The sequence below is a fragment of the Chanos chanos genome, chromosome 3 (genome assembly GCF_902362185.1).
Source record: "Chanos chanos chromosome 3, fChaCha1.1, whole genome shotgun sequence".
In the NCBI taxonomy this organism is placed as follows: Eukaryota; Metazoa; Chordata; class Actinopteri; order Gonorynchiformes; family Chanidae; genus Chanos; species Chanos chanos.
The window spans coordinates 45,086,243-45,230,421 of NC_044497.1; the positions used below are offsets into that span (position 1 = coordinate 45,086,243).

General features: G+C 40.5%; 6 protein-coding genes and 1 non-coding gene across 11 annotated transcripts in view; 3 read left to right on the top strand and 4 right to left on the bottom strand.

Annotated features, from left to right (window-relative positions):
* Positions 1–14,766: 14,766 nt before the first annotated feature.
* On the bottom strand, positions 14,767–20,192 carry arsb (arylsulfatase B). 2 transcript variants are annotated; one of them, XM_030768438.1, is made up of 8 exons: positions 19,876–20,192; positions 19,314–19,500; positions 18,599–18,789; positions 17,853–18,060; positions 16,455–16,698; positions 15,912–15,982; positions 15,641–15,778; positions 14,767–15,298 (listed from the first exon to the last, which is right to left on the bottom strand). In XM_030768438.1, exons 1-8 carry the CDS (start codon positions 20,137–20,139, stop codon positions 15,021–15,023), a joined length of 1,581 nt encoding a protein of 526 aa, XP_030624298.1. In that variant the 5' UTR covers positions 20,140–20,192; the 3' UTR covers positions 14,767–15,020. The 2 variants fall into 2 exon arrangements, with proteins under 2 accessions (XP_030624298.1, XP_030624297.1); XM_030768437.1 differs by having other exon boundaries at positions 15,641–15,754; positions 15,849–15,982.
* Positions 20,193–20,684: 492 nt separating this feature from the next.
* dmgdh (dimethylglycine dehydrogenase) lies at positions 20,685–39,450 on the bottom strand. Of its 2 annotated transcripts, none has more exons than XM_030768436.1 (16): positions 39,233–39,450; positions 38,467–38,638; positions 36,946–37,044; positions 36,424–36,588; positions 35,720–35,924; positions 28,019–28,267; positions 27,594–27,792; positions 27,041–27,210; positions 26,595–26,748; positions 25,074–25,239; positions 24,675–24,805; positions 23,985–24,202; positions 23,649–23,806; positions 23,435–23,494; positions 22,670–22,804; positions 20,685–21,857 (listed from the first exon to the last, which is right to left on the bottom strand). In XM_030768436.1, exons 1-16 carry the CDS (start codon positions 39,349–39,351, stop codon positions 21,645–21,647), a joined length of 2,613 nt encoding a protein of 870 aa, XP_030624296.1. In that variant the 5' UTR covers positions 39,352–39,450; the 3' UTR covers positions 20,685–21,644. The 2 variants fall into 2 exon arrangements, with proteins under 2 accessions (XP_030624296.1, XP_030624295.1); XM_030768435.1 differs by having other exon boundaries at positions 39,230–39,450.
* A 2,645-nt stretch (positions 39,451–42,095) lies between these two features.
* Positions 42,096–46,407, top strand: bhmt (betaine-homocysteine methyltransferase). Of its 3 annotated transcripts, none has more exons than XM_030769168.1 (8): positions 42,096–42,146; positions 42,544–42,676; positions 42,875–42,987; positions 43,371–43,562; positions 44,032–44,179; positions 44,895–45,077; positions 45,497–45,725; positions 46,205–46,407. In XM_030769168.1, exons 1-8 carry the CDS (start codon positions 42,123–42,125, stop codon positions 46,383–46,385), a joined length of 1,203 nt encoding a protein of 400 aa, XP_030625028.1. In that variant the 5' UTR covers positions 42,096–42,122; the 3' UTR covers positions 46,386–46,407. The 3 variants fall into 3 exon arrangements, with proteins under 3 accessions (XP_030625028.1, XP_030625029.1, XP_030625030.1); XM_030769169.1 differs by having other exon boundaries at positions 43,377–43,562; XM_030769170.1 differs by lacking the exon at positions 43,371–43,562 and having other exon boundaries at positions 42,875–42,964; positions 44,030–44,179.
* Positions 46,408–49,537: 3,130 nt separating this feature from the next.
* Positions 49,538–73,886, top strand: jmy (junction mediating and regulatory protein, p53 cofactor). The gene is made up of 10 exons (XM_030768801.1): positions 49,538–50,461; positions 59,756–59,929; positions 70,075–70,225; positions 70,453–70,622; positions 70,787–70,952; positions 71,327–71,514; positions 72,136–72,222; positions 72,439–72,525; positions 72,726–73,287; positions 73,549–73,886. Exons 1-10 carry the CDS (start codon positions 49,553–49,555, stop codon positions 73,860–73,862), a joined length of 2,808 nt encoding a protein of 935 aa, XP_030624661.1. The 5' UTR covers positions 49,538–49,552; the 3' UTR covers positions 73,863–73,886.
* LOC115808842 (U6atac minor spliceosomal RNA) lies at positions 65,075–65,187 on the top strand. The gene has a single exon (XR_004025231.1). It is a non-coding gene; the product is annotated as a U6atac minor spliceosomal RNA (small nuclear RNA).
* A 5,493-nt stretch (positions 73,887–79,379) lies between the features above and the next one.
* Positions 79,380–97,780, bottom strand: homer1 (homer scaffold protein 1). Its single transcript, XM_030767937.1, has 10 exons — positions 97,776–97,780; positions 85,522–85,678; positions 83,178–83,309; positions 82,619–82,711; positions 82,494–82,517; positions 81,723–81,859; positions 80,482–80,638; positions 80,198–80,308; positions 80,037–80,117; positions 79,380–79,608 (listed from the first exon to the last, which is right to left on the bottom strand). Exons 1-10 carry the CDS (start codon positions 97,778–97,780, stop codon positions 79,420–79,422), a joined length of 1,086 nt encoding a protein of 361 aa, XP_030623797.1. The 3' UTR covers positions 79,380–79,419.
* A 42,399-nt stretch (positions 97,781–140,179) lies between these two features.
* Positions 140,180–144,179, bottom strand: part of prodha (proline dehydrogenase (oxidase) 1a) — an 11,816-nt gene continuing 7,816 nt past the window's right edge. The window contains exons 10-14 of the mRNA XM_030767385.1: positions 143,800–143,946; positions 143,115–143,290; positions 142,305–142,403; positions 141,551–141,639; positions 140,180–141,393 (exon numbers count right to left, since the gene is read on the bottom strand). Of these exons, the coding sequence (XP_030623245.1) occupies positions 141,203–141,393; positions 141,551–141,639; positions 142,305–142,403; positions 143,115–143,290; positions 143,800–143,946 (702 nt within the window). The 3' untranslated portion in view covers positions 140,180–141,202. The remainder of the gene's footprint in view (positions 141,394–141,550; positions 141,640–142,304; positions 142,404–143,114; positions 143,291–143,799; positions 143,947–144,179) is intronic.

The window sequence follows — 144,179 nt, forward strand, 5'->3', positions numbered from 1 at the left end:
CATGTCCTAAGGACCATCTATTACAACCCAGGGTTGTTTTTATAAAGGTTAAAATTATAATTAAACATGCACATACACACGTGCATACGCACACACACACACACACACACACACAGAGTGACCTCCAAAGTTCAGCCCTAAAGGTATACCAGATAGCTGATCAGTGGATCATGAAAGGTACACAGTGAAAAAGACAATAGCAGTGATCTTTTACAAAATATCCAAAATATCCAAAGGAGGGCATTTCAGATTTGCAGTGATCCATCGCAACATGTTTCAGCTCATAAAGAAATGTAAGATTCAAATGAATGATGTTGAATTTTAGATCTCTGGTGGACAGATTAGCTCTGTCTGTGTTCCACTGTAAGTTTACTTAACCAAGTCTTTGTCAAGTAAAAGACACACAGAACGTTTCTTTGTCCTTATTTGAGTTAGAGACAGTTAAAGAGCTGGGACATCAAAGAAAAATACCCCTAAGCAGTAGGCAATTTGTAGGGGTATGATGGCATCCCCCTTGTTAGCAAAATGACCAAAATGCATCCCCCTTGTTAACCTGCCATCTCCATATAAACTCTATAGAGTAGTGTCAGTGACCATTGGGCCATCCCCCCTGTTGACCATTGGGGCATCCCCCCTGTTAAAAAATAACAAATCACCTACTACCCATAAGCAAAGGAAAGTTATGTTGAATCAGTTAAGACCAAATACCTCAAGCAGTAGGCTTAAGTTTCCCTAAAACCAGGAACATGTGCAGCAATCCCTGTTCTCACAGACAACTACAAATGCTCTGGAGACTCCAGAAAGATCTACAGCAAGTAACACTTCAGTTATATAGACTGAGCTCATTTACCAACCTGAATATTTAATTAAAATGTAATAAGAAGGGAAAAAACAATAGCATATCAAGAAACATTGCACAGCTTTTGAAAGTGCTGTCATGATCATCATCAGCAGCCGGAGCAGCACTATCATCATTATCTGTCCTATTTTCAGGATCCCAATGCTCCATTTGGCCTGGGGTCACATTTTGGGTCACTGGGAAGATAGATTATTGGTTTGGCCTGATTTGTGCTGTAGGTATCTGAACAGTAAGATGACCACCTCTAGATGCTGGGCAAATACATCTCTCTTCTCCTCTGTGTGCAGATCAATAATAAACAGCATAAGTAAATTCAAAGGTCCTTGCAAGTCAAATAGGCCTAACCCTGAGATCTCAGGTCCAGTCAGGCCTGGAGGGGGAGACCCCTTAAAAAAATCCATCAAATTACTCGTAGTTTGACATTTACATAAAATAAACTCAGTGCTTTGAGTGAGTTTGAATCCTATTGGTTCTCAAAGACTCTGTGGTAAGAGACTTTTATGGACATTAAATATCTTCCCTGTCTTTCACTGAGCATCACTGAGCAATCAACTGGATCCTGTTACTGGTCTGTAATTGTATTCAGTTATCTGAGTTCTCCTTTTTAACTAAACTCTGTGGGACATGACCACCGATGTAAATATACATAAAAGATGCATGTGAGTGACTGGATATTACCAGGGTAACCAGTTAACAACTTCAAGTTCTTGTAGTGAAGAGAAACTTTGAAAATGCATTGTGAAAGATTCGCCGAGTCATCTCTTGGCCAGTGAGCTTGCTCAAGATCTGAATCCATCCCAGAAACACTGTCATAGCCTGAAAACACAGAACAAGTCATAACAAGAAAACAAACTGTTCTGCATAATTTATTACATTATTTAAATGAAACAAGAAAGACAACAAGAATTAAGTAAAAGAATACCAGGGCATTTCCTGGCATTTCAGTTCCGTTATCCTCCATAAACATCTCGCAAAAAGACAAAGAGAAAAAATTGAGACAAATCAAATGATAATAGGATGTCTTTCTTCCTTTCCTACATTGAGTTCTACCATTGTAATACACTAAAAGTATGACAATCAAAATGGCAGAATACTCTGGTCCTGTGTAACCAGACCTAGGCAAGGATGGCTAACCATTAGCAAGGCTAGCCAAGTTTAGAAGTTAAACTGTGAAGAGAAAGCTGAGAGAGAGCCAGAGACGGATTTAAAAAACAGTAAAATCCTGAGTGTCTCTTGGTAACATAGTGTTAAAATAAACACAAAGTAAATCAAAGCTTCAAAAAACCAAGTGTCTCCACAGGAAGACGGAGTTTCTCTACACATCTAAAAATTTTTGGGCAAATATACAGGTTTTCAGCTCATAAAACCAAGGAGCGCAGTTCTGGGGGTATCAGCAGATTCTTGTACTTCTTGAAGTACTTGTACCTCTTGTGATGAGGTGGGTTTAATAAAAGGATGGAATAAAGGAACATTGTGGAAAGAAAAAAACAAAAACACTTTAACCACTTTAACTACAACATATGGAGGCATTGTGTGTCATAAAGATCATCATTCATTCATAGCAAAACAACCAAACCCCCAAGAGATTATCATTTGACATTCACCGACAAAAAGCATTTATAACGGAACTCTACAGAGCCAAAACTAAGAGTGTGTAGGAGTGCAGTTTCTGGCATGTTTGCTCAAATGCGGACTGTCAGTGGTCTGATGCTAACAGCACTCTCAGGGATTGACATCACTGTTACAGTCCAAACTGCTATGAAAACGGAACAACCCGTTGTAAGACGTTTGCTCTTTGGAGATCTGGATTCTGTCCATCTCTCAGCCAAAGGATCTCTCATGAATCTACAGCCTCGCGTCACAGACTGATTACAGAATGTCTCTATGGTAGCCTGTGGGGAACACGATGGTAATGTCCTCTCAAGTTGACTTTTCTGCAGACAGTAAATCAAAGAACAGTAATATATCCCCTCCCTCAGATTCTTAAGAATGCTCTCTCTGTCTCTTACTAACCTTTTCCCTTGCTGTGTCTTTTCTGAACCTCTTTGAGTCTTTCCTTGTCTATCTAACTATCCATCCGTCCAAATGTCTGCCTGACTACCTTTTTCTCCCACACCGACACATTCACACGCTCTCTCGTTCTCTCATATGACATAAAACATTTCTTGCTTCAAGGAAGTTATTGGATAGGATAGTTTTTACCACAGGGCTCTGTCTTAAAAAGCCAAGGCTTGAACCCTCAAAGCATTCCCTGGTCTTCAACTGAGGCGGTCCCCATCATCAGTCTCTTCATTTTCACATATTTGTGGGTAATTACAGATTCCTAATGTTGTCAGATACACTCATTTCCTCACATTCATTTTGTACATACACCCATACAATACACACATATGTACAGACTGTGCTTTGGGAAGCTTTTCTTTTACGAGTTATCATCCATGCTGCTTTGTGACAATGTCTAGTGTAAAATGCAGCAACAAAATAATCTGAATTTAATCGCATGATGCAAGTCAACATTCATAAGAGAATTTGGACAAACATACAAACATTAATTGAAATCTGCACACAGTACAAGGTTTTTTAGATGGACCCAAAGAATAACAGTTTAACTGACTGATTATACGTAGAGGATAATTTACAAAATGAGACAACTCTTTCATGAGTCTACATTAGGTAGCAAAGCTGAAGAGTCAAGAAATTTTCAATGTCTCCAGATTTTTCCTACCAGCTCTAAAATTGGTAAATGCTTGTAATGTATTGTACCAGGATACATGATCTGGAGATGCATGTACCTGTTTTGTTCTCTCTTTGTTGTTAACTCTGTGTCTTTCTTACTCCATCTCTATGACCTCCACAACCACTGAATAGTTGACAAGTGTATCCGTCACTTTTATCTGACCATGATTCTGTGGGACAGCAGAATTTTCAAACAGAATGTGACATGGGAAAGATGTTCTGGAGTATGAATGTAATGGTAGTGCACTCTGGGGATAATTTGGGTTTGGATTGGGTCCAGTGGTAGGGGTTTGTCAAGACATGTTTCCCCCGACCCAAAACACTTGGACACATACACATACACACAAACACACACATACTTAGTCTTTCATCAAGGTCCAGGCTAAGCAGGTACACTGGTGACACCATAGGTTGGACATGTAAGACAAAAAGTTCATTATTCTATGTAATTAGTTCATTATTGTATGTAATTAAGTCATTATTGTAGCTAATTACACAATTCACTAGAATGTAAATGAACCCTGAGACATACGTTTTCAGGCCTCAAGATCTTCAAGCTGACAGATAAACTCTGCAAAAGGTCTTGTATCTCTCTGCTTCTAAGAGTTAATCAAATTTCATTGGAATCAGTCAGAATGTTTGTAACCTTCACAAACCAACATACACCAATAATGTGGGGAACTCTGAGCTAAGAGTGTGTAATGCAGTAAGGGGCTGACCTTCCTTCAATGGAATATAATCTTATTCAGTATTCCTGAATACACTACAACACATACAAAAATTAAGGACCTTAAAAATGACATACAAGTTGGGTTGTTTTGTTTTCTATGTTTACGCATAAATTCTGTCCATTCAGCATCATATACAAAGCTGGGTTTCATCTTAAAAAAGTCTCAGATAGTTTTGACACTTCAGACTTCACTTGAATTAATACTTTTTATGGGTATTTAAATAATAGTTAAATCCTGTTCACTTGTTTCAAATGTGTTCCTGCATGCTTAAAAATGAATGCAGCACTATGTATGTAAATTAATGAAGTTTTAACTGTCTTGGGTCATTTGAGTGCTGCCTAACTCTGAAACAATGTCCTCAGTCAGTGAACAGGTAAGCAGTGTTAGCTTGAATAAGCCACTCTGTATAAAAGAACCCGAAGATTTTATTCAATTACGAAACATTGTGAAGGAAAATGATCCATGTTAGAAAAGTCAGTCTTTTGTTCAGCCCACAGTAAGACATCTCGACCTCTGCTCACTCCTCAGGGTGGGAGCTCTACCTCCCGCTGAGCCAGCAGTGGTCCAGCCTCAGTAATATTAAGCTGTTCAGAAGGAGGTAAGAACATGCCAGTATGTTTCACAGTATGGCAGAAATTCTGTCATTTCCTTGAATTCTCGCGGGCTCCCCAGAAACCCAAATTTTTGTTCATGTCAGCACAACTTGCGAAACTCTTTCAATTTCTCCTGTGTCTTAACTTTCCAATGGATCCCGGGAATGACATACCCACACACACACACACATTCTGCCGGCTAATACCCAAAGGTTCACATACACTGTAGCAAATCAAGATTAACTTTAGGGTTGAACCTTGGAGGTCAGTCTGCATTTGTGTGTGTGTGTGTGTGTGTGTGTGTGCGCGCGCATGTGTAACAGGACTCCACTGTGACACAGACAGAATCAGATTACAGCTCTGGGTGAGAGGAACAAATGGCAGAAACATTATATTGAGATGGCAGCTGCCTTCATAGTCTATACATTAACCTAAGACAGGACATGCCTGGACCTATTAGTCTTTACTTATCCCTAAACACCGTTCTGGATATATTAGTGCATCACTTTTTCAACACTGATGTCTTCCTTAGCCAACTTATTGAACCTGTTAGTCTATACATGTGCCTATACACTTTTCTCTGTCGTGTACAAGATATTGGATCTATTGGTAAATATTTTTTTAACACCGATCTAGCCCTAGCCAAGCTATCATAGTGTATGCTTGACGCAAAAACTGTTCTCTGCATTGGAAAAGCTTTTGGACTTACTAGTCTATAATTTTTTAGTCTATAACACTGACCTCTTCCCTATCCAGGCTGTTGGATCGATTAGTTTATACATCCCACAAAATAAGCCCCAACACTCTAATAATAGAACTATTTATTTGTTCATTTTCACCAAGACAGACATACACCCCCCACACCCCCCCCCCACCCCCAACACACACACACACCTCATATGTTTTGTTTTGCAGACTCTATGCTGAATTCTATTTTAACAAAAGTAAAGAACAGAAACCTAATCCTAACCATAACCAAAGAAAATAAAAAAAAAACCACTTTCACACATTAGCTGTACTAATAACAACAATATTTATTTAAAAAGGACCTATGTTTTTTTTAGTAGGGGCCATGATTTTGACCCCCAATTTGATGTGTCTCCAGCAGAATAGTGTACTTTTGATAAAATGCCAAGCTAAGAACAAGTACACACACACACACACATTTGTTTTCTATTTACAGAGGGATTTCTTCAAAGATAGGGTCAATGTTGTGCTGGATTTCTACTCTAGGTGAAGCTTTTCCTTCACTGAAACACAAACACAACCTCCAATATTCTACAGTCCCTGAGTCAGTACACTGTGATCTGTTAAAAACTGTCAGGCCAATACTGCTTGTGAGTGAACTATACGTTTCAAAATTTTCCTATGTACAAAATATATAATAATTTTGTGACTTTATTCAAGCTAATCTTGGAAAACTGTGTAATCAACAGCAAAATGTCTTCTTTTCGTCACCAAAATGGTGCATTGTGTTGAATATCAGTCTGGTTCAGAATGCTGTTTAGTCTGGGGCTTCTCAATATTCAAGGTAGAAAATTTCCTGTGGTCGCAATGACTTCGTTTTACATCATATCAACATGTACACCATCACAGTTACTTGCATGTAGGTGATATTTAGAAGTACTCTCATAATTACAGCATTCTTGTAATCCACAGTTAACACTCAACACTGGCACATTTCCTGTGTGGCAGGGCATCTCTTCTAAACTTGACTGAGTTTGAACCGCTTAGACTTCTACCAAAGCCAGCAGGCTAAATAAGGCATTGCAGCTTTAATGATAAACCAGGTTATGAGAAATATGATGAATGATTTGCCATTTTTATCAGGACTGTTATGTCTACATGCTCACACTTTTATTTATTTATTTTTTTTAACTTTGTTTGTACTACCAGAAGTATGAAAAGCATGTATGAGATAATGTTGATGAAATGTTGATCTCCAAATCTATTTAAGAAAACTGAGGACAAAAATAACACTCAATAACAAGCCAGTCTCCACAATACTTTATCTGACCTAAATCTGACCACGATTTCAAGATCTAAACTCACAGCCCAATTGTCTATGAATAAGTAGAGAGAATGGTTAAATTTGCACCTCTTTGGTCAGGAAACTACTGTGTAGAGGCAATTGCAAATTCTCTTCTCCTGTAAACCCCAAACCCACAGCATTTTCTCACTGCCTTGCGATTCTAAAAAGATCAGACCATTACCAAAACAGAAAAATAAAAGCTTAAATGAGAATTTAAACAAGAAAAGAAAATCTATTTTTGCCTCAGAAGAATAGTGATACACACAAACACAGACACGTGAAACACACACACACAGACACGTAGACGCATGCACACGCACACACACACACTCAACAACACCGTGGCCGGAGAGACAGAGTAACACTAAGCGAGGGGCGGTTGCTGCTGGGTGATGGAGTGAAATGGTTATTTGTGGGTTCTCCTCAGATTTTTATTTTCAGGCTGTAATCATACTTAAAGCATTGTCCCTGTGTTTGGATAAACACATCATACTAGACACAGCCACACACAACAACGTCAGAGTCTCTGAGACTGGCTAGGGCTCACAGTCAAGAGGCTGTAACAAAACAGAGAGAGAGAGAGAGAGAGAGAGAGAGAGAGAAGCTGAAAGCCTATTATATAAAAGAAAGAGAGAGGGAGAGAGACAGTGAATGAGAACAGATGAAAGATGCAACAGTGTGAGAGACCTGTGGAATTTCGTCTTCTTGGAGATTCTTTCGCCATGGTGACAAGGAACATACTGAGACGCCAGTGGATTGGGTTTTAACCCAACATGTATTTAACTCTATATGTGAACACTTCTTTTCCACAGTTATTTTCAAAGTAGATAGGTAAAGGATTTGAGTGTGTGTGTGTGTGTATGTGTGTGTGTGTGTGCTGTTTTTTTCAATGACTCCACGTGATAGAGTCCTTTATGTCAAAACGATCCAGGGGCTCTGTTCCATTGGTGGAACCCCCAGCTAGGCCCATCAGTGTGGGTAGCCAATCAGAGATATGGGCAAATTCACAGTTAACATGTCCTGGTTTCTCTACCAGTGGGCCCACAACAAAGCTCATGACTCCAATCCCGCCTACCCAGAGCGACCACTTCCTGCCCTGCACTGGCCAGTCACTGCCTCCCATTCAGGCTTGAGGCCCATAATCTGTGAGAACAAAAGCACACAACAGCTGTGTTAACATCAGTGTTTAATCCAAGATAACTGTGGACTAACAAGCCAGTAATTTGGTTTCTAATTTGGTTTTTTAAATTTCTTAATTTGAAAATGTTTTCAGACAGTTCATAAGATATATGTATTCATTCCAGCATTTCCCATTTTTTCAGCTAATCATTTAATAATTCTTTCTTTCTGAAAATGATTACTGCATATCACTCTCTAAGCTACAGACTATAGTTGCTCCATTAATCAATCAAACAATCACGAAACAAACTGACATTTATGCATCATAAATAAAACATCCAATACTTTCAGAATCCTAATCAAGTGATTTCAACCAGAAATTACGGATTTCAGACGCAGTACTGTGTTTGTGAAGGTTTATTTTTCAACAGCATGGAAGACTTTATCCTAGCAGAGAACAACAAATCTATTTGTAAATCTACTTAACAGAAAGTGATTCTACACAAGATTCATATTAAAGTTTAGGAGACATTCATCTGTCTGGCTAAAGCATAATATCTTTCTTTGTTCTCTCTAATACTGACAACTCCTATATTAGGATGAAAATGATCAAACATTGCTGTAGGTTTCAGTTTTGTCCCCAACCAATCTCAAAGTTTTCAGAATTGTGATATTGATCTAGGCAAACATGATTCTGTTTCTGCCTTAGCTTTGCTCTCTGACATTAGAAGCTTAAACACAAAGATAGATCCTGGAGCTGTAGTCGGGGGAGTAATGTGATAATGAGACTAAACTGGCTATGGTAACGGGTGTGGTTAACTTAAGGATAATCACTATGGCTTTTCTTTCTCACAGTCACATGCACATGCATGCACACATAAAACTGACTGGATTCTCTCTCTCTCTCTCTCTCTCTCTCTCTCTCTCTCTCTCTCTCTCCCTTGTGCACACACATACACACAGACAGACAGACAGACAGACACACTCACACACACACACACACACACACACACAAGGATTTCTTTTCCTCTGGCGTTCAGGTCATGGGAGGTTGGTGTGGTGACTTCAGCCTCCTAACCACAGAGTAAACCCTCCCAAACTGCAGCCCATTTAGCCGTCTCTCTCTCCATGTCACCAAACTTTTTCCTCTTCTCTTACTGTTGCTTCTTTTTCTGTACCAACTATGTCTTTCTGTCTCTCTTTCTTTCTTTCTTTCTTTCTTTCTTTCTTTCTTTCCTCTGCTCTCTTTCTCTTTAAAAGAGTTCACTTGATATTCAAAATTATGGAACAAGAAAGAGACAGAGGGGGGAGAGAGCAAGAGAGACAGAGAGAGAGAATAGTATACAGACAGAAACAGACGAGTAGACAGAGAGACTCCCCAGGGCCCAATCCAGAGTAAACAGAACTACCCAATCACAACTCTTCAGTCTGCTGCCACAGGAAGGTGAGAGGAGGGGCCTGTCAGGAAACAGGAAGTAGCCTCTCTAGTTTCCAAAAGGCCCTCTCTAGAACAGTCTCTCTCCTCCTCTCTGATTAATTTTCAATGTGCTCTCTCTCTCTCTTTCTCTCTCTCCCTCTGTTACTTGCTCTCTTTCTCTGCTCTCACAGCTCAATACATTGATTGCAACTGCAAGGCTACCTTTCCTCCAACGACTTAACTGTCAGCATGTTTATTTCTCTCCAGCAGGCTTTTTTGTCCAAACTGCCTACAGCAGAGCCCTACTGCTCAATGACTCTAAGGTCCAACGCACACTTCACCGCTGAAGAATCTTCCCAGTCTGTTCCCAGGGTCCAACCAAATCCTCATTTGCCGTTAACACAGGACAGGGCTGGGAGACAGCTGTGAAGGAAACAGTGACTAACAAGTTAAAGGGAGCCCTCTGGAACTTGGAAGATGAGAGAAACAGATATTGTATTGTGTGTTCTGGTTGGCCTTCATCGACTAAGTCAGCTACAATCTGGATGATATAACTGGTTCTGGTTTCATGCCAATTTCCTGATGAAAATACAAAGTTCATCTAATTGGTATAATAATCAGGAAAAAAATTAGGTACACACATAAATCCTCTGTGTTGGTACCATAAAGTGCTATATTTCCTTATTCGAGTGTGGTCCATGATACCATGTCATACTTTTTATTACTGCAAAACTAAAGGACAGTGCCCCTTACAGAAACAGTACAAAAAATTCCTTGAGGACTTTAGACAGAGTTGTGACAACACGTGTTCAGTGGAATAAACTACTGTAGAATCACTTCAGTGACTAATACAAACCAAATGACTAATATTCTTTTGACCACTGATTCAGTCTTAATGACATTACCACACACATACAGTGAGGTAATATGTCTGGGTGTTTTATGTTTATAAACAGCACAATGAGCCAACAGATACACCTGCAGATCCTCAGAGTCAGAAACCATCAGATCCCACCGCCACACATTACAAAGCTAGCCAGACAAAAACCTGTGCCCGTTTAGCCTCTATAATGTACTTCCTGCATTTAATTACCTAACAAACACTGTAAAACAGCCTAAAAATAATTTGTTTCATTTGTTTCCTCTGATTTTGGTGCTTGTTTCTGGCTCAAAGTAAATGAATGGTCCAGGTGGTGCTTCTGTTTCCCTGTGAACTGACATACTCGTCACCGTGGCAATAACTCACAATGTGTAATGCAAAAATGCACTGAGGCAAATGTTGCTGCTGCTTAATTTGTTCCACGTTGTTTTTTACTCCACAGTTCCACACACAGCAAACTGTTTGGGGAAAGAAGCGTTCCTAGCGTTTTGCCACCAGTCACACACACACACACACACACATACACAAAGCTCTTACAGAAAATCAGATTATTATATGAATGACTGAAAATTTCAAAGGTATTGCATGTGAAATATTCCCTCCCCTTTTCATAGAGACAGAAGCCATTAACATTTCTGTATGTGACAGAGTCCAGTCTACAGTGATATAGTGGCACCTTGTGGATATTTGGTGAGTAGTGCAACTAAACCTGTGTCACTCAGATATGGTTGCAAGCAAAACTGGATAAAGCAGAGTGAGAGAGAGAGAGAGAGAGAGAGAGAGAGAGAGAGAGAGAGAGAAATCTTATGGAAAAAGCCTCTATGTGCCCAGAAGGATGATGTGGTTGTAGTGTTATTATGGTTGGGAAGAATTCAGTTCTGACACTTCATTAGTGTAACTGAATTCTCACATGCCAAGTAAATAACATAGAACTTTATGTGCATGTCTGTAAAGGCATTCTCATAGACAAAGGTAAACAGCTCTAAAAATGCTAACTGAAAGCGATACTACACAGATACACTCTAACAGTCCCTCAAGGCTCACAAACACTTAGATGAATACTCAAAAGTCTGTGTGTGAGTGTATGGGGTCTATGTATTTTGAACAATGGTTCTTATGTCAAGACTTATATTTAATGATCAGAAAGGCGTAGATAGCAGAGGGCGTAACAGAAAAGAGGCTACATTTTGCTAGCTAAAGTGCTAACTTCTGAAAATGTGTCAATTCTAGCACACAGGTAAAAGCAATTAAAGTACCTAGAAAGTATCTAAATCTAAAGTATCTAGATGCTCATGCTCAATTTACATTTAAAAGACTTTTGTTTGTATCATGCAGAAATCCGCTGGCTATGTCAAATATTTTCACTTTGTATTATCTTTCACAATGCATTTTTTACCCCCAAAATCACTAAGCACACAAAGTTTTCAAAGTTGAACTCAACTAAAGGCAGTATGTTGAATATATTTCCTTTTTAATTCCATGCCAAAATGGAGTTAAAACTATATTTTAAATTTACATTAGGAGAGTAAGGAACTGCAAGTCAGGCTCTGACGAAAGTGAAAAACAGTAAAACACAGGAAAAGTATGCTTTGGAGTATTTATGAAGACTGATCAACACTCACACCTCATCAACACAATGAATCATTCCACACAGGACCCTCACGCTTACACACACACACACACACACACACACACAACCAAACGGTGAGAGAGACAGAGTGTGTGTCAGTTTGACAATTAACACACACTCACAGGAACTGATGCAGAAAATCAGAACCACTCAGCGATTTTCGTTACTTTGGACCTCAAGCCCCTCAACATCTGGTATTAATCAACTAATGAATAAATATATTGAAAGACCTCATTCGTGATGATTTAATTATTTAGCTATTACATTTAGCTGTATACATGTAGGAATTGCACTTTCAGAAAAAAATGAAAACCTTGGCATTGGGAATGACAATTGCCAGGACACACACAAATTTTTAGCCACTACAAATCACTACACTGGGCCTAATCCCAACCTAAGCGAACCAAATGAAGTGGAAATCTCAACTTTTAAAGGCATTGTTACAACTTCACACTATGTTAACCACTTTAACATGATACCAGCACCTACAGACCACATTATTCCTGCTATACCCTAAATGGCTGCATAAAGATATTCTCCAGTCATTTAAAAGCTATTTTGCTCTGAAGGGGAAAAAAAGCTAAATTACGCAAAAAAAAAAAAAAAAAAGATTGCAATTCAAACACATATGAAATACTCTTTGTTACCAATGCATGTATTTAAGACACTTATAACAGTACAAACTCCACTTTAGGGTACAGCGCTGTACAGCTGAACAGGTGAGGTATGTAGTCCCGCAGTGGAATTAAGCACTGCAGAGTTTTACTTCAGGAACTTGATAAAGACGAATGGCATATAATCCCACTGTAACTCCTCAGACATACACAAAGAGTTGAAGAAGCAACAATCCTGCAGGTAAATTACTTTGAATCAACACTCAATTCAATATCTAAAACAGTTGATCAAGCATTTGAAAACCACCCTGAGAAACACCTGAATATCAGATTTAAATGAGCATTAGAGCCATGTGTGGTGCATTAGGGTTCAAATGAAATCCAGGAAGGCTTAGATCTGTGACAGGAGAGGTGGCTAACACTGGTGTCCAGTGTCATATGTCTAGACATTCCTGATTCCAGAGGTTTCTGTGTGCAGGCATTGGCACAAGTCCTAGATAAACACACTTGATTAAGCTAATCAAATGAGTGAGAGAGAGAGAGAGAGAGTCTCTTAAGTCATTCACCATAGTGCTTGTTACATTTTTCTCATTGATTTTGATCAAAATAGGATCTACAGTAGCCAACCAAATGAATGAATTGATACAACACAGTATTCAGAAAAATATTCACAGTTCAGCCTGACTATTCACCTGATGCCTACCAGTCATGAATTAGCCTCTAGACGGTGTGCACAACGGCTGGACAGTATTTTTGAAGTACTCCTGTTGATAAATTGTCCAAATTTGTAGTTTTAATATGGGAACCACGATAACCAATATCATTCCAACTCAAATGTCGCTAAAATTATTAAAAATTATGCCGAGAGGCCTTACTGCTCCCATAAATCTGCAATAAGGCGATTGTAAAAACCCAACAATGTATAAGCGTTTTAAAACGCATTCTCTAGATTAAAAGTTGTTTACCGACTATCCCACTCATCTGTTTGAAAGTGGGTTCCTTTTTGCCCTCGGGGAAATGACAGACATTACCGTATAATTGCACAGCAAAAAACGGAAGCCGGAGGCACAGAATACCCAATACAAAGACTGTGATAACAAAGACGTCAGAACTCCGGTGTACAGCAAGGAACAATTATCTTTCCGCGTAATTACTTCCAATCATACTTTATAAGATCACAATCGATCATCTCTCCCTATCTCATGTTACACTGGACGAAATCCAACTGAGATGAATTACCTAAACCTACAATTTGTTAAACCGTGCAGTACATGAATGCTCTAAAACCGCAACACAATGTTACAAATTACATCTAATACACAGACCCTTACTCTAAGTGTATTTCTAGGTAGCTTAGGTGTCCTAAAATTGGTCGCAATTCGTTAAAATGGGATGAGCTGACAAAGAGTTAAAAGAAAATTAAGTTTAAAAAAAAAAAACGAGTCACACAGGTAATGGACTTCTTATCCAAATGAATCATGAACAGCCACACAACAGAGAGTTGTCAAGAAAATCGAGATGTACCAGTCTTTAAGAAAACATACTGTGCAAATACAATCAAGTGATGGAAACTATGGCTGACTTTAATCAGTCTGGGTTCGAATAGTTGTCATTCAAATTCCAGGGACTGTTGAAAGAGAGGGTCCAGTAACATAGTTGTTCAAGAGGGGGACACCTTTACATTGTAAAGAAAAATCGCCTTAGAAGTCAAAGCTCCCACTGATATCAGTAAGACTGAACATTTTTTCTCTCCAGTGTGTTCAAATGTTTCTAAACCATTTGCTCTTCTTGTTTTAAATTTCTCTTTAAAGTGATTTATTTGACTTTTCTAATTTTATCTCTCATTTCTCTTTTTAAATCAATTTATAATTGCCATTCTCTGTAAGGAACTTTGTGTTGAAACTGTGTTGAAAGAACTGCTATACAAATAAAGTGTCTTGGGTTCCATTGGCAATGTCACTTTTTCAACCAGTCTTCCTGTTTCAAATAAACTAAGCAATACTGAATGACTATGATGCACAATTCAATGATGTGCAATTCAAAATTGAGCACAATAAAAAATATGAATTAGATGTAGGATAAAATTTCCTGAAAATATACCTATTTCACTGAAGGAAAACCAATCACACATGATTAAGTAGTTACCCTGAAAAAACTGAGAAAACTGAGAAACAGTTGGACGACCGGAGAAGATGCACTGGGACGCAGTACACATACAGAATATGATTTGATCACCCGGTTGGCAATGATAGTTTGAAAAGATTCAACAGATGCTCACATGCCACAGTAAAAATCTGGGGTGTTTATGGGTACCCCTGACACAGGTAAAATTCACATATTAAATCTCGACTGACTGAATCATCATCATCATCATCATCATCATCATCATCATCATCATCATCATCAGTCTTATGCCCATGGTCCCCAAGCTCCAGTTGGTCCAGGGTCACATTTGGGGTCATCAGGTGGGTATGTAATGGGTTGGGCCTCTTTCTGATAGTGCTGTAAGCGTCTGAGCAGGAAGCTGACCACCTCTGGGCGCTTGGCCGATAGCTCGTTCTTCTCTTCAGGGTCCTCGTCAATATTAAACAGCATGACGGTCTTCAGAGGCTCCGTGGACTCGACCGGGCCCGACCCAGAGTTCTCAGAACCCCTCAGTGATGGGGGTGGAATCCAATAATGGCAACCTGCAGGAAGAGCAGAGAACAAACATCTATTTTAACAAAAATGACAACACTGCTTAAAAATAAAGCAAAGCGACTCTATCTCAAACTTTTAAGGCAAGGAAAAAGGCCATGTAGGAAGTTTCCTTAGATTTTAGGCTGGAGTTGCCTTTTTTAAAGTGGAGACAAAGTCAAAGGCAAGAAGAAGAAAAGGAAGAAGCAGAACAAGCAAAACAAGAACAACTGGCAAAAACAATGGGATACCATCTGTGCTGCAGTCACGGTTGGATCCAAAATATTTTCAACTTATACCAAATTTTGTTTATGAAATTCTCCGAACCCAGCAACGACTGGCAGTGATATTACCTGGGTAACCGGTGAGAAGCTTCCAGTTTTTGTAGCGGATAGCTGCGTGCATGGACACATTGAAGTTAGATTTGTTGAACTTCAACGGGCCCGACTGCGGTTCCCTGGTACTGTCTGGATCAGAAACTTTCCCTGGACCTGGTTCACGGAGATAATGTTTGAAAATAGAGTAAGTCAGGTGGGCAGAACCAGATGAAGATCTTGAAACCTATTCTGGCCCAATGGTCCACATTACACCTAACATTTTTTCCTCTTCTTTTTCTTAACTCACACGGAGTTGTGTCTTCATAGAGAGGGTCAATGTTGTGAAGCAGCTCCAGTCTTGGCGAGGCTTTACCGCGACTAAAAGAAAAAGAAAAGAAGAGGTTAATATGACTGTCACTGTAGCCAGAGCTCTGGCAAAAAAACAGAGCAGAAGAATGGATTTTGCTTATTTTATTGTTTATGTCTTTTCGACTTGCTTCCCTGAAGTCTCTTCAAACAGTTCCAGTAGATTAAACCAGTCATCCCTTGAAAAGAAGACTTTTTTTGCCAGAGGAACTTACGGGATAAATAGGCTACGCAATGTCTAAAACATTTTCAGTGTGATTCTAAATCAGCCAGTGAAGCCCCCCCCCCTCTCCTTCCTCCACTGACTAAGGTTCCTTTAAGTGCTCTACTTTTTAAATTAGGATGTTACTGGCTACACAGAATTCTGTCTACTCTTTCTCACAAAGTCTTCCTTACAAAAAACTCAAGGAGCATAAAGCTGGTTTGAACTGACTTCTATTTATTTCAATTCTTTAATATTATTTGTGTGAGTTTGTGACCCCACCTAATGGTGCCCCATTGATCAAATCCATCAAGGGGCTTTGTCCCATTGGTTGTTCCACCAGCCAGGCCCACCAGTGTGGGAAGCCAGTCAGAAATATGGATAAGTTCACGACTGACAGTTCCTGGATTCTCCAGTAATGGTCCCGTGACAAAGCCAATACCCCTAACCCCGCCCTCCCAAAGAGTCAACTTCCTGCCTCGTAGAGGCCAATTATTGCCTCCTTCCAGTGTCTGCCCACCATTATCTGCAAAATAAAAGTCAAGAGAGGTCAGTACCTTAAAAATATATAAATTAATCTAAGTTGAGGATTTCAAACTTTTTGAACGCTTCTCAGCGAGAAAATATTCACAGAATCTTTCCTTGCTTTTTGATAGGAGGAACCGACAACTAAGCTGCAGTGACACCTTGTGGATATAGGTGTAATGCCTGTCAGGATATAGCTCTAACCTGAACTTTACCAGCACTAATTTATGACAAAGCAGTTAACTGGAATTTTTGAACTTTAACTCAATCCATATAATTTATCCATCAATCTAATAACCTGGGTTTGTCAAGTGAAGTAAAATCAACAAAAAATGTGGTTAACTCTAATAGTCTTTGACCTCAAACAAAAAAAGACATGATGTCTACCCAGCTTTCAGCAAACGGCCTTTTCTTTGTGACACTCCACTGAGGTTTAGACACAGGAAACTGTATGTGAAAACTCGGCCACACGCCTTCTGATGTACTCACATACCCGCTTCTCTCTAAAAAGTCTCCATGTGCACAGACATATTGCTCACTATCAGCTAAAGCCAGACACCCTATCTGAAAACCCTTGAGAAACCGTTTAAAATTCAGTTACCACAAAAGGCCAGAATGTTTGCTAACACTACATTACAAAACAGAGAAGACTACAGTTTGAGGAAGATCATTGGGAGAAGTCTTATTTCATTAAGGTTGGCTACATAACATCACACAACTCAACCATTGCGATCTCCTCTATCACATAGAACTGACTCAGAACAACTGCTTACCAGCAACTACTACCTGCAAAAACTAAACTAATCAACTACTCAATAAATGCAGTAAACCCAGATAAACCTTGTTATCTTCATGCTGCAATACACATATCCAGCTTCCATGTTTAATACATATTTTAATCAGAAATTTAATTTCTTCATCCTTCAAAAATTGATCTTAAATTTATAAAGTATTGACAAAATACCCAATTCTCACTCTACATAATCAAAAGACATTCTGCTCTTAGTGTTGTCAGTCTCTTGCAAATGTCAAGACAATGATTTCTAATTACACACAGAAAGGCCCATTTCACTCCATTTTTGCTGTTAAGAACTGAATGAATGTGACTAATTTTGAATGTGACTAATTTTTTTGAAGTAGCGTGCAGTGTCTTACCTGTAGAGAAGATGAGCACCGTGTTGTCCCAAAGCCCCGCGTCCTGAAGGCTCTGGGTGATGTTGCCCACTGCCTCATCCATGGCTGACACCATTCCTGCGTAGGTTCTGCGGTTGTGGTTTTGGATTGACTGATATGGGGTGACATAACGCTCAGGCACCTGGAGAGGAGCATGAACTGACTGCAGAGCCACGTAAAGAAACAGAGGCTGTCGGGAAAAGAGAGAGCATGTCACGTACGTTGATCAAAACATAGCTTGATTTTTATTGGGTTAATTACTTTCTCTAGTTTACATCAGTGAACTAGAAATAAAGTGAATTAAGACTGATCCAAGATAACAAGTGGTAGACCTGGTAGGTTACATGTTGTTTTTCAACCAAACACAGAGTGACTCATCCACATATCACAAATGCCACCAATGAGCAGCGTAGTCTAATGTGTGTGTGTGCAAGAGAGAGAGAGAGAGAAAGAGAGAGAAAGAGAAAGAGAGAGAGAGAGAGAGAGAAAGAGAGAGAGAGACAGAGAGAGAGAGAGAGTGAGTATGTGTTTAAACCATTCTGCAAAAACAAATTTCAACAGCTAATGTCAGAGGTGACAAACTATGTTCTAACTAAGACAATGTGTCTGTGTCAGCCTGTGTGCATATTAATGTTTCAGTAATGCTGGTTACAGTTGGTAAAAGTCCTGTTTATGCACTGATAATCCCAGCCGTTTGTGAGTATATGTGTGTGTGTGTGTGTGTGTACCTTGTCTGTTTTGTGTGTTTTAATGATGCTGGTAGCTTTTTCAGTGAACAGTTCAGTAGAGTAGGCTCCACTGTATGCTGTGGCCACCTCCTCTCCATCTCTCAGGTCCAGTGCACAGCGGGTGAGGTTGAGAGGCTGGATGTGGACACAGCGGTGATGGGTGTAGTAATCCTCTGATCCAGTTAGATAACCTGTGGAGAACAGTGGATCAACCCAGACTGAACAGAAAACACAAGAACCCCAGGTCTACTGTACTTCTATCACCAAACCTAGGATATTTTAGCAAAGTTTATTTTTCGGCTCTATTCAATGAAAAGTGGATGATAACCTGTAACCGCTTCTGTCAAGCATTGTAATCCAGGAGTGCCCATACAGATATTAAAAAACAAAAGAAAAAAAACAAAACAGTGATGCCTCACTGATTTTTCAGTAACAGATTAATTCCACTGTAGAGAATATTACCATCTAAGGCAAAAGGATCCGTTACAGATTTGTGCATTAGTTCTGACAGGCTCATACAATTAGTGACATAGACACAACACTAATGAAACTCATTTGTAAGGTAGAACGAAGCACTAAAAGCATAAAAAGTAATACTGAGTAATAACTAGTATTATAATTGCTATATAACTAATTAACAAGGTTTAATAATGAAATACTGACACTTAAGATACAGCTACTTTTGCCAGTAGGTCAAACTGTGTACTACACCCACCAAAGTAAGTGTCAAACCCTCTGCGGGTTGGCAGGCAGTCTTTCTGGAACATTCCCAGGTGCCACTTGCCCACCATGTGTGTGGCATAACCTGCTTCCCTCATCAGCTGAGGCAGCAGCTTTTCATCCAGAGGAACACAATAAGGTTGACATGGCCAGATGATCTGGTGCTGCATGCCAGTGTGGATCTGAAACACACACACACACACACACACACAAAGAGAGACACATATACATACGTATGAAAAGATTACATTGAGACACTGTGACTCTGAAGTTCCTTAATCTCATTTCCCTCATTTTCAAGGTGAACAGAGCAATAATAAGAAGCAACACTCCTCGAAAATACATTTCTTTTTTTGAAAATAGAAAACCTAAAGAAAAGCTTCATAATATTTTAAGACGTTTAAAGTTTGTGTTTTTGTATAAAATCAGCTTGAGACTGAATATTTCAGAATATCCCCAAGTTACTTTTCCCATGACTTTCCCCCAAATGATTTATGCATGAAAACTTTAAAGGACTGTTTCACATTTCTGTTCATTTTATACCATAATGATCTAACCTGGTAGCGTCCAGTCATCAGCTGGTTTCTGGACGGGGTGCAGATGGGCTGTACATAGTAATTCTCCAGCCGCACTCCTTTAGCAGAGAGCCTGTCCAGATTTGGCGTTTTAATTTCTGATCCGTGATAACCGATGTCATTCCAGCCGAAATCGTCAGCCAAAATGAAAACAATGTTGGGAGGACGTTTAGCTTCTGAACGAATTGGATGTAATGACAAGAAAAACACCGATAGGAATTGAAGAATCAGTTTGACACCATCCATTTTCTTTGGGAAGTAACTTATTTCGATTAAAGTAACCTCTTCCCTACTAACTTAGAACTGAAAAAGGAAGTTGCAGGGTGTCATCCCACAGACGTACGATCTGCAGCAGTCAACTGCATACTAGTCAGCTGAACTAATAAAACCTAACTAATAAGCTAATAAGTCTGGCCGTGATAAAAGGAAGAGTTCTTTACTTCCCGGTTGAAAGACGGGTTTGATTTTAACTGGCCAATAAGACGGTTGCTTTACAATTGTGTCATCACGCTGCACGTATCGAGTCTGGTGAAGTTTAAAAATATTTCCTGATTGGCCAGTTTTGTTAAATTTACGTCATGTTCTTAAAACTGTCATTTTAAATTTATTTTCCTGTAAACACACCCAAATAATATTTTAAAACGGTCTTCCACAAAGAAACGTATTTCTCAGAGAGAAATGAGGTACATAACACAGAGTACATGAGCAAAGCCTTTATTTAAAATGTCAACATAGAGCAAATCACAATGTAAATGTACATTTTATTACAAAACTGTAAATCAGTACAATTAAAATTTAAAATACATCCATTAAAACTTCATAATACTAGTGGCTTGATGATGATGATAACTGTTCCCTTCACATATGAAAAGATAACACACATCTGCCTTGTGATGAGGTCAAATTTCCATAGGTGCAATTGCCTAGAAAACTGTAAAACTCACCCTGCTAAATTTTTAATTCCATACTTAGAAAAATATTCTGTCGACAAAACAGCATTAATTGTGTCACAGTTCATTCCGTATGGGCAGAGGAAAAGATATTATCCTCTACCAGTGATCCAGTACATAGTATGTAATCAAAATGACTTAATGGAATTAAAGCAGTTGAATAGGTTTTTTTTTTCTTTTTCAAACAACAAACAAAAGTTACGACCAAAGGTTATGAACAGATTTCAAAAGGAAGAAAAAAGTATGGTTTTTGAAGGCTACCATTAAGTTCCCCTTTCGGGAAGCTGAGCTGCGCAGAAAAGAATGGTTTTTGTTTCTTTAAAAATCATCACTTCTCATTCACAGTTTGCTTTCCTTCTTTTAGTGTCTGGCATCATTCACAAACCGCCGCGGTAGCCACCAATTAGAGAGACCTTAGACAATGATCCTCTTACATGATACAGATTCCATGTTCATTTTACAGAACTGCCAAGAACAACTTTCAAATCATATCAGGCCCTCCCATCTCTTTTTAAAAGAATATTTTACATGGGGTAACATACTGTAATGTAATGTCCTGCCCAGTTTATGTCAGCAAAAATGCAATTAAGACTATGATGGCTATGTTTTCTTTGAAAGTGATTTTCTGATCTAAAACACTGCTTCATTTGTCTGCAGACTTGGCAATCCAAAGTATTTAAAAAGGCATGGCAACATTATCATGTAATTCAGGACAGAATACAAGCTCTTTTTCTAGTCCCCTCATGTTCACCAGTGAGAGCAAACGTCCAGTTTACCCACTCACACCACTCTTTGATCCGTTTACGCTCTGCTCTTAGCCTTCTTCTGCAGACGGGTTCTGGTGGGCTCAGTCAGAACCAAAGGTTCTTGGATAACTGTGGCTGGGTATTTTTTACCTAGGAGTTCCACTTCCACTTTCTGTCCAATGGTGGCCAGATCAATGGGCACGTAGGCAAATGCCAAGCTCTGCTGAGATGTGTAGCTGTATGCCCCTGAGGTTGTGTTTCCAACAACCTGAAAAGGAACACACTGTCAGAACACACAGGCAGTGTATTCTCAAGTAGAGATATTTTTCCTTAATTCTAGTCAGTGTTTTAAATGCAGTACATCAGTTTCCTATTTCAGTACATTGTAGAGCTACGACCAGTAGGCGATTTGTAGGGGGATGAGGGGAGATACCATCCCCCTTGTTAGTAAAATGACCAACATGCATGCCCCTTGTTAACCTGCCATTCTTCTATATCCTCTATAGAGTAGTGTCAGTGACCACTGGGCCATCGCCCCTCTTGGCCATTGGGCCATCCCCCCTGTTAAAAAATAACAAATCACCTGCTGGCTATGACCTACTACATGCCTCTGTATTTTTTGTATCTTTGTCAGTGCATTATTTTGTTTTTCTGTGAACCACTTTTGATTAACTACTTCCATGTCAGAAAGCAATAACGAATCTGTCTTCTTCTCTACCTCTCTTTTTATTACAATATACTGACTGTACCACTAGGGGGCATAAACTAGCTGTGATTCGAGGAAGCTCCTGTAGACTTTTAAGGTCCAAAACCTATTCACAAAAATCTCAAAATAAATTGAAGACAGTATTGAATAATATGTTTCCAACACATCACAACATTACACTTTAGTTTGCTAAAACGCTGATTTACGTATTACAGCTTCAGAAACAATTCTGAGTCAAGTGGCTGGTTTGTAAAATGCAAGGGGGGTTGTATGGCATCTGATGGAATCCTATGGCTCATCCCAACTATTTTAAAGTGACTCTTTTGCGTTTGTGTATGGCCTGGAATGTTCTGGAAGGTTCAGCTAAAGTTTACCTTGCCATTATACCAAATAGTCTCGTTTCCCTCAGGATCGATATTATCTGTGTCCAGTGCAAGATATGCCAGCTTCCTCTTTAGACCCTGGGCTTTGATATCCAACAGGGCTTGTTTCCCAATGAAATCTGCAGGCTGGAGTAAAAGCAATAGAATAAGTGTGTGTGTGTGTGTGTGTGTGTGTGTGTGTGTGTGTGTGTGTGTGTGCGTGCGTGTGTGTTTGTGTGTGCGTGTGTGTGTGCATGTGCGTGTGCGTGTGTGTGTGCGTGTGTGTGTGCGCGTGTGTGCATGTGCATGTGCGTGCATGCATGTGTGTGTGTGTGTGTGTGTGTGTATGTGTGTGTGCGTGCGTGCGTGTGTGTGTGTCTGTTTGATAGAAATGATCCCGAGTCAATTGTTACAAGAGAATTGTCAACAGAATTGCATTATAAGATATTTTCACTGTAAAGAGACAACCCTCTGACCGCACCAGCGTTTTCTACACCATCTCTCAGTGATACTGATTATCTGATACGTAAGTGTACATGCACATGAAAGTAGATCACTTAGTCTTCTTAGAGACCCACTCCAACATATATAACACCACAGATTTCAGTAAAAAGTATAGAACAACTCTGTCATTCATTTGTTTGTACAAAGTGAATCAGCCTGGGGACAGTTGTGTATAAATACAGGTTATCACATCTGTCTTTCAGGAAGGTTGTAAAATGTATAGTAACTAAATGTTTAAAGAATGTTTACTGTCGCTGTACTTTTGAACAGTACCTTGTTGAGCTTAATGAAGTAGTCCAAACCAGCTTCCAAAGGATTTGTGTCACAATTCATCTACAGAAAAACAGAAACAAACTTGTTGTGCTGGCACAGAAATGTATGTGCACGTATATGAGAAGTTATAAGAAAAGTCCACTGTGTCCTTGAGAGTTTTTGTGTGCGTGCGTGTGTGTGTGTGTGTGTGTGTGTGTGTGTGTGTGTTCCTAACCTCTGCTCCCCAGCCTCTGAATCCTTTTTCCAGTCTGAGTGATGCCATGGCATAGGTGCCAAAATTGTCAATGCCCTCTTCCTGTCCAGCCTCCATCAAAGCCTCATAAACTGCTGCCATATCTTTAATATCCATATACAGCTCCCAGCCCAACTCACCTAAAAACACACACACACACACACACACACACACACACACATCAGACATCCATTTGAGCTTCATATACTGTCAACGTACTCTTAATACCACGTAAAGCACCCAGACAAATTCACCAAGTGAAAATGTGAGTTCTGTGCATTTTTGTGAGAGGCAGGATTCAGATTTTCCTGTGTGCACCTGTGTAGGATATCCGTGTGGCCTTGATAGGAATGCCAGCCAACTTGATGGATTTACAGTGCAGGAATTTAAACCCTGAATCGCTCATGTCCTCTTCCGTCAGCTTCTGTAGAACCTTCCGAGAGTTTGGGCCAGCCACACCCAAAACACCAATATCATCAGTCACATTGGTGATGTCCACCTCATAACCACCATCGGCTGCCTCTTTCTCTATCCACCTGAGAATGAGAGAGAGAGATAGAGAGAAAGAAACAGAGCAAGAGAGAGCACAAGAGAGATGAAAACAGAGAGAGAGAGAGAGAGAGAGGGAGAGAGAGAGATACAAAAGGATAAATGTTAGGCAAAAAAAGAAAGAAACTGCATTAACATATTTACTAAAATTTTGTATGCATTGCTGTCATCAAGTTCATTTTGTGCTTGTGGCTGAAAAAACGAAACATCAGCTTAAGTCATTAGAACTCCACTCCATCTTCTGACTAAAGCACAGATTTATTTAAATTTCTCTGGCCAAAACACTACCCCCTTTCAGTGCCTTTTTTATTCTTAAAATCATTACATGTATATTTGCAATGGGGATATGTGCTGTATTGTTGAGCTTGATAAAAGTGTATTCATCTGTGTGTGTGTGTGTGTGTGTGTGTGTGTGTGTGTGTGTGCTTGTGTGAGCACAAAGGTATGTGTTTGTTTAACCTGAGGTCATGCAGCTCTGATCCTGAGCCAGTGACAAGGAAGAACTCTCCAGGTGCATGCTGGGTAATCGTGACCTCAGCGTATACTCGTCCTCGCGAGGTTAGCATGTGGCTAATATTGGTGACACCCACCTGACACAAACAAACAATATCAACACCAAACAAACACACTAACATCAACAGCCAGCATTTACACGGACATTGTCTTGTTTAGTAGATGACCTTCATTTAGAAGATGGCTTAAATGAACTCTTAAACTTAAATGAAGCAGGTGAACTCTTGCCACATTTGAATTTTGTATTGTGAATGTGATTCACTGACTGACTGATTGACTGACTGCCTGACTGACTGATTGACTGATTGACTGATTGATTGATTATTTGTTCATCTCAGCACTCACCTTTGGCATGGTGTTAGCAAACAAACGGTCTAGTAGCTTGTGCGAGTCCTTCCCTTTTACCACAAACTTCCCAAAAGGTGTAAGGTCAATCACTCCAACCTTCTCCATCACCAGTTTACACTCTCGGCCCACGGGGCCAAACCAGTTTGTCCGCCGGAAGCTAGGCCTGAAGAAAAGCAGAGACAGGATCAGATCACAAGTTACAGGTTACCTGACTCCTGCATTAAAGTCAGTGTAGGCAGAAGCTTGACAAAACAGTGTCATTAGTAAGAATTTATGGTGAAAGGCCACGTATCAAATTTACAACCACAGCCACTGTTGATGATCACAACTACTATGTGTAAAAACAACCATTTATTCAACAATTGATGCAAATGCTTTTATCAGTTCATAAACTGATTATTGACACAGCACATGATCACTGCAAAATGATCACTGACAACTACAAACACAACACAAGTGGACTATACAGCATTGGCTAAAGCATTCAGTCTTTTGCTATCTGCACTTCAGCAACCAAGAGTAATACCTTCAGCTCTGATACACTCCGGCTCTTTCTCCTACACTGAAAATTAATCTCTCACAGCAACGAAAGGATTCAGACTGACACAGAGTGAAACAATCTTAAAAGGCCACATTTAGTTAGACAGGCTCACTAAAATCCAGATACAATGAATAGGGACATCATTATTGCATAGCATTTGTCCGTAGAGAGATCTTAGAGATGTAATTTGTTTCTGATAATTGGCTTCAGTGAAAACACGTCGTACATTAATGCAACCAATTCAACCCATTGTCTAACCCCTGGCAAGTTGAACTGGAACTTTTTGTACAATGGTTTTTAGTTCTCAGATTCTGAAGGAGGGGACTTTAGAAACACAGGGCTGTACTTTCCGGGTCCACTGGGAGCATTAAATCTCATTTGTAACGATGAGGTCAGCGCCTGTCCCGTATCATGAGTTAAGGGCTGAATTTTACAGTCTCTGCCCTCCACCTTACTCTCCATGACACACGCACATATACATTTACATACACACATTAACATCATATAACAGTATGTGTTTCACTTAGGGCTGCTCCAGCAGGGGGTAAAACCAGATGTGCTGCCTTTCCTGTGTCCTGTACAAAAGAACACTGAGTCCGCAACACTGTAACACACAGCTACAGCACTTTTAGCATTTAGCACTGAAAGCATTTGCATCTAGCATTCTCACTGTGTCTGTATGTCTGTCTGATTCTCTCTCATACACACTCCCATTCTCTGCAGCTATCTGACTGGTACTGGGTCTCTTTTTATTTATGTTGTTTGTTTCTAATGTTTTTCCATGTATTTGCACAAGACAATCTGGTCTTGGCTGAATCTTTGGTTTCTATAATGTATACATGAAATATACACATTTTTGTGTGAGTGTGTGCACCCCATTGTGTGTGTGTGTGTGTGTGTGTGTGTGTGTGTGTGTGTGCGCGCGCACACACATACATATACCTGTATGTGTAGGGAATCACATATATTCATCTTACTTGTATCCCGTATCATCTCCAGGTTTGTAGAAGTAGTGCGGTTGCTCCCAGCCTGCATGGAATCCCATAGAAGCTTTATCTTTCAGTAGCTCATACAACCCACTCACTCTGCTAGTGGGACGACCAGCAAAACGCTCCTCTTTAGGGTAACCCACTGAGAGAAGGAGAGAAAGAGAGAGAACATTTGAACTACAAAAAGGCCATATGGTAAAACAGTGATTGTAATACTTAGATACTTAGAAATTTTATTTATTTTGCCACGCAATAGTGTTGGTGGTAATTGTTTCAGTACAGCATGGTGGCTCTGTTCCAGTGCAAACAGAAAGAGAGAAGCAAACATACAGACACCATAATCAAGACTAAAGGTTGACTGCCATGTATATATAGCATGTATATATGCATAGTTGTCCTTATGTAAGACACTAAACACTGGTTGACTGACTCACCCACGTTGTTGAAACCATAGGATTCTCTAGCTTTGGCACACATGTATGGTACCGTGGTCCATTTTCCATAGCGGTTAGGGTCACACTCAATAAGATCATATGGTGGCTCTCCTGTCATGATCCAGTCACTAAGGAACTTACCCACACCCCCAGAATGAATGATGCCATACCTATCACACACAAAGCGATGTGTCCAGTCAGCCAGTCATATTTTAGCTTTACACTGGATCCTTCCTAACCTTTAGACGACCAAAATCAGTGGGTAATTATACTGAGCTTTCAGAGGAGACAGAGGGTGAAGACATAAAGAAGACCTCTGCTTCTCCCACCAAGAAGAGGAAAACACATAGAAATACAAACTCAGGAAATATAGTCTTGTATTAGCAAATATTATGTTTCTTTTTGAGGGGCCAAAAAAGACTAAATTATTCTTTGGTCTCAGTTCTGACAATAAATAATTATTATTTAAAGTAGAATATGGATTTCTTTGTGTAAATATCCACAATAGACCTAAATTACTAAGGATTATGTGTAGACTTTCTGTGCTAACTACCCAAAGCCAATTGCAGTCCAGTAGTTGCGGGCACCCTGGTGTGGGCCCACCATGGGCAGCAGGTCTGGGGTGTAGGTTATAGGTCCAGACACAATGTTGATGATGTCAGCGTTCTTCAAAACCGGCACCATTTCCATGGCCATCTCTACATGATCCATAATCCGGTCTAGATCTGACTCAAAGAGCTCCTTACCAAAACCTAGACACACACACATACACAAACACAGACACACACGCACGCACACACACACACACACACACACACAGAGACAAACCCAGACGCAAAGTAATCTTAGTTTCTTCAAAGCTACGTGACTGTTTAACTGTCTGACTGATTGACTGGGTGAGTGTGACTGACCAACCAACAAACTGGGTGAACGATCATTTGCTTACTAAGCTGGATAAGTGGTTCATCATTTAATTACCCGGAGGTACTCCATCTCGAACCCAAGAGTCTTGCAGAACCATATTGTGTTCTCTTTCATAGGGTCCAAAGAGCAACCCATCACGTTCTTGTCTGAGGTAGTAAGACCCCTCCAGATCACGGATCACAGGCAGCTCACTCTTCAGGGCCTTAACCTCTGGCACTGTTGCCGTGACTACATACTGGTGATGGACAGGAATGGTGGGGTGCTCAAATCCAATCATTTGTCCCAGCTCCCGAGCCCAGAAACCTGACAGAGAAATCAGGATTAGAGTTTAAATAAAAGAAGGGGACGAATCCTTAAGAAAGACTTTAAATAAAATACTATTACTATAGAAGAATTTTAAGTAACTTGCCACACAGTGAGATAAAGAGAAATGCAGGACACACATAGTTTTAAAAACAACTTAAACACTAGTTCTAACACTTTTTGTAATATTCTGTCCGAATTGCAATGGGATGGCACAAGATGTTTAAGTTAGTCTAAACATACTTTAATTCAGTTAAGTGGACTTTAACTCAGCAAAACATTCTAAAAAAATGTTCTTCAGTTCTGTGGCTGAAAAACAAAACAACACAAACAAATAAGTCAGGTTACTGCTTTTATGGCATGCACATTAATGGTCAAGATTCTAAAAAGAACAAAATGGGTAGTTCCGAAGGGAACACACACACGCGTGCGTGCGCGCGCGCACACACACACACACACACACACACAAACATACTTGTACTTCTATCTTTGTGAGGACACTCACTGACATAATGCATTCCCTAGCCCTTGACTCTAACCTCAACTATCACAACTAAATGCCTGACCCCAACCCTTACCCTAACCCTAACCTAAACCTAATTCTAACCCTCAAAAAGCCCATTGAAGAAGTGAGGACCAGTCAAAATGTCTTCACTTTCCCAAAATGTCTTCACTCCCAAGGTCTAAAACTCAAACTGGTCCTCACAAGGATAGCTGTACAAGTACTCACATACACACACACATATACACACAGACATCCATTGTAAACAGTTATTACTCTGTTCTGCCTAAAACCACAGGATTGAGAGGGAAAACAAGTTTGAAAGGAGATTCTTTGTCTTCGTCCTCACCACTCCATACATTTACAGAACTCTTTTAGATCATTTAAACTGAGTTGTTGTGAACGTCTGTGAGATATTGATGCAATGACATTTCAAGGCATTACGGCATCATCATGAACTTAAGAATGTGGTACACGCTCTACATTTTTAGACCATGCATGTGAAGCAGCCCACAAGTGTTCAAGACCATGGATAAATGAACTGTGTATTATGCATTCACAGTGAATGCAGCTGTTATCATGATGTACAGATCCAGCACATTAGTGGCAAGTGAACTAGGAGCAGAAAATGACACTAGTTCATAAGACATTACATAACGAGGAAAAAGTGCTGTGAACCTGGTCTATGTCTGTATTTAGTTACTTGCTGTTATCTGAATTGGATATGCACACAAACACAAAGGCCTAGCTATAATCCAAAAAATAATGACACCCTAAAGTAAAGAGTGAGGACATCATGCTCTGTGTTGACCAGTAGGGGGAGGGGTGCGTGTTCTTGTATCTCAGGGTAAATACTGTGATGGAATAAGAAGACATGAGGGCAGTTCTACCCTAACCAGCCCCCCTCCACGGCTGGCACCACAGCTGTTTTTTTACACTGAGGACCGGTGCTATCCTGCCCTAACCAGAACCAGCTGCCCCTACTACCAACACCTGCCCCTGGTGTTGACTGCTTTCTGCTGAGTGTGTGTATGTGTGCATGAGGGTGTGTGCCTGTGTGTGCGTGGTTTTGTGTGCTTAATGTGTTCTACATTCATCTCTGCATATCATATTTTACATTTTGATTCCCCCTCCTAGTTTTCAGTGGAGTTCCTGTGATTAGGCACCCATGTTAGACCTCACAGTCTTACAGTTTTAGAGTTCCCATTGTTTCAGTACTGATCCCCACAGAAAACATCAGTGTGTGCGACTCGTTGAGTTTTGCAGCACTCTGCACATACATGTAATACTTACAATGCTTCCCTGTGGATCTGCCTGACAGAGTAGACAAATGAGGGCAGTGTAAACTAACAACTGGTGGGGTTTGGTCCCTGCCAGTTGTTAGTTTACATGAGGCACATGTAAGACATGCGTTTGGTACTAAAAGACCAATGTTCATTTGGTATACTCCCTGAGGCCTATGGAATCTGCAGTTTTGATATTTTGCAATATTTATGCTAAATGAAAACCACTAACATGGTCATTCGTTAATTTACGTCAGTCATTTGGATGTGCAAATAATGTTAACATGTGCAAACTCCGTTAAGTTGGTAGATTTAGCTTTGTGTGTGTGCGTGTGTGTGTGTGTGTGTGTGTGTGTGTGTGTGTGTGTGAGAGAGAGAGAGAGAGAGAGAGAGAGAGAAAGAGAGAGAGAGAGAGACAGACAGACAGACAGACAGACAGAGAGGGTGTGTGCATGTGTGTGTTCATGTATGGTGTGTTTATGTTTTCTCCTGACCAGTTTGGACCAATGTGTTTAACACATTATATCACAAGCAACTCATTCACAAGGCCTAACAGAAACTGCGTTTTTTCTGGTCACCACGCACGCACAAATACACACAAACACACACACTCCTAAATTTTCAGGGAATTTGATAAGGGCACAAGATGGTGAAGACAAAATATGAGTCACGAAGCAAAACCAGAGAATGATCTGAGTATGTTTCAATAATGCAACATGGCTAGCAGCTTGTTAGGGATTTTGTCATTATGCTACTGCAGAATGTGTTGTTTGTGTGGAAAGAACACAGCTGCACATACTATAGCACACAGATAATAATAATAATAAAAAAAAAATCAAAGTTCCACTTCATCCAGCACTCTGAGCTCAAAATCTCCTCAAACAACAAGGTGATGTTTTAGTCACTGTAATGGACACTGGTCTGATACAGATTCAGTGAGCAGGTATATGAAATAACATCTGGCTTTAGCTGAGAAAGCGTTTGTTTATTGGCCAACCTTCTTCACAAGTTGAATCCATTTATGGGTCACTGGGGTTCAGAGAGAACAAGATCCATATGGAACCATTTAAAACATTCCACAGGCCCTGACCTCTGATCTTTAGTGAAGCCTCTGATTGGCTCAGCAAGAGAGAGAGGGAGTGTGTGTGTATCCATCTGTTGTATCTGGGTTTAAGTTTCAGCTTTCTCAGAGAGAGAGAGAGAGAGAGAGAGAGAGAGAGAGAGAGAGAGAGAGAGAGAGAGAGAAATAAGGAGATAAGGATGAAACAAGAAGGAGAGTACAACAAGAGAGAGACACTGAGATGGGGGGAGACAGATAAATCAGTGAGCTTTGTAAACTCATTTTAAAGGACGGCGAGTGGTTTAAGAGTTGATGAAAGACTTTACTAACATTGTTCAATGTAGATACAGATGTAAAAAGCCATTGAGAGGCCTGGTGATAATAGGCTGTATATTAGATGGCAAAGGCAAAAAGAAAGGATGATATAGAAAAAAAACAGTAATAGAGATAGGAACAATAAAAAAGAGAGATTTATAGCAAATACATCCGTAGTCTGCTGAAATAACAATCATATGTAAGAAAATCTCTCTCTCTCTCTCTCTCTCTCTCTCTCTCTCTCTCTTTCTCAGAGACACAAACACACACAGACACACACACTACTCCATGACCTAGTATCATCTTATAGTCTTATGTAACACCCCTAGTTTCTCAATAAGTGGAGGGGTGGTTCAGAGAAGCATGTGGTGTGGACCACAGGACGCAAAATACTACCAGCACAGAAGGAATCTGTGAATTCACACACAGAACTTATGAAAGACAAATTCTACATTTCACCATCATATTTCTACACATCTTAAAGATATATCTTAATTTCAATTCAGCACATTTTCTGCAAATATTCTGTGTATCTTGTAGACCCTTGAAGAAGCAATAAATGCCTTTTTTTTGGAAACCTATACACAATAACAGCAAAACATAACACTACTGCATATCTCTACCTGCATCTTATTTTTCCAGCAGTTCAAATAACACAGTGAGTAATTAAACCAGGGAAACTGGAGGGGCATATGTTGTGTTGTTGAAATAACTCCTTTGGGGGATTTTCCATCACTACAGGACCAACATGTTTATGCATCTCAATGCAGCACCACTCTGTGAGACAACTCTATGACCCTTAAAACAGATTTTTTTCACAACCTTTGAACACTTATAAAACATTCAGAGGTTGCTGCCTGCTGAAGATTCTCCTCCCATGACTCGACATCTAACTCGAATAACGTCTGTCATTGCATTGTAGTAGCTATTTCTTAAAGAGCTTTGGAAACAAGGGTGAACCTAAAAACCCCAAAGAATGAACTGCTAATCCAAGTGCTATGGAAGAATGTGAACTCCTCTCTATTCCTCACACTGTGGGTATCACTATTCATGCTTTATCCTGAAGATCTGTATAACTATGAAACCAGCAAACACAATCTATGCATGTTTATTAGTGTGCAGGATAACTGTGCTAGAATCATATTTCTGCACATGAAGAATACCAAAAAAATATATAAATAAATAAAATAAAAAATCTATGCCAAAAAACACTGCCTCCTAAGTCCAATGTCACATGCTAATTGTCCCGCTATTCTATAGAACGGAAACAGTGCTCTTCCCTTACAAAGTTAGAATGATCAACTACTATCAGCTGAAAGGTATGCAGATGTAGCAAACTGATTCCATGACTAAACAAGCCCCAAATGTTATAGATGCACCAAAAGTCACTCTAAAATATGACAACAATGGACACTTTGTGTTTGTGAATGGAGCAGTACATTTTGCGGGTCAGTTTTACTCTTTCCTTCAAGCACTGGGCATTTGCAAAACTATGATTGGTGCAAAAGAAAAAAATCTGATAAAATCAGTAGTCCTGCTTGTTTCAGCACATGTTGACCACTTCTCCCCATGCTAAATGCTTTAGTAGAACTGCAGTTAAAAGGCACATTCCGAGCTGCAGAGTTTAGACCCACACCACAGAATAAGGATCAAGAAAGCTTGTTCTATAATTGGAAATGGAAAAAAAACAAAAATATCTGCCAAAAAGATGTTAAACTGCACTCTCTACAGAGGCGTGTACGAGTAGTCTAAAAACCATTGGCTGAAATCTGAGCTGTTGGCAGGAAGTGATTGGCTGTGGAAAGAAAGAGGGGTAGAAGACCTAAGGAGCCCGGGAGACCTAGCTTTATTAATGGGTTTGACCAAGCATGGTTGTGATCCATACAATATCTCCTGAGAACCAATTGAAAGGAGAGATAAAGAAAAAGAGAAACAGAGAAAGAGGGAGAGGGAGAGGGGGAAAGAGATGGAATGTGCGAACAGCTGCAAAAAACCCCAAAAAAAACACCCTCCATTACACAACAGGATGGAACTCATAATAGGAACAACAGAGCCCCACAAATCATCCCTCCCCACTCTATTCCTCCATCCCATAATATTCTCACATCAGGGAGTGAATGAGTTCTATGTGCACGTTGAGCCACTTTCAAACAAACATATGAAATCAAACAAGCCACCCCTGGACACCGAAGGGTGTGAATACATCCTAGCAAAAGTTGTGTGGTGGTCAAGGCAACCGACCTGTTGCCTGTAAAATTCCAATGCTGGTACACATCATTTGGAAAACCAACAAAGTGTCAAGCTTCTGACTATGAGATTCAGGTGTCCTATACGAGGGAACTAAACAGATATTTAAAATGGCTTTGGTGGATTTGTGAGCAACTTCAATGATGACAACGACATAACAACAGTGGGAAAAGCATCTCTGTTGAGACAGTGTACTGTTGAAATCCACTGGACAACATAATTTCTTCAAACATTTGTGAGACCATTGTTTAGTCTTTGACTTCTTTAACATCTAATTTGACTGAAAACAAAACTAAAATTCCTCTCTTTGATCATTTAAACTGGAATTGTGAACAAAGTGGCCTAGCTGGCAGTACAAACATACATTTGCATGGAAGTATAAATGTTCAAAACCTGACTGAAAATTAGACTAAAATTAATCTAAGCTTTCTACTGGATGTGCTCTTCATTTGTGAACTTAAGTCTATACATATTTTTCAGCAGCTGCACAATATCAGCGTGTGCATGCACACACACATAAACACACAGAGAAGAAAAAAGCACAGGGAGTTTTCCTGTGAACTTTGCTAAACCAACACAATATTTGTGGAAAGACAGCTTGTATTTGCTAACAGATTCCCCCCAAAGCTGGTATATCCCGGTTCAAACCATGTGAAACGACGGCTGGATTCTGACTGCCTGCTGTTTTGTGGTCAAAGGTTTCTCCTCTGCAGACCTTTCATTTGCACAACAACAGCAAATGAAAAAATCCTGACAAAGAACTGGGTCAGCCAAACAAGAAGATCCAAATGGTTCTTATGTCATTTCAAAAGGGCAAAATAGCAAACTCTCTCTCTCTCTCTCCCTCTCCCTCTGTGTGTGTGTGTGTGTGTGTGTGTGTGTGTGTGTGTGTGTGTGTGTGTGTGTGTGTGTGTGTGTGTGTGAATAGCAGAAAAAATAAAATGTAGTAATTTTTTTCCATACCAACAATCATTTACAGTTGAGTATCGTCAAAACAAATAAATCTTTACCTTAACGTGTTTGCTGAATTAAGATCCACCTTTTTAAGTTATAAACTAGGCATGTTAAGTGTTCAGATATTTATGAGCCAAGAAGTGCAAACAGACTCAGCTTCCAAACAAAATGCTCTTAGGCAACTATCCTATTTCGGCAGCTGACACCAACAAATATTCCCTCAACAACAGAGAGGAAGACCAAGCAAACAAATACCAACATGAAACAGGAAGAGGTTCAACCCACTGAACGTGTTACTACAACCAGCTGACAAAACAAGTCTGAAGAATATGACTGCAGACACAACAACAGGACTCATCTTAAACTGTGAGCTGTTAGAGCCAAACTGAGGTTTTTTTTGATGGTGACATACCAGCAGGGAACAACAGTCTGCTGCTTGAACAGGCCTGGTGAGTCATTAACTACTTAAGACCTCTGAGGACACTTGAGTGACCCTTAAGGTTATCCTTTATCAAGCTGCCTAAAACAGGACAAAACCACCAGGAATCTTTGACCAGCTCCTCTTGTGTCACCAAAAGCCCTTCCCTACATAATCTCTTTACTGTGACAATCTATGACTCTTAATGTAATACTGGATACACATCTCTGGTTTTGAAACATAACCCCTTAAACTGTATCCATAACAGAGTAATGCTGATTTAAGCTATTGTTTGTGCTCTTTGTTCAATTAGCTCCCCGAGGGAAAGACTGGAGTCAATAAGCCTTGCCCCTAAGTAGGGTAGAGTGCTAGACTTATATTTCTATGAACCTGGGTCCAGTGTAAAACCACACTAATTTAAGGGATTAAACTGAGCTACGCAACTGCTCTAGCAATTTCCTAATAATCAATTCATCTTTAACTTTTGGATTTAAGATAAAGCATGAAAGCTTTGGAGTGAGATTTACTGCTTTACATCTATTGTAGTGCTAAAAAGCTTTTGAGAAACCTTGAGTTGCTGGGGTTTTAGGGCATGGCTTTTACTATGGAATGCTTGTGAGAAGATGTGAAATTGTTGAAGTTAGTATTTTTGCAGTACTGAATGGGTACAAACCTGTGGCATTGACTATCCTATTAGCTCGGATGGTACCATGACGCGTCTGGACATCCCACTTGCCGTCGGAGGTTGGGGTGAGGCCAGTCACGGGTGCAGGGTTGTAGATTTGGGCACCATACATGCGAGCACCAGCTGCCATTGCCATAGTGAGAGAGTATGGGTCTATATGGCCATCACCTGGGTTATAGAGGCCAGCCAGCACCTGAGAGTGACAGAGTGTGTGAGAGAGTTTGAGAGAGAGAGAGAGAGAGAGAGAGGTATAGAAAGAGGGAGAAGGAGAGGGAGAGAGAGAATCAGTCTGTGCTGTGACTCTTAAGATTTTCTATACCGAACAATAGAGTTAAAGAGATATCAAACAGAGTGAGCACATTCAATAAATTACATGTCTCTTTCTGTACAATACAGAAATACACATATACATACAAACACTAATCACTAATACACTAAGACACACCCCAACACAAACAATACACCCCGCCTAGTGCGCATGACATCTACCATGTTTTCATAGTATCATGTAAAGTAAAGCTTGCATTGAAGTCACAACAACATAAATCAAATGGCAATAAGCTCCAATAACTACCCTTCTACTGGTTGCAAGATCCTCATGAGCAGAGAATCTGATAAAAATTAAAATATCCAAAGAACAATTTCAATCCGACACGTATGCAACATGGTAATTGCTCTTAGACTAAAGTTACCTTGTCCATGTTTAGAAGTGGGAAAAGCTCTTGGATCTTCTCTGGCCCAATGAGGAACTGTGGTGTTGGGTGCCAGTGAGTTCTTGTCATCTGGTACTTCAGCTCATCCACTCGAACTGGGGTTGATGCGATTCGGATACTGCCGGGCTGATGGAAGCCCACGGCCTACGGACAGGAGAGCAACACAGCCGGACACTGTTTGCATCACCTCGATTTATACTACTACTCATATGGTTCCAATTTATACCATTTGGCAACACTGTTGATCACTCATGGAGAAACAGCTACATTTCATGACATCGCAGCACTGTCTATCATTCAAACATCTGTCTTTCAAAGACATCTGTTCACTGTGGAGAAATGTCTTCTTTCTTCCATGGAGTGACGCTACTCGTAAACCCTCTCGGGAATCATACACTCATTGCTTCTCTGTGTTTGTGCTGTGTATAAACATTTCTACTGTGAAACATACCTGAGATGGTTTCAATAAGCATTCAGTTGAGGTCAGAGCTGTTCTCCTACCTGCCCAGTCTCCGCCTCCAGCTGCTCAAACAGTTTAATACTGTAATAATGAATTTTCTTCAGATTAATTCCTGGGTGGTAATATGTGGTCAGGCCAGCCTAGATAAAATAATAAAAAACTACAGTAAGGTCAATTGATAAAAATAGAAAAACAGGTAAAAACCTCACCATCATCAACAACATCATGATCATCACCGTCATCGTCATATAAGGATTCTTCTGTCACTGATGCAATGATGTATTTTAAAATCAGTTTTCTAACTTAGTGAATCACAGAGATAGACAATAACATTTATTACTTATTACATATTACATATTTATTATTTATTACAAAGCAATGTTTTTTTGGACAGTGTAGTGTATCTCTTTAGGGCACGACCATTTACATGAAATCAAAAAAGGGTGAAATAAACCGGTGGTATTTTCACAGTAGTGAAATGTGTAAGGTACAAATGAATGACACAAACTAGAGAGCCCTGTCATACTTTATTGTGGACATTAATGGTCTGTTTTATAACTACATTCTATGAAGTGTAGGGCCAAGAGAGTTGAGTGAAGCGAGGGGACGAAGAACTGGGCCAAATTTGCAGCTGTACCCCATAGCTCCTCTCCCCTTCCCCCAACTCACACCCCCAACCTCTGTCTACGTCACCTCCACCCCTGAACAGTACTCGGGTTTCACAGTACACGTCCCTCTGTCTCTGTCTATCCTGAAAGCCATAAGAAGTCGTTAAATCACCCTTGAGCCAGTTTTTTCCTAAACTTTTTGGATCTTTACGCTTTCATTTTCTGTCAACTCAGCTAAACTTTCATTATGTTCTCACAGCTCATTAACCCTAAACCTCTCACCAAATATATATATATAGTTGAACAGTTTATTGTCTCTCAAACATTAGATTTCATTTCAAATTTGCATCAGTTATGTGTTTATATACTACTTATCACGATCTAGCTTACTTACATGTATGCTGTGATCAGTAATGATGTTTGGTTGAAGGTGAATGAATAACAATAAAAAAAAAGCCAAAGATGGCTTCGTTTGTTATGCTATTTATTCACTCTGTAACTTTGTTTTTCTTCTGGAGTGGCCACTGCTGACATGTCTGTCAGTCTGGCAGAGCTGATCTAATCAAAGTTTACTCACACTGACTCTTTTTAGAAACAAACAAATGATGTGACCTCTGTCACAGAGGTGATCTTGCAAAAGGCAAGTATCTGTCCCTCTGACAGACTTGTAAATGTTATGGTACACACAGATGATAAACTTAATCTTTTTTTCTTGGTACGGATGTAATCTCAGGGCCTGTAAGGAGACTAATCTTCAATGGTGCTTTAAGAAAATGGTTGCGAAGCTGACCGCAGTTGTTGTTATTATTGCTGTTGTTGTTCTTGCCCTGTTGCACTCCTTGAGAATTATCATTTTGTTCACAGTTACATTTTGACCACACTACCCTGGACCCCTAAACCAGCACGACTCCTCCAAACCCCTCCTCTGGGTTTAGAGGGTCCTGACATACTTACAGCATGCCAGGTGGAGCCAGCTGTCAGCTCAGATTTTTCCAGGAGCACCACATCTTTCTGGCCAGCTTTGGCGAGATGGTAGGCCAAACTGACCCCAACGCATCCCCCACCAATGATGACTGTCTCTGCTGTGTCCTTCAGACGCTTACCCAGAGCACCTGCCCCATCGTCCCTACAGACAGAGAGAATATGATCTTTTTTAATAAAAAAAAAAAATACAGCTTCACTGCTAGACAGTCGCGATTTTCAGGACAGCACCTTTAAGCTGTTGATATGCAAGAAATGCAGTAAAATGCTCAATCTGACACTTTGTCTTTCTCTCTCCCCATTCAGCTGTACGGTAAATTACTTGTATTCTCAATGGAAATCAATCACGTAAGAATAAGTATTTGAAAACATTTCAAGAAATTGTTTTGTTCATGTTTTCCTCTAAGTTTGTATCAGTAACTGCTGAAATCACTTGATCCTCTTGCGAGTCAGTAGCAATGTAGGCAAGCCAATGCCAAATCATGATGGAACGAAGTTCGAAATTCTGGAGAAATGCTCAGAACAAAACCACTGACTGAAGCAGAACGTGCGGAGAACTTAATCTCATACTTGATGCGTGTATCATGTCAGTACCCATAACATTATGCCTTATCAGGTGATGACTTCAGTTTGTCCTAGTATGGAACCCTGCGATCTTGAGTGATATCAAAACAAGCTACCGGAATGACTTATTATTTAAGGCATACCGACTTGAAAAAACGTGGAAAGAACTCACCGCTCTTCGCTTCGCCTCTGTGTCGTGCAACTTATTGACCGCTCCGAAATTTGCCGTAGTCGACGACATGCCTTCAAATCTCTCCGTAAATGAGTGTTAATTGCGTTTAAAATTCTGGACATGTTTATGATACCCTAAGAATGGGACGTGCTACAACTAATCCTCACCACAGCTGCGTACCCCAAATTCACTACTTTGAAGAAACACAACAGACACGCCTTCTCCAGACGCACCGCAACGCAACTGTACAGACGCAACGCAACTGTACAGGTCGTTCGTAGTCTAACTTTAATTTATGGTTAACCGTTGAAGCACTGTGACCTAGTCATTTGGGAGGTCTGGTTCACGTCAAACCTGTACGTAGGCTACTGCTCTGAGGTTAAGTACTCATTTTGATTTGCGAAAGACGAACCAAATTGGGACGTCAGGAATTTCAGCCTACTTAAAACAAGTGGTGAGAAGTCACTGGTGTAGTAACAACCAAACTGCGGCCACTCTCTAAACGTTTTTTAGCCAAAGTCTCATATTTAGGGTTTCCTGTTTTCCTATTTCAGAGAACAGAAAAAAGAAAGAAAATATGTTTAACGTGCAAAAATATTAAACCGATGTGCTTGCCGGTCAAGTATTAAGTGTTAAGCTTTATTGTTGCAACAACTCCTCTATGACAGCCTTTTGGCTCAGTGCAACTTTTCGTGTATTACAAATCATGTAGGAACAGTGAAAATCATTGAGAAAATATTAAATTCTGATGGAGTGCCAATACAATCAACAGTATTCAAGTTTCATAAAATGTCATGATTGCCCAGGTCACACTCTCTTTACATTAACCTCGTCTTGCTTTAAACAGATCACTCATTTTTGCACTGTTGCTTCACTGTCTCAAGATAAACAGGGCTTGTTTTACAGTGTGGAAAACCCCACCAATAATCAATGAAGTTTTCCTGAAATGCAATCAGTGATAGCTTACTTAAGAGCAAGAATGAATGCTGTCACACAGTCACCATAAGATTACGTCTATCATTGCATAGATATTCAACTTGTAGAGAATGGGAGAGGCTTACAGTGGTTCAATACATTTTGAGTCAAATGTCAAAAAGTGATTAGTTAGCAGATACAAAAATAATGATGTGTATGTAATGACTCTTGTCTTCAAATTCTTTGAAATACATTCCTATATTTAGCCACAAACCAAAAGTAGGTTGCCAAGTTCTGAAGTGAGCTGCAAGTGGTTTGTGAGTTCAAAAGAGTTCAAAGTTTTCTGTGTCTACACAGCAAAGTTGTTCTGACTGAGAACAGAAAGTTTCTATATGTTATATATACATGAACCCACTCAGCCCATAAACAAACAGTACCAGCCTTGTTCTGTTTGATCCAAGCCAGACCTGCAACTGATCAGATGTGTATGTGTCCACAGTAGGAATGTCTTTCTGTAGAAATCATGCGGTCTCAAGTTATTGGGCCATGGGTGTGTAATGTGTGTATATGTATTTGTGTGTGTACATGTGTGTCTGTGATCCAGTCTGATCAAGCTACTACAGGAAAGAGCCATACGGAAGCTGAAAAACAGACCTTGGATCACTGATAGCACAGTTTAGGCTCCAGGCAACCCCAGTTCACTGTGATATGACTTTACGCAACCCTGATTCTATCACCAGTGTTTTCCCAATAGCTTTGTCAATTTGTGAAACTAAGTCTTGAGAATGTAATTTTGTGTAATTGCAAAAATTTTGATAAATCCCTCTCTCTGTTTCTCCATTTATCTATGCATGTATTGTATGTATGTATGTTCTGACTATGTAAGCACAACTAGTAACAAGAGATATGATTAACTTCAAGATTGTGCTGCCAGCTAAAACAACTACAGTAACCAACTCTCAGGGTGATAGGCCGTAACCCCATTTCTGAGATATTTCAGTGATCAGTAAAGTCAAATAAAGCAAAGGGATAACAGAGAGAAAAATGGAGAAAAATGTAGGGGTGATTTCTGTTACGAGAGCTGAACACTATCATCATTGATTGGTTTTACATACGTCCAAGTCACAAAAGGTTTGAACCCCACCCAAACCCCTTCCATCTTCTACCATCACACACACACACACACACACACACACACATCTGCTTAGAACCCCAAGATGTTTCAGCTAACACACCTCACAGTCTTCCTTAATCACATCACATATCCTGCTGAGTTTCAGTTAGATTGTTACTGTCATGTGACAGAGGTGATGGCAACCTGCCAACAAATTACATTCCTGTGCCTAGCAAAAAAAAAAAATCTAGTGTTAGTGTCAATTAATAATCTATTACAGTGGCTTTAGAGGCATAAGAGAGATTTTTTTTTAATTTACATCTTCTTTATTGTTACCCCGCCCCCCCTCTATCCATCTAACTATCTGTATTTCTTAGAAGCCTCGGTAGCTTAAATTAACACGTTATGCGTCCACATAAAATGTAAAACTTAACCGTTTAAAATACCTGCCCTTCTTTGATCTTTAAACAGATTGCGCATGCGAATTGTTTGCTTGTCTGTTCATTACATTTTGGGTATGGAGTGGCTGCTGCAGGAAAAAAAGCCAAGAGTGCAAACGTGCAAATCTGAGATGCAGTCAACTCAGATCCATTTCGGACTTATCTACAATTAAAAGACAAACACTCTTGATACACAGCGCAAATGGGGTTTGCTTTAAAATCTATAACCGAGGTAAAAGAAACAATTGCATAACATGTATAGGATGTAACGAATAGGTCGTGTGCAAATGACATCAGAAAGCACACCACACCCCTCGTGCAGAGAAATATAAAAGAGCTCCACAGTAAACTTGTTGGTCTCCTCAAACCGAAAGAACTCCCCACTAGAGCTCTTCAAGTCTCCTCCAAAGTTACTTTCTTAAGGATGGCACCAGCTGGAGCAAAGAGGGTAGGTACACAACGAAAAGGGCATACTTCCAGAATATCTGTCTCTTAAAATTATTTGCATGAAGTTGGTCAGAGCTGTGTTTAAACACTATGAGAAATATGTGCTAGTAAAAACCTGCGCAGATTTTTCGTCACTCTGAGAACTATAGAACCGTTGTAATAATGCTTCGAATCGACATGAAGAAACATGCGTTTGGAGGAAAGTACCACTTTAAGAAATGTCCCAGAATTTTCTGTAGACACAATATTCAACACTTTATGTGAAGAGTAGCTGTTTTTCTAAATTATGAAAGTGCACATGTAAAGAAGCAGGGCCATGTGTTCACATTTAACGCAGTTGTCTTGATAATTACGCACCTAAAATATTAGTTAAATGGACTGCGTGTCTGCCCTCTTAGGGTATTCTGGAGCGCCTGAACGCAGGCGAAGTCGTAATTGGAGACGGAGGCTTCGTCTTCGCCCTGGAGAAGAGAGGTTACGTGAAGGCAGGACCTTGGACCCCAGAAGCCGCCGCAGAGCATCCTGAAGCCGGTAAGATTTTGTACGCTTCTAGTATCCACCACAATTACGTCATGTTAATCTTTGCTCGCCAGCTACTTTTCCAATGAACGCTTTCGTTAGGGTATTTACACTCTGTAAATCGTTGAGAGACAGTTGTGAGGTAGCGCTGTATAACGGCCTTTCTTTCTTTCTTTCTTTCTTTCTTTCTTTCTTTCACCGCATTCCTAGTGCGACAGCTGCACAGGGAATTCCTGAGGGCAGGGGCAAATGTCATGCAGACCTTCACGTTCTATGCCAGCGACGACAAACTGGAGAATAGAGGCAACAATCTGAGCTTCACGGTAAATGTCTATTGTTCATTATATGGGTTCACATTTGTGGAGATACTTCTACCATGACCACAGAAGGATTTACTTGCCTCAGAAATTATATAAACTTATCAGGTACAGCAAAGGGACTATCCACAAACCACAAACTTTTGGTAACTGACTTTTTGGTAACTGATACACATCCCACTGAAAGAAAAATCAGATGTTTTAAAGAGAAAGAGAAAAAATTGCATGTTTTTAAAGAGATAAAAAAAATCACGTGTCAACCATGTAATTCCACATTTCGCATACCCTTATATTGGTCAATGTTAATGTTAGCTCTTTAAAGATTTAATTGAAGACAACGGTATGGAAGCTGTAACATTGCGCATTATGTGCATGCTGATTCATTTCAGGGACAGCAGATCAATGAGGCAGCCTGTGACCTGGCCCGGGAAGTGGCCAATGAAGGTGACGCGCTGGTAGCTGGTGGAGTGTCCCAGACCCCCTCCTATCTGAGCTGTAAGAGTGAGGATGAAGTGAAGGCCATCTTCAAGAGGCAGCTGGATGTATTCATAAAGAAAAATGTGGACTTCCTGATTGCTGAGGTAGGGTTGTGGTGTCATTTCATGTTCATGAGAATAGTTTCAAATTTTGTGGTAGATAAACTTTGGTACATAGAATACAAGCAGTAATTAATTGCTGCAACTGTATCATTTATAAATTGCAGCAGAGATTACAAAGAGGTGGGATGGAGCAATGATAGTTGATGCGATCCACAAAAAAGAGCAAAAATATGCTGCGATCTTTGATTTTACGAAAGACTGTGTAGGATTGATAATTCACCAGATTTCATACATGTTCGTTCACACACAGTAATACATATATTCACATTAATGCGTGCACAAAAATAACCCAAGCAGTCACTCAAGCAAAATCACCACATATTAACTTTTATTTCAGGCTAATTAATCAGTTAATTTTAGATAGATAGATAGATAGATAGATAGATAGATAGATAGATAGATAGATAGATAGATAGATAGATAGATGACTGATTGTTTGATATTTTTGCAGTACTTTGAGCATGTGGAGGAGGCTGAATGGGCTGTTCAGGTTCTGAAGAGCACTGGAAAGCCTGTTGCTGCCAACATGTGCATTGGACCTGATGGAGACATGCATGGAGTATCTGCTGGGGAGTGTGCCATCAGACTGGTCAAGGCTGGTATGTCACTCTCTCCCTCTCTCTCTCTCTCTCTCTCTCTCACACACACACACACACACACACACACACACACACACGGGACCTTGTAGAGGAATGTTAGAGGAAATTATGACTGAGGAAGAAGGAAAGAGTCTGTCAGTGAAATCTTCTAATTCAGACAAAAGCGCCTCATAAACAAACAGACTGCACAACACACTAGTCTATAAACGTTCAGACACCAGAACATATTGCAACATGTTAATCACCTTGTTGTACACTAGCATAGCTTTAAGAAAATATTATTTACCATTGGAGTGAAAGGGTATATGCCCAATTACTGGGCTTTTCACAGAAACTGTCCTCAAACACAGACATTTAACAAACCCTCAAGACTTTGTAAGGCTTTCTCTCTGGTGTTAAATAGACTAATTGTACAAGTGTAATTACATCTACATTACATTATTTATTTTAAGTGAAGGTGTCAGTAAAGGTAAAGATGAATGCAGAAAACACTGCATCCTTTTAAATATCTGCGTTCCCCCGCTGCCTGACTCTTAGAATAGAGAAGCCTCCATTGGATTTATAGCTTATTCTTAAGTATCATCCAGCTTCTTGAAGAGCGTTCACCCAAATCAGTTCCAAAACGGATGTTGAAAAAAAGAAAAAACTTGACCAACATCTTTTATCGCTCAACCTTTACTGTCAGGTCATCTTTAACATTGTCTGTCTAATCCAGGTGCTGACATCGTTGGTGTGAACTGCCACTTTGACCCCTTGACCTGCGTTCAGGCTGTGAAGCTGATGAAAGAAGCGGTGGAAAAGGCCGGTCTGAAGGCTCATTATATGGTGCAGCCACTGGCCTACCATACTCCTGACTGCAATCGCCAGGGCTTCATCGACCTGCCCGAGTTTCCTTTTGGTATGTTGGCGTGAGACACCGATTTGGCCCTGCTTTGAAACTTTCTCTCTTAGTTCTCTCACTTACTCTTTTTGCCACTCCAGTATCATGCATTTCTGACTCTGTCAGAAATCATGACTCTGTCTCTCTCAGTCTTGCTCTCTCTCTCTCTCTCTCTCTGTCTCTCACTCATTTTTCTTCACTTTGCATACCTTGCCTCTCCCACTCTTTTTCACATTTTACCTCTCTGACTACTTTCCAGACTCCATCATTCTTTGTCTTCATTTATTTCAGTCATCCTACTTTCATCGCTCTTTCACTTATCCACTTCATTTTGCCAGCCAACGTACAACACCTATCTCTCTTTTTTTTTTTTGTTGGTTTTTTTTGTAACTTTTCCGAAGTCTAATCTTTCATCTCATTCTCATTTGCACTCCAAGCTCTGGAGCCCCGTATCTTGACTCGCTGGGATATGCAGCAGTATGCCCGTGAGGCCTACGATGCTGGCATCCGTTACATTGGAGGCTGCTGCGGGTTCGAGCCCTACCACATCCGTGCATTGGCTGAGGAGCTGGCCCCAGAGAGGGGCTTCCTGCCTACTGCTTCAGAGAAACATGGACCTTGGGGGACTGGACTGGAGATGCACACCAAGCCTTGGGTTAGAGCCAGGTGAGTGAACCTGTACCAAAACTATGAATTGATAGGTTTGCCCATAAGTGATACCTTACATGATGGTCTGTTGAGCAAATATCTGCTAATGTAATGCATGTATATTTAGGTTAATCATTTAGTATTTATGTCCGTGTTCTGTTTTCTTGATCACTCTTTCATTGCTTTTCATTTGCTTTTGGTTTGTTGTTGCATCACAAGCACATGCTAATGAGAGCAAATAGGTTTAACTGAAAGGAATTAGATACACTTCATTGTATTATTTAGGCTCCTCATTTTTATCTGGTTATTAGATGGAATGAGTGGGTAAGGACATCTAAACTGATCAAAGTGGATCAAAGTTCAGCATAGCAAAAATTTTAAAGAGATAAATATATATCATTTCAACTCCAAATTTAGCAAAACCACCAACAATTTCTAATCCAGTGTCTCTTCAAATTCATAAATATGTGAGCCCCTCTCTTTCATCTCTTCTGCAGGGCTCGCCGTGAGTACTGGGAGAAGATTAGGCCCGCCTCTGGACGCCCTCTGTGCCCATCCATGTCTAAACCTGATAGCTGGGGTGTCACCAAGGGCCATTCTGACCTGATGCAGCAGAAGGAAGCCACCAGTCAAGACCAGCTGCGTCCCCTGTTTGACAAATGCAGCGCCACACAATAAGTCATCTCATAAGACGTGAGCAGCAACGTTGCCTGCAGGTCTAGCTGGTTTGAGGAGGCTAGCCTGTCTACAAGTTACTTGCTGGGAATCAGTGGTATAGGACAGAGAATGATGGGATTGATAAAAGTCTGTTTTTTTCTCTCTTTCTCTCTCTCTTTCCTGTACCTGTGCTTCCTTCACCTTGAGTTTACATACCAAAGTTAATTTGATAAGAAGTGTTATTGTTGACATGTTTTTTTTTTTCAGGACCATTTTTCTATACTTTTTTCTTTTTCTTTTCCCTCTTTTTTCATATCAGTCAGTTTGGTTGGCCCTCCAAAGGTGTAAGACTGCATCCTCTTTAATCAAAAGATAGAGACTTGTCTAGTAATATTGCTTTTGAGACATGGTGGTCTTGTGGATTTTAGTGCAATATTGGACAACTAAACCTGTCCATGAATATCACTGGATTATCTGTTAGTGGTAATGAGCTAGCACACAAATCAGCTCTCCATAAATGTTGGATGGGTCTCGTGTCAAAACAAAAATCCTCAAGTTCACCTCTAGAGGGCACTGTAAAACTGCTGACTGGTGGCAGAGAGAAAATGTATGTGTGAAACTGAAGCGGCCATTTGTTCAAAGTAGATGTAGCAAAGCTACATTCCATGCTCTCTGAATACTCCAAGTTTAAAGCAGTACTGTTCATTTATGTGACACTCTCAACTTTATGAAGCAAAATAAAATGTCAACCTGATTTAGAATACATTTATCTTGGTTTGTCTTTTGCTCCATCTTATTGTTCTTGTATACTTTGATCTAAAAAGAACTGCTTGACACATTTTATGATATTCTTCTGTAAAAGCTGTCTATTTACATATCTGCATTTGAAATTTAAGTGTAGGTATACTATAACTAATAACTTGTATAGGTTTGGACACACACAGACACATGCACACACACATAAAACGATTATACAAATCATTAATGAACACTGTTAGTGTGTTATTATACACTTGCACATATAAGATTCAAATGTATCATAGTGCGCCTACATAGTATTTACAATAAAATATGAGGACAAGTTATTGCAGAACTTAGTTATTATTGACAGAACTTCACAGGGCTTGTTAAACCACAAACACACTGGTATACTACTATCTGAATATGACATTATTTTCGTCCAATCCCAGCAATATATGTTCACAGACATACTTTCCTGAGCACAGTCTGTGGCTGAAATTATGAGATGATGTAAAGGGAAAAAAGCTCTTTTATCAAGTTGTTATGGTGGTACTAGCAATCCCATATGTTTAGAAAAATTTGCAACAAGATTACATTTGCTGTCAAGATATTGCCAGGATACAGGTGGCCCCGTGAATCTTTCTGGATGTGAATGACATGTTCATGCAAGATTATGGAAAATACCTCTGATAAAATGACCACAGATATCCAACACTGCTTTTAAATAAATTTGCCACATTGTACTGCTATTTGCCAATCAGAGATATGCAATAATGTTTATGTCACTGTGTTAGTGTGTAGGATATGCAGTAATACTACTACTACTACTACTACTACTACTACTACTACTACTACTAATAAGTTTATTTAGAGCACAAAATCACTATTTATAGTCTCAGAGGGCTTTACATGTCAACCAGAATTTAATAAGGAGGGTCTGAGACTCAGCTCAGACCAAAGCCGAGCCAAACAGGAACAGTGAGCAGGAGGGAGTTGCTGAGAAGAGATGACTTTGACCTTAATTCTAGCCTGCAGTGCATTCCCCATGACCCCCCACCCACCCCAGCATATCTGGATGTTATCAAACGCAGTAGGGAAAATGCTGGAGGAGTTTGGCTCAACCTGGTGTGCAGCAGTGGCACTAGCTAACCTGTCATAGAAATAACCTGCATTACTATGTGTCACGAATGGTAGTAATTGTCAAACAGCTGAATATGCTACTGATTCATGCTGTTAGGACAGGAAGAGTGTGCCCTCTTGTGGACACAAAGAAATGCTGGAAGTTGGTAAACCATAGATAGATAGATAGATAGATAGATAGATAGATAGATAGATAGATAGATAGATAGATAGATAGATAGATAGATAGATAGATAGATAGATATTTCGATGAGCCCAATGTGAAGCTGGGTTTGATTTTACCTACCCAAAAAGGCTTAAAACCCCTTTAAAAGAAGGGATCGTATAAAACAGGATTACTTAAATTGCGCGTGTACTGGTAGAACAAATTTGCGAACAGAAGTAATTTTGGTCATTAGGATTATAAACGGTCATGGATCCAGAATCGTCCTATTGTAACCTTAACCTTGGCTGCGTCATCACGCACACTGCGTGCCCCACGTGCAGATGTTTACGTGCCTCTCTAACCCGTAACGTCAGCAACCATCAGTGTGGGTTGGATGAAAACATTTGTTGTGTTAAGAAGATGCTTCGAACAGGAGAATTAAAGGACAAAAATACAATATTTAACTGGCCGAAATTCAGCCGTGTTCAATTTGTTTTAAACGTCGATTCAGTGAAGGAACTGTTTGGTCGAAGGCGCTCTTAGTTAGTTTTTTTTTTTCGAAGTAGAAGTCATTTGTTCATTGTTTTGCAGAGAATATACATGGTATACAAAAATATAGGTATTTTAAACTGTCTATATGTATTGCATGTGGATTTTCCTTAGAAGGACTTTTGGAGCTAGATAACGGATCCGTGGAAGGAAACGGCGTTCTCTACCCCCTCCCGATCCGTGACATACAGGCAACCCTCACTTGTAAACAGATCCTCACATGTGACAAAAGGAAACGGGTCTGTGCATTGTCTGTAGACGCATAAAAGGCCCTAAAAGCCATCGCGTAACCCAGGTGAAGGGGTGAAGAGGAAAGATGACAAAAAAAGCCGAGCTTCATAATTCCGTGGACAAACAACCAAACTCCATGAGATATGTTTATTTTCGCCGATGGATTTGTACTGTTTAAGCTGGTTAGAAAACGACAGGATTTACGACCTTCTCTAAAACAAAATACGCATTTTTCAGTCGGCAACATTTAAAGTCAGCAGAGTCGACGCTATTCCGTACAACAATAAACTCTGGTAGCTGTAGGCCGGCCCGTGTCGCCGTCAGACAGATAAGTGTGTGTGTGTTTGGATAATTTGCTAGCGTTTAGCTGAGGCTGTATGAGATGTCATACACAATGGAGGATTCTCTGGAGTCTGGTTGGGTTTCTGTACGTCCAAACGTTTTTGACGAAAAAGAAAAGCACAAATTCGTCTTCATCGTCGCCTGGAATGACATTGAGGGTAAGTTTGCGATAACATGCCATAACAGAACCGTTCAGAAACGGACCGCGGTGAGGGATTCGCTAGTTGAAGCGGCCGAGGGTGAGCTCCCATCCGCAGTGGCCTTGGTGACTGACAAAGAAAAACGCATAACTCAGAAGAGTCCGGTTAAAGACAAGTCTCTAAGAAGCCCGGTGAAAGACAAAAGTGAAGTTTGCGTAACAGTTAGATCTAGCCAAGTGAAAGGACAAAGCCTAACAAAGAGTCCCGTGCGGGAGAAATCGGCAGATATTTCCAGGCCAGTGAAAACTCAGAGTAAAGTGATTGGGACAGGGGACGCCGCGTCCGCTAAGATTAGTGACATCGAGGTCTTGGACCCGGGAGTCGTTCTTCTTGAAGGCCGCTCGCCCACGGACGACGCGGACACTTTAGAGGACCTGGACACCAACATCCGAGAGGACTTTAGTTGGGCCGGTTTGTTTTCTTTCCAGGACATGAGAGCTGCTCATCTACAGCTTTGCGCCGTCAACTCGGACCTGGAACCTTGCCTGCCACCATTCCCTGAGGAGCAGTCTGGAATGTGGACGGTTCTCTTCGGGGCCCCAGAAGTCACGCAGAGAGAGACAGAGGCCCTTTGTTACCAGTTACAGGTGTACTTGGGCCATGCCCTTGACACCTGCGGGTGGAAGATACTCTCCCAGGTGCTGTTCACCGACAGCGATGATTCGGAGGAGTATTATGAAAGTTTGAGCGAACTGCGACAGAAAGGCTATGAGGATGCGCTCCAACGGGCTAAGAAACGGCTGCAAGAGGTAAGAGAACTGTAAAGGGAAACCTTTTTTATATCCATAACTTACATGAAAATATAGAAATATATCCTTATCAGCAAACTAGCTGTTCCTACTGTGGGCTCCCTCCGACAATAAACTTAACCACATAAAAGACAATAATATTGTTTGTTTTTTTTACAGTAAAATATGTCAGTGTGGTCCTAAGGGGATTGTGTTCCATACATGGAACAAGGATGAAGCCGTTAATATATTAATAATAGCACTGATCAATTTTGAGCTGGTGGTCTGAAGTATTATATTCAGATTGAGATCTGGAGAAGCTTCAGCACAACTACCTGTCTCCCCATCCACCTACCTGCCTGTCTGTCTCTCTGTCTGCCTGTCTGTCTTTGTAAACCCATTCATATCCAGCCATACATCCTACCTAAAACAGGTGTTCTTTTGTTGGACAAATTAAGATTAGGCCAAAGTGGCTGTGGATGCTTGGGCAAGGGTTACCTGTTTGGGTCTTTACATGAAGAGGTCTGCCAAAACCCAGTTGGTTAGCCCCCTGAGAGTGTCTTTTCTGTCCCCAAAGCCCCTAACCTGCCATCTGTTCCATCTTATCCTTTGAAACATGAACTTCTCATAGAATGGCACTAACAGAATTGAAACATTTCATGTCTTCCTCACCCCACTCCTTTTGGACTGTCATTGGCTTGAATCTTATGTTACAGCAAAATGCAAAAAAAAAGGAGTTTTTTGGGATGCGTTAGAGGATTTAAATGACAGATTTGGTGAAGTTATGCTTGAGCTCTGGGTTTGTTAAAGTGTGATGTTGGACCAAAAATAATGCAGATGGCTCAACTGAGATATCTGTTTTGACATTTTTTTTATATATGTAATGCAGTAAGGTAGCACACATAAAAGGTAAATAGAGTATGAAAGGCCAAATTGAATGACCTGATGTCTCCATTGATGGTAATGCAGTCTGTTGGAGAATGGTAACATTACTGTGTTTTGGTGTGGCATGATCTGTGTAGTCCTTATAACAACTTTGTTAAGCCATCTTGTCAATATTTATTGTGACACATACAGAACACGGAATGATAAACAGATAATTATGTTATGACATGGTTTAGACATAGGTATTTTATAGATATGCTTATAGACTAGTCATGATTTCCTGATTAACATATCCTATATTAGACACAAAAAGGATTATCATACCACCAGTGGATGTTCAAATGAATTTGGTGTGTCATCCTTTGTGGAGGTGTGTGAGCTTTGTTTATGTGGGTGTGTGGTGAAAAATCTTTGAATCAGACATATTCTCAGCCATAGCTGGCTCTAATGAGGGTGTTTTTGTGGCATTGGGAGGAAGTGGCGTGTAGCAGACTCAAACCAAGCAGCCCCGTCACTAATGAACTTGTGTCCAATCTCATTTTATTACTGCTTTCTTTTTTTCTTTCTTAAAATCTTCTCTTCTTTCATCCCTCACTGTATCTTTCCTTGCTTCTGACTCTGCATGTGTGGTTAATCAGTGACCAGAGAACAGCTGAGTAGGGCTTGGCCATGACTTCTGGGGACTACAGCCTTTAACCACTGGATAGAGGAGTGAACATGCGCACGCACACACACACACGCTCACTCTCACTCATTATATTTGTTAACCAGACCGTGGACTGTTTACCATTCAAAATTTCACTCTGGTTTAAAATTGAAACACAGGAACCACAACCGTCTAGTTTTGTGGCTAGACATCTTAATATCAGGCTTGAGACATTTACAGGATGTTGTACTTCTCTCTTTCTTTCTCTCCCCCACTTTCTCTCTCTCGCTCTTTCTCGCTCTCTCTCTCTCTCTCTCTCTCTCTCTCTCTCTCTCTCTCTCTCTCTCTCTCTCTCTCTCTCTCACACACACACACACACCATTTTTTAGCTGTTGAGTTGCTATCATATTAGTTGCTATCAAAATATTAACATATTTTGTCAGTTCTTTATCTAAAAAGCAGTGAGGGTCCAGTCAGTTTGTGATTCTTATACAGTGACCTCATGGAGTCTATTCATGGATCCCTGTCCCACTGAGACTCTGATCGATTAAGTCTGACCTATCACTGGGCTAACCTTGTCTGGCCCTGTGACAGAACCTCTCTCTCCTGCCCGGACCTAATGTTTGTCCCGGGTCGTTGGAAAAGAAGAATTTGTCGTAGCATTTAGAGACAGAGAAGAGCGTAGTCATCACATCTGAAAGCAAGGGTGGCCAAAAGCAACTGTGGAGAGACTGTGACCTTTGGACATATTTTTGAGCTGATGTGAGTGAGAGAGAGGGGGAGGAAAGTGTGTTAAAATGACTGACAAAGACAGAGATAGGGACTGAGAGGCGATGAGGGAGAGAGGGAGAGAGAGAGAGAGAGAAAGTCAAGGAGAGTGAGAATAAGAGCATTAAAGGGATAGGAACGCAGAGGAAAAGAGAATTTGTGAGATGTTTAAAAAGGGAGGGGCTGAGTGGTTTGAACAAAAGAGATGGTGAGAATGACAGGAAAATGAAGGTGTTAGTTAAGGCACCAAAAGACCATAAAGGTCTGATTCAGTCCCGTATGTATGTGAGTCCAAATCTACTCTTATCTATTCAGTACTCCTCCTCAGTGCTCAGATTATGTCTTTACTTTAATTAAAATATTATTTGTAAAAGTCATCTATAATAACAGAATAATTCAAATGGTCTTTTCATTTAGTGGTTGTTACAGTGGATGTAATAATGGGTGTGATTAGAGAGTGTAATGGCACAGTGTTTAATTATCTTTAACTGATGCAGTTTTTTCTGCAGTAACAATTAGCTTATTGCTCATTGTGTGAATTACAGGTGTAAGTGTGGGTAATGTGATTCTTTAGGGTTTAACTCAGTGATAATGGTGCTATGGTTTGTATTCGTGTATTTGTTAGATCAGAGGGGAACACAGCCATTCTCCAGGAGTATAAAGTTGCTCAGGAAGAATAAACTTGCTTTCGTGTCTCTTCTCCCCTCTGTTACTTTCCTCCTCTCTCTTTCTCCCTCTCTCTCTCTCTCTCTCTCTCTCCCCCATAGTTCAGTGGAGGTTCAGTCACAGACTCTCTCTTGCTCTCTCTCTTTTTGTGAAGACCAAACTTTTTCTCATATGCAAATGTGGGTGTGTCACCAGCTAACGGCTCAGCACGGCTTGGCTTGTAACCATGGTGACCCACGGTGTGCCAGACTGCACATTAGTAGGTTTCTAAGAGGGAGCATAAAATAAAAATTCCAAAACGACAAAACATTCCACACACTTTCACTGCTCTCCTCCCCTCTCCTCTCCTCCTTTCTCCTCTCCTCTCCTCTCCTCTCCTCCTTTCTCTGTCAGCTGGTGATGTCAGGTGCCAGGGTGAAGGCGGCTGATAGTAGAGACTCACACAAGACTCATACAAGCTTCTGATACATCAAAGTGTCACCTTATCAGTACCAGCTGTGATTGGCTTAAATTCTAAAATATGCAGATAGTCCTTCACAGGGAAATTAGAAATGGCAATTTGAATGTTGCAGCTTGCCTTTTCAATACTTGCATGTAATTGAAGCAGTTGTTTGTCAGAAGCCAATCACATGTAAGCAATGGCCTAGGTTTTTGCTGGAGTGTTAGTGGGGTGTAGGATATCAGACAAAAGAACTGGATGGCATAATAAAATGGGGGTTTTCCTCAGAGTGTGTTCTGTAGCCTGGAATTAAAACATTGTGTGAGGCGCATTTGTCGTGTATGTTTATATTCATGATCATAAACAGACTGCAAGTCTGATACATTGTGACTGCACCTGGGTCGTCAAAAAAGTGTGTGTGAGTGTGTATGTGTGTGAGCGTGTGTGTGCATGTATGTGTTTGGCCATGCACCTGCAGGATCATCGATTTTGTGTGTGTATGTGTGTGTGTGTTCAACTTTGCACCTGCAGGTTCATCAATAATGTGAGTGTGTGTGTGTGTGTTTCTGTGTGTATGTTTGGCTCCGTGCCTTTGTTCCTTTAGTGGATGGGACATAGACTGTTGACTTTTGCTTGAGGCCCAGTGTTGTGTCACAGCTTGACATCTGAGGCTCATACTCTGAGAGAATGTCTGAGTGATAGCTCACCGCGGCACCAGGGGCTAGTCCAGCCTGTCCGTCGGGCTCCAACTCAGACGCAGCCTAAATCCTCAGGACTCAGTCATGGTCTGACTTGGTTCACAGTGAGTGTCTCAGACTTTGAGAGAGAGAGAGAGAGAGAGAGAGTTAACAGCTGAATTAGTTTTCATGTTCAATGTCAAAGGGAGGGAAAGGTGTGTGCATATCTGTGTGTGCTGTTGCTCTTTATTTCTAAATCTCTTCGAGGTATTTGTGTGGAGGAAGTGTGTGTGTGTGTGTGTGTGTGTTTGTGAGAGAGAGAGAGAAGGGGAGAGAGAGAGAGAGTGTCTGTCTTTTTCTGTAGAATGCTCACTGGCTGGTCATGAGCTGGTAGAGAATTAGGCACGAGTCACACACGCCCACAGCCTCACTGGGATTAGCTCAGCCAAGACACAGGGCCTCCCACCCCATCATACAGGGGTTTTGTTACGGTGTCAAAGGTCACCGGAGAGGGAAAATTGACCCAAACAAGCTCTTTTTCATAAAATATACACACAAGAGCAGTTTTTAAAAGTTGTTGCATTTTTGTTTCCTTTTTTGTACTTTTTTAAATGAGGGAAATAGCAGCCAACAGAATGTTCAGTTGAAAAGCACTTCAAGTAATCATGGATTATCACACAGAACACTGTTGAGTGGTTGTCTGCTTGCAGGTTTAGCCTAGTTGTGGATTTAATTTCTTATTTCTTGTCCCTATTGCACTCTGTTTACAGAATCTTTGTCCCTTAAAAACATAACCAAATCCATAACTTCATAGATCAATGGAGGAGACAGAGTGTCTTTTCTGCTGGGAGAAACATGAGATGTAACAGAGATGACAGAACCTATTTACATTACAGGGTTCGTCTAACCTTCGAAGCTGGTTCATCTAACCATGGAGGAAAATCGACGTCCTCAGTTTTATACCTTACACCCATAAAGACAAGTATCTGTCCACTGAGTCCTTCCAGATTTTGATTGCACAGTCTTTGGTTACTTTTTCTCTTATTGCCGATTGTTCATTACCCTTTTCGTTGTTGTCCTTTGTTTGTGTTTATCATTTATTATTGTCATACTCTCATTAAGACTTAACAACAACACTTGTCGTTCATGCCAAAAAGTCTTATTTGTGTGAGAAATAGAAAAGAGGCAGAGAGAGATCGGTTTATTTGTGTAAAAAATAAAATAGAGGCAGTGAGATAGAGATCAGTTTATTTGTGTGAAAATTAGAATAGAGGCAGTGAGATAGAGATCAGTTTATTTGTGTGAAAATTAGAGTAGAGGGAGTGAGAGAGAGATCGGTTTATTTGTGTGAGAAATAGAAAAGAGGCAGTGAGAGAGAGAGAGATCGGTTTATTTGTGTGAAAATTAGAATAGAGGCAAAGAGAGAGAGATCAGTTTATTTGTGTGAGAAAAAGAATAGAGGTAGTGAGAGAGAGATCGGTTATTGGGATGAGTCAGGGTTATAATGGGATACATTGGTGTTGACAGATTTGGTTTGTAATGTGTAATGTCCTGCTGAGTTGTCATTTTAATATGAGGGAGAGAGAGCCCCCTGCCCAAAAAAGAGCTTGTGTGAATATGGCTCACATCAATGTGCTAATGTGTTATAAACATTCAACTGCAAACCCCATCTAGTCAACAAATTAGTCTCACACATACACACACACACACACACACACACACAATTAGTTCTCTCCCTTGCAGTTCTGATTCATTTTCTAGACCGTGTCTGATCTCTCATTTATAAAAGGAATTGGGCCATTTTTTCCGAGACAAAAAAAACTCATGAGTCATTTTTCTAGTAACTACCCCATTTTAACTACCTGGACTACTCCTAGTGTTCAAAATGGCTTATCTCTCTGCTGATTAATATAGTCATAATATGTTTTATTATTTTAAATAAGAATCGTATGTAAAGGTCTACATATGGAATAGAGTGTGTTAAAATAGCGTGACAGTCAATATTCTTAAAAAAGTCTGAAGACTGTTGTCATAAGAGCATCTCAGGATTGCAGACATGCATCATTACATTTCGTACCGTGTGCCTGAGAAGTGTAAAAACAACCCCAGGATGGAGTTCACCGCACTGAACACAACAACTGAATTCTCTCCCACAACCTGAGTCGTGAATTCCAGTTCGTAACCCGGAGTCAATCTTTAGAGGTAAAACCTGAAATGTGACACTACCTGTGTAGGCAAATTAGGCTGCAGTTTTCCTTCTGTCACCCCAGAAACAGTGGATCTGTATTCAGAAGGATGGAATGCTAAGTCCTAATATACATTTATATATAAGATCACAAGAGAAAACATTTGAAAAATGACAATGTATTTAAACTGTCGGCGAAATATTCACTTACCTTTCGGCATAGTCAAAGCTGACCACTGTTAACAGTGCATGTTACCTGAAAACAGCCCTCTCAGACGATGGTTTCATGTGATAGGAGGAACTGCAAATTTTCTCCCAATTTATGCTGTTTTTGTTTTAATGACCCTCTGTAAACTATCGGCTTGAGTCAACCATGAGTTTTGATGCTTTCTGGTTGACAGTTTGTGTTTGTCTTTTTTCTTTTTTTTTTTTTTTTGAGCATAAGCACTGCACTGGACTGAATTAACCCGAGGCATTGTCTTAGACAGTCATAACTTTTTTCTGAGCACTAGCCAGTCAGGCTTGAGATGTGTTCTACTGTCACTCATTCCTACAGTAGAGGGTCAGAGGGCAATCAGTGACTGATGTAGGAGCAGTGATGTCACTGTATTCATCTGGGAACTCTGCATTCAGGTCTGAGAAACAATGATTCTTGACAAATACTACAACAGGTTCTATATATTGAATGATTTACATCAAGTCTCGTCAGGAAGGACTTCAAAATCACACCAGCTACACATCACATTGGTCAGAGCATAATTGTGTGTGTGTGTGTGTGTGTGTGTGTGTTTGTTTCTTTCTTCTTGCATTGCTTGTCCTTTAATGGTGAACAAAGCTGACATGTGCTATGGTCCAGGCTTACAGACACAGAATTTTGCTTGTGTCTGTTGACAGGTGAGAGAATCTGGTTGTGCTAGACTGGTGAGAATATACACGTGTAGTTACTCAGTGATCCAGATAGAACAGGTAGCTCAGACAGAGGAGATGAGTCTTCATGTTTTTAAACGCTTTGTTTTTTTAACCATTTGGTCAAAGCCTCAGTGATACATCAGTCAACTGTTTTCTCAGATGGGGAAATAGGAAGTTGAATCAGTATTTCATGAAGGTATTTTACATGGACGGTAACAGTATGACAAGACTGAAATGTAAAATTAGTCTGTAACCGAGTGAGGACACTCAGGTTGTTTGCCTCAGTGTGATTGGTCAGGTTCTCTTCATGTTTTGATTCTGTGCTGAGATCACTGTTGGCAGGTAGCCTCAGGCATACCCTTTAATAATGTTGACGTACAGGTAACATATGTCTAGTCCAGTGCACAAAGTCTTTCAGTTAAAGATAACCTGTGTTTGGTTTAACGTCCTCCATGCTTTCAAGAAAACACTGACACTGAAACTATCTGGGCCAGTACAACAGGCGAGGTGGAGAATGGTATCCACTTTGCCACGTCGTTTGAACCTGTGTAGTGCTCTTTGGCCCTCCAGTGCTGTGGGGTTTCCCTGGAATCTCCACAGCTGCAGGGGCTTAGCCACGGTCTCCACGGTGACCAGTATCCAAGGTAAACAGAGGGTGCAGTGTTAGAGCTGAATTGTCCAGTGTTTCCCCTATCCTGTCCTCCTGTTAGTGAGAGATATTTCTGTGTGTGGGTGTGTGGGTGTGTGCGCGTGTATGTGTGTGTGTGTGTGTGTATCTGTGTGTGTGTGATAGAGAGAGAGAGAGAGAGAGAGTGTGTGTGGGTGAATGTGTATGAGCCAGAGAGATTTCAGTGAACGTGCATGTTTGTATGAGAAAAGAGAAAGAGAGAGAGGGATTTTTGTGAATGTGTGTGTGTGTGTGTGTGTGTGTGTGTGTGTGTGTGTGTGAGATACAGACAGAGAGAGCTCTGTTCATATAAGTCTCTGAGCACCGTGGAACAGAACAGAGGTACACATTTATCTGGTTAGGAGAGCAGAGATTTCATACATTCAGGGTACCATCCACTCACAATGAAGTGGTGGCATTTATACTGAATTACACTGCTTGTCCCATAGAGATTTACTGCTCAGTTACTGTTGCTGTGATTACTAGACAAAAGGCTTTCTCTTCCATGACAAATGGCTTAGAGGCCAAATTGTGTGTATTACAGTTGTCAGTTGTTTTACAGTCTAAACATGTGTCTTTGCTTTTAGATTTGTCTCACAGAGTGGGAGAGTGAGTGAGTGAGGGAGGGAGAGAGACAGAGAGAGAGAGAGAGGAAGGGGAGGGGAGGGGGGCATGTGCTTTCAAGTTGCTGGAGTGACGTCTGTTTTCCTGTTGTTAGAATGAAGTTTTTTTGTAATTGTCCGTGAGAGAATAGCACAACCTCGTCTTCCAGACGTGGATTGCATTCAATAGGAGACTGGTACAGTAAGAATAATGGTCGCTGCTCTCTCTCTGTCTTTATCTTACCAAGTTTCCTTTTGTCAGAGCTAATGCAGGGAGTGTTTCTCTAAGTAATCCAGTCAGGAACCTAAATACAACCACCTTTGTGTGTTGTCACATGGCCCATGAGATTACAACTCATAATAATATAGTAGCTTCTCAATAAGTATGTTGTAGACACTGTAACAGCAATAGCGCATTTTTATCAGTATATTTAAAGAACAGAGAAAGGTGATCAATAATGTAAAACAAAATAGTAGACAAACACAGACTCACACACTCAAACAAGTTATAGCTTCTTTTTCTTTATGTGATTGCAAACCCTCGTCATTCTAATGAATGGGGTGGGAAAGTCTCCCAAACCTCTGTCTTCACCTCTTTGTTGTTCCTAACTGACAATCATAACAAAAATAGAACTACTGTCACTACTGTCTCTCAACAGGAGGCTGCTTACAATTCACACTGCTCACTTAAAATAGAATCCAAAACCTGCCTTTCTCTGCCTAGACCCCATACCGCAACTGAGACCTAGTATAGAATAGAATGGAAAATGCATATTTCTAATTAAGAGATGAGTGTTGTTTATTGTCTTTAAATTGACCAATATAGGAGTGTGAAATGGCAGACATCTCTCTTTCTCTGTCTTGCGTCTAGCTGTTGGAGAAGCAGAAGGGGATGGAGAGTATGGTGGAGCTGCTGCAGTTGTATGGCGAGCAGGATGAGGCGTACGGGGATCTGGTGGAGGCCACCACAGAGCTATACCACTATCTACTGCAGCCCTTCAGAGACATGAGAGAACTGGCCATGCTGCGCAGACAACAGATCAAGGTGAGGAACGTGTAATCTCTCTCTCTCTCTCTCTCTCTCTCTCTCTCTCTCTCTCTCACACTCACACTCACACACACACACACACACACACAAAAACAAGGATATATCCCTGACTATGTAAAACAAAGTCAAGAGGTGCTCACACAGATATATCCACATGCAGTTGCATGTACATACACACACTCGCACGTGCACACACACACACACACACACACACACACTTTTTTTAGTGTGTTACATCAGAGCTTATTTAGGGGACGGTGACCCTTACTTGCCTGCTAACCCTGTATCCCATAAGCCCTTGGTGTAATATTATTAAGTGGGCTGGACTGGGGGGGGGTCCTGGTGTGGCCCGTGCCACTGGGTCTTAAATGACCAGGGGATCAAAGAGAGACTTAAGTCCAGCCCAGAGCAGATTAAAACATGGCACTTACTGTAAACACAAACAGTTCTTTCTGTTCGTTCTCCCATGCCATCTTGAGCTCAGACACAAAATGCTGAACTGACCTCTGAAATGACAACTGACAATAAAAAAAAAATCCTTCTTTCTCTCTCTCCACTGCTCCTTCATCCCCTCCTTATGCTCTCTCTCTCTCTCTCTCTCTCTCTCTCTCCTGCCTTCCCTGCTTTTCTTTCATTCTCTCTCCTCTCCCTCTTTCTCTGCCTTTCTCTCTTCTCTGCCTTTTTTTTTTCTCTTTGACCTAAATGATTTTGTCTTTCATTTCATCGCTGAAACTGCATCAAGCTCACACTGTGCCTGACTGCCTTTACACACTGCAGACAGTTGTGTTGCTGCACATAAATATTCAGTCTTTTCACTGACTGCCTGCTTTGTTCAGTGGGTATACTATGCAAGTGAGTATAATTATGGAGACCTTCTGATTCAGCGTTGTTTTAAGATATTAGAGTCAATGGAAGTTGTCCTTGACAGGAAGCCAAAACACATTAACTGATTAAGTGCATCTGGTTTCATTGCTGGAATTAGAACTGTGCCCCCCCCCCTCTCTCACACACACACACACACACACACACACACACAGATACACACTGTCTTGTTCAGTTTAACATTATGGATAGGTGTTCTACTTGTCATCCTGTAAGCCAAGTACAATGTTACAGTAAATCTATGAGAGGACAATCTGTTATGGATTAGCTAGCCTGTCAGGCACTGCACTGTACAACAAATCTTGGCCTCTTTTTTCTGGTGTAGATTAGCAAGTCTGCCAGAAACCTAGCGACAGTAAATATTGGCTTGGTTTTTCTGGCATAGATTAGACAGGCTGTCTGCAGTATACTGCAGAGTGAAATTAGGATAGATGAATCTGCTCTTGATTAGGTATCCTGCCAGAAATAGAAGTTTTAAATTGGGTGTAAATGATATGTTTTCGCTTAGTCGGCCTGGCTTTGATGGCTCACTTGTTCCAAAGCCATTTAGAAAGTCTCTCTCTGGAATGCTCTTATCTCTTTTTTTTTTCCTTTCTCTCTTTTTGTGGACTGAAAAGTCTGTGTATATGCTGAAACATAGATGAGAAGTCTGAGTAATTGTAGGGTTTTGTGTGTATTCTGTCTGATGTCTGTGGCTTTTCGTGCTGGGGTGTGATGTTGAAGTGTTGTTCATAAGCAGAGAGACAATTTGGATGATTTTTGATTGTGAACACTTTTTTTTTTTTTCAAAAAAATTTGGAATTGAGTTTCAGTTGCACATTTGAAAAAAAAAACCAGATAAAAAATCACTGATGACAATCAGTGATGACAAGGAAAATATTTTTAAAAGGTCCTCCACATTGATAGCACTGTTTCACAATAAGATAACATCACAAATCGAGCAAGTAAATAGATAAATAATAGAGAGATAATTAGTAGCATAAACCTCTCTCTCTCACTCACACACACACACACACACACATACACACACACACACACACACAATCTCTTTCTCTCTCACTCTCTCTGAGAGAGAAAGCAAATGAATGAAAGAAAACAAAGTTGTATGTAAATATCTGTGGGTTAGTTTGGACGGTTGGTGCTCTGAGTTGATGAGTCAGGTTTCAGTAAATTATACAGCAGAGAGAGGGAGGGAGAGACCAGGAGAGAGAGAGAGAGAAAGAGAGAGGTGGGGGTTGGTCAGATCTGTATTTGCATGTTTTTTTTCGTTGTGTCTTTAAGAAGAGTGATTAGAGGAACAGAGGGGAAGTCTCACTGTCGGTGAATGGCCAGAGACAGTTGACGCCTTACACACACGCGCACACACACACACACACACCCCTACTAGTGTTTCATCTTCTTAGCTCATCTACATGTGTGAACACACACAAACTCAATGGCTCACATACTCACGTATACTGTATCCACAAACTGACCCTTTGATAAACTTTTCAGTTATAAACACCAACAGACATCACACCCATGTCATGGTTTTTGAAATACGCTCATGCACACAGTAAACATGCTGGTAGACTAGGCTTGCAAAGACACAAATCCACAAACACAGGCTTGTTCTAACAGACATCCAAATTCAAATACACAGTCCAGTTACAAACCCAAACAATGCCCAATATTAGTAGTAAAAACAAAGCTTTTTCTAAAAACTTTTACAACGGATAACGATGTGAATGTGATGATTATGATGTGTAGCTGAATATATTGTTTTTGAATTATCTATGTATCTGTGTAACATTTACCAACCAGTTTCAACTCCCATTCAGTCAGTCTGTTTTCACCTTCATAATAACTCCATCTTTTCTTTCTCAAGACAAAGACCTTTGTTTACATTCATGCAGAAAGTCTGGACTTGCTTCAGGAAATGAGTAAAAATATCCACATAGTTTTCCCAACAGCAGGGGGGAAAATGTGTTTTAAGCGACCTGTTTTTAAAGTGCTAGTTCATATATATATATATATATATATATATATATATATATATATATGAGCTACCCATCAGGAACAGAAATAACAGCTAAGTGACAGGATGTGTGGAGGTGGGTGTGTGTGGGAATCTCACGTCTCCTTTAGACTTTGTTTTAGGTGTGAGACAAATCATTCAGCTCCTGAGCTTAAACAATGTGTGAATCCAGAGAGAGAGAGAGAGAGAGAGAGAGAGAAGCAGAGGCAGACTAAAAGGGGAAAAAGTAATAACAGGTAAAATTTGTAAGATGTATTCACACACGATAAACTCACACACACACGTGTGTGTGTGTGTGTATATATATATATATATATATATATATATATATATATATATATATATATATATATATGTCTGTATGTGTGTTTGTGTAAGGAAAATAAAGGAGAATAAAAAAGAGAAATACATACATAGATATAAGATATAACACATATAAGAGTAGTAATGCCTTAAAAAAAGTTGGTCAAATATTGATAATTTGTGTGACTGTATGTTTGTGTGTGTGTGTTTGTATTTGTATGTATCATATGGTCTACTACCTATCAGATCTTATGCTAAACTACACCACATGCTCCATTTGGTCTCTTCTGCTCCACTTCTATACCTTAGTTTTCCACTAAACGACTGGCTCCTTAGCAACAGCACAGCCATATGGTCACTACACTACCCCACAACAAACAGATGAATGCATAAATGATTGAGAAAGAGAGTGTGGGAAAGAGTGAATGAATAAGTGTAAGATGAATGAGTGTCAGACTTTAAGGAGTCACATGCGCTTTATGAATGAGGCATAGTGGGAAGGCCCTATCAGGTGGCAAAGAGGTGCATGGTGGGTATTATGTTTCGTATGAGGCCTGAGGACATGCATGAATAAGACATGTGAGGTCTTCAGTGTATCGGTGTCATGAGAAAATGAAACAGTTAAGGTTACACGCGCCAACACACAGTAAGTCATACATGACACACAAACGCACACTGACATACCCACAGTCATCCAGCTAAACCCTCTCACCTCAAACATGCCTCTGTAAGAGTTAGGCCTATTTGTACAGGAATTTCCAGAGTCTTCTCTAAAAGGAGTGTTTTTAGAATAGTATTGAATTTTAAGTATTTCAGAAGAACTCACATGTACATGTAAGGTTGTCATTCTCTAAGTATAAAAACTCGTGCATAAAATAATCGCACCGCTACTAGTCTGTCTGTTTTCATAACAGTTGTGTCCCTTGTTTGTATGTTTTGCCCTCATGTCCACTCATCTGTATATTCCACTCACTCAGTAACATTTACCCCACACAAATCTAAAAGAATTTTTTTTGTCTTGGTAGCCTGACTATATTTTTTGAAGCAGTAATCACATAATTTTAGCGATCAATATAACCCCTGAAACTAAAACATACTGGCTAAGACCACAAATACTGTTTTTTTTTTTAATTCGTTTGTTTGTTTTAATTCAACCTAACATTAAATGTAAACAGGAAATACAGAAATGAGTTTTTAGTGCATATGTATTCTGTGACAAATAAGTTCATGTATACATTTATAAAAGCCAGTGCAGTCTTGGGACAGTTCATGGCCAATTTTAGCGTAACAAATGTTAAACAGCAAATGCAGGTGATGACGGAAATTATTAATAAAATTTGTTTTGTGAAACAGAGGATTTTATGCAGATATTATGCATTTGACTGCTGCTGAGAGATTAAGTGTGAATAAGAAGTCCAATGTGTTATAATGAACAATCAAAACTACAGAAAAGTATAGAAAATGTTATAAACTCTGCTTCTGAACTTAGATCTGTTCATACAGCATATGTGTCAATCACTGTGGTGTTTTAAAAAGGGCCAAACTCATTAAAACTCTTTTTAAACTGACATTTATCATTCACAGATAATAACGTTAACTTGGCTCTCTTATCTGGGCTGTTGTACCTTAGTGTCCAGCTTTAAGTGAAGGGAGAGTGATAAATCCTACAGAATTAGCATACAGATGGTACTCTCTAAAAAGGTACTCTTAAACAGGGACAATGTTGTGGTTATCTCGAGTTATCTCCTGTCAGTGGAGTTTGTGTCTGTGTCTCTCTCTCTCTCTCTCTCTCTCTCTCTCTCTGTGTGTGTGTATCCTGTGACTATGGGAAAATCCTCTGTATTAGCTCCTGTAGCGGGATTATGGACCTCTTGGGGCTTTGTCAGCTCCTCAGTGCTTAGAGCGAATGAATGAATGAATGAATGGTATAGTGAATTATGGAGAATTGTGAAAGGAGAGAAGGTTAGCACTCCCCTTGACAAGGATGGAAGAGGTTCTAGTGACCTTCAACACACATACCCACCTACTTTATCGCATCTCTATCCGTGTTTTTGACTAATGGTTAGAGAAGCAGGCTTGCGACCGGAGGCTCGCCGGTTCAGGCCCCAGGACTGGCTGGAAAAATGTGGGCAGGGAGAGTGGGTGAACAGCACTTTTACCCTCCCACAACATCTTGGGCAAGGCACTTAACCCCCAACTGCCCCCAGGGTGCAGGCGTGCTGCCCACTGCTCCTGCTCCTTGGCTACTTAATTGTCCTCTCTTTGTCATTTTATACTATGTGTCATACTTTTAAAAGTGTCAGTGAGAGAGCCATATGTAAGTGTGCGGTTTGCACACTGCGATGATGTATAATTGAGTCATTTTTAAGCAGGTTGTAAACATTGTATGTCAGATTGTAGGCAGATGCTAGAGGGAGCGACTTGAGAACTGAAGGATTTTGATGACCAGGCAGACCATCCACGAGAGGCTACTATGTTATCCCTACTCCCACTCTTTTAACATCTAACGCGCATCTTTATGACATCATACAGCAGACCCTTGTCTGCCTGTTGCATCACTGTGACATGACAGTGACTGTCTTTTCTTAGCGCACAAGACTTTCTGTGACATCACAAACATCTTTATTTGCCATGTCTTTATTTGACATCACAGTCTTTATCTTTCCATATGGGTAAGCTTTCTTGTATTCCCTACTGTGTACGCGAGTGTGTGTGTGTATGTGTGGGCACACATGCCCTCTCAAATAAATGAATACTTCAACTATGAGGTCATGTCTAACTCAAGCAAGACAAAGTAAAGTTGGTCCTGTCTCGCCATTGCTTATTCTTCTTTCTTTTATTTCCTCCATGTCTCTTACTCCCTCCTTTGTGCACACACCCATCCCATTTTTTTTCCCTGTCTTGGCTAAATTTTTCATGTAACCCATGAAGTTGAAAAACCTCTCACAGGAGCAGAACTTCTCCCTTGTTTGATTATTACAGTAATCAGAAAGTGGTTAGCGTGTGTGTGTGTGTGCGCATGTTATACAGTAAGACCAGTAATGGTGCACAGCAGCTGTTTCTCATTAGTGTATTAAACGTGTGGATACGTGTGAGTGTACCCAGAGTGTTCACATTTCTGTACATTCTGTTCCAGAAATGCCACACACACTCACACTGAATACACACATATATATTACACATGTGCGCGCACACACACACACACACACGCACCACACACACACATGCAAAACAACCCTGTTTTAAATGCAGTTTTACCACATATATGTGATGGGAACTCTTTGTACATAAACGTCTCACCAGCATGTACAGAAGAGTGAGAATTACAGAAATAAAAGTGCCAAATCAGTATTAGCACAACTGCAGGTGAGATCCACCCATCCCACCCATGCAGGATGTTTCCACAACTTTCTGTTGACAAAAATAGAAACTTTTGGCACTGCCATTCCCATGCTCTTCATGTTGGTTACCAATCTTTTATTGTCAGGATTTCCTCGCTCCAAAGTCCTCATAGATCTCATCCGAGCTGGAAAGATGGAATGGGAATAGAAAGAACCACCTTTTTAAGATTCAGACTGTTACAGTTTTTTTATTAGGAACAGTGCACATCAAACGTTTTTTATAAATGTACCAGATTTAACCTGTAGGGATATTTATCTTTTATATCACATAGATGTACATGTTCCTGTAAATGAACGTCCTATCTGTCCATCTCTCAGTCAGTAAGATTCTCTCTATCTCTCTCTGTCTGTGCAGGGGTTAGTTGCCATCAAAGTGATATATGTGGACTTAAACCCACACCTGTGGCAGCTCTCTGAGAGCTAATTAACTACTGATAATCAATAATTCATGGAGGTGACTTATTTCCTATGAGAGTAAAGAGTAGTAAGTCACAGAGCTGTGCAAGAGTGGCTCTCTTGAACTAAGTACGCATATGAAAAGACACACACACATACACATGCGCCTGCACACACACATATTTAAACATAATAGTTTTTATTACTATTTTATTAGATTCCCAATAAAACAATAATAAAGCTCTGCTTTACAGTGTGGGTCTATTGTAACTGTTTACAGCAATAGATTAGCTCCAGTAGTATAACAATCTGTAATTAATGCTTATGTTTCCATTTTATTGCACCTTTATTTAACATTGAAAATTCCACTTAGAACTAGTTTATTATTTGTAAAGTCACCCTGGGATGAAGGTACTAACTGTTCTGTTGTATGTACTGAATTAGGCAGGTTTGTTATCGTCAGATCTCTATCACCCAGAGACAGTCTGCACACATACTACTCTGTACTAGTGGTGTCACGATATACCGGTATTGATGATAACCGTGATATTTAAAAAATGAAATATTGATATCATGTTAATAATACACATGTGGTAATATTGTAAACTAGACATGCATTTCCGTGAGAAAATGCAAATGTGATTGCGCTGCAGCATCATCGAATCTTAACTGTAGAAATACAGTTGAAGTGTACTCACGGAGCAATAGACCACGGAATCCAACTTTCAGCTGCCGACTTGTGCAATCCCTCGCCGTAGCACTAGACACCTAAAACTTTCCCCATTCGTTCTCAATGGGAAAATAAACATTTAAAATGGCAAAAAAAAACAAAACGGGTGGACTGATTCAACAAACAGCAGTCAACAATCATAATATGTAAAAACGAGAGCAAATATTCCATTAATAGCTCTGTACCTTTCGCAAAGAACCAGTGATTCTCAGCCACAGACAGTGATGTCCTTGCTACTTGAGGTTGTTTACTCAGCAGATCACGAGCTTTTCTGACAGTCGTCAGGCTATGTACATTCAGCAAGCACATTAATAACTAAAAAACAAATAGTATTGTTAAAACTGAAACACATTAAGAGAGTTTCATTACATTGGTTTAACAATACATTACATCACCTCGGGTCGCTACTTGTCTGATGTTACAGCATTCCTACAAAATACCAAGCATGCGTGTCAACCAATCATTACAACAGGAGTTTAACGATGCATTGCATCTTGTTTTTCTGACAGGTACTAGTGACCCCCAGTTAAATTCTCGATGGGAAATTAAGCGATTAAAAACGGCAATTAAAAAGAAAACAAGTGGACAGATCAATTAGCTGTATACAAGCACACTGCAAGGCATTAGGACAGACCTGTTACCGCTGGAATGGGATCGATATCGTGAAAACTGCAGGAGTAGAAGCGCAAGCTCCCTGCAAGTAATTTTGTTTCAGTTGACACTGTATTGATGGCAGATGTTAGGCCTTGAGGATCTTTTGTTTATTTTGTTTATCAGTTCCTCTTGTTGCCTTTTCATTAAGTAGCGTAATTGTTCTTTGCGTAATCTTTTGCACAGTTATGGTTACAGACTCTCCACCTCACTACACTCGTATTTGGAGTGTGATTCATTTGCCAGAAAAGAGACAAGACACACAATAAACAAATTTAAAGATGAATTTGACTTATAGCATTATCATTATTATTTTGTTCAAATTTATTATAGATATCGCGATAATATTGTTATCGTGACAGCCCCACTTTGTACCTGTATACTCCACTCTTTATATGTCTCTGTAGGTTTAGGTAGTTCTGTGATCCTGACCCGGCATGTTTCTGAGTATTGATTTGTCAGTGTAAAATTCCCTAGATTTGCACAGAGTTCAGTTTATTTCTGTTAACGCTTACATTTTCCTGTGAAAAGGCTTGTTTCTCAAGCACTCTCATAATTGCATTTTCTTTTTTGGGTTTGGAATATATGAACACTAAAAAGTGTTAACATAATCCAAAAGTACTCCCATCTCAGTGTAATTAACCCCCTGGCAAATTTGCTATCTATATAGTGTAGAATGGGCTCACAACCTTTATATGTAAAGCTTTGTGCCACAAGGCAAAAAGAGATGAAAGCCAGTGGATGGAGGAGAGCTTTCCATTGTGTGATTGAATCAGCATTTTATGCCTAAGGGGAGACAGCTTAGCAACAATACAAAATTATTAATGCTTAAATTTCTTTATCCATATGTGTACGAACTGTCTCACACATAATTACTGCCTCTTTGATCTTCCTGAGGTCTCTAAGAGGAAGAAGGTGATGCACCCAGCTGTAGATGTCTGGTCAGGTGTGACTCAAGGCTCAGTGTCTCTGGGGTTTCCGTTTGTAGGTGTTGTGTGTCTGTGTGTTCATGTTGGTGAAGGCAAGAGTAGCAGTTGTGTCTGGTCTGCACATTGCAAGGGTGTGTATATATTTGCATGAGTGTGTGTATTTGCATGTGTGTACTTGTCAAACGTGACTCAAGTGTGCGAGTGTCAGCTCTCAACTGGTTCCCTCCACAGTGAACCACAAGGAAATGCCGGACTCCTCCACTAAGGACAAGTTTAGCACAGAATAAAAAACACAGCACTGCTTCATGTAAGAGTGAAACAGACATTCTGTGTTCTTGTTTGCACATTTCTCCTGTCTGCTGGCCCAGTTCATCATTCGTTGGCTTTTAGATCCAAATCACTGACAAACTAACTAACAAACAAAGTAATTAACAAACATGCATTTGATTTTGTCCCCATAAAACCTCTTAAAATACAATAACAAACACACCCATCCACACACACACACACACACACGTACACACACATCAAAAGAGGAAGTGGTTGACAGGAGGATGATGTTGAAGGCATGTGAGGTGGGCCAGATGTGTCCGTCCAATGAACTTCATGAATGAACACGTAGAAATAATCAAATCTGAGACTATATTTAATTCAGTTTATTAAGGTACAACGCCATCTAGTGGAATCTTTTGACTGCTTTTTTGAGAACTTTAATCTGGATGACTACAGTCTGGAACGACTGATCTACGTGGTTGTAATCTGGATAATTGATTGGTGTTTGGGTTTAAATTGCGTCTGGGTTGATACAGCTGTGTGTGTTGTTGATCATGTAGATCTCCTTGGAGACAGAGTACTTGGGACCACGTCGTGTGGAGGCGTTGAAGAGGGAGGATGAGGATTGGCAGAGGAAGGCTCATACAGCTGTGCTCTCCATACAGGACCTGACTGTCAAGTACTTTGAGACCACTGCACGGGCACAGAAAGGTATGGAGTACAGGACTGTGGAACAGGCACACACCCTCTTCTTCTGTGTGTTTCTCTGAGAAACACGCACACGCACACGGATACACACAGACACACACACACACACGCACACAAATGTTACTTAAAATGTCCACATAGGTGCTGTGAGACTGTGGTCTGTTCTAACTGTGTGTGTGTGTGTGTGTGTGTGTGTGTGTGTGTGTGTGTTTTCGTGTAACCCTATGTAGTGATGTATGAGCGCATGCGTGCAGACCAGCGGAAATTTGGCAAGGCAGCGTGGGCTGCTGCAGTGGAGCGTATGGAGAAGCTGCAATATGCCGTGTCCAAGGAGACACTGCAGCTGATGCGAGCCAAAGAGATCTGTCTTGAGCAACGCAAACACGGCCTAAAAGAGGAGGTACGGACACTGTTAACACACAGGACATGCGCGCACACACACACACACACACACACACACAGTTTTAGTACACACACACTGTAAAACATTGTATAACGCATCACTCTCTCCGTCTCTCTCTCTCTCTCTGTCTCTCTCTCTATCTCTTTATCTGTTTATCTCAGATGCAAGGTTTGCAGGGTGGGGAGGATGCAATGGCAAGGTTGGACCAGTTGGAGGCACTATACTATGAACTGCAGTTGCAGCTCTATGAGATCCAGTTTGAGATTTTGAAGTATGAGGAACTGCTGCTTACTGCTCAGCTGCAGAGTCTACGCAGACAAATGACTGGTTAGTGGGAAAATGGCAGGCTGATATTTGGAAGGTTTGAATGTTAAAACATCAGACAGCTGTGTGCTCTCATGGCTAGACTTGGTTTATGATCAGGGTGGCACTGGTGTATGTTTGAGATAATGTGTGTGTATTACAAAGAGACTGTGCATCTGTTGTCATCCACTGCATGTGTGTTACAATGTGAGTGTACATTATAATGCGTGTCTGTACACTATTGTGTAAGTGTCGACATGTAATTGTGTTATAATGTGTGTGTTTATGCATGTGTGTGTGTATCTGTGTGTGTGTGTTTGTGTCTGTATGTGTATCTGTATATCTGTGTGTGTGTCTGTGCGTATCTGTGTGTGTGTTTGTGTGTTTGTGTTTTACAGAGAGACAGGATGAGGTGGTGTACTATGACACATACGAGAGCACTGATGCCATGCAGGACACTGAAGACCCGGCTGCTCCCTCCTGTCCCCTCAGAGATGAGGTCACCAAACTCCAGCAGAGGACACGGCAGCTGGAGGCACGCAGGGGACGCATCACTGCCAAGAAAGCCTATCTCCGAAATAAAAAGGTACCAGCCAATCAGAGAGCCTCATTCAAAATGAAAAAGAATCCCAGCCAATCAGAGAGCCTACTTCAAAAATAAAAATGATACCAGCCAATCAGAAAGCCTACTTTAAAAACCTAGGGTCTACCTCAAGTTTGAAAATGTACCAGCTGGAATCCAGGAAACCTACTTTGTGAACAAGTAAGTTAAAGAAAAGGGGAGGCAGAATCCAACTCAAAACAAAGATACTACATACTGCAATGCAAATCAGAATGCAGAGAGTGAGCTTCAGAGGCTACAAGATATTAAGTTTCTAGAAAGCTTTTCTCAGAGGCTTGCAATTAATTAGACCAATTAGAATAAAAATGCATGTGTTACCAAAAAAAAAGATAGATGGTAGGCTTTGCAGCTCTCATAATATTTTCAGCAGTGCTGAGCAAGGATCAGGCTGGGAATCCTTATGCATATCTCATGAAGGAAAAACTTGCCCTAGAGGATTTTCCTCAGTGATGGACCAGTTAAAGCGATAAAGGCAGCAAAAAAAAGTATTGACTGTGGAGTTTGAAAATCTTACAGTCATCAGCAGTACTGAGTACTTTGTGTACTGAGTGGTCTATGCTGACTGGATGCTCTGTTTTGAATCAGGAAATCTGCATTGTCAACCACAACCAGAAGATACAGCAACGCCAAAGCAATCAGGACGGCAACAGCTCCCAGCAGGCTTTGGGGCAGGTGTGTTACTTCATGAGTTGATTTAATATCTTTGATTTAATATTTTTTTCATTTTGCCAGGAATCACTGGCCTGTGTCGCATTGTCAAATTTAACATAGCAAATATTCAGAGTCCATGAGCACAGAGTCAGAGTCCACTCATTTTTATACTCTTTTTTTTTTTTTTTACACTCGTTTGTTTACACTCATTTGTTTGTGTGTGTGTGTGGTCAGAAGGAGGAAGAGGAAGAGGAGGAGATGAGGAATTCCAGAGTCAGCCAAGAGCGGCAGAAAACACTGGATAGGTTGCGTAGCTTCAAACAGGTAAAATACATAATCAACTCTATCTCGCTCTCTCTATCTCTCCCTTGCTTTTTGTCTCTACTTCTCTCTCTCTATCTCCTCCTCTCTCTGTCTTTAAAAGTGGTCAGAGGAAGTATAACTGCCCAATCCAAAGAGAGCCTCTGTATTCTGACTTGTTGAACTATTACTGTATACATAACCATTCTTTTGTTCTTGTACAGCGCTACCCAGGTCAGGTCACCCTGAAATCCACAAGACTGCGCTTAGCTTACGCCAGGAAGAAAAGTGGTGCAACCCAGCCTACTGCTGTGAAAGTGGACCAACCCCAGACGCAGGTGGCCAGTGTGCAAACTGAAGACTACAGTGCCTCTCCAGATGTTCTACAGCATTCCGCCGCCGCCGCCGCCCCAAGTGTCTGCAGACCTGAAGGATTCCTGTCCTTACCTCCCGGGGGTGTCCCCAGCGCCCAAGCCCCGGTTTCGGGTCCCACCTCCCTCCCTTTGGGGAACGAGCTGTTGTTGCACGACTCCTCGACTTCTCCGATCTCCCCTCCCCCACCTCCACCTCCTCCACCCCCTCCTCCCCCACCCCCCCCTTCTGAGGAGACATCTGCAGAGGGCCAGGGGCAAGGGCAGGTGGGGAGCCCTGAGCGTGATCCAAAAGGGAGTAGCACACCCCCTCTTGCTCCCTTTTCTCCCCGCTTCTTTGACAGCAGCCAACTGGTTAATGCAAGAAAGAAACTGAGAAAGACAGCGTCCCTAGAATCAACGCAGTGGAGACGAGGTGAACATTTCTTCCTTTATTTCTGGTCATCAGTCCAGCGCTACATAGTGTATATTTTTATGGACATTATGCATATATAGACACACACAAACTTATAGCAGACCCTGCACAACCTTTTTGGGAACCATTTGTTCGTACAGATATATCGAATCACAAAAACAGAGTAGTCTTCTGAACAAATGATTAAGTGCAGGAAGAGGTAGAGAAAAAAGTATGAAGAATAAGTTAATAAGTGCTGATCTCTTTTTTTCACTTTCTCAGCGAGTTCTCCAATGGATGAAGTTTTGGCCAGTCTCAAACGAGGTAGTTTCCACCTCAGAAAGGCGGAACTCAGGGTCCTGGCTCCAGATCCGGATGAAGACGATGGGAACAATATCCTTGCCCAGATCAGGAAGGGGGTGAAGCTCCGAAAAGTCCGTCGGCAGGAGCATCAGCGAGGATCAAAGGGAATGCTGTCGGATTCCACTGACCCACTGACCCGCAGTATCCATGAAGCACTGAGACGCATTAAAGAAGCTTCACCGGAGTCTGAGTCAGAGGATGAGGGGCTACCCTGCACAGACTGGGAGAGTTAGGTCCCACGCGTGCACACACACACACACACACACACACACACCCACACACATACAAACACACAAACATAAACATACACAAACACAGCCACACACACACATACACACAAACATACACATACAGACACACAAACATACACACATACACACTCACAGACCAGGGTGGCCAATCACCATGTTTGCAGGTTTTGGCCAAGTCCTATGCGAAAGCAAAGAGTTTATCAAACCAAGGTACTGTGGAGTGTTAGTTTGGAGGAAATCCTGCATAAGTGTGGCTTACAAGATCATATTTGCCCACACACATAGTCTTATACATATGCACATGAAATATACAGCAGAGGTGCACACATAATACATATGATCAAGGTCACACACTTAAAATAAGATATACAAACCCACAGAATCCTCAATGTTCACTCGACACTGTCACTGCTTTGTAAAGGGCATTTGCTATGTGAAGGAAGACAAGAATTATACGCTATCTGTACAAGCTGAACATGTTGATTCCTGGGACGTTTACCCAGAATTCCCGCCCCTAAAGCGGGACTGTGTGAACTGTACAACTTCATCTACTGAGTGTCAGAAGATCGTAGACCCGCTCCACATCTTTTAACTCAGAAAGGAAATACACCAATCAGCACAAAGCACACATGCTCACACCCTGCAGAACTGGGCTTGGGGAAACAATAAATTCTTCTTTCTCTCTCTCTCTCTCTCTCTCTCTCTCTCTGCCTCTTCTCATCCTAAATCCCTCTTGGTCAGTCATTGAGTGACACTTTTAGTTTTCATTGCAGGTGATGTGTTGTCTGGACCTGATGTGAAGACAAGCCATAGATTTGACCGCCCTTGTCAGATCTCATCACTTTTTACATAACTTCTGTTCCCACCAATCGGTGTATGTCTGTTTTGTGATCTTACCAGATAGCATTTTTCCCATACATGTTCATTATTATTTTTTTTTTTTTTTGGCATTTGACAATGTCCTGCAAATGTATCTCTCATGTATGTAATTCTGTTTGTTTTGTAAACACTCTTGGAAGCTTAATGTTGGAGCAAAATCACAAAATTCTCCCTAGTCTGTGATTTCTGGTAATCAAGTCCCTGAGAAACCACGGACTCTATAAACATGTCTTTAAGGGTTTTTTTTTGTGTGTGTGTGTTTTATTTTGTTTTCATTCTGAGGAATGTTATATTCCATCTTGGGTCTCTTTCACGGTCTGTTTTTTTGCGTGGGTGCTGAGTGCACTGATTCGCACAATAGTTAGATTATGAAGAGATTCTCTTTTTGTTTTCTTTTTAGAACAACCAGTTTAGCGTTTATTTATGGATGCTCCCATGCATTTCCTTTACTGGGTTTTCATCAAAGGAATGGAGAGCTTGGGCTCTGTGTCCTCTGTTACAAGGCTTTGCTGCCACCTACAGTCACAAGTTTATTTCACTGTTTTGTTCACAAGTGTGGCTTAGTTTTTTTTGTTTGTTTGTTTTGTTTTGTTTTGTTTTATTTTGTTGTTGTTGTTTTTTTTACATATTTCCTGGTTTCATTTGATATTTTGCCTATTTAACCTAGTGTGTTTCACAGATGGCAATGGTTTGACTGATTTAGTTCATGTTTATTTGTACTAATTCACCTCAGCTTATTTTAAATTGCTTATTATTTTTAATGGTTTTACTGTAGAAATCCATTTGGTGATGGATTTCTTGTTTTACTGCTTTTTTTTAAATGTATCTGTGATTCATCAGAGAGAGTGCACACTTGATGCTGAGATCTTTGCTGATTGGTTATCCTGATTCGAGATCTTTGATGTGATTGGATCAACCGAAGATCCCGTCACAGCCAATCGTGCCGCAGCTCTTACTGTCAGTTCAAATAGTTAATTCATATGAAAACAGTCATTTGCATTATTCTCGTTATCATTCAGTTCAGTGAGAGTTCTACAGACATATGTCCTCGTGCGTATGTCTATCTCCGTATGAGGAAATGACTCAGAGGAAAGCCTGTATACATTTTGGGTGTAAAATTCTTGCACTGAGTATGAAGAGTCATCCATGTGTTTATAATGCCACAAGGTTTATGTGTGTGGGTCACCACACTTTTGGCACACCGTCCACTGTTTTATGCTTACATCCGGTCATTTACTGTGGTTGTGTGTTAAAATGGTTGTTACTGTTGACTAGTTCCAAAACACACTGAACTGATACATGGCATGGCACAGCGTTTACCCAAAGTGCTTTGTTGCACAACCTGTACTGTTTGATTTTTTTTCTCTTTTTTTTTTTTCAGAAGTTTTACCCTAAGTGTGAATTCAAGATCAGTTTGATCCTTGTTTCTTGTAATGGTCAGAGACGTAATCTTAAGTCATCATTTGTAATTGTTTACAACAAGCATAAGCTTGAAATCAAGTTGAAGAGTACACATCAGCACAATACGTTATACATTTACACTTATCTCACCTCAAAATCCTTGATTTTGTTTTAAAATGTATTCATTAAACTTTGTGGATGCAAACGTTGATGGCCAGTGAGGTTGTGGATCAAATTCAGGATGTTGTTCACAACCAAGTGCTTCAAATAGCAACTCCTCTCTGTCGTAACTGTTACTAAGTTAGGATTCACCTGACCCTTGATCAGCACCTCTGGGGCTGCTTCTCACCAAACAGTGATCTTTTATCTGACTTTGCGGGAGTGTTGATGGGCTTAAATACCACAGAATGGGCTTTAAATTGATTTGAAATGATTTCCATCATTTGTACTGTATTTAGCTTTTTTAAAAAATTATTTAATATTTTTCCACATCTTTTAGTTATGTTAATCATATTATGCTTTCTATGCATTACTCCTTTGTAGTTTTTTTTTTTTTTTCCAAAATGTTTCTCTTACTCTTCGCATTGCAGTGAACACTACAGTTTGGCCCAGAACCCTCAACTTTTAGGACTTAAATATGAAATAAATAAATAAATATATATATATATAAAAAGTATGTGAGTATATATATATATATATATGTATGTATGTATGTGTATATATATTCATTCATATATATATATATATATATATATATATATATATTTTTTTTTTTTTTTTTTTTTCATGTATATGTGACCGGTGTCAATTTAAACATTAGCCAGTCACTAGATAAGTGCAATATTAAGATTGAAAAACTGATATTTTTCACGTGTATTATATTGTAATGAATTACAGGAAATCTGAAAAATCACATTTGCATGATTGCTTATACTACATATGTATTTATTGAGTAAGACTTAATATTTAAAATGTATAGCAATATCATTAAAATGTAAAATGATTTTTTAAACTTTTTTTTTTTTTCATTTTTTTGCTTTGACTCTGCTTTTTTCCAGCCATTGTATTCCTAATAATTGTTTGGTATTTTCAAATTGCATTTTCTCCCCTTAAATAAATAAAGATGAGTATTGAAATGTTCTGGGTGTTTCTTATGTCAAATACTGCCTTGTGAAGGAAACATATTCGAACATCTTCCCTCATTAGAGCAGAGTTTGAGACAATAGGTAAACCTAGAGAACTGGTAAAAATAGACTAAATAGTTGACATTCACTTTGGGGAAAAAAACCCAGACAATCCATAATTTTTCTTTTTTTATTTTACTAAAAACTCAGAATTACAATTGTGTTTAAGCATGTGGTATAATCAACATTTAAAATTATTACTCAAACATATTTCCTTTTTGAAGTGTTATGTAACGGCTTACAATTTAAATGTTGAGATAAAGCCCACATACTCATTCAAGTCTCCCAAATATACCAGAACCAACAACAAGCCCTTAAAGTGTGTTCTTCATAAATATTTCAATCATTACACATTATCACAGATTTTTGGCAAGAGTAAACCCCACAAAAAGTACCTTTATTAGCTACCATTGATGCATCTTTGTACCAAAGGCAACTTAAGTAAATTCATCTGTACAGGAAAACATATATTTGGCAAAGGAAAAAAGTCCCTCTGAAAATGTACCCCTGCTTCACATAAGTGTATTTTATTACCTTGTCCCTTTTAAATAGTTAAATAGTTCAAAAATATTGCCATATTCCACATCTAAAAAAAACAAACAACCATAACACCTACGTAACAGACAGCAGAAAACAGGAAAAAGTGAAATTCATTTGAGGTCAATGGACATAAATTATATTTCTTTCAAATAACCATAATTAATGCAACAAATGTAATGATAGTTTTAGCAATAAATTACCAGAAAAAAAGAAGTCAAGTCAAACCCATTTCACCTCAAAAAAACAAAAAACAAAACAAAAAAACCTTTTGTTCACTCATATCTCATACAATTCCCATTTTCACAAGTGCACTATAAATGTGTAATATTTATATATTAAAAATGTGTGTAGAAAGGAAAAGACTGCGTTGTAGTCAAGGCAGAACTCTCCTTGCACTGTCTGTGACTTTTTGTCATGTCTGCTCTCATTCAGAGAAGAGGGGAGCAGAATACCTGATAGTGAGACTGAAACGTTTTTCTTTTTTTCTTTTTTTTTCTTCAGTCAGTTCATTTTTGTATTGCTCATATAATGGAAGGAAGTCCCTTATTTGGGGAGAGTGTTCACTTGAATGGTGTCTTCATCTGGGTGGTGTCTCCCCTTAGAGGTCATCCAGGTCATACTGTTTAAGTCTGAAATCTATGACACCAAGTCCCCAAACATCTTTTTTTGCCAGAGTTGGCAATCCTATGCCATGGTGTTGATGGGTTGATGTTCGGATTTTCCTTAAGCGCAGTGAGCCCATCCCACAACCCAAAATCTCTGTGTTAAGCTTTGTCCCCATCAGATCCAGCACTGTAGTCAGCTTGAGGTCCAAAAACAACTTGATACTGAGTCTGTTTCCCACCTGCGTTCTGCAACTGTTGTTGACCAAGTCAATCAACTGATTTATATGTTATAACTGTGCAGAGTTCCAATTATAATTATCATCCGGATTTGAGAAAACCTGAACGTTTAGAATATGTGAGGGTAAATAAATAAAAACATATTGTTCACTTTTTTATGTAGAGAAGTTGGGATCCTCCGTGAAACGTAACCAAACTTTTTCACATTTTTGAGAAAGATGGTGAAAAGAACTGTATGTGACTCCTCTTGGTGTGGAATGCCATCCAGCTCTGAGATAGTGAGGATGAGTAAAAAAAGAGCTCTTTCTCGAGTGTGTGTGTGTGTGTGTGTGTGTGTATACATATCAGAGAATAATCCATAAATGAAAACAAGGCAGGTGGAACTGCAGGTTGGGCCTTTGTGATGTGTGTGTGTGTGTGTGTATGTGTAGGCACCAGTGTGTGAAAAGTGATTGTGCGTGTATACCTATGAACATGTGTGTTATGTTTTTTTTCTTAAGTGTGCCAGGAGGGTTAGCACCCTGAAGCACCCTGCATGCTCGATTCATGTATCTGCAGGCATGCAGGTGAATGATTGAGTGTAAAACTTTTAAGTATTACACCGTGCTGGTATGATTGTGTGTGTGTGTGTGTGTGTGTGTGTGTGTACACACGTGGCGAATGCTGTTCCAGTACAGGTCATTGTGTTTGGCCCTAGCTCCCCTCGATGAGCTTAGCCAGGCTGTCACGTAATTCTGTCAACTCAAAGATTTTTCCATCCAGGAGTTCCAGCAGCGAGCGAAGGCTTTTCCGGAAGTTTTCCTGTTCTATCTGACTGCTCTCCAGACGCTGCTCAAGCTCCACCACCTGAGCCTCCAACTCCTGATTCCGCGTCTCTGTTTCCTAGGAAACACAAGTGTGCAAACAGTGGGTGCATCTGTCTTTATAACAAATTAGGAGACCTACTGTATTCAGTCTCTGACAGATAGACCACTTCTCATTCTTTAGATCCATAAACAACTGACCGAAATTGAAATGCTGGGGCTAACTGAAAGTAAATCAAGGTTTACCTCTAGTCTGTGTGCAGTGTAGGTTAGTAGTAGTTTGTTTCCTCTAGTTTGTGTAAATTATGTGAGATTAGCTTGTTGCCTGTGGTTAATATACAATATGCAGGGTTGGTTTGTATAAAATTTGTTAAACGTAGTCTGTTTGTGTCATGTAGTTGATTACCTGTAGTTTGTGAGTGGTTAGTGTATAGTTTATTAAGTGTAGTTTGTGTGTGATGTGTAGCGTGTTCAGTATGAGGGAAAAGTAAGCTTGTAGTTTGTTACCTGTAATTTCTGGGAATCTGTATCCTTCTGAGTCTGTAGCTGGTTGGCTTTTTGCACTTCTTCTTTTAAACGTTCCAGTTCCTATAAGGACAGTGAAGGTCAGTAAATAAACAAGACACAGGCACACACAACTTAAAATACCAAAAATTCAACATTCAAACCTCTTCCTTGGCCTTGAGTGCTGCTTCTAACTCCTCTATGGTCTGGTTGAGTTCTGTCTTCTGGGTCTTAATGCCTGTGGCCTGCCCGCTCACACACTCCAGCTCTGTCACCTAACATGTGCAGTTAACAACAGTGCTCATCAGCGCCCCCTCTAGGACAGGAGTGACGTTACTTACAGATACAACTTTTTCTCTGAAGTTCTTCATTAAGATTGGAGAGGACAGACCAGGGGTAAGTAATTTGTCAAAATTTGTCAACCAAGCTCCTTGTAGGCCTCTCTTACCCGTTTATGTAATCTCTCTGCTTCCTCCTGGTACGCCGCAAGCTGCTGCTTCCATTGTTTTACGTTGGCTGTTGATTCGAGGAGCGCTGCTGTCAGTTTGGCATTGTTTCCTTTCAGGGCTGCGAGCTCTGCTTCCCAGTGCTTGTTAATGTTAGAACTGCACGAAAGGCATTAGGACAAGAAAAAGTCTGAAATGAAAGCGTGCAGCTAAGATTCCACTATAACAGTGTTCTTTGAAATGTTGATTTTTTTTTAAACGTCCTCTGGTCTCAAGGGTTCACAAGATTAACAAAACCTTTGCCTATTCATTCATGACTTCAATCTAGGTGACATCAACTCTAATGTCGTTTTAATGCTATGCTGTTGCTGGGAGTTTTTGTTTTGATGACATAACAAAAAACAACCCATTTTTGCAATAAAATAACAATGTCCTAATGAAACAAGATCTGCTGGAGTTTCCAGTCTTAACTCTGCGCCAAAGATGTAGAAATCCCAAACCTCACATCAACCTCTAAATAAAGTGTTTTTCCACCACATGATTGGAGGAAGTCATTCATCCATAATTCATAAAATAATATGATATTATCAATATGCTCTGCATGAAATATCGCTCATTTGAGGTCTGTGGGCCAGTGAGTGGGGAGTGAGAGGCAGAGGAGCTTCACTCGGCCTAAGTGGTTTTCATGGAAAATGATTTAAGTGCTTTCTCATTCATATTTAATACACATCTAACATGGTGTTTTAATTGAATACTTTAGTGTTGTCCAGGCAGGCAGCGATGGGTTGAATTATATATGAATGAATGAATTGACATATGTGAGGCCTGTGATGCACTGTGCCAATTTCATTTTAAATCAGCCTGATGAGAGACGACAACCCTCTGCAGTCCTACTGTAATGTCGGTGTGGCTCTGGGGATACTTATTCTTTTTTATATAGGTTTTTTTAGACAGCTTTTAGATACAATTTTGCAGTATACTGCCGCCTGATAAAGATAGCAGATAAGAGACAGATTTTTGTGACACTGATAAATGTTGTTAAAATATTATTGTAAGTGGACAAGCATGAAATACAGCATAGTTAGTCCCCCTCGACTTGAAATCAATAAACCTACGCAGATATGCTGGGTGTAGTGCACTGGTCTCTCAACAGGCTTTCAATCTCTTTGTGTGGAGCCCATAAGCCTAGTTTAGGGCCCTATTTTTAAATGCAGTTCCTGCCTTCAGGCCTACTGGTAGTTACCTGTGTGGGAAGGGGACTGCGTTGGCCTCTCCCCGGGACTCTGAGTTCTGGGTAGTATTAGCTGTCACCCGTTCGTCATCTGTTCCATTTATGCTCTCAGAGGTCAAAGGTGACTGAAGGTCACCTGTGGCTGATTCCTACCATAAAAGAAAGAAAACAATGACTTGTTAAGCAAAAGTCAAGGAATTTTTTTCTTTTTTTGGCTGTACACATGCCATACTGACACATTTGTGAAATGATAAGGTGCATTAAGAGGTATCACGACACTTTGTCTCTACATTTCGCAGTATCTTCTAGGGAAAGAACCCAACAACTCAAGTTGAGCAGAGAGAAGGACAGAGTCATACTTGGTTTTATAGAGTAGACAGGTGTGAAAGTCAGTTGAAGTCAACTAAATGTTGAGCTGAAACTGCTACTGGATACAGAAGTCTGGCTGGTTTGGGTGGGCTTGGTTTACCTAGATCATTCAGTAACTGTGCTTATTGATTCAAACTGGTCAGGGACTGAAGAGGTTGGAACGTTATGGTTGCCGTGGAAATGGTTGAGTTCAACATAACAACGTCAGGTGTGGTGATGGGGAGTTTGATATGTTATTCGTTCTGACATTTTACCCTCTGTTAGGGACTGCGGGTCAAGGCCAATAAAGGTTTGGATGTTATGGCAGGTGTGAAAAGAGGCAAAATCATTACAAATAATTTGAAGATGGGTTGAGAGGGGCAGTTCAGCGTAAATGTTTTGAATGGGATGCGTTCACTCAGACTTTAATTTTACCTTTGTTGTAGCGCTGGTCATTGCCTGTGGAGAAGGGGGGAGGGGTGTGCGTTAGTGTAAAATGTTTGTGTGTGAGGTCGACGGTGGGAGAGTAGCGTAAATATTTTTTTGGTTTGTAGGTTCACCTGAGAAGGAGTGCTAGTTAATTCCATCTTCTCCTGAGATTTTTCTTTAGCTACTCGTGCTGCCTCCTTGAATTCTGCAAACTTCTCTGCAAACTGATAGACAGAAGAAAAAAGAGAGAAAGGGAAAAATAAAAACACAGGGAGTGATAATACCTGCGGAAAAGGTTCTTCAGAGGCTGAGTCATCCACACATTCAGCCTCGTGACTTACACACACGACTTAATAAAGCACAACGCAACGCGGTGACTCACTGATACCCCTCAAAATGAACGCGCACAAACACACAGAAACACTCACACATGCGTACGTTTTATAATTTAATCCCATAACATCAGTGATATAAGTGTGAATCCTGTAATCCTGTAACATCTCATTTCAATTTAATGATCCACAGTTGAAGTAGATTAAATACTTCGTTTGTTTTTTGAGAGCTGTAACTTCATCTGAATCCAACATAGGCATAAATGTAAAGAGCAAATGGAGACCACGTTCATTGTATAATACCTTTAAACGCTTTGATCTGCCTTTGTAGATGAATATATTAAGATGAAGGACTCACTTTGACCAGGTGACTCTCGGAGGAGAACCCAAGACCGTAGACGGTGTTTGCCCGACTGTCTGCCCACTGGCCAAATTTCTGTGAGGTCTTAGTGAAGGTCATGTTTGGAGTGATGGTGCTGTTGATGATAGCCTGAGGATTCAAAACAAATACTTAACTTAACAAATATTCAACATCACAAAAGAAGCACCTTAAAGTGAAATCAGAGGAAAACAAACACTTAATCACCAACAAAAGAAAAAAAAAATCACCATTTGCAGTGTAATTGATGTTGTAGTACACTGTCACCTTATTAAGATCTTATTGTGAATTATTACCTTTTACGTCAAAACAAGCTGATGTGAAAGCAAGTGTTTATGAGACCAGAAGGGATCACAGATTCTTTATTCTGTAGTTTTCCTTTTCTTTCTTCTTTGACTAAATCTTGGAGCAGTGATAAGGTTCCTTTTTTTTTAAATTTTACTATATCTCCACTTTCCCAATAATGTCCCAACCAAATGTTACTGAGGCACTTCACCTCTTCCTCAGTCCATGTCAGTCCTCTACTCATCTTCAGTCAGTTTGGATGCATGTTGTTTATGTCGATATCTTCTCTGTATCCTCAAAATCCCATGATCTTTAGCATCACATGCTGTGATAAGCCTGTATTGTGCTCAAACTACAAACGAATCGTATCAGAGTCCGCTTGGAGACCCCGGCCCTCTCAAATGTTTTTGGTGTATTTAATCGGTGTCGAGTTCAAATGGCAGCATTCACACTTGTTTAAATGAACCACACTATCGGAGCAAATCACACCAGCGTTCCGTAGAATCGGACCAAACAGGTCAAGCGTGAAGACACCTTACATGAGTGAGGCCCGCACACACTTTCATCTGATGTGTGTGAAACCAGTCACTGCAGATTTTCACACATTACATTCACACAGCAGCTGTGCAGCATCATCTAGCAACAACGCATTTGGAGGAGAAAGTTGTATTCTTAAAATCCTCACAATGACATGGAAGCCTGACTGTGTGTAACTACTGATGGCCAGAGAGACGGAAAGAGACCATTCCTAACACACACACTTAAGGGACCACGGTTAACCCCCTTCCTTCAGATACCCGGTCACGGTCAGATAGCGAGCATGGGATAAAGATAAAAAGATGGGATGTGCCTCTACACCATTTGACATCGAAGTGAAATAATGATAATGATGATAATAATAATAATAATAATAATAACAATAATAATAATAGCAATAATAATAATAATCACATGTTTGCTTTTGTGTAAAACTGCTTCAGTTCATGTATTTTACGTCAATGTTTTTCAAACTGCTTTTCTGCCATGCAAAGGACCTTTGCCATGGTAATTAAGAGAAGCTAGTAGGACTGTGTGTGTGTGTGTGTGTGTGTGTGTGTGTGTGTGTGTTTGTGTTTGTGTTATGTCTGATTGTGTTCGTGTTATTGGGACATAGGCTGTGGTTACGTCCCCATTGACTGGACAACAGGAAATGGTCAATGTAGAGACAACCCTACAAAGGGACAATTGACTGACTCCACTAGTATTGATCTGGCACAGTGTGTGTGTGTGTGTGTGTGTGTGTGCACCATGCTTACAGATGTTGTCACATCTGTCACAGAGAGGTCACTGTATAGGACAAGAGGTCAGCTCAGGTTTTCTGTGCCCTCTCAGTTTACACAATTGTATACAGGAGAAAGCATTCAGAAATTGCACTCAGTCTCTCTCTCGCTCTCTCTACCTCTCTCTCACACACACACACACACACACAAACACAGACATACAAACACACACAATCACACAAATACACAAACACACACACAATCACACACACACACACACACACACTTTCAGCTGAAAGCCTGAAGCTAAGGTCAGAGGGAGTGTGGAATGCACTGGTGAGAGTGGCTGTTCTTATATAACTCCCTTAAAATATCTCACAGCTCAGTCGCCTGACCAAAATAAACCACCATAAAACCCACACACACAACTCTCAGCAGTGTGTGTGTGTGTGTGTGTGTGTGTGTGTATGTGTGTGTGTATGTGTGTGTGTGAGTGCGTGTGTGTGTGCGTATGTGCGTATGTGTGTGTGAGACTGTGTGCGTGTGAGTGCAAGTTCATAAAACACTGTACTTTACACCACCTACAGCTCACTGAAGCCATATTCAGGTGAAAGAGTAGATGAACAATACCACAGTGATTATCAAACCATAGCACAGTCTCACATCATATCTCCAATTAGTTAGACAAATGTATCTCCAGCTGACTTCATTTTGCATAACCTTTCTCTTTTTTTTTTTTGGGCCGGAGGACACATTTGATCATGAAATGACCTCCTGACCTTGGCTCCGTCCAGACTGATGATTCTGTAGACATTTCGGGTGCTGTCGTAGAAGTAGGACACGGTGACTGCGTGTTTACTGGTGGGAACCCAGTTCTTTTTGGTGTTTGGATCAATCTGGAAGACATGGGCACGGGTGCTGAAGATCGGCTGCTCCCTAAAGAGAGTGAAAGGGACAGAGACAGAAATAGAGGGATTAAGAAACAGACAAGATTTACGTGACTAGTAAGGTACGACTGTTGTTGTCTCATGTTACACAGGTAAACTGTCAGAATCATTGAACTATCTGTTCTCTCTCTCCGTTGTAACCCTAAACAAACCTTGCAGTTCAATTAAAAACACTGAAAGCATTCCTGAATAGAAACCTGAAAAAATCTATATGAATCCACACGCACATCATACGTACAATGGAAAGTTATATACAGTTACGATGTACTGCCATTTACCAATATAAGCAGGGCAGGATATCAAATCCTGTTATGACAGATGATGGTATACAGTAATCAAAGGAAGAATGGTAACTTTTTTAAGACACTGATTCTCAGTGAAACTTATGTGTACACGCGTACACACACACACACACACACACACATACAAACACACCCCTACATGTCACTCTTTCTCTTTCTTTCTATATACATAATGTGCTGGTTAGCTGGTGTGCTTGTTTATGGAGGAATGCCCAAGAGAAGGGTAGTCTGTCTTTCTCTCTTCTGTAGCTACAGCAGCTATTTCGAGAGAAGAGATAAAGAACATATAATCAGTCACTCAGTCACGCACTCTTCATTCTCACAGCTCAGTGTACTATACAAAGAGCATGTGTGTGTGTATATGTATATGTGAATGTGTGTGTGTGTGTGTGTGTGTGTGCACGTGTGTGTGTGTGTGTGATCACTCTCACAGTATGAACATCACTTCAACACTGTCAGTGAAAATAGCTATTGACAGAGCCGGCTCCAAAGACACCAATCAATAAGAGATCAATGTGGGCATACAGGAGACATTGATTAACGCAGGGCTGCCCAGTGAGTGAGGAAGTGGAGAGCTGAGCTCATTTAAACCAGTCACTGTTATCACTGAACTAAACTCATTTGAACCTTTGAGACATGGCAAACAACAACACTGAAAAGCATTTATCCACCACAGTAAGAAGCACATTTTAGCTATTTTCTCAAAAGATGTGTATGTACTATTATGCAACCAGCAGGGGGAGCGTGTCTGAGAAGAATATGACTAAAGGCAGTGGTTCTAAAACTTCTCAGACTAAGTACCACCTCTGATCAAACCAAAACATCCAAGTACCTCCTGCAAGCCACCATCTCACAAAAGCCACAAAAAACCTCAAAGGCCAATGTAACCAGTGTGTACTTCAGTTTGGCTAGCAGAATTTTGCTTATGTATGCATTTTTTGTTCTTTAGGCTGTGAAAGACAAACAGCAATAATGTTATAACTTTGACAATTTACAATTTATTTTTTCACATGAATAATCCCTAAACAAACAAATGAAAAGAGGAGTCACTGTCGGAATATAGCTGTTGCAATAATATGTCTATTGTAATGCACTGCAGAAAAATAATGTCAGGGAGAGAGAAAGAGAGAGAGAGAGAGAGAGAGAGAGAGAGAGAGAGAGAGAGAGAGAGAGAGAGAGAGAGAGAGAACACATTTCTGACGACAGGCTATGGGTCAGACTTAATCAATGACTGTACTGGAAACCCTCATTCAACCCTCGTAAAGATGACACTGAGAACTGTTTGATGCTCCAACAAAAGACAATCCAGTACTGAAGTGCGCTATGACGAAGCACTGAAAGAAACGAAAATTCAGATATTTATTTGCTTATATCAAGTTATGAATTTCAGTTGCAAGCGCAAAGTGCCTGATTCCAGCACAGCTATCTCCCTTTAAAACATTAATGCAACAAGTGCTGCTAATATGCTAACGTCAGAACAACAGGACTGCTGTAAAGCAAGCCTACAGGGGCTGTAGCCTACATCAGACATACAAACGTAGTTTATTACAGTTGCTATAGTTTTTAAGCTGTTTTGTTCTGAATATTCCAGTTTTTTAGTGTAGATGAATTTTCACAGTTCTCTGGCATACACCCAGGCATATAACTATGAGACAAAGTTTCACAGTTCTCTGGGCTCCACAGTTTGAGAACCACTGATTAGAGGCCTATAGGAGGAGGAGGGGAGGAGAGAGAGAGAGAGAGAGAGAGAGAGAGAGAGAGAGAGATAGGGATAGAGTAAGAGAGTGACAGAGATTGTGTGTGTGTGTGTGTGTGTGTGTGTGTGTGTGTGTGTGTGTGTGTGTGTGTGTGTGTGTGTGTGTGTGTTTTCCATGCTTGTGTGTCCGTGTGACACTGGTTTGTGTCAGTCTTTCTTAGGACCCATATTGTACTCACACAACACACGGACGCACGCGCACACACACACACACACACACACACACACACACACACACACACACACTCATTCATTAGAGTCACACATGAGTGATGTACCATGACATGCCCCATGAAAATTAAGTCAACACCTCTAGACTCTTCACATACATTATAATAAAACACTGTTTTATATCACCTAATTGAACATAAATTGATGAATGCTGGAGTTCATTACATTGATTAATGTTTTTAATTAAAGAATTTAACAGCTACAGAACAGATAAATGAGTGTGCTGGAGATGGTTTAATAACAGTTTATGTATAAATACGTGTTGAGCGAGGGAGAGAAAAATCAAACTCCTCTTTGGTTTGGTATTGTCATTTCAGATGGATTTGGGCTGTAAGGCTGATGTCTGAATGTAAAGCATACACCCTCATAGAGAGGCTGAGCATGGTGTGGAACATCACTGGTGGCAAAAAATAACCCTGCTGTCCAAACCACACTCAGGTGATGCCACTAAAACACTCTTTTTCTTTAGCCTTGTCCTGCACCAAACATGTTCTGATTTGAAACCCCATCCAGATTTGAGATCATGACTGTGTAGCTATGGGATTCATTAAACACTCGATTAAAACAAATAGGCTGGTTAGTAACTCAACTCAGGGCCACAGTTCTGCCCTTAATCCTTAGAGTCTAACAGATCTGGAATCTGGCTGGGATGGACAGGTGTACGGTCTACAGAAGAATCACTCTAAGCAGTGTGTCAGGCCGAGAGACATCAAGACAAACCCAACAGAGGAAAAAATAGAAAAGGAGATATTGTAGGAAGGCGAGGGAGGGAGAGAAAGAGAGAGATATCGCACAGAGATGTGTGGTATAACGACTGAACCATATAAAACAGGGAGGATAGTACAAAAGAGCAAGACAGAACATGAGAGAGAGAGAGAGAGTGAGAAAAAGAGAAAGAGTGGGAAGCAAAATAACACGTCTACCCCGATAATAAACTGATATGTTAAACACTGAATTGACCTTACAGACCTCTTACTGATGTAGCGTTAATAATGACATATCATCTTAGGGATTCTACAGATGCAAAGCATTCAAAAGATTTTTTAAAAAAACTTATGATGAAAGTTTATGCTGTTTCATTCATACCGTAACAACAGCAACCAGTAATAGCTCTATGCCACATATCTGTGTGTCAGTTTGGAATTTTCCCAAGTGATACTCTGGGCGAACAAAGCAAAATGTGCAAAGTGTCTGACGGGGTAAAAAGACGAAAGGACAAAAAAAAAAATTAAAAAAAGAAACATTTATTGTTATGCAGATGGGGGTTTTTTTCGCTTTATCGCCCAAGCCCTATAAAAATAGAGAGAAAGGGACGTAGGCAACAGGGCAAGAACAAGGGAGGGAGAGAAGGGGAGGGAGCACATATTTTAACTCTGTAATCACTGTGTGTGGGTGGAAAAGCTGAGATAACAGAACTGCGCATTTTAAAACAGCACTACAGTCAACACAGACACTGTATGTTAATTTAACTTCACTTCTTTACTTTTTAAAAGCAACAGGACAGAGTTGTCAAGTATGTATACACACACACACACACACACACACACACATACATGCATACATACTTACATACAGGGAGAATGAGAAAAAGAATTGGGGTGAAAAAGTTAATGTAAGGATCAAAGCTGTGGAGGATTCCTTAAGATAGTGTGAGTGGTGCAGAAGGAGCAAAAAAGAGAGGCAGAGAAAGAAAGAGAGAATCTGAAAGAGAGAGAGCGAGCGGAAGAAAGTCAAGTCTATCACACTACAGTGGGCCCTGATCATAAACTGAATGCTACACACAGAACTTAACACCCCTGGGAAAACACAGCACTCGCTCTCTCTCATGGACAGGCACGCGCGTACACACACACACACACACACACACACACACACATACACACGCACACACACACACACGCATGCACATGAACACATACACACAAATGCCATGGATGCTCCAGGGCACTCCACTGCAGCCTTACAATTGCTACTACATAATAAGCACCAAAAGCGACTCATTTATTTGAATATTACTACAAAACACAGAGGAGACATACAGAGAGATAGATAGACAAACAAACAGACAGATAGATAGATAGGTAAATAAATAGATAGTGTTCCATTTCCTGTATGGGTGTCATCTGAATTAAAAAAAAATAGTCCTTAAATAATTACACTTACTAGAGTGAATAAAGCTTTGTGAGCACTTGAAAACAGCACTGTCTCAAATGTAACTGTAACAGTAGAAGTCTTAATGGTTGTGAAATAACTCTTAAGTGAACTCAGACAACTAAAGGATATGTTTCTCAGTCTCATTTACATTATCATGTCTCACATACTATGATCAACATATATTATTTGATCATCTTTATCATCTTTAAAATGTCAATTTTTTTTCCAACAGCTCCCTGATAGTGTAGACCGTGAAGGAACATGGGGAGAGCAGTGAGTGTTGCTAATGAAATATTAGGTTAAAACTGATCATCCGCATATTATAATCTGTACTGCATTTTAAATACTGTCTATATTAAATTTATTTTGTATGTGTAATGACATCCTAAACTGCTAATATGTTAATAGGTGCAACATAATATTTCAATGTAACAACAGACATCTAAACAGAAGTCGCACCATAATTACATTCTTGTACACTTTGAATGTATTGTTATCATGGACACTCACAAAATTATTCTTATAGTTTGGCCCATTGCAAGTTCACTATTTTTAAAATCACCAGATTCAGTGTAGACATCTGCATCTTCAAATTCATATGCTGGCACAAGCTGAACACTGGGGGTTCAAGCACCACAACTGGTGGGATGCAACTGTGTGCACGCGCGTGTGTGTGTGTGTGTGTGTGTGTGTGTGTGTGTGTGCGTGTGCGTCACAAAAACAATCTGCTGTCCCAAGCAATCGATAAGTCAATCGGTAACTAATTAAACCATCTAATTAAACTAATTAAAAGTATGTGTATTCCATGTTGTGTCTGTCACTGTGTGGCAGATGCTTTGAAAAACTAGCTAGGGAAGAGCATAGTTGACATAAATAAGGTTCTGTTAGAAGTGTGTGCATTTGTGTGTCTTCACAGAACAACAAATTGAGTAAAATAAATCGAGCGATCAGTACCTTTCAGTACGTGCCTACCTGATTTTAGAATTGAAATACTGAGGTGATGTCATAGAGGTTGTTATTGAACCTTCTGCATCAGCCAATGAAATTTTCCTTTTCATGGAGATCAATGCCTCAGCTCACTGTATTACAATGATTACTTCTCCACAAACCTAAAAATGCCCTCTCCTGTGTTTGTTGTGCATTTCTGTGTGTGTGAGGCAATACTGATGAAATCAGTCTGCGGACACTGACTTGAACAAGCTGTAATCAGGTTAAAAAAAATAACTGTTTAACAGGAATGTTATATTTAAAACAATCAGATCAAAGTCCAAGGCAGCACAAAGATGATATGAGATCAGTGTCAGAGGGTTAACTGAGTGTTTACTAGTGTGTGTTTGAGTTTCTGTGCGTTTTACTTTAGTGCTATCCTCACAGTTCAGCTGTTCTGTCCATCGTGTCTTGTGCAAAATTGAGCCAAATTGTCTTCACGGTCTGGTAGTGTTTTATAATTGCTGATATTGCATTAGACCATCTTTTCCCCCATTTGGGCGACAAAAAAATATATTTGGAACACTATTTGGCAAGGAGCTGTAACAATGATGATGAATCACTACTGTGGGTTGTGTAAGCAAGGGTGTGTCTGTTTACTTAAGTTCTATTATCCTATAGAGTATATTTTGAAAGGTCTGGAATGTATGACCTCAATATGTGTCAGGAAAACACATTGTAGAGTATAATAGTCCTGAGTTGTCATAATATGGTCTCCAAAATACTTGCCTCTTTATCTACTTTCTTTTAATTATAACGACACTTTTTTCACATGTATCAAATCAGCCAATATTTACATGAGCAGTTTCAGACTGGCAGACAGGATGGCGTCACCTTCAACGGTAAAATAAAGATGTCCCTGTGGATTACGGGATGACAGATCAACTGATGGCAATCCCAACATGCAAAACAAAAACTCCTCTTCCTGCTTCCCAACAAAAGCAATGAACCTAGCCACCGGAAATCCAATTTCATTTACAACCCAACCGCAGCATGGCTGTGATCAAAGGAACCTGCATTAACCCCCACAAACACACAGGCCTGCTGATGAACCTGGTGTAGGAGCACTTAAGGGAACAGAGCCATTCCAAGGAGTGGTGAACAGCAAAAACAAGAGAGGGCAGTAGAAAAGAAAGCAAGAAAAAGAGTGAGAGATTTGATGAAGAGATTATGGAAGGAAACAAAGAGATGAGGGGAAGGAGTGAGAGAATGACACGTAATGAGGGAGAAGAAGACATGGAAGAGGCTGAGAAGATGGAAGGATCGAGGTGGACATTGTGAGAACATTCTGGAATGATTATAATCCTGGTTCCTGCTCTTCCCTGCATCTCTTCTGAGTTACTTTCAATAACTATAAGAGGTAGACAGCTCTTACGTCACACAGATAAACACACACTCTTTTCCCACCTGTGTTAGGAGGACAGGTTTAAACAACTTTAAGCGGTTTCATATCTAAAGTCATTTTCATTTCACAAATACACACACACACACTCTCAAAAGTAATATCTTTCCAGGGTTCCAGGGGCAGGAGAGAAGTTTAATTGCTCGATTTGGAACTCATTAGGCGACGGTAAGGGTCTTTTCTAGGACAAAGAGATGTATAACACACTAAGGGACCTCTCTCTTTCTCTCCAGTGAGGGGAATACTCCTCTGTCCCCCTGAGTTAATTAAGTTACTAGAACAGGGACTTGGAGTTTGTTATTTAAAGGAAGAAACCCATTAATCACTAAAGCACTACACTACACTTCTACCTCCATAGCTAGCTATGTGCCTTGCTATGAGATTAATCTTTAAACGCAGGCTCCTATAATGTTTAGAGGAGATTCTGGGTATTTGAAGAGAATTTTATGGGAATACATGACTTTACTACACAACATCCTAAAAAGCATAAGGGCAGTTAGAATTCAAACATACATAGAACATGGAATGTTATTCAATATCATACTTCATATCAGGTTATCATCAACAATGTAGGGCTGGGTGATGTGCCTGTTGTACAAGATCAAAAGTTGAAATGACATTTACTCTATCTTGCACTGAGGTTAAATTTTATGTACTCACAGACAAGGGCAGAGAGAGCTGATCACAGATCAGGCAAATCTTTGAGCTTATCACCACTAAACAGCCAATTGCCATCCACCAGCTTAAATCAGACTTCCTTCAGTTCAATTTGCTTACAACAGATTTAACCTCTCTTATCAAACATTCTGCGTGGGCTTTATGTGTGTGCTTTTGTGAGTGTGTTTTGTATATGTGTGTGTGTGTGTGTGTGTGTGTGTGTGTGTGTGTGTGTGTGTGTGTGTGTGCACGCGTAAGTTTGTGTGTTCTATCATAATCTTTTGCACAATAGGTGGTTTTGTGGCATACACAGACCATGACGAAAACCCTGGGCCACTTTGTTGAAAAATCTGGCAGCTGATGTTATCATATCAGCAGTTTTTCTCTCTCTCTCTCTCCCCCTGTATGCCTAATCCATATTCTCTCTGTATTCCTATTTGGTATTTGTATAGAAATAGGCTATTGTCTATCTAAAATGCAAGCAGCCCCGCTGGTGGCCAATAATGGCTTACACACGATTCATATGGCAAAAAGTCAACAGTGTTTTGTACGTATGTTTGTGTGTTTGTGTCAGTGGGACAAAGTTTGCACAACAGTACACAATACAAAGACGATGTACAAAATGCATTTACTATGCATATCCTCAGAGTGAATATCTTATGAAGCAAGCCTATTTGGAGCATATTTGGCATAGGTTCTTTTTTCAGGTTGTGTGTGTTGTTAATGGAGGTTTAGGGTGGTCTGCATAGCAAATTTTGTTGGAAAAAGCCATTGTTACTGTTCATTTGCGAAACATACTGGTGTGTTAGAATTCTTTGACACTTTCAAAAAGTACAATAAGTAACAAGGGCCAATTTAAATACCTCTCCTTGTCGTGGCAACAGTCACGTGACTTCAGAATGGTGTGTATCCAATGAAAATCCCCCAACCACCCCTGCTTCCCACACATACCCTCAGCCAGTCAATATAGAAGTCATTCCAATCACAGGTTGGGGGGCAGTAGTTTCTGTACCAAAATATCCACTTTGGGGTATTAATTACCCTGCTCATAGATCCCTCCTCCTCTATCTTCCTCTGCCTCCCTGCACACACTCGCACCAACATGCACTCTCTCACACACACAGACACACACACACACACACACACAGATAGAGGGGGAGAGGGCTGAATTGATGTGTTCTCCTCTCTCTCCTTGATCACTATTAAGCTGGTGAACTATTGACAGCTGCGGGCCTACAGAGGTGTCAAACTTTTTCCTGGCAACAGCCCTTAAACACTCTCTCTCTCTCTCTCTCTCACACACACACACACACACACACACAGAGTACTGTGTGGGTATAGAAGCCCTGGGAAGATGAAGTAAAATGAAATGAAATGAACAACATGAAATGCCACAACAGCAGAAGAGTTGATGAACCCCCCACGCACTGACACATTGACAAACCCTTTCAACACACCCTCTCTTTCCTCCTTGAAATCTCTGGCCCTGTTTACACCTTGCATTTAGATCTGATTTTGGTGATCTGATCACTAGTGGACAGCTCTAAGTGCACTGGATGCGTTTACACCTGTACTTTTGAGCTGTCCACTTGTGATCGGATCACCAAAATCAGATCTTAATGCAAGGTGTAAACAGGGCCTCTCTTGTACTGTTTAATGTTGAGACAGCGAGAGCTGTGAGAGAGCATCCATCTGTTCTCAGTTCAGGCCTGATTTTGGCTACTGAAGTCCTATAGAGAAACATTAGCATAATGTTCCATGCCTGGACCAGTGACACAAGCTAGATAGGGACCTTATTACTGTCATTAGCAGTCTATTGAAAACAGGAATCTATGCCATTGTTAGCAAGTCCATGGTAAATGTAGGCCTAACCATCTGCCTGATCAGAGAACAAGGACACCTATTTGAGAATATTTATTTGGACATTGCAGACTGCTGTCATGTTGGACACCGTGAAACAAATGTCCTTTGGCATACAGATGGTCAGGCTGGTCCTGTCAGTGTTAGATGAGCTGGTCCTTTTGTGGGTAGCAACAAACCTGAGCATTAGCCCTGAATGTATTCTATGGTCCAGTGATGTGCACGCTGATATTTTTAGATGTTGGAGAGCTGCTGTTATACAGAAGTAATGCACACCCACACGTTGAGATTACAGAGAACTGATGCCATCCCACCTGACACATCTTAACCATTATATTTTTTAAAAAAATGTGTACGACTAAAGGGGTGTACTGCAAAGGGGGGCTCACAGGTAAGCAAGGTAACCTTGAGTTCAGTTTTGGTTTGATGTTTTAGGGCAGCTCTTCATATATGTGTGTCTCCCTTCTTTCATTGCTTTCCTATGACAAATGCCCATTTTATTTTTCAGAGTCCAGAGAATGCAGAACCAAGGAAATCTTATGCTAAATCAATTATAACTAAATCATTTACTACTTCAAACAATACCCTCATCTTTGGTCATTACTGGCACCCAAAACAGACAATTTTAGGATAACCAAATCAGTATGAAAAATGTATCCAATCTTTTAGTTTTAGTTTGGCTAGAGCGAGAGAGAGAGAGAGAGAGAGAGAGAGAGAGAGAGGGCAACTCTTCTAAGATGGATTTACATTTAAAAAAAATATTAACATACAAAACCTGACAAAGCATATATTTGATCACAATTCAGTAACCAACAATAAGTATTCTACTTGTGTGTTTTCATACCAATCAAATTCTTTTATTTTTTTTCACTAGTCCAGCAGCAGCTTGTTCACCAGGGAGGCCAGACCTGGCATGCACAGGCTAATCTGGTTATCTGGCAGGAACTGTAATGTTAGCTCATTACATGGGAATGTGCCTTCTTTCAGGTAAGGGTGTAGCTGCATTTGACCAATCCTGCATCTATACGGTCAGTTATGCTCAGTGTTAAGCCTTGTTCAAAGCTTTCGAATATGTAAGAAGTGAGAGGTGCAGAAGAGTATTTCTCCGTCTGTCTCATTTAAAATTACAGAGCACTCTCTCTCTCTCAGAGAACAAAAAAACAAGGGGCAGAATTATGTATTGTGTCCCTGTGTGTTTTTAGCATTCCTTTAGAAAGCACTCTGGCTTGACATGTCAAATGTTCTGTGGGATATTTCCACCTGCAAACATCCAAAAAGATACAACAGAAAAGAAAAGAAAAGAAAAGAAAAGAAAAGAAAATTCATCTCGAACATGTTCGGGAAGCTCTGACTGGCTCCAGCTATTTGCATCTACCTGAATGCACACGCCTGTAATTACATCAGTAAACCACCGCCAACCCTAACACTACATACCGTTAGTGCTGCACTGCAATTTTAGTGTGACAGCTAGTTTACATTCATCCATTATGCAAAATGCAGCGGCCCTCTCTAAAGCTACAGTAAAGCAATGCATGTTTTAAAAAGTGGACTCTACGAAAGGCACTCATGGTCTGTCTGCTTGCTTGTGAGAATCCTAAGTGACAACAACAATGGTCCCTGCAATGGTCAGCAAAAATAATAATTGAAACCATAACAACAAGCAAACATTCTGTGATCCCTTGTCAGTTTACTCACTAGCAGCTAGAATATGCAAAGGCCTTCCCTAGGGTCCTATGTGCACTGAATTGGAAGATGCTCTTACTATAATTGATTAAGTGATAGACTGATCGATCACTGTTCCTTAATATCTGAACCATTAACCAAACACTATCATGGCAAACCTGGACTCGGACCATAAAATTCACTTAAAAGAATCATCCAGTTTTCAACTCATATCAATAACAAAACATACTGTATAGTTGCAGAGAGTGCATATGACTGTCATCTGTCCACAGAGACTGTATATTTTGTTTCTCAGTGATGATGGTTGTTGACAGTTCATTTCTCGACTGTGAGAAGCTCATTCTCGATGTCTGTTCTGTGCTCACTCTGGAAACATGCAGTTTCAGAGGCCCTCTGATATTAAAATTGTTTTGTTGACTGGAATTCTATGTAAAAATAACTATGTAAAACTACAGACAAAACGAGTTTTCAGAGAGTATCCTACGGTGTTCAGAAAAGGTCTCCCATACTTCTTCAAATTAACCTTGACTTCATTTAAAAGAAGCTAAGTGAGACTTAAAGGAGATTTAAAAATCAATGCCCACTTGAAATTTTAAGTGAACCACACACACACTTAAATTTATATGTACGTGTGTGCGCATATACATACATACATACATACATACACACACACACACACATATCATGCAAACATACATGCATATCTTCGTAATTCTTTACAACTGAATAACTGATCCGCATAAATGATTCTAACTTCATAGACTGATCCTCAGACCCCTGTTTACCAGTAGCGTGCTATTGACAGCTAGCGGCTGTTCACGCTCAGCATGTTGTGTGCTGAGCGAGGGTAGTGCTGAAACAACCTTTATGTTCGCAACAAAACAACAACCAGGCTGAACAGTAGGATACCGCATGATCTCATTCACTCATAGGCTAACTACAGTTGTTGACATAAGGCCCCCTCTGCAAAAACTGTATAATAAGGGTGAGCTCCTATGCCAGAGGAGATTAGACTGAGACTGAGCAAAAACAACGTGAACTGTGCCGTACATACCCCATTTTGCTTGGTTGGCTAAAACAAGGTTCCGTCGGTGGAAGCGGATGGTTTCGGGCGGCGTTAATCGGTGTATTTCCTCTCCCGAAGGCTTTTCGGTAAAAGCTTCGATGGTTATGGTCTGGCGGTGATTTTGAGATACAGTTCCCTCAGTCCGACATGGCTTACAGTGTAAACCTATGGGGCTTTTATCTTCAGAACGAATCCAAACAAACTTGTCGTTGCATGTTGTCAAAAATAATAACCACTGTAGAATACTTGCATTCGCAAACACATTCTCGTTTGTGGGACAATCGAAGCGAACAGCTACCGAGGCTCAACATACATGATTACCACACACGCATGAATTTCTCCACAGCGCTGGGAACACCAAACTATTTTTGCCTCTCTGACAGAGCAAGTGTGAGAGACCAAAGAGGGAGCCTGTTATGTTCCCCTGGTGTTGTTGACAGTGGCTTCTCCTATCTCCAAATGACCCTTAGATATCGACCCTGTCCAAAAAACACTGGGGTCTTACACCCTAGTATTCGGCTCTGCTCGCTGCCCTCTGCTATTTACTATAACAATCTGACACCTCTCCGTGAATATCCCCAGCTGTACCGCATACAGTTATCCTCGGGCGAGAAAAATGCTGAATGTTCATTCCAGCTTCTGACTTTGACAAAAGGGACTGATTCTTTTGACGCTTCTGCACTCATTCGTTACCTCTTGCAGCTGAGCGCTGTCGACAGTGCCATTAAAAATCCCCTTAGAGCATATGAAAATGCATCTTCATACGGAAGAAACGCAGAAAACTCACCGCCTAGTCTCAAAAAATGTGCAACCCAAATAAATCAAACTTAAATGTTTGCACTGAGGTTCATTTTCGGTCTTCTTCTATCGCCGACGGACCTGGTGCATTCTCAGGGCTCCATCACCCCGCGTCCTTTACTAGACCCGATCTGTCAGTATTGCCTTTTACGTTTAAAAACAGGCCAGCCCGGGAAAATCTGAAGTGCTCTCTCGGCTCAGGTTGGCAGAGGGTCGGCAAATCTTTGCTTTTGTTCGGCGAGTACAAGTCCAAATAATAATCCTAGGCCTGTCCTTCTATGGAACGTCTTCTTTCATCCGCCAGTATATCGACTCATATCTGCTTTCATCCTCATTCATCACCTCTCCATCCTCTGTCCGCCGACAACGTTCGTGGGGCTACGTCATCACGCCACCCTCCGCACAAACGTCATGGCGAGTTCATAAGTCTGACGTAATGGACAATCAAATTTTGTCGTCACTCCCTATTGGTATCTGAACACGAACTAGTGCGTTCTGGAACCTTTTTTATGTTCGTATGGGAGATACTGAGAAAGGCTAAATTAAAGCGCATCTGAGTAATTGGTATTACGTTAGTACTGTTTTCAGAGGATAAGGTGCTTTTTATTGATTTGCAGAATTCTGACCACGTCTTTAAGCAGAATATAGCGTTTACTATACAGCGAGGGTTCAGATAGAAAGAGAGACTGATTCCGTCTGAGGGAAATGTGTTGAATGTAAAGAATTGCTGGAGTTTTTAATTCTTATCTGAGCTGGGAAAAAACATAGAGGTGAACAGATAATGGCTGATTACACTTGGGATTCGCGGTGTAAGATTTGAGACCGCTGAAACTCCGGAAAGATGCAACGACACTAAAAGGTAGATGAACTGTGTGATGGTAGGAGTAGATTACCTCACACATTGACTTTGCCATTTTCTTCTTTCATTAATAAGAAGATGATCTGATTGTTAGCGCGAGGCTATGTTTAATAATTCAGTTGCATCAAGTGGAGAAATTATGTCAGTTTTTCAAAATATGGGTTAATGTTCTCATCCCTGTTTTCATTCAATTCAAATGGTGTTTATTTTGGAATCTGCAATTAAACCAAAACAGGAAACAATTATTGAACAGTCTTAATTAAATCTATTGAAGTCTCAAATGTTTGGATTAAAATGCTTGTCCAAAGGACATGGCGACATCAGAGACCCTATCCAGGTGTTGCACTGTCAATTACTGAGTCAGCAAGACAGCTACATAACTGATCTTCAAAATGTTTCCCCCCCCTTTTTACCTGTCTAATCTGTCAAGAGCTCTTCATTCATTTTTATAGAACAAATTACACAGATCAACAGTGGGACTGCACAAAAGCCCCCCCCCCCTCTCTGTGCTGTGTGTGTGTGTGTGTGTGTGTGTGTGTGTGTGTGTGTGTGTGTGTGTGAAAGAAATAATGTGCATATGTGACATCATGTGGGAGATGTCCTAGGGATGCCCTAGAATTTGTTACTTTAAGAGTGAAAACCCTTAAAACACTAAAACACTACCACTTAAATGAAACATTATTGAATTTTGCATATTTAGCGACAGCAAATAGCCCTCATGAAAATCCTCACTGTTCATTTGTAAGTAGAAACAGTCCATTTGGACACAGCACTGACAAAAGTACTGAACAGCGGTGATTTGACAAGTTTTTTTTCAACAAAAAGTGAAATTAATCTTCTTCTTCTCCTCCTCCTCCTCCTTCTTCTTCCTCTTCCTCTTCTTCTTCTTCTTCTTCTTCTTCTTGTTCTTATGTATATGAAGGTGGTAAATATAGTGAGAGAGCCAAGCTAGTCCAGATATGGGCAGCCGTGGCCTAAAGGTTAGAGAAGCAGGCTTGTGACCGAAAGGTCTCAAGTTCAAACCAGCAGGAAAAATGTGGGCGGGGAGAGTGGGTGAACAGTGACTTCCCCTCCGTCAACATCCACGGCTGAAGTGCCCTTGAGCAAGGCACTTAACCTCCAGCTGCTCCCCAGGCGCAGGTGTGCTGCCCACTGCTTCTGTGCCTAGTGGTTGTGTGTGCTCACTACTGGTGTGTAAGTATGGATTAAATGCAGAGGTTAAAGTCACTGTTCACTGCTCATAGCGTGTGTGTGTGCGATCATGGAGATTCTATTCTATATAAAAAAAATCATCCTAAATGAACAGAAAAAGTTGCGTTAGGGGCTGTATCTGCCTCATTTGTTGAGAGTATTTTCCGGTAATCCGTTGTAGAACAGATGCAATTTGATGCTGTTGTGGAATGCTGAGGCTATGTTATTCTAAGAATAGAGTAGGTGTTTTATGTGCACAGCTGGATGAATAATTATTGCAAACTAGGGCTAAAATTAGCCACAACTCTTGATTCAAGAGCATCAGAACTGCATAGCATCAGTGCATTTTCAAAGTACTGGTACAATGCTATTCAGGATTATTAATAGGCTTACTCAGTAAACAGCTCCCTTACGTAATACAAAAAATCTTTGCCACTGTATTTTGTTTAACCATTTAACTATCTACAGCATACCACAGTCACTGGCATTGTGTCTTCAAGTCTTATATGAGCACAGATATGATTTTTCTGTCAACTGGTAAGGTATGGGAATGAATAACAATGTTACGACGGCCTTTTAAATGATTTCTTCTTCTTTGAAACAACGAGTTACTGCTGTGAGAAATATTGTAAAGATTTTTTGCATGAATTTATTAGGATTTGAAGGGTAATTTTAATATGGCTGACAATTTTTTGATGAGATAAGAATTTGGAGAATTGTTGAATATCATTTTTCACATTATGGAATTTCCTTACAAAAAGACAATGGTGGCATTATTCTTGAAACAAGCTCTTTAATGAATTGACAGTAACTTGTATCCCAGCCACCTAACTCTTGTGTAGTCAAAGATAGGAAAAGGTCTAAACATTTCTGCAAATAATTTCTGTATTTAGACAGAAATTTTGTTTTTAATAAATGGGTAATTATATCAGCAGTCACAGAGTAGTTATGATGAAATCAAGCCCTGTAATGTAAAATGAAATCTGTCCATTGATTTGGTCACTGAATAACAACAGGATGTCATACAGCAGTTTTATTGTTGCTGTTACAAGCCAAACTGCAAAAGATTGACACAGGCTTGCTGCCCTCTGGTGGCAAGTTATTTCATAACTTAGGGCAATGACTCCCCACAATAATACCACGCATTTGACATGTCTTAAGTTTGTGGGCATCATTGACATTTCCCTTGGACTTTTAACAGAGCAGTTGCAAAATATTTATTGGGAATAAACATTCCATGTCCTCTGACATTTTGAGCGTTTTCTCATGAATATCACCACATCTCAACTACCACACCACAATAAATCGAAAAAGATCTCCTGGGTGAGCAATGTTTTACTCTTATTCTCCACAGTGCCTTTCAGCAGCTAATATACCAAAACAGCCACTAATGGACTGACGTTAGTACTTTCTAACATCTTGAGTTTGAGATTCTGTAATAATCATTTAAGCTTAACATGTGACTTAAGCAAACTACCCTTCTAACACTGTCATGCCCTGAAGCTGGCATCCATTTGCATCCTAACTGCCTGATGTTTATGCGTCTCAGAATATTTTTGGAGTTATATGCTCTTAGGTACATACTGCCACACTATGCTATACAAATGTTCATGGGGACATTTGCAGAGAGATTACACTTTACAAACTCTTCACACTGCTGAGGTCCCAGAAACTGACTAAAGATCCTACTAAAGGAGCTTGATTCTCTGTCAGTTATATTTCTATGTATTTCAAGCATGAAAAATGTGTCATATCATGACAAATGCCAAATTACACATTGGACTGTTCCACAAACTGCTGAATCAACATTTTTTTTGAAGCAGATAAAGGCTCAAACTGAATGTTTTGCAAGTTCACAGCAGACTATGTATTACTCTGTAGTGCTCTTAAACAGCAAACACGTCGATTATACAACAGTGTTTTCACTCTTTTGCGCATATTATTAGCTTGAGGCCTTGCCAGATGAGTCCCCCCCCCCGTTCTCTGAAGTCCTTCCATGTGCACGTTAAAATTGTGCAGACATCAGTATCATGAAACAGTATGCACAAAGTACTTACATATAACTCAGCTCAGAGGAGTAGCTAAGTAATTTATGAAATACAACCCCCTCCAGACACACACACACACACGCACACACTCACACAGGAGCAAGGTTCTTTTTCCCTCTCAGCTTCTATTACACATTGCTGAGGTGACTGACGCTAGCAGGTGACCTGCTGACATCAGAGCATAGTGACCCAAGAACATGGACAGTGAACTCTTATGTGGTCACTTGATTTTTATAAAGTGCATTTGGGTTTAAACTTAATTTATGGGCAAATGATAAATATACTTTATCATTCAGATGTTTTCTCTATGTCTCATTTGGACTTTTGAATTCTAACTAGCCCTTCATTACATCTGTCTTACATTAATAAGGCTCAGAGGAGAGTACTATAAGTATTATTTGCAATATATTGCATCAGAACCAGTATTACATCAATGGACAGCCTTGGATGAATTCAGAGACTACCATGTGTCCTTGTAGTCCTCAATTTTATTCACCAACCATCAGTGCTTGACTTTGTTTTGTTTCACAGAAATACCTGACTGGATATTAAATGTTGTGGTGAATCACAGGGGTTGATTTACACCTGGAATCCCACACCCACCAAGAAAGAAAGTTTTAGACACAGCTACAGAGTATGTATTTATTCCATCCCTGTTCCAGTACATTAACAGACATATCTAATTTATTGAATTATTAATATTAATAGAATCTGCCAAAGTAACATTTCAATATTTTGGTCATTATCAAACCTTAACTGCCCATTTGATTTCCAGAATAACTTGAGTGAAAACAGTAAGAGTACATATATGGCTTCCACCATTAAAATGTTATTTTAGATTCAAATATTGTTGACAATGTTGAGTCACTTAAGTTACCTCATGTGTTCCATTTTAATCAATCAGTTTTTCATCTGGTAATCAGATGAGTGAAAGATTTGTGTTTCAGACCGCAAGGCATAGTCACGTGACATGGTATATTTAGGACCTGGCATGGAAAAGCAAAAAAGTGATACCACTCTCACGCACCAAGCACTGAGTACACAACTTTGGTTTAAGTATACTTTTCAATAGCACCAGAACAGCAATCATAATTTTTTTATGTTGATTACAATCATTAATAATTTTTTAAAGGATAAGTTATCATTAATCAAGTATTTCTATGAAGAATAGAATGTGGCCACATGACAAATCAGCTATCACAGAGCATTTTGGGGATACCTTGCTCAGTTATCTGTGGGGACATGAGATGCCTGTCTTGCTATTTACAGATTACGCTGAGCCAGACAAAGATCCCTCAGCTGAAATGACATGAACCTTGCAAGTCACAAAGACTACAAGTAACACTTATTCTTTGTCTCATGCAAAACATCTTACAGGAATGACAACAATGGACACTTGTATACAAATGGAATGTGAAAGTATTGATCCTGATAATCAGATGACTGCATTGGAGGATGAAGTCATGGAGGGAGGTGGTGGAGAGCTCAGTGACAAAGTTGAGGAGCTGCGTAACAGGTGAGTTGAAGGTTGTTTTCACTCAGACATATAGATACTCTCTTGTGATCTGGTCTATAGTTGAACAGTGAGAGTTAATGTTAAAAAACAATGGATTATTTAGATGTATACCTATTTGAAGCAAAGAAAGCGAGTTAGGAATTTAATAGAACAAAAAGTGAGTACATAAACTCAGACAATATATAAATGACTGCAGATGTAGTTATTTATTTCGTGTTTGTGTTTGTTTATTGTCATTATACTTTACAGTTCAACAAATAACAAATTCACTTGTCCCAGTGCAATGCAACACTAAATTCAGTACAAACACTAGTGAGGGAAAGGGAAAACTAAATAATAGATAAATAAAATAAAATAAAATAAATAGATACATAAATAAATAAAACTAAAATAAATGGTCACAGTATTACTCTTGGATAATATATACTATATATATCTGAGATAAATATACACATAAGTGTGTGTGTGTGTGTGTGTGTATGTGTGTGTGTGTGCGCGCACGTATATATATATGCACACACATACACAAGTGTCTATTTGAGGTGAATAAATATGTGTAGATATACATTATATAGCAAAATTGCCAATTATATTATACTGTATTACATTATGTTTGAAAGTGGTGGCCATAGGTGTAGTACAGTTTATACTACTCTGATGGCAGTGCGTGCGGATGCAGCGGCTTCACGTGGACCAAAGAAAACAGTGTTTTTGTTGTCTAATGTGTCTGACACTACGAGAAAGAATGCCAGCTCTACTGGGAAACACAACTACAATCGTCAAGAACTGTTTGACATTGGAAAAACGACCACACATGATCAGATACCCGTTTATCTGGATGATCTGCGCTGCCTCGACTTGCTACGCGATCCAGTTCCCAAAACTGTATTACCCCAATTCCACCAACATGTAAACTTTGCCACCAGGGAAAACAATACGCTAGACCTCATTCACACTAACGAGAAGAATGCATACAGAGCATTCCCCCACCCCCACTTCGGAAACTCAGACCACATCTAAGTAATATTAATTCCAGCATACAGACCACTCCTGAAACTTGCCAAACTGGTTCAGCGACAGATCAGAGTCTGGCCAGAGGGGTCTGTCTCAGCTCTTCGGGACTGCTTTGAGAGCACTGATTGGGGCATGTTCAAAGTGGCAGCATCCTCCGGTGAACACATTGATCTGGAGGAATACACAGAGACAGTGACGGCCTACATCAACAAGTGCATAGATGATGTCACAGTCACCAAAAGCATCTCTTCACGGGCCAGCCAGAAGCCATGGCTGACAGCAGAAGTCCAGGCACTGCTGAGGACCTGGTGATAAGTCCTCAAGACAACACTGGCCAACCTGTCGCGTGGCATCAGGGAGGCAAAAACACAATATGCTCAGAGAATCAACAGCCACTTCACTAACAGCAAGGATCCACGGCTTTGTGGAAGGGCATCCAGACCCTCACCGACTACAAGCCTCCTCCTCAGACCTGTGGCAGTGACCCCACCCTCCCTGATGCACTGAATGACTTCTAAGCATGGTATGAGAGACTGAACAATGTGCTGGTGGCGAAAACTACCCCCCTGATGGATGACCATGTTCTGCAGGTGACTGCAGACATCTGCAACACCTTGCTGTTCCAAGCAGTCGTCCCCACGTGTTTCAAGTCTACTACCATCATACCAGTGCCAAAGAAGTCCCCCGTGTCCTGCCACAATGACTACCGCCCCATTGCGCTGACTCCCATCATCATGAAGTGCTTTGAGAGGCTGGTCATGAAGCACATCAAGTCCAGCCTGCCCTCCACACTGGACCCCTTCCAGTTTGCATACCGTGCTAACCTTTCCACAGAAGATGCCATAACCTCTGCCCTCCACCCAGCCCTGTCCCACCTGGAGAGTAAGAACAGCTATGTGAGGATGTTTTTCATTGACTACAGCTCCACTTTTAACACAATCATACCTCAACACCTGATCAGAAAGCTGAGCCAGCTGGGCCTTAACACCTCTGTCTGCAACTGGGTGCTTGACTTCCTGATGGGGGGGGCCACAGTCAGTCCAAATTGGCAGCATCAGCTCCAGGACTATCACACTGAGCACCGGCACTCCACAGGGTTGTGTGCTCAGTCTGCTCCTGTTCACTCTGCTGAACCACGACTGCACAGTATCATCCAACTCCAGCCTCATCATAAAGTCTGCTGACGACACTACATTGGTAGGCCTCATCACCAACAATGATGAATCTCTATACAGAAAAGAAGTGGAGCAACTGGCAGCATAGTGCAAAGTCAACAACCTCTACATACACATGGGGACAAATAAGGAGGTCATCATAGACTTCAGAAAGACCAGCGCCCACCATAGCCCCCCCCCCCCCCCCCCCCCCCCCGACCATCGATGGTATGGACATGGAGAGAGTGAGCAGCACTAAGTTCTTGGGAGTGCATATCACAGAGGAACTCTCCTCATCCTCACATGTCACTGCGCTCTCCAAGAAGGCCCAGCAGCATCTCCACTTCCTGTTGACCTGAAGAAGGCAAGTCTCCCCCCATCCATCTTCACCACATTCTACGGAGGCACCATACAGAGCGTTCTGACCAGCTGTATCACTGTCTGGCATGGGAACTGCAAAGCCTGCGACCACAAGCCCCTACAGCGGATAGTGAAGACAGCTGAAAAGATCACAGGAACTGCTCTCCCATCCATGCAGGCCATCTACAATGCACGGTGCACCCGGAAGGCCCTCAGCATCGTGGAAGACCCCACCGACCCTTCCCACATCCACTTCACCCTCCTACCCTCTGGCAGGAGCTACCGGAGCATCTGTGCTGCCTCCACCAGACTATGCAGCAGTTTCATTCCTCAGGCTGTGAGGTTCCTCAACAGCTTGAACACTCAGAACTTCCAAACAGCAACTCTCTGACCGCTCCTTTGCACAATAAATTGCACTTTTGCACAATCAACTGCACTGACACCCCAAAAAACTCACCTACCTGCACAATGTTGCTGCTAGTAATTGACTGTCTGTGTCAGGTGTGCTTGTTATGTTTACGTTCGTAATATGTAGGTTTTTTTTATATTGTATGTTGTAGAAGTTTTACTCTTTACTCAGTACTTTCTGTTCTTTATTCAGTACTTTCTGTTCTTAATATTTATTATTCAATACTTTTTAGGGCTTTTTTTTGCCCTCAGTATTTATTGTGTGTTATTTATTTGTTTTATGTGGCACTGTGGCCTTTGTGTAACGCAATCTCGTTCCTCTGTATGTATGAGTCATACATATGCAGAAATGACAATAAAAGCAGTCTAAGTTATGACAGTTGCTCTTGCAGGTGTTAAGGCAGTTGATTAGTCACCAGTGTGTGGGTGTAATGGGGTTAATAGCTTGACACCTCTGGGGTACAAATTGTTCTGTTGTTCATATACTTCTATTTAGATGATGTTCGTGGTGAAGAAGTAAATATTTAAAATTGTATTTCAGGGACAATGTTTTTATTTAGTTTATCAACCATTTTGTTGCTTTAACACCTGAATAATTGTTGTATTTACCTAGTTGACATTTAGATTCATTCAAACTGAATTTTATTCATATACCTTAACAACTGGTCTGTTATACATATAAAAGAAGTAACTAATGATGGACAATCCATGCTCCTTGAATGTACTTTGGTATTCTTACTGTGGTGTTCTGTTTATGTCTGGATGGCTCTGCCTCAAGACAGGGTGAGGCAAATCTAGGATAGGCAAAATAAACTTCACAGTGGCATATTCAGCAACTGTGCAAAAGCACTCAAAATATTTCAACTAATATGTGTCTTTTGCCTCTACAGCTTGAGGGAGATTGTGCAGGATCAAGCTGTCCAGCCCAAGCTCCATTGCCTAATGATGGATCCTTCCTTCTCCATGGTAACAGTTCAGAGTGAAGACAGTGGAATTGTTTGGGAGACAGCCTCCAGCCGCTGTTCCACCCCCTGGGCATCAGAAGCTAGCCCTGTTGCTTCAGAGGCTTGCTACAGCTTTGCAGAACATTCTGTGATGCCAAGATCTGGAACCGCAGGAAAAATTATTTTCATCATGGATGAGGACAATATTGTTAGGCGCAAGACAAAGAGGAGAAACAAATCATCTGTAAGGCTGCAGAAACTTCCAGCAGTTACTGATGTAGTACTAGTAGAGACTGACAGGCCAGCTATGGTTGAGGTCTCTCAGCCAAATGTGAAGAATGAAGAAGCAGAGGACGAAGCAGAGAATGCAGATCCAGATGAAAAAAAGGAACAGCATTTATTCCAACTAGTTTCAGAAGGATCAGAGATACTGAATATCATGGTGCCACCCAAGCTGTCTACAGTTGATGAAGAAGAGAGCAAAGAGTTGGTGGATAATTTATCTTACTTGAATGAAGCACCCATGCCCAAACCAAATGAAAGCACTGAGGAGACAGAGGAAACAGACATCAGCCTTAATTTGGAAATTATTGGCAAGATCAAAGAAACAGCAATAATTGCGGAAGACGTGACACATTTAAAAGGAGAACTTCCACAAGTGATTGCTCCTGTTATCCAGGATTCTCAAATGCAAGGTTTGGCCATCAAAACAGTACAGAAGGGCTCACCAAAAGACACTGATTACTTTGAGAAGTTCACCTTACTTGATGAACACATGCCGGGATCTTTGTCTACTGAAGCTCTCATGCAGGAACTTGGGACAGTAACAGAGGAGGAAATACCAGCATGCCAAAGTGAAGCTCCATCAGCAGACACTAAGCCAACATCTGAGAATTTGCTGGGTTCCACAGCTTTGACTGGCCCTGAAATTGAACATCTGGATGAGGTATTCTATGGTTCAGGATATGCCCTAGACAGTCAAGAGAAAGAGAGGGATAATGAGGGCAATAATGAAGGAGATCTGCCCAGCTCTCCACTGAAAAAGAGTGGCTCAGCCTTGTTTGGCAGCCAGGAGTCAATCCTCAGACCTATCTTCCTCTCTCCAGGGCCTGCGAAAATCATTGACCTATCCTTGCTGGAGGAGCCAAAAGCAATGGCATTCCTGTATTCAGATCTCTATGCAGATGCTGTTGGAAGCAGGCAGAGACAAGAGGATGTGGAGAGCATTACCTCTGAGAAGTCCTTCCACAGCAAGGAATCTGATTCAGAGGACAGGGGATACCTGGAGAAGTTTGTGTTGAAGGATGATACCCCAGTGGTGGATGCTGAAGTGACCACTGAAGTTCCTAAAGAGGACAGGTTGAGGGTGTGGTCGCAAGATACATTTGGGCTAGGTGCCTTCTCGTCACAACTGGAAGAGGAGGAGGAGAGAGAGGTGAATGACCCTGATGAAGTCACAGATTTTTTCAGAAACAGTGCTAGCTCTTCCCCATGTGAGGGTCTTGAACGAGATCATACAGATGCAGAAGAGAAAGCATTGGTTTTGAGAACTCGTCGTGTGGCATTTGAAGATGAAATAAGTAAAGATGACAGTAAGCTACATCAAACAGGACAGGAGGTGTTAAAGCCATTATCTGATGAGACAGTCAAAACTCCAGAGAATATAACTGTTGCAGAGGAAGCATTGGCAGATCAGGCCACACAGAAGAACACTCCAGAAGGAGAAGCCCCAACTTCCGAGAGCACATCACCAGCCGTGATTTTAGAACCAATCCCGTATTCCAAAAGTGATAACATACAACACCCAACAGCACATGGAAAATCTGCAACAAAGAACACTGCTAAAATTAAAATCCACAAAGAATCTTCTCTACGCATCCAGATAAGTAATGTGCTCAAACCCGTCACCACTAACCATAGACCTTTTCTGGACCTGACTCCACTGATACCTGCGGAGACTCTGGAGGAGCAACAAGATCAAGAAGATGGGACAAAAGGGAAGGAAGAAAATACTGAAGGACAATTGAAAAACCACTCAACCAAAGTAGAAAAAGCATTACAGCCACACCCTGATGCACCAGTATCCACTGAGGTGGAGGAGGAGGCAACAGCAGAGGCACTGGACTATGAGCTGATAACCCAGCAAGAGATCAGTGAGTGTCTAGAGGCAGAAGCAGCGGTTACAGAACTGGGAACCGAACATGAAGTCGAGAGCACAGACAATGGAGGGTTTGACCTCATGGAGATGCCAAACCAGACAGAGTCCCTGTCAGAATGCACTGTAGAAGCAGATTTTGAGATAGTCGATGTACCGGAGGGATCACCAGTTTCACAGGGCTGAAATGAACAAGGGGTCATGGATTCCCTTTCTCGGTGTCACAGAGCACTCTTTCAGCACTGATAATAAATAGTGAAGTCACTAAGTTAGCATCGTTGTTGATTTGAATTAGCTACATGTGAGTTCAAAAGGATTTAGAAGAATTTCATGAGATTCTTTCCCCTCAACCCAATTGAGGGAAACTTCGCTAAATTACAGCAGGAATGTATGACACACAGATGGAGACTATCCATGTTCATTCACACTCAATCCTTATATCTTTTCGAATATATTAACATTCATCAGCTGTGGTTGTGCTTCCAGCTATGAGATATTTTAGAACATAGCCATAGTTAAAGAGAGTTCCCACAGTGCTCACTATGGTTCTAAAATGAGCAGCAGTGTAAGATAACACAAGAGACATATTATACAGAAATATAAGACTTTCAAAATCTGTTTTTACGTCTGACATAACTAGCAACATTATTGATGTGTATTCTAGCTGACATTTAGCTGGTATTAGCTAATACATCTCTGTCACTAACATGGGCGTATCAGTGAATGTGTATATATCTTAATTGAATATCTTTCTTTATTAAAATATTTAAATGTTACTAGGACAAGATGGGCAACCCAATTTACAAAACTTCAACTTCATTTCAACTAGTTTGACTAGTAACAATTAGGCAGTCAAGGAAAAAATAATACATACATTTTTGGAACAAATTTACAAGCAAACCTTGATGAAAACACTGTGTTTGTATTGTACAGCTACTTTGATAGTTAACAGTGAAGTGAGCTGTTCAAATCTTAAATTAAATACAGGATGTCAAATATAAATATATACAATATCTGTACCATAAGTGGGTCAATCTATACTGTTGATTAATGACGAAAGATACATTTGCTTTCCTTAAGCTCAGAGTCCATGAAATTTGGCTTTGTGGATGTTTTGGATGCTGTAACTATGATTGGGTGATGTAAAACTTTTACTGTTTAATATGTGTAGAATGTTCACACTGATGTCTGTATAAATTCTTGTGTCTGAATCATTTGCACTATTCTCTTGTGTGAGACTATTTTACGCTGGCACAAAATCATAACATGTAAAATTAAGGTTCACAGCAGGCAAACTGAATTTAAAAGACAATGGTGAGTGAGGATATGAATATGAAATGAATACAAAATGGGGAGGAGACAGTGGTAGAGACAATCTGTAGCTTATGTATTTACTGAAAAACAAAATAACATCTTAAACATCTGAGAATTACCATGCAGCTATGCTTTCTTCTGCTTTAAATAATAGTAGTGATCCTGGTCAGGTTATGAAGGCAGCTCCTGCAGGTTACTTTCAAGGAAATTAACAGTAAGATGATGATAACTATGAGACAAAACCTGAAACAAATTATAAACAGCCAAATCTTGCTGATGTCACAGCCTTTGCTTCCTTCAAAATCTCGTCCTTTATTTTTGTTTATTTATGTGGATAATTAAATAGTACTAAATGATACTGATTTCACAACTTTGAATGTCCCTACAAAGTGATCCCTTTATTTTTTAGAAAAATTTATATTAGAATGTAATAGCCTCCTCTCAGTGTCAGTAATAGAGAGCTGAATGTTACTGCTGTCAGTTTTGGATGATCTGCCAACACTGTCAGACTATGTTAATATCAAAAAAGATGATAGTCTCCAATGTCACATTATTAAAATAACTCTGCTCTCTGCCCTCACACACTCCCTAATAAACTCTGAGACCCATCTGTCCCGACTGTGTTTACCATTAACCGTGGGCAGGGGCGGATTTAGGCATGGGTGACATGGGCAACTGCCCAGGGTGGCATCTTGCCGGGGGTGGCACAGGGCACCTGCACAAAAAAATTCGGAATAGTGACATTTGTGCGATCGGTTCTCTATCACTCATTTCTAAGTAAGTAAGTAAGTAAGTAAAATTTATTTGTATGGCGCTTTTCACATACATAGGTCATAAAGTGCTTCACAAGAGCATTTTTCAACATACAAGTGAGACAAAAAGAAAAACAGAGATGGAGTGACCACCCAAGCCATGTTTAAAAGAGTAAGACTAAAAATTTAAACACAGTACATAATATAAAACAAACAAAAATACCACCCAGCCACGTGTTTAAAAGAATAAGAGTAGAGAACTGAAAATACATACACCATATAAAACAAAAATACCACCTGACCACGTGTTTAAAAGGCTTAAGACTGGAAGGAACTAAAAGCACAATACATAAAATACACAATGCACAATAAACAATAAAAATACACAGTAAAATACATAAAATGCAGACCTGGTGCATACAGATTAGCCACCCCTGTCTAAACAGATATGTCTTTAGCTGCCTTTTAAAAGAATCCACAGAATCAGAAGACCTTAAGGGTGCGGACAGAGCATTCCACAGTTAAGGTGCTACAGCCTCAAAAGCTCTGTCACCACGGGTCTTTAGGCGGGTGCGTGGGACAGACAGTAAATTTAGCTTATTTGACCTAAGAGAGCGAGCTGATGCGTGAGGGTGAAGTAGATCAGCCACATATGCAGGAGCATGACCGTGCAGTGCTCTGTACGTAAGAGTGAGAATTTTGAACTGGATCCTATATGCAACAGGGAGCCAATGAAGAGATATGAGTACAGGGGTAATGTGAGACCGTTTATTTGACCTAGTAAGTAATCTTGCAGCAGTATTTTGAATTGCCTGCAGACAATCAAGGGCAGAGATACTAAGTGAGGAGAAAAGTGCATTACAGTAGTCAGTGCGAAATGAGATAAAGGCATGTATGAGCATCTCTAGTTCAGTATTGGAAACTACAAATCTCAGTTTACTAATATTTCTTAAGTAGAAAAAACAAGATCTGGTCAACTGCTTAACATGGGCGTCAAATGACAAGGACGATCAAATATAACCCCTAAATTACACAGGCTGGCGTGGGCAGCAGAGGAAAGAGACCCAGTACTTTGCTTGATCATGGGGGCAACCTTTCCTGGAGCAACAGTTTGAACCTATGTCTTGTCGGCATTGAGCTGTAAGAAATTTACCTCAGTCCAGTCCCTAATAGCATTGAGACAGTCTAGGAACCTAGATAACCCAAAAGCCTCACTAGGTTAGAATGAGAAGTAGAGTTGAATATCATCCACAATGATATGCAATATTAAATCTGTTTATTATCTGACCTAAGGGCAGCAAAGATAAGGAGAATAGCAGGGGAGCCAGAACCGAACCCTGTGGGACACCGCAAGACAGTGGAGCGGCAATAGACACAAAGTCACTAATAGAGATGCTGAACCCTCTGTCAGTGAGATAAGAGATGAACCAGTCTAATGCTGTGCCTGATATACCCATCCAGTCATGTAACCTCTTAATCAGGATATGATAGTCTACTGTGTCAAACGCAGAACTGAGGTCGAGTAGTACTAACATGATACAGTCACCCACATCAGAAGACATTAAAATATCATTTGAAACCCTACGAAGAGCTGTTTCAGTAGAGTGCTGTTTCTGAAATCCAGACTGAAACTTATCATCAATGTTGTGCCTCTCCAACACAACAGTGAGTTGTTTGGCCACAACCCTCTATAAAATTTTTGACAGAAATGGGAGTTTGGATATAGGCCTAGAGTTCTTGGGCACAGAAGGAACTAAATTAAGATTCTTTATTATGGGTTGGACAGTAGCATGCTTAAAATAGGAAGGGATGCATCCTGTAGACAATGAAGAATTATCAATAGCTGATATGGCAGGGCCAATGATTGGCCAAACTTTTGAGAATAGAGACGATGGTATTACATCCAGGGGGCTAGAGGATAGCTTCATTTTCCTAATCAAATCCGTTAAATCTTGTAAGCTGATAGGTTGGAAAGAATCTAGAACAGTAGGAGATAGAGAGGGGCTAGAACTGGGCAGGGAAGCCCCAAGGTGAATACTTGACCTACTAGCCATAACCTTATTTACAAAGAAGGTAAGGAGCTTATTACAGTCATTGACAGAAAAACAGGGTGATGTAGAGAGAGACGGTGACACAATGTTATTAATGGTGTCGAATAAAATCTTAGGATTTCTTTTTGAAGAAGAAATTATGTTGGCAAGGTAAGCAGTTCGGGCTTCCTTTATTAATGCCTTAAAAGAATTTTGGAGATCTTTAAGGCAAAGGCGATGCACGTCTAGCCCAGTGGCTTTCCATAGTCGTTCAGTCTCGCGACTCTTCCGTCTCAGGCAGTGGACAGCTCTCCGTCATCCACGGAGAGGTGTTGCAGATAGCCCTAGTCCTGGCCTTTAAAGGTGCTACTTTGTCCAGCAGCGTGGAGCAATGCTCATTAAAAGACTGCATTAAAAACTCAACATCACAACGTCACGTCAATGATATCATGTCACCATATGGGTCAATAGAGTGGGCACCCTGAGTCTAGTTTGTGAGCTAGGTAGGCTATTGCCTGAGAAGGTCTCCAACTCAGAAGCATGAGATGGGGAGGGGGAGGGGGCAGGGTACGGTTGACTTCTGGTCTCTTTGACTCCCGGTTATGATGTCACTCCGTACCATCAACCAGTCTAGATCGCAAGGTATGTAACGTGATAATGTTTAAAAAGAAAGGCAAAGCGTAAACTGAATGTGCCCAATGTATTTTGTTGATTTGGGAAATCGGAATGACCAACAGAGATTACTCAATTGTAAATCACAATTTCTTTGTAATTCCATCTAAAGTATGCTACCCTAGATGCTGAAAATACATTCCTGTCCTGCTGGTGCTTTGAAGGCTCTAGCTCTCCAGCTGTGCTGTCTGTGTTCTGACAGTTTTGATTGCATCAAATTAGAAGTTGCAAAGTTGCAATGTAGCATACGCTATGACATCCTGGTAATGCCACTGCCTTTAGACTTTCCTTTTTTGTCAAACTGCAGGAAAATTAAGAAAATTTTCCCTGGGGGAGGCTGCCCCTGAGCCCAACTATAGGTCTGGGTTTACCCCCATCTTCTTGCCCCTCCACTATGGGTATTTGTCTTTGTTACTTCTTTTTGATAATTATGAGTCTTAGTTTTGTATATATATATTTTTTGTATATATAATTTTATTTATACAGTTTTAAATGTTATGATTATTTACATGTGTTGTTCCAAAAGTCTGAATAAAAATTACAGTTAGTGCAGAATGGTGCTTTTTTCCCCCCTGAGTGTGTGTGTGTGTGTGTGTGTGTGTGTGTGTTGGGGGGGAAACAGACAATTTTTGTTGGCAGAGGCGGTGGGGCGCTGAAGGGGGGGTTCACTCAGGGCGCCATACAAACTAGAACAGAACTCTGGGTGCTGTCCGGTGTATAGTATAGCATCACCTGGTCCTGTGTAGACAGAAAATGGCACCTGATTTAAGTCTTCCTGAGTCTACTAATGTGTCCATCATCACCTGTAGCTCAGCATGGATTTCCTTAGTCCCACTGAACTTTCAACATCACGAAAGACAAAAAAGTTTGTTTTTCAACTCTCAAACAGCCAAATTATATCCTGAGGTAGAGCTTAATAAATACTGACATTTGGTGGGTTCCACATGTAGTGCACACTGACAAACTTGCGTTGCTTTGATGTATGCATGTTGCTTGTTTTAAGTAAACAAATTTTTCATGAATGTGTGCCAGCAAGGAAATACATTTAGGTTACCACTGAACACTTATAAAATGATTGAACAACTAATAGTTTGGGAAATTGCATTTTAAGAGGGTGGAAAACTATTTCAAGAAACATAATTAAATGTTTGATAAAATCTGTAATATTCTGGTATTAAGTCCAGTCTCTGATGTATAAACATGTGTTAACTGTAGCCTAATTGTGGGTGAATTAAACAAATTATTGGTCGTCATACTTGTGCAAGTCTTATCGAAGAAGAAATAGTGAACAGGGGAATAATTAAACAAGTGAAGAAAAAATAAAGATGGAAACTATTTTTATCCTTGTGGACTTTGATGTCTTGTCTCAAAATAAAGAAAACTGTCACAAAGTGGTAAAGAGGCTGGATGCAGGTGCAGGTTAGTTGAGTCTTTATTTCCAAAGGATAAGATTAAAAAAATAACAAAACTTACAGAGCAACATCTTCTAAAGCAGGCAAAAACAGCAAACCAACGTGACACAGGGTTCAAACCCAAAACAATGCAAGACAAAGAAACAGGGAAAACCTAGGAGTATAAATACACATGTAAATGAGGAAAACTAACTGAAAGCAGGTGGAGAGAATGAACTTAACAGAGCTAAATAAACAGAACTCAAACAGGAATGAACCAAGGGAGAAACAGGGAGTAAATCAAAACACTGGACTGAACCAAAAACCAAGTATACATAAAAGAACCAAAACTGAACACTAGGGGGGAAAAAACAAGAAACAGGGAACAGAAGTGAGCAGGTCATGACAAAAACAGAGAACATACAAGCTGTCTGAAATTTTATTCTTATCATATTTGTAACTTACATGGTTGACATAGGATAGGAGTCTCCTACATTTTAAAAATATTAGAATTTGTCCAACACACTTACGTTGAAAAGCCATAAAATGCAAAGAAGTAGTGTCACTCAACAGCCAGTGATGAGCAGATAAAAGAGCCAAAGATTCACTACCCTCTCTTTTGATGCTTTTCAATTTGAATTATCATTAGAACCTGTGTCACCATCAGCACTAACATTAGGTGTAAATGTTTTTTTTTTTTTGGCCCTCCACCACCCCCCCTCTTCAAAGGACAACTTTATTTATTTATTTTTAACAAGTGCAGATTCAGTACCTTCAGTGAAGTCGCTCAGTAACCCACCCACCCACTCACCCACCCTTCCTCCCTCATAATTCCTTGACAGACAGACAGACAGGACAGACCTACAGATAGAGGAAAGATGAGACATAACAACAACAAGCAAAAGGACAGATAGGCAGATATAGACACAAACATGAAAAGACATTACAAGACCAAGCAGGCAGACAGGCAGACAGGCAGACAGACAGATGAACAGACTGACATCACAGGCCATAATGGGACATGAAAAAACCAAGCAGGTGGACGGACAGACAGACTGAAATAACGAGACAAGATAAGACCAGGTATTGCGTACAATGGGTTGTGTGGAAGTAAATGGGGAAGTATATGTGTGGATGTGGGAGGTATGAGATCCGAGTGTAAGATGATGAAAGGGAGGAAGTAAGATTTGGTAAGGGATTGTAACGTGTGTGTGTGTGGTTGTGTGTGTGTGTGTGTGTGTTTCTTTTGGTGGAGTTAGTTAATAGGGAAGTGTAATGAGCTGATAAAAGAACCCCAAATGTTTTCGAAGTGTGAGATTTGATGCTGGGATGAAATTTGTTCCATGGATATGCAATCTTTAAGGAGGTTTAACCATTGCGTGATGCTTAATGTATTTCTAGTTTTCCAGTTTAGGAAGATTGTTTTCTTGGCGATAGTTGAGGCAGTGAGTATAGTTTTTGGGTTCTGGATTGGTGGTTTTATTACTGAGAGATCTCCGAGTAGACAGAGGGATGGTGATAGTGGAATGCTACAGCTCATAATAAGAGAAATTTTGTCAATGACTTGTTGCCAGAAATGTTGAGTTGGAGGGCATAGCCATTTTGAGTGGAAATAATTATCTGGGATATTTAGTGAGCACTGTGAGCATGTGTCATAGTCTGTGAGTCCCATTTTATACATCCTGTGCTGAGTGATGTGTGCTCTGTGTATTACTTTGTACTCTATGTGTTGTAGGTTGGTATTTTTTGTCATTGTGAAGGTGTTCCTGCAGATTTGGGTCCAGAATTCAGTATCAGATGTAAGTGATAGGTCTTTTTCCCACGCTTTAATTGGAATAGAGATTGTTGAGTCTGTGGTGGATATTAGTTTATATAATTTTGAAAGAATTTTCCTCTGGTTGGTTATTATTTATTTCTTCTACAAGTGGAGGAGGTAGTAAATTGTTGATAAACTGATTTTGGATTTTAAAATAGACTTGAAGGTATTTAAGATATTGTTCTTTCCCTACGTCGTAGTTTTGGACCAAATGTTGAAAAGTGATAAAATTGTTATTCTGGAAAAGATGGTGGAGGTGTGTGATACCCCTTTGTTTCCATGTGTTGAAGATAAGTGGTGTCTTGTTGAGTAGAGAGTCAGGGTTGTGCCAAATTGGAGTATATTTACAGGGTTTCATTTCAGATTTGAAGATTTTGTTAATCTTCTACCAGGCTGTCAGAGTTGTTGAAATTACTGTGTTATTAAAGCAGTTATGGTGTTTTATCGTGTTACTGAGAAACGGGAGGTGGATATTGAGATTTCTTTACATTCAGATTGTTCTATTTCTAACCATGAGTTGTTCTGCTGATTTGGGTAAATTCAGCTGGTGATATACTGTAGCTGATTTGCCAGATAGTCATTTTGGAAGTTTGGGGCTGCTAATCCTCCTTGAGTTTTGTGTTTCTGTAATGTGGCCAGTTTGATTCAGGGTGTTTTAATTTTCCAGTAGAATTTGCTTCTTATGGAGTTTAATGAGTTGAACCATTTAGTGGTGGGCTGGGTTGGAATCATGGTGAAAGGGTAACTGATTTTTGGTAATATGATCATTTTTACGGTTGCTATTCTACCAATTAATGAGGTAAATTCATCCAGCGGTTTAAGTCATCTTCTATTGTTTTTATTAATGGGGTGAAGTTCAGGTGGAACAACTCTGACAGTCTGGAGATGTTAATGCCCAAATACTTAATGTTTCCAGTGGGAATGGGAAGAGGTGGGGTTTGAGCTGCGGCATTCCAGTCGTCACCACATACGGGTAGAATTGTTGATTTGGTTCAATTTATAGCGTAGTCTGAAAGCTCGGAGAATGAGTAAATGAGCTTGATGGCTTCTTGTAGAGAGTTAGATGGTTCTTGTAAATAAAGCATCATCTGTATAAAGGCTAATCTTGTGGTGAGTGTTGAGGGTTTGGATTCCTTTAATGTTGTTGTTTTGACGTATTGCAGCAGCGAGAGGTTTGGTGAATAGGACAAAAAGCGATGGAGAGAGTGGGCATCCTTGTCTGGTTCCCCTGTGCAGTGTGAAGCTCTGTGATGTTAACCCATTAGTAACACCTGTGGCCATTGGTGAACTGTACAGAATTCTTATCCACTGAATGAATGACTCTCCAAAACCAAGTCTGTGTAGTGTTGCAAGTAAGAATTTCCAGTTTACTCTGTCACTCTGCATATAATGATACTATTATTGTTTTCAATTTGTTTTGTTTTGATACATTAATTAGATTAAGTAATCTGCACATGTTGTTTGAAGAGTGTCTTCCTTTAATGAAGCCAGTTTGATCTGAGTGGATTAGTGACGGGATTACACTTTCAATTTGGGTGGCTAGTGCTTTGCTGATGATTTTGATATCTGTGTTGATGAGTGATAGGGGGCGGTAGCTGGGACAGAGAGTTGGGTCTTTTTCAGGTTTCAGTAGTACTGAAAATGAGGGCAGTGTTCATGTGAGGTGGGATTGTAATATTGAGTACCATTCTGTACAACAGTGGTGAGATTGTATTCCAAAAATGTTTATAAAACTCAGCAGGAAAGCCGTCAGGTCCTGGAGCTTTATTGTTTGCCATCTTATTAACTGCTTTGTGGAGTTCATTAGGTGTTATTGGTGTGTCTAGTTCATCTGCTTGTTCCTTATTAAGTTGGAGAAGTTCTATATTTCTGAGGAAGGTGTTAATATCTATTAAATTGGGTTCTTTGTCAGGTGTTTATAATTTGTTGTAGAATTCTCTGATTGCGTCATTTATGTCTTGGGGTGACTACGTAGTACTTCCTATTGAATTCTTTATATCTGGTATAAATGACTTTTCTTTATTTCGTTTGAGTTGATTTACCAGATGATCATGTCTGAGCCTTTGTATCAGGAATTGGGTTTTTTTGTTGATGATATGGTTGAGCTGCGATTTAGTTTCTGTCAATTCCTTTTGAATTTGCTCTGTGGGGTTTTTAGCATACGTGTCAGTCAGTACTTTAATTTTTTGCTCAAGAATATTTTCAAGTTCTTGTTCCTTTTTTTTATTGTATGATGAGTATGATATAATTCTTTCTCTCAATACTGCTTTTGCTGTTTCCCAAAGTAGGGTAGATGAGATTTCCGGAGAGTCATTGGTTTCCATGAAGGATGCCCACTCTTTTATAAAAAATGTATTAAAGTCAGGATCCTTAAGCAAGGAAGTGTTAAATCTCCATCTAGATATGGGTTGTTTGACTTGTTTGGTGTTTAGATTAAATGATACAGGAGCATGATCGCTGATTACGATGGGATGAATTTTGGGATCTGTAATGTTGGATATAATCAAGTTACTGGTGAGAAAAAAGTCAATACGAGAGAAAGATTGATGGGGTGGAGAAAAGTGTGAGTATTCTTTGAGTGATGGATTTTTCAGTTGCCAGCTATTGCCAAGACCAAAGTCATTCATGTATTGTTTTAATATTTCAGTGGAGTGCCAGTTTCTGGAAGTAGAAAATCTGTCCAAAGTGGGATTAATAACTGTATTAAAGTCACCTCCAATTATGACTGTAGAATCTGACAAGTTAGATAGTGAGTCGAAAAAATGTGTGGAAGAAAGCAGGGTCATCAGTGTTGGGTCCACATATATTAGCAATAGTGTAGTTGTTGTTGTTCATAGTAGCGTTGATGATAACATATTGTCCTTCAGGGTCAGTGACAGTGATATTATGGATTAATTGAACTTTTTAGTTTATTAAAATTGACACACCTCTTTTCTTGGAGTTGTAAATTGATGAGTATACTTGGGTAAATTGTGGAGTTTTCAATTTCTGATCTTCGGATTCTGTTATGTGAGTTTCTTGTAAAAGGCATATGTTTGCTTGTAATTTGATCAGATGGTTTATAACTGTAGCTTTCTTTGCTTGCAAACTAACTCCACTCATGTTCCACGTTACAAATTTGAGTGAAATTATTGACATGTGTCAGGATCAATTTTACAACTATGTGATGTAAATGTAGTTATTTGCCAGAACCTCATAGCCTGGTCTTGGATTTTCTTGTGATTTCACAAGTAAACGAACCAGACCAAAAGCACTTAGAGAAAAACTTTATTTGGTGGTGATGGAACTCAGAGAACTGTTACCATGATCTGCCTTTTATATCATGAAACAAATGGCAACAGACAATAGGTTTACAATGTTACTTAAAGCAAATCAGAATCTTGGTGTTAATGCTAAAGGCCCCTTTTGTCTGTGGTGGTTGCCATTTGCCCATTACCGGTTGTATTTTGCTTAAGCAAAATACAGTTGGAGTTCTTGGCTCCAACTGTAATGTGGCACCAGAGATGTGAAGCTCTCTTTGTAACTATGATATTAAGACCGTCAGGTTCAACAGTTCTCTAAACCATGTCTGTTCAGATGTCACTATAATCTTACACTGGTTCAAAAGAGTCACAAGGTTGCTCCACAACATGGTTTGCTTTAGCATTTATTTCTAGACTGTTATTTCTCTCCTTGCCATCTATACTAAATACTGCAAGGTTAAGGGATATGTTGTTATTGCACTGAACAATTTTTGAAGAGTTTTGTTGCTGTAAACTGAGATATGTTGATTGTTGTCACAATGATTGAATGAGCTGTGGAGTGCTTTGCTTCACACATTAAAGTTTTTACCAACTGTTTACTTCTATGTACCATTTACTTTTCTTGAAATAGTTCCCCATCCTCTATTAACCATTTGGTGAGTGCTTGGTAGTAACATAAACATTTTATCTTGTTTAAACACATTAAGCATGTAAGGAATGTGAATAATTGCAAAAGCACTTTCATTTATATAATAACTCCTCTTAGATATTAGTCATCACCAAGCTTGTCATGTGTATATGGGTTCAGGAGTGTATTTTCCCCTTTTTTCCCCTTGAAAAACATTTTAACAAAATTTATATGACAAACACTGACACTAAGAGAATTTCAAAAATCAGAAGATTTTATTCAAGAGATATACTTGAGAGACAGAGTTGTGGAGACCATTACTTGCCCATGGCCAGTTTACTGTTTAGTATGAAAGCCAGGCTGCCAACCATGCTTAAGTACTCCTTAAAATCTACTGTGCCATCTTCATCAGCATCCAGAACCTTCATGAGTTCTTCTACCTCAGGACCACCAGCCTGTAAATAAGGAACAGGAAAGAATTTACTTCTGTGTTCTTTTTCAGTGTGTACTTGTAATTGAATTTTCTGCTCTGTCTTTTAAGGTACGGACTTCAAAATTAAACAAACAGCACACACAAGATGCATCATCAGTAGGAGAGGGGCTTCCCTTTGGTCAAACTAGAATGTGACTAATAGAGACTACATGGATAAACAGATTTACTGAGTGAAAGATTTATGTTACAGCAATATAGTTGCCCAGCCCTCGTAGTTTTTCTGGAGTGTTGCATTAATAGTCATTCCAGTTGTCATGCCTCATTTAGCTTGGCTGACGTGGGTGAACTGGGGTGGTAGCTATTTCAAAACTTCAATACAAAACAACAGACTAGACACACATTGATATCACATTTTTATCTCTGTCAGTTTTTGCGTGAAAATCATTAAAATGCATTCTATACTCTTGGATTTTCCTTACCGAAGTTACACCTGGCATTTGTTCCTGAAGGAGCTTTTTCAGTTCCCCCCTAGAGAGAGTGACATCCTTACTCTCAGACCCTGCATACTTATAAAAAATTCCAAGGATTAGTGCAAGACTGCTCTCAAGAGCGGTACCTTCCATCGATACAGTTGTTGAGATTTATAGGGAGTCCTGAGAACAGAAAAGTTTAATCATTAATCAGAGATCACCAAAGAGCAATTTTCTTTTTAATCTCCCATGTTCAACAGTACACGTGACCACACACAAAAATTGTACAACTGTAAAGGTGAGTTACTTAGTGGCATGAACAGCACAGACACATCTGAAGTGACTTGTATTTCTGAATGTACATTTTAAGTGATTGTGTGTGTGTGAATTTTTGTGTCTTGATATTCGTATGCCGAGGTAATGCATTTTTTATTTATGACAATTTTCCTTGTTTAAGCCATTGTTTGTACTAATGAATACATTGAAAGATCAGCGAGTAAGTGGAGAACCCCTTACGAGAAGGAATGACTCTGACCCTGAATTGAACTTACCTTAAAGTTCATTCTAAATTTGATTAAAGAGGAACTAAGAGGTAACTTCACTCTCATTGTATCTGTCACAAAATAAATGTACATACTTCTAAAAATAATTTTCTTCACTAATTAAGATCAATAAACAGATGGACAAATTACGACATCAGGTAAAGTTAAAGAGTTAAATGATCACAAAAGTAATTGAGCTTGCAACAGATATATTGAAAATTGGAATCTCATCAGGTGAATAGTGTCCAAGTCTCTACATGACTCATCCACATAAAGGTCACTGTTATTTCCCGAATTCATTGTGCTTTTAGGATCACAGTGATTTGAGTTTACTCTCAAAAAAACAAGTTCAAGTCAATAATGAACCTGGTCCAGCAAACTAAATTGCATGAAAATGTAAAAATTCTTTCAGATGTGTATGGAATGCTTAAACAAGCTCATATAAAAAATTATGTATGCTAACCCACCACTAGTCCTAAGCATGATTATCTATCGCTTTTCATGCAATCTCTAAACCTCTTAAAGATGAGACTCCTCTCTTACCTGTGTGCTTCACTGCGAGTGAATGTCTGAGGTGCAGAGAGTTGATGAGTGGAGCTGCTTTTATACACACCTTTTGAAATGACTCACCGTAACAGATTGTCCTCCTCAACCAGTCAGACCGTTTGTCCTGCTTTTTTCACTCTCTTCGACCTTTGTTAAACCTTTTTTCTTTTCCGATCTGAACCAGTCATCACATAACAAAGGTCTCACACAAATGACAAAAGAATCAAAAAGTCTTGGACTGGAAAAATACCAAGCGTGTAACAGAAGTGTTTCAAGTCTTCATACTGTCAGTGTTTGTATGTGTTTGCGCACAAGTAATCCAAGAATGGCGTTTTTTCATGAATTTCTGAGACTCAAATGATCTCTTAGCTATTTTCCTGTTTAAGGTGAGTGAGAATGAATTTTAAAGTAAATTCAGTGCAGTGTAGGTAGTGTCAACCACTGAATAAGGAATTACCAACTTCTTGTTATTTCAAACATGATAATTTTCTTATGGCCTATTGCTTATTGTACAATGAAAATAAAGTTTACTGTATTTTTTTTTGTTTGTATAAAGTTTGTGTACATACACTCGTCTGCTCTATAGTATACATTGTTTTTGTGGTGTATATGTAGTGTATATGTAGTGTTTAAACAGTAATGGCCTATTACAGTGTAAATAATTGCAGTATTTTAACAGCTTGGGCACTAATAAGTGCTTACACTCATATAGACGCATATGTGCATACAGCAAACAAGGGCTTCAGCACAATTTGTACTAGTGCAGATTGTGTGAAGTATTTTAGGTGTACATGAAGTGTGTGTGTGCATTGTGCCTAGTGTGTGTACTGTCTGTAAGTTGTGTGTTTGTGAAATGGTGTGTATGGTAATAAAAAAGTGTGAATGCCTCCGAACCTTTCCGGAGTTTTTTCGTTTGTTTGTTTGGGGGTTTTTTTTGGCAATCAAAGTGGTCATGCTTGTGGAAACATTTGTTTTTCAATTAGTTTCACTGATAAATTCCTCCTGGAATGTTTGTCAATGTTTACCATGTACTTAGCGGTGCCTGATCAATAGCATTAAAAGTCGCTTTCAGTGATCACAGGTGATTTTTGCTGAGTGAAATCCAAAGCTTCTAAAGAGTCTGATGTGGAAGATCTCATTGCCTAAACTTATAGTTATTATATAGAATAAAAGAGAACTGTTTACACACAAGCAAAATCTGTAAATTTTACAAATTTGTAATTCTCACCTGCCAGAGCACCTATATCAAATTAGCATTATTACGATCCCCAGTCTATATATTTTTCAAATATCAAATACCACTGTACAATTCCATTCTCTTCCTCTCCTCTGGTCACACCCTTGTTGGGCATTTGCGTTGCTGGTTAAAATAATAAAGGGGCACAAAGAAGGTTTTCAGTCTCAGTTGTCTCTATTGAAGCCCGATGATGATTCGGGCAAAACAGGAGCAGAGAAGAGAGAAGAGGAGACTCTCCTGTGCACTGTGCATACAATGTTACTAAGACTGAGTCATGTCACCGACAAGAGAAAACAATTTCTAATGCAAAGATATACCCATGCTCCACAAGGCCTTTGACCTTGTCTGCCACAGATAACAAATACCTTTAACCCATATCTGAGAGAAAACGAGTGATTTCTGGTCTTCTGCTATGTGTGAAGGTAAAGAATTTGTAAGGACAAAGGCATGTTATGCCTACTTGTGTGAGTTGCATGTGTGTCTGCTCTTCTGACCTTTAATATCACAAAGAACATTGTACACCCTCTTCTGCCTCTGTCAAACCTGTTTTCTAAACTTGTTCTAACCACTGATTGTACATAAAACTCTCTACGTAAACATCCAAGAATGCATTTTGCACGCTTAACTAAAACCCAGCAGTCAGGATTTCTCTGTTGCTTTATTAAAAATCAATTTTATTAAACAGGTCAAATAAATGCTGGTACCGAACTTACCACACACTCTATTGCATGCTTTGACATCATCACTGATAATAAACCACCAAGTTAAATCGTTATATGTTAAAATGGTATCAAATCATCAAAGTGTTCTGTGCCCTTTGAAAACAACTAATCCTTTGACATTTTATACTAAGTGAAAAATCCTGAATGACAAGAATAGTTATATCATCCAGTTATTCAAATGCATACACATAGGTGCTGTTAAACAAGGGATGCGATTGCTCCAATCATTTTTAGATCAGTAGGCCTAAATCAAACAACGCTATGAATCAACAAGCAGTGAATCTGTGCAAAGCTTCAGTATAAAGCTATCGCAAATATTGCTGTTCAGACATGCCGTTCAACTTTCTTCTTAAGTGCAGTCATTTGCAGTCATTTCTCAACTTTTCATGTTCTGAAATGTCCGTTCCTGAAATAAGATTATATGTGGTATTCATTGGTGATTACCCACAAACAGGACACATTTCGCATGTGTGTTTTTTCCTCTAAAACAAATACGTTCTTAGTCAATGTGCCTAAGTAAACTGGCCCAGCCTGATGAACCACTACCAGCTGAGCAGATTCGGAAGGTGTGACTATTGTAGGCACAATCTCTCTCACAGAGACTGACAGCATTATGTCTGCTATGTAAGGTTTAAAGTCTGTGCTAAATAAATAAATAATGTGTTTGTCAAAATGATGGGTAAAACTGTATTGCTGATTTTACTGAGCATAGCCTTAAGATTACTGAGCATAGCCTTAAAAAGCTGCAACAATATCATTACTTGGATGTCTAACTATGTTGTAGCATTTTTGAAGTGTTCTAAAGGGATTCAAGTTTTAAGTTTCAAGTTTTATTGTCATTTACTAGATAACAATGTGGACATCATTATCAGTAATGAAATGTTGGGCTTGGGGCCAGCTCAACTTGCATAATGTAAAGTAAGAGTAGATAATAATAAAAAGAATAGATAAGGTAATATAAAGACATATACCTGACCTTTATTAACCTTAATGTACAAAATGTGGTCCAAAAATAAGATTAAAATGATCTTGCACAAAAGCATATTTTACTGCATTGTGAAATCAATGTACAATACTGTGTAAAGTATAATAATTGTCAGCATTTTCTAGAATTTCATCAGATTCCAGGCATGTACAATTACCTTTCATTTTTTTCTTAGGGGGAAAAAAGTACACACACACACACACACACACACACACACACACACATATATATATATATATATATATATATATATATACACACACAGCACATATATATTTCTGACCAAGTTTCCGCTTTAAGACATGTTAATTCAGGTATGAAATAGACAGAACTATATTTCTATCATTTGTGTTGTGATGTTAAGTTCAAATAATTAATATTTTTGAGCAAACGAATGATGTGATTACTTTGACATGATTTTTTTAGGATTTGATAATGAGGCCACCTGTATAAATACTGTTATGGGACAAGATTATAAATGTGACTATATAGTGCACATGCAATAGTTCTCTGTATCTCTCTGTAGCCACGCAATTGTTTGTGTTCAGAAACATTCTTTACTGATGATAAAGATATTAATTATGGTAGTAAAGTTTAGATGATGGGGCACTGGAATACTGTATATTGTTTTTATGCATAATAATGAGAACTGAGTAATAGTGGGTTCATTTCAAAGTCATTTAACTGTCTATTTATGCCTTTATAAATATTTATAATATATGACACATATGCAAATCAGTATGTGAAAATAAATTTCACATTCAAGTTGAGTAGTACAAAGGTTATTAGAGTATGGATTTAGAATGTACATTTTGTTTGGTTACACTGAAAATTTACATTTACACTTTTAAAACTTTCAGGACAGAAACAAGAAGTCACTGCAATGAAAGGTAAAAGAGTATAGTAACCAAAATAAAAGGCATTTCACCTAACCTCATGTCAATCACAGCTGCTTAATTCAAAATATAGTTTTACAGCAAGACTAAACACGGCTAAATTACTGTAATCTCAATGCAGTAATCTCGCAACATGTTGTGCTGTAAAGACAGATGTTTTGAATAAAGTAATTTTAACTGAACTGCAGTTAAGGGGAATACCACTAAAATTGCACTGATACAGTACTAAACACTGCACTATCATCACATTACTATATACCAAAAGCAATATTATCCAGTGTTTTTTTTTTTCTTGCTGCATTGCTGCTGTTTTTTGTAGGGTGAAACTTGTATAAATAATGCATGTGATTGGCCAAAAACTGTCTAGAACATTGACAGTCACTTAAGTCTAGGGCTAACTTTCCATTTCATATTGCGATGCTTAAGCTTTGAGCTTTGTGCTGTCAGAATTCTCATGCACAACCCTTAGGGTTCATGCTTGACTACATTCTATCAAATGTTGTCAGCAAGAATTATTTTTAAATGATCTGCAACACCCAACTGAATGTCAGCAACTGGGTGGAAACTGAACAGAAAAAGCTAGAGAACTGCCAGATAACAAGACCATGTGAAAAAGGTTTTATGTAACCTAACACAGAATAACTCAAAACAAAGTGTTTCAGTGCATGTATAAATACTAATCCTTACTTCAAAGTCCAGACAGGGTCCCTTTTTGTGCTGGCGTTACATATGTGACTTGCATATGTAGCCCAAGGGAAAAGGCTCCACCCTCTGATTCATCACAGTGGCCCATTTTCCCTCAGTAACCTTTGTTTACTGATGGGAAATCACCAGTGTGTTGCTAAGCATGCTTGGACAGATAAGATACAGTGCACTGAAAAGGTTTTTTGACAGTTGAGATCGCCTGCTTAGTTGCTGTTGTTGTTCTTTAATCAGATTGAAGAATGAATCTGCTAGAACGGCAAACATGAATGTATTGTTTAAATAACCGTAGCTCTGCTAAATGTTCTGTTGTGCATAATCCACTGAGCAGTCCTGCAAAACCAGTTTGGATGGTTTTCACACCCATCTATGCAACTAAACTTTTACAGTGTACAGTATAAGGCAATGCTCTCTGAATCTAAGCTTACATTGAACTTATTTACTGTAAGCTATTTGGGCATGGTTAGACACAAGACTCATGAAGGCTCAGAGATCAAAGATGATGAGGAATTTTGATCCTACATTACTTTTAAAGCCTTTATTTGCATTTACACTTACATTCATTTTTTCGGCAGATGTTTTTGTTCACTGCGATTTACATAATGAATACTGTCGGGTAGTAACTGGAGGACAGAATCTTTGGACTGTAATACGTGAGGCTAGTAATTGTTTCACTAATTCTCAGATTAAATGTTACACCAACATGCTACCTCCACCCTTTCTGTCTGACTCTCGTCCTCTCTGTCTCCCTCTCTGACCTCACTACGTTCGGAAGCAGTGCAGACCGAAGACAAAAAAAAAAAAAAAAAAACCCACGGTAATACCAGACAAACACCAGGTTCAAAGAATTATTGTAGCATCATCTGTCGCATCTGGTCACATCTCAATAAAAAAAAAAATTCTACGAGGACCAGATTGTTTCAGAGGTTAATTTCTCTAAAGAATGGAATTCGGACCTACCACAAGTCCAATCTTCATTCTACCACTTGTTCACAAGCCACATAGAGCAAAAGATACTTAAACAGTCGTCTGCAACAATAGTCCTAAACCAGCAAGCAGTAGTTATCCCAGGGTCAACTCTTAGCTCAGGACTAAGGATATTCCTGGGCTTAGAATATGCAGTTTGAAAAGCCCTAGTCATAGCCGCAAACGTGCAATAGGGCTTTTAAGTAACCAGTGGCAGATTCACCAGCAGCTACTGATCGAGCTGTCAGTGAGCTGTTCACAGTGTAAGAGCACTAGTGTTTGATATCACTCTGAAACATACAATGCTACAGGCAAGAGCAGACTGAAATAATTTAACAGTTCTTTAGCTGGAAAAAGATAATGTAAAATTATTTAACCTCAGCTCTGATTAACACTTTCCAAACTCAGAGGAGTGTCTCCCACCTCTAGGCAGAAACACTCCCAAAAGGATAGCTGCATCCCATCTTAGGAAGATCTGACCCCCCCTCCCCCCACCCCCCAACACTATAGCAGGTACTATCAGAACGGATGAATTGTTACATGTTTGGAGAATGTGGTTACAGGAGCTTGTTCCACCACTTCAGAGTAAGGCAGGTGAAGAACTTACTTTTGATTACACTTTTCGTTTATTAATGTGATTTAATAACAAATAAATCCCTGTGTTAGAAAGACCGAAAGCTGTGGCAGTTCGTCATGCGCGCATGCTTAGGACTGTGTCATGTGCGTGTTTTGTAACATACCTGAGTGTTCACGCATTACAAGCTTGGTGGCTCATTCGCCTGTTGTTCTATCCAGCTTCGCGTATTTGCCGTTCGACTCCCTCCCTACCCCCCCCCCCCTCGAGTGCAAATTGTGTGTCGTTGACGATTTGTAAGTTGTTCCATTTACTAGACAAATATTCCATGTGATTAAATAACCTCGTTGATGTTAGCCGCTAGTTCGTCTGTGTTTAGCCATATGGAGATGCCATTTCAAGTATACTTTACACAATATTGCATGTACAGCGTTCTCGACAGTTAAACCCCGTGTATTACTGTGCTGCCGGAATCCTCAAATTAAACCCGTTAACTGGCTTTCTGACTCCAGAGGTGTTCTTACCGACACACCAGGGCGACACCACAATATCCGAGCACTCCCATACAGTCCTTTATCCAGTACTAGTTTCAACATTGGTCCTTCGAGCCGGATTGTGGTGCTACCTTGGATTCCTAATCCTTCAGAATGCAACATCCTTCACTTAGTGGGGAACTTCCACCAGCTTCTACACGCCCTAAGCGCCAGTCTCATCCACCTGCTTACTTGAGAGACTATGATGTCCAACCTGCAGGCAAAAGGCAAACACTACAGTCTCGGGCACCTAATGCAGCACAGTACGCACAGGGGTTAGAAGACAGGCACCACAGCATTACAGTGGTTGGAGCAAAGGGGATGACACCACATTCATCTCGCTCTGCCAGTGCCAGCCCTGTTAGCCAGTATGCAGAGTCTATGACAGTGGATGAATGGAGTACCATCGAGGACTCACGGGAAGCTAAGAAATCTGCAGATGAAGGTACCATGCAGTATTTCATCCGTCCCGATGCACGCATGGCAGTACCACCAGAGGTGGAACAAAGACCCTTTCCATCCTTCCATAGACCTTGGGAGGATCCTGAACCTCAAGGGACACAAGCAGTGCATTATAATAGACCTGTTGGATTGTCATCTTATGAACAGTTTGCACTTCATGGTGATAAGTCTTGTTTGAGTGTTTATGGTGATACTGTGTTTACCCCTTGGCAATTTCCCCTTGTCACTTCCCATGCTCCACCACCAAAGTCTAACGTACTACCTCTTTCAGAGCCTGTGTTACAACCGCCACCTCAGAGGTTTAGCACACCGGCCCCCATGCCTTACCTAGCACCTCAGTCCCTCATGCCACAACCTCCTGACCCTAAAGGAGGCAGGATTCCAGAGGTAACAAGTAGAGCCCACAATCATCCTGTAGACCCTGCTGCGCAGTCGGCAGATAGGAGAGAGCAGCTCGTCATGGACTCCCTAAACAGAATGATGAGTGAGCTACAACTCATCAAGGACCAAGCAAAGGCAGCTTTGCCTAGGAACCCACGCTCAACTCCTCCACATCCAGGTGAACAGTCTTACCATCAGCATTTACATCCACCTCAGTATCAGGGAAGACATCATCACCAAGTGCCTGCCTCCGGCAGCCAGCCTTATGCCCGTGAGTATCCACAACAGCCTGTTTCCAGTTGGAATCCACCAAGACCTTCAGAGCCACCACGGTCAGTTAACCGCAAGCAGGCATATGTGCCCCTGGATCCCCAGCCTCAGCTTGGGCCACATCCAACGGCATTTGGTACACCAGCACAGCAGCCACTGGCATTTCTCAGAGAGAGAACTTATCGGGGTCCCATTCCAACCATTCCAGATTTCTCCAAAGGAGACCCTAGTGAGTTCACCCGTCTCAAGATCGCCTTAGAAAACCTCTTACCTCCTGACGCCACAGAATTGTTCCGCTACCAGATTCTTCTGGACCATCTTAAGCTAGAGGAGGCACGCCTAGTGGCCGACGCCTATTTGAACTCACCCACACCCTATTCAGATACAATGGCCGCATTGATAGATAAGTTTGGTCAACCTCAGAAGCTAGCTCTGAAGAAAATAGCCACTGTAATGAATGCCCCAGATATCCAACAGGGAGATTCACAAGCCTTCCAGAAGTTCGCCCTCCAAGTGCGTGCTCTAGTGGGGATGCTGCAAACCCTTGGACGCGAAGGTGTGGTGGAGCTCCAGTGTGGGTCACATGTAGAACGGCTCTTAAGCAAACTGCCCTCTGATTTGCGATCGGAATTTCGCAGACGAATGTGTCGGCAACCTGGAATGGGGTACAACCTGATAGATTTCTCAGAATGGCTGCAGTATGAGGCATGGTGCCAGGACAGTGAAGGCCAAGCTAGTCTCAAGGAGTCTAAGTCAGAGAGTAAGCGGCGGGCAGATCAGAAACGCGACACTAAATCTTCTCGTCCAGCCACGATACTTCATGGTGCTGAGGATACCTCCGACAAGCATCCAGCAGAGCTAGCGTCAAGGAAACCTGACAGCACAGGCAAGAAGAAAGCAGGGCAAGCTTACTGTCCATATTGTGAAAGTGAGGCACACTTCTTGAGCCAGTGTGATACCTTCAAGTCTTTTGATGAAGACCAAATTATACAGTGGATTAAGACCAACCGCCGCTGCTGGCGATGTGGGAGAGCACATCAGGCAGCACAGTGCAATCTCAAGAAGCCCTGCAGTAAGTGCCGAGGTAAACATCTCCAGATACTGCATGATGTTAACATCAAACCTGTAAAGGAAGGGTCCTGTCTTGTCAGCTCCGCCACCGAGACCCTGTACCTAGACCGACCAGCAGAGTGCAGTCGAGTTCTCCTGAAGGTTGTCCGGGTTCTCCTCCATCATGAGAACAAGACACTTGATACCTACGCAGTCCTAGATGATGGCTCAGAACGTACAATGCTTCTGCCTGCAGCTGCACATAAACTAGGACTACAAGGGCCTCCAGAAACTCTAGCTCTGCGGACCATTCGCCAGGATGTGCAAACGTTGAACGGCACATCAGTTACCTTTCGGATTTCATCCATCACTCAGCCCAACAGAGCCTTCCGAATTAGTGACGCTTTCACTGCCAAGCGCCTCAGCCTAGCTGATCACACATACCCTGTGGCTACCCTCAAGTTAAAATTCAAGCATCTCCAGGATATTCCTCTGCAAGCCTTTGACAAAGTAAGCCCTATGGTACTCATTGGGGCGGACAACCCTCACTTGATAACTCCAGTTGAGCCGGTTCGTCTAGGACCCCCGGGGGGCCCTGCGGCCATTAAGACCAGGCTTGGTTGGACACTCCAGGGTCCAGCAAGGCTTACAGAACTGCAGTTATCACCCCAGCAATGCTTGTTCACCTCACTCAGTCCTCAGGAAGTAGAACTACGGAGGAATGTGGAGAAGCTTTGGCAACTGGATGTCTTGCCACCTAGAGGTGAGAAGCAGGTAACACGCTCAAGAGAAGACCAACAAGCTATCCATCTACTTGAGTCCAAGACCACCAGAGTTAACGTTAATGGCATTCTCAGGTATGCAACCCCATTGCTTCGGAGGAAGAGCTCCCCATTCTTCCAGGCTCCCATGGAGGCCGTGATGCCAAGGCTCAGAGGCCTGGAGAAACGCCTACTGAGAGATCCAGAGAGCTCAGCTGCCTATGAAGCAGAAATAAGGAAGCTAGAAGTAGCTGGTACTGTTGCAAGGTTACCTGTACAAGAGACACCTTCTGGTGGAGAGAGCTGGTATATTCCGCACCACATGGTGCAACATAATGGAAAAAAACGGATAGTGTTCGATTGCTCCTTTCGGTACAAAGGCCTCAGTCTCAATGAGTCCCTCCTGCCTGGCCCTACGTTGAGTCCTTCCCTACTTGGAGTCCTCCTGCGTTTCAGGGAACACAGTGTCGGCATTAGTGGTGGCATCAAAGGCATGTTTCACCAAGTGCTATTACTTCCTGAAGACAGGCCCCTTCTGCGCTTCCTTTGGCGCAACATGCAGAGGGAAGAAACACCTCAAACCTATGAGTGGCAGGTGCTGCCATTTGGGACTACTTGCAGCCCATGTTGTGCTACCTATGCGCTGCAGCGGCATGTCTTCAATCACAGCAGTGCTGAAAGTGCAGAGCGGTTCTCTATAGAAAGTTGCTTCTATGTCGATAACTGTTTACAGAGCCTACAGTCTGCCCAAGAAGCAAAACAGCTGATCGACAATCTAAGAAGTCTCCTTGCTACTGGAGGATTTGAAATCCGCCAATGGGCCAGTAACTTGCCCGAAGTCATAAACCACTTACCTGCTGCTGCCAGATCCGACAAATTGGAGCTGTGGCTGGCACACGACAAGTCTGAAGCACATGAATCGACGCTAGGGCTGCGCTGGCAGTGTGATGCTGACACCTTCAGCTACAAGCACAGGTCAGTTACCTATAATGATGCCACCATCCGTAACATTTACCGTGTGTTAGCTAGTCAGTACGATCCTCTTGGGTTCATGCTTCCTTACACCACGCGGGCAAAGATACTGGTTCAGCGGCTGTGGGACAGACAGAGAGACTGGGATGATCCTAATCTCCCCGAAGAGCTTCTGACAGCCTGGCGTGCCTGGGAAAGGGAACTTAAATACCTGCCTCAAGTACAGCTACCTAGATGTTACACCCCAGCTGACATGGACCACCCAGACACCAAGAGAGACATACACATATTTTGTGATGCCTCCGAGAAGGCCTATGGATCGGTTGCCTACTTGCGGTCCGAAGATGTCAAAGGAATGGTTCATGTTGCTTTCCTTCTTGCACGTTCAAGAGTTGCACCTCGGAAGCAGCTTTCAATGCCCCGGCTAGAACTGTGCGCCGCAGTAACAGGGGCCCAGTTAGCGAAGCTACTGAAGAATGAGCTCACCTTTGAGATCCGCCACTTTGTGCTTTGGAGTGACTCAACAACTGTCCTCACATGGCTGCATTCAGAGTCATGCCGCTTTAAAGTGTTCGTTGGCACGAGGGTGGCGGAAATACAAGACCTTACAGACCTCAAGGCCTGGCGATACATCGATTCCTCCCGGAATCCTGCAGATGACCTCACTAGGGGTAAAACCATGCAAGAGCTAGTGGAACCTAGCATATGGTGTCACGGACCAGACTTCCTACAGTTATCTCCTGAAGAGTGGCCAATCGCTCCTTCACAGAACCACTCTGAATCAGAGGACACTGCCGAGCTCAGGCGTTCCACCTTCTGTGGACTGAATATTACCTCCGATGTGCAAAGAACAGACGGGCCTACGTTCAATACCTGGAAGGAGCTAGTGGAGTCTCTCGCTCATGAGCTTCACGGGGCGGCTAACCTGTCTGGACCTCCTCCTGCTAGTACGTATCAGGCTGCAGAGATGCTTGCTTTCAGGAATGCTCAGCAAGAGAGTTTCGCAGAAGAGTATGAGCTCCTCAAGGCAGGTAAATCCTTGGCTTCCAGTAGTCGTCTCCTTTGCCTTTCACCTGAGTTCGACACAACTCATTTAGTCATCAGAGTGGGAGGACGACTCCGTAGAGTGGAGGGGCTCGATCCAGCAGCCATACACCCCATTGTACTTGACCCTAGTCACCCCTTTACGAAGTTGCTTATCCAGGAGTATGACTCCAAACTGCACCATCCTGGACCTGAGCGAGTATTCGCTGAACTGAGACGCACAGTGTGGATCCTAAGAGGTCGTGCGGCAGTAAAGCGTCACCAACGAGGATGCGTTGAGTGTTGCCGATGGAGAGCCAAACCCCCCTTTCAAAAGATGGTTGACCTGCCTCCACACCGACTTAGGTTGTTTAAACCAGCATTCTACTCCTGTGGTATTGACTGCTTCGGCCCGCTCCTAGTAAAGGTAGGCCGGAGGATGGAGAAGAGGTGGGGTATTCTCTTCAAGTGTCTCACCACAAGAGCTGTACACTTAGATGTGTTATCATCACTTGACCTTGACTCCTACCTGATGGCGCTACGGAGGTTTATAGCTCGGCGCGGCAAACCAGCAGAGTTATACTCGGATCAAGGAACCAACTTCCAAGGGGGTGAGAAAGAGTTAAGGGAAGCCTTTTCCACATTAAACCCTGACCTCCAGCAGCAACTGGCTACCCAGCAGATTTCCTTCCACTTCAATCCACCTGCTGCACCCCACTTTGGTGGTGCATGGGAACGAGAGATCCGCTCAGTAAAATCTGCCATGTACACCACTATTGGCTCCCAGACAGTTAACGAAGAGGTGCTCAGGACCGTCCTCATTGAAATTGAGTCCATACTCAACTCTAAACCCCTGGGCTATGTTTCAGCAAATGTAGCTGATTTGGATCCGGTCACACCAAATTATCTGTTGATGGGGCGGCCTGACAGCTCATTACCCCAGGTGGTGTATCCGCAATCAGAACTCCTTGGGCGTCGGAGGTGGAGACACTCGCAGGTGCTTGCAGACAGGTTTTGGACTGCATTTGTGAAGAACTACTTACCTAGTCTGCAAACGAGAGGCAAATGGAAGACCCCTGCTCCTGACATCACAGTTGGATCGGTAGTCCTGATGGTGGACCCCCAGTTACCCCGGTCCCTCTGGCAGATCGGGAAGGTGGTTAAAGTGTTTCCAGGTCCTGATGGCCATGTCAGGACAGCCGAAGTACAGATCAAGGACAAAGTGTACACTAGGCCCATTGTTCGTCTCATCACTCTACCCGAGATCCCCAATGACGAAGCCAGGGAATCATGATTGCTGATGGAGGGCTGTTGGTCTTTCTAGGAAGCACATTTGACACCAAATGTGGGGGCGGCAGTGTTAGAAAGACCGAAAGCTGTGGCAGTTCGTCATGCGCGCATGCGCTTAGGACTGTGTCATGTGCGTGTTTTGTAACATACCTGAGTGTTCACGCATTACAAGCTTGGTGGCTCATTCGCCTGTTGTTCTATCCAGCTTCGCGTATTTGCCGTTCGACTCCCTCCCTACCCCCCCCCCCCCCCCCTCGAGTGCAAATTGTGTGTCGTTGACGATTTGTAAGTTGTTCCATTTACTAGACAAATATTCCATGTGATTAAATAACCTCGTTGATGTTAGCCGCTAGTTCGTCTGTGTTTAGCCATATGGAGATGCCATTTCAAGTATACTTTACACAATATTGCATGTACAGCGTTCTCGACAGTTAAACCCCGTGTATTACTGTGCTGCCGGAATCCTCAAATTAAACCCGTTAACTGGCATTCTGACTCCAGAGGTGTTCTTACCGACACACCAGGGCGACACCACAATATCCGAGCACTCCCATACAGTCCTTTATCCAGTACTAGTTTCAACACCCTGACTGCCCTTTCCTGCGTATGTGAGTAAATTAGGCTAGCTAGTACAGTTTAGCACAGCTATTAGAAATTAAACTTTAAGTGCATTAACTTTCTCACTGGCAAATTCATTGTGGACTGTGTCTCAATATTTGTGAATTAGTGGGAATAGTTTAATTTGAAGGAAAGATTTATTTATATTTGAATGTACCTTATTAACTACTTGTGATTTTGGTTCATTGGGATTGACATGTGATAAATGTAACCTTGTCAAATCCTAGCTTTGCCAACTTTAATGAGAATGAGGAAGAAAATGTAAGACTATACTTCATAACGAAATAAATGTAACTAACTGTTGATTTGTAATTGTCTAACTGTAAACTAATCCTGTTTCTCCGTGGTTCCAAGGAAATTTAAACTCATACTCATACTAATGCTTATTTATACTTACATTTTATACTTACTTACTTATACTTACATTCTAGAGCCAGGGCCTGTTAAGTCTTCTGCTCAATTTGGCCACTTGAGGTCATTGTACAAAACATGACAAGGCATTCTATAAACTTGAATGTGAACAATGGTGAGGATATTGAGTTAGTAAGTAAAGAATTTGTATTTTTCTGTGTCTGCTTGCCTTATGATCAGCACATAACACTGTATAAAAATGATATCTATATATGAGAGGTCATTGTAAAAGGCTATGGAATCCATTTCAAACTGTGTCAGGTGAGACATTTATTTTCTCTAACAGTACTGACCTAATTCACTGCTTTTATCGCCTTCATGTGCTACAATATATGACCAGAAGTGGTCTTTGATCAAGTGCATGTTTTGTTCAACAAATGAATGCAGTTTCAGTCAGTGGGCTGGGTTCTTTACATAGTTCAGTAGACAGGAAAGTGCTTCTTCCTAATCCAGACAGATCACTTGTGTGTGGTCAAATAAAATTCAAATGGGTGTTATTTGACTGTATGCCCAGTTTTAACTGACACTCATTTTCTCTGATTAGATTGACATCTGATGGTACATCAATGATGGACATTTGTACATTACAAATCCTTGTGTCCAGATATATTTCTCTTAAATCTCCAACTCCTGGATGTGACAGAGAGATGCTGCAGTAGGAACAATGCCAAAACCAGTCATCCACTGTATAAACTCAGAATGGCAATATATTTACATGATTATACAAACAGGCACAAGCACAAACACAAGCACATTTTTCAGATCTCCCACCCCAGCAACTTGAAATGCCAGAATACACTTATGAATCTATAATTTCATCCATATTGCTTTTTCCTCATCAGTTCAAACTTAAGTTTAAGTTCAAGAAGCAATCAGCCTCTGATTTTGAAACACAACATTTGTTAATTAAAATGCCTTATGGTTTACAATATTTGTTAAAATGTTTGTAAACAAGTGGCATTGAAATGTTGATATGCAAGAATTAGTATTTAAGGGAGTCACAACATATTTTTTTTTTTCATAACCATATGATATGTCAGTAAATCGGTTATTATAAATGTTACAAAGTTATAGTCCCTAATAATCATCAAAAAACTAACCTGAACTGGTAGATACTTTTTTTTAGAACTTTGTTTGTAGAATATCTAAGAGATAGCATCCTCTAGTGAACTGAATATGGAAATGCAACTGAATGAAATGACATTTTCCCATCAAAACGCATCAAATTTCGACACTTCACTATGTGTCATAACAAAAGCCTCTGTATAAAAAAGTAACATTTCATATGCAAACATGTAAAGGCTGGCACTTCATCATGATCAGTGGATCAGTCCTTATATGCCGTATTACTGAAATTTAATAAACTCATAGTGCTCCAGGTGTCTCAGGAGAGAATTACAATTTACAATTTACAATTTAGTTATTTGGCAGACGCTTTTTACCAAAGCGACTTACAATTGGTGCATCAGTCGGATTTCTAATACCTTCAACAGAGATCATAATAAGACTGAGCGTCAAATTGCCCTTTCGCATTGCGCCCCTGGAATACTTTTACAAACAGAAATACAAGACAAAGGTTTTTTTTTTTGGTTTTTTTTTTTCTTTAGGGAAGGGAGGTTAGGCATTGGGGGACAGGTGTGTTCTAAAGAGGTGGGTTTTCAGTTTCCTGCGGAAGATGGTAAGAGACTCCGCAGTCTTGACTGCATGGGGGAGGTCGTTCCACCACCTCGGGGCAATGGCAGAGAAGAGGCGTGGTCGGGAGGAGCGGCTGCTGGGTTCCCGGAGTGAGGGGACCGTCAGTTGTCCGGAGGACGTGGAGCGGAGGGTCCTAGTTGGGGTGTAAGGCGTTATAAGAGACTGAAGGTATGATGGGGCAGAGCCTCTTGTGGCCTGGTAGGCCAGCACCAGTGTCTTGAACTGGATGCGGGCTGCTACCGGAAGCCAGTGGAGTGCAGTAAGCAATTACAGTAACATGGTCCAAACTGGCCTTTACATGAAGTCTATATTTCTCTAAAATTCTCTGCATACAGTGGAGAGCTGGGAAAGATTCTTTTGAGATTGTCATTAGGGTAATGTGCAATGTTCCTTATTAGCCACAGGAGAGCAGCAGAGCTTGAAGGCTGGCTGTCATCCCTTAATTATGCAATACGTCTTCGCAGGACATCTGGTTGTCTCAGAATACTGATAGAATATCTTGAATTATATATTTCATTAGGTTTTCAAAGGCTGAGACATTAAACAACAGATTTTCAAAGCATGAACCGTTTTATTAAAAGCAGTAAACATACTTTGACAAAACACTAAAAGACCCTGTTAATAGAACTGTGCGTACTGGTAGTCTCAAATGACTATTAATGCAATTCACTACATACAGTGGCATAATTATCAAACATCAAGTTCATCAGCACAGACATCCACATGCATTTAGAACTGCATGTGAAAACTGCACTCAAGCAGAAAGCAGCTTCCTTCAATTCCCTCACACAAAATAAGACAGAAATAGGGAAGACAGTAGAAAAGCAACAGAGCAATCAAGAAAGAAAGCAAGAAAGACAGGTAACAAACAGTGTCAAAGAAAGAAAGAAAGAAAGAAAGAAAGATATTCACACTGCTGGTTCAGTCTATGGCACCATTCAGGTAATACTTGCATTCAGATCCAAATCACACAAAAAAGTATCTATATTTCACCACAGGAAATCTATCAGACAGCAATGTGACTTGAAAATGCACTTAAAACATATCAAAGATTTTTTTTTATTCCACAGCTAATGGATATAACATGTGGGAATCTAAACAAACAGTAGACAACAAAAGAATAATGTTCCACATAGAAAACTAATAAGAATAGTTAACTAATATTTTAACATAAATAACAGGAATAAAACTATGAACTAAAATTCATCAGTGGATCGATTCAAAAAGTAGAAGTTCCATGCCTGTGCTTTTGAAAGGAGATTCAGCAGATGAACGGAATGATTCAGTTAATCTATTACAAGTCACCATTTCCCATAAATATGTTGGTTGTGCAACATTACCTTGCAAAATCTATTATTAATCCTTTTTTTTTTTACATAACTAAAATAGAATAGAAATGACTTTTCAACACAGCTGTTTTTCTCATTCTCCTCTAACACCTACATTTCATTCCATTTTAACTACAGAAGAATGATGACATTTTTTTTTCTGTTTGTTTGAGAAGTCAGTGTATTTTTCAGGGGAAAGGGTGCTTGAAGCATAAGGTGAAAGGCTGAGGTATTTGCGGTGAAATGTGTTAAGGTTTCAGTAGACAGGTTTATAGAGGAGTTCTCTGTTGAGAAGCCTGCGTTTCAGCTCTTTCCACAGGAGGCTACGCTCTCGCTGTGATCCCTTCATGAAGCCTCTGTTCTCCTGCGCGCGGCGGGACAGGTAGGGGATAACCTCATTCACCGGCCCGTAGGGAACGTACTTGTACACTGGGAACCCAGCCTGGCCTGCTCACACACAGTCAGGAGAAAAAAGGAGATAAAATATCTGTCACTTTTCTTGTTGATCAAACACTCAAACCACACTGATTCATAAAGGTTTGATAAATCAGAATATCTTCTCTTTATTCTTGCTGTCACAAGACAGTGGGTTCTTCTTACTCACCGAGTGGGAAACTGATCTGGTCACACATGCCCAATAACTGCCCAAAATAAACCTTTTTCTCACTTGGAGAGATGCCCATCTCGCTCATCCTAGATCACAGACACAAATCAGCAATTCAGTGCAGTACTGTAAGCCTATTCAAAGATCATCTCTGTCATTCAGTAAAATGAAGTGTATACAGTTGTTTGACAAACTACGAAATGCGCACACACGAGTCAATCTTTCACCACAGTGGTTAACTCTCCTGACTCACTGTCGCAAATCAGTGTCATCTGTTATTCTCTCTGTTTTTCACAAACAGCTCTGTCATTGTCAGTTGAGCCAGTTGCTAGGGTGTTCTCTAAAAAGACATTATGCAAGACTGGCTTCTTTGTAAACAGAGATTAACTCTAACTCTACAGGAGATTAATCAGATCACAAAGTTCCCATGGCCCACAGCCCAAGGGGCTACAGGTGCCTTATTCTAAAAATGCTGATTCAGTCTTGGAAGGACTTGTTATCCTTGTAACAGATATTCCCTGGAGTTCATGCTGAAAATGTGTTTTTCTACATCTCTCCATCCTGTAGAGAAACGTCTCTCACAACAGCTGGAGAGCTTGTCTCCTAGAGCACTCACTGTTATAACAGTATTCCAGACAAACTGCTAAATAGTCTCAGTGTCCCTAACTCTGACATAACACACACACACACACACACACACACCATTCACCACAGTAACACAAAATTACAATGTTTCATATCTACAATGTCTTACTTTTCCAGAGTAAACTTGACGGTGTCCTCATTGTGTGATGCTACCATGATGTTAGCTTTCCTGTTGTGTTCAATCTCCTCCAGAACATACTCTAAGCATCTGTGATGAAAGACACAAATATTTCATTTAAGCAAATCAATCTTTTGTTATATGACCATAACCCTCATACACTCTCAAACACCTATATTTTATATGGTCTCCAGTAGGGGTCTCTGCATATGTGTGAATGTGTGTGTGTGTGTGTGTGTGTGTGTGTGTGTGTATGTGTGTGCGTGCGTGCATGTGTGTTTGGGACCAGTTTCTTCATTCACCTTACTAGTGTGGAATAAACACAAATATAATTACCACTGTGCAATACAACTCAAAGGTCTAGTAGCTACACTACAAACTTACACAAAGCCTATTCAAAAGTAATTTCTAGAAGTTTTCATATTTTCTCCATTGTATTAACTTTAAACCTAAAGTATGATGGATGGATGAACACATTGAGAGAAAACATGACACAGTAGCACTGTTCAGGGCCTTGGTACAATTTCATTAGGTATATGAAACCTGGTCTTAATGTTTGTATTAAGTCACTTCTTCTGGATATACTTAAATCACAGGGCTCATGTACTTCTACCAATTTTTTTTTCCTGCTACACTGAACCACCATCCATCCAATCCTCATCTCCATCCAAACATTTACAATATATCAACATTATTGACAGTTGCAATTGCTTCCAGTGCAATTTACCATTTATTTAATCTCTGACATAATTCCCTCCTTATCTAAAACAATAAGCAAAGTTTAAATCCAAAAAAACATACTTGTGGTACATCCTGTTGGTGGCCTCATAGTCTGGGTTAATGGGGTCTTCATAACCAATCTCTGCTGCTCTTGATCGTTCTTGATACATATAAGCCCCACGGACAAGTTTAGCACCAAAGTACCAACCCTCACGTCGCGACAGTTCCACGTCCACCGTCACATTGTCATATGCCTCCTGCAAAAAAAAGACACATCACTGTAAATAGATGTGTAAACTTAACCCCAAGACCCCCCGGGCACAAGGAATGTTGCCCACTGCTCCTGTGTCTGGTGGGTGTGTGTTCACTACTGGTATGTTGGATGGGTTAAATGCAGAGGACAAATTCACTGCTCACTGTTCACAGTGTGTGTGATCACACAGATTTACATTTACATTTTACACTTGTGAAGTGAATTTTTGATATGCATATGGTTTAAGACAAATTTCTTTTAAAACAGGACATTCTGATCTCAAAACAGACAACTGGAAAAGGAGAAACATGGTTACACACTGAAGACAGAGAAAATTTATAAGTTCTTTCACACTAATTTTTCACATTCATTAGGGCATTTTCACACCCCTCTAAGAGCAAGCTACTGGCTCACAACAGGCTCACTGTAGACAACTGGCTTGTCCAGTATGTGCTGAAGATGACTGGCTCACCTTTGGGGAGCACTGGTATGTGTTGATGATGACTTGCTCACCTTTAGGTAGCACTGGTATGTGTTGAAGATGACCGGTCTCTCAATGTTGAAGATCCTCTGCATTTCCAGGGTCAGACGACTGATGGCTGGCTGGAAGTATGTCTGTTCAGCATCTACCATTAGTCTCACGTCATTGTCCTCAGCATGCTGCAATACAAAGGTACACACACACACACACAAACACACAAAAAGAAAGAGAAAGAATGGATTTACAAATCTTCATACAGGCAAGTGGTGTGTGGCATGTGCATGATGGTTTACAAATCACACAATAAATGGAGAAGGACGTGTGTTCTATAAAATGTAAGACAACAAGATCAGTCAGAAATTTAAACTAATGAAATCCAACTGTTGTCTGTCTGTTTAGCATATTTTCTTAG

Excerpts from the sequence above, each read along its gene's own strand:
- arsb (XM_030768437.1), bottom strand. The coding sequence starts at position 20,139 with ATGGATGGTGTCAAACTGATTCTTCAATTCCTATCGGTGTTTTTCTTG. Across the intron at positions 18,790-19,313 it reads AGGGTTTGACACTTACTTTG|GTTATCTAACTGGATCAGAG; the intron begins GTGGGTGTAGTA and ends TGTTCTCCACAG. Across the intron at positions 16,699-17,852 it reads GGTGCTCATCTTCTCTACAG|ATAATGGTGGGCAGACACTG; the intron begins GTAAGACACTGC and ends TTTATTTTGCAG.
- dmgdh (XM_030768435.1), bottom strand. The coding sequence starts at position 39,351 with ATGTCCAGAATTTTAAACGCAATTAACACTCATTTACGGAGAGATTTG. Across the intron at positions 28,268-35,719 it reads TAGGATAGTCAATGCCACAG|GTTTCTGGGCTCGGGAGCTG; the intron begins GTTTGTACCCAT and ends TTTCTCTGTCAG. Across the intron at positions 24,806-25,073 it reads TTGCTAACACCATGCCAAAG|GTGGGTGTCACCAATATTAG; the intron begins GTGAGTGCTGAG and ends TGTTTGTGTCAG.
- bhmt (XM_030769168.1), top strand. The coding sequence starts at position 42,123 with ATGGCACCAGCTGGAGCAAAGAGG. Across the intron at positions 42,147-42,543 it reads CACCAGCTGGAGCAAAGAGG|GGTATTCTGGAGCGCCTGAA; the intron begins GTAGGTACACAA and ends CTGCCCTCTTAG. Across the intron at positions 42,677-42,874 it reads CGCAGAGCATCCTGAAGCCG|TGCGACAGCTGCACAGGGAA; the intron begins GTAAGATTTTGT and ends CCGCATTCCTAG.
- jmy (XM_030768801.1), top strand. The coding sequence starts at position 49,553 with ATGTCATACACAATGGAGGATTCTCTGGAGTCTGGTTGGGTTTCTGTA. Across the intron at positions 50,462-59,755 it reads CTAAGAAACGGCTGCAAGAG|CTGTTGGAGAAGCAGAAGGG; the intron begins GTAAGAGAACTG and ends TCTTGCGTCTAG. Across the intron at positions 71,515-72,135 it reads CCTATCTCCGAAATAAAAAG|GAAATCTGCATTGTCAACCA; the intron begins GTACCAGCCAAT and ends GTTTTGAATCAG.
- homer1 (XM_030767937.1), bottom strand. Across the intron at positions 81,860-82,493 it reads TGACCAGCGCTACAACAAAG|GAATCAGCCACAGGTGACCT; the intron begins GTAAAATTAAAG and ends CTTTTATGGTAG. Across the intron at positions 80,309-80,481 it reads CAGAGAGATTACATAAACGG|GTGACAGAGCTGGAGTGTGT; the intron begins GTAAGAGAGGCC and ends TGCACATGTTAG.